A 144,179-nucleotide genomic window follows, 5' to 3' on the forward strand; every position below is an offset into this window, starting at 1 on the left:
ATCCATTAATAGGATTTTTAAGAGTTCTGCTATGGTTACTCTTCAGGAGATGAGTGAACAGATGGATAGGATGGTCACCCCCTTGCTGTAACCTTTGCCTAACAAAGCTGATTAATTCAGTCTTTCTAGTTGATAAGGCATCAAGTGTGGCTTTGTCTACCGATAATTAACTAAGATACAAGGCAGAGGGAGTCAAAGGAGGTGAACAGCAAAGTGAATGCTCTAGCTCAGTCCTACAGACTGGGAAGTAGAAGCGAAGGTGAGGTAACTGATGCTGTACACTATATGCCATTATATCACCACGCATTAGCAGAAGCAGTCGTGAGCAGAGGCAAGATGTTAGAACTAGAAAATAAGCAGATAGCTACCGATGCCTGAGACTATGAGTGCTACCTGGAGCTCTCACACAGTGCCACCCCTGCAGCTCACTGCCATTCATTACACTCCCAGTATCTGGAAGACATGTGAAATAGTCCTCCCGCATTAGGGTCCCCCAAATGTGAGGCATACAGATGTATCCCTGCCCAGAGGAGCAAAGGGGTAGGCTGAGAACAAGCAGAGAAGCCAAGCAAACAGCGCAGTAGCTGCAGATGCCCTGTAAAGTCCTGCAGACACGCTGCACTTCCTTCCCTTTTTTTTGGTTGTTTGGAGCACTTCCACAGGCCCACGCCGGACCAAGGGCTAGCAGCTGTCTGCCTGGCTTCATTAGATGTGAGCAGTAGGAGTTGCAGCAATCTACTACATTTTAAACATTCAGAAGCTCCCCAGCACATAATTGACTCTTAGCTCCTTTCAACCCCAAAGCAAGCTAACTATGGACAACAATGATGAAGCAAATGAAAGAATTCAGGCCTGATAAATAACCTGAAGTAGAACAGCTGCAAGGGGAAAGCAAGCCAAGTGAATTAAGCCTCCCATGTTCTTTACTTAGCCTGCCTCTTTTTCTCTCCCTGACCTCCAGCTCAATGTAGTCCTTTCCCACTTCTCCTCATGGCTTGCAGCTGCACAGCTCCAAGCTGCCAGGAGGCTCTCAGCTCCCTCCTGGTCAGCAGTGGGGGGGCTGCACCACTGGGCAAGCACACCAGGGGCACACCCTTCCCCTGCAGCTCCTCTGCCCTTCCAAAAAAAACATCTGCCTTCCTCCACATCTTCCCAGCTTCCTCCAAGGTCTTGCCAGCATGATATCCTTATATGCCTTATACATCCTTATATATGCTTGTATACCACTTATCCTACACAAGCTGCCTTAGGAGGCAGCCTCAGCCCCCACTTTTTGACATGAGGTTAGCTGGTTCACTGCCTTACCTTGAAGAAACAAGCAGGGGGAACATCTAATTCCTGCCTTGTCAGAAAGCTGGACGACAAACTGCTTTTTCACATTCTCATTTTCAGACTAACACTTTCAAGTGTTGCACCTTATAAGTAGCTGCACACAGATTTTCATTCTGTTTCAGAAAGAAAGAAAAATTTTCTCTGCCAGAGCCTCAGCCTTTTGTGAAGTATATAGACTGAAATTTTATCAGTTGAAAGAGGAGGTTTTGCACAAAGCTTCAGGGGTTTCTGTGCATAAATTCTCATATAGTTATAACTATTGACCCAGCTGTGAAATAGCACAACCGCACAAAACTCTGCCTGCAGAACTTTGCCTGAGGAAACTGCCTGAAATGTTTCTGTATTGATAAGGCCACTGAACTCCAACCCCATCCCATGCCAACACCTCATCAGAGGGCACAGAGGCACAATACACAGTCCTCTTCTCACAACTTGGTTGTCAAAGTGAAGATTCCTCTAGGGTGGCTCCATGCTGAAGCCACTTACTGAAAACAGCAAATTAAGGTTCAATGTCTGTCCCCAAATCTAGCAAATATATATTATTCTCTTTCTGTTTAACCTAAACTACATAAGCAGGCCCATAGCAGATCAGAAAACAAACAGAGCCATTGAACAAAAGGACATTTCTTCCTAGGGCCATTCCTCTGAAGAAACTTGCACCTTTTTAGAAAGTTTTCATAAAAGATCATAGAATCATAGCATGGAAGATATAAGCTTCAGTGCCATGCAGCTGTCCTCTATCCTCTGTGAGCAGTTTGAACACTGAAATAATATATAAAAAGACGATACCAGCATCACTACAAGCATGACATCTTACAGTTACAGGTAGCTTATATTAGGACAGCATATATAATGAGCTGCAGGATAGAGCATATTTGCACCTTGAAGATAAGCAATTTTGAGCAGCCAGTTATGAAAGTTTATTACATTGCTATCTAGTAAGAGTGTGCTTGCACACTTTACTCAAATGAGCTGTGCCACCAAAGATGCTATTCATGTGAACACAACAGCATAATTTAGCCCCCTCTGATTCCTAAAACTCCTAATAATCATGGTATGAGCTTGAAAACCAGGGCTGACTTGGATATTTATTAGCACAATTATGCTGGCAACCCATCATAGACTGAACACAATTTTTATAGCAATTTTCAAATCATTAGCACACTGTTTTAGTAACATCTTATCTCAGCTATTAGACAGGCTATTCTTAAATTGAAGTCATTAGCAAACACTTCATTACTATATTGTTTTGCAGTATGCATTCAGTATATTGGATTATTTTGTAAATAGCCTCTGCATATGAAACAAATCCACATATATCTAGGAAATGTAATTATAAAGCTTAACTAATCTACTTCATTTTGCATTATATAAAAAATATTTCCAACTTTTATATGAAGTATCTTTTAAATAATAGAATTTATTGTACATGATTAATTATAGGAATGATGGCCATCTATCTGGGCTAAAATATGACAGTTTAATCTTCTAAATCACATCAGGAATGAAACAGTTCTGAAACCAAGATATCTCTTTATGGGTTCTAAGTACAGCTCATAAATTACTGCAGCTTTTAAATCTCATCTACATTCCTTCAGCAGAGGCAAACCAATACAATATTCAAGTCTGTAGTCTTCTTCGTGTAAAATTCCTGTTCATTAATATCTTTTTAAGTTGTTTTCACAAGAATAATAGCATGTGGATAACTTCCTCTAAAGGAAGAACTTCAATTTGCCATATATTTCCAAGGGCAAGTAATTTTTATCCTTTGGAAATTTTTACAGAAATTCAACACAATGCTTTCATTGCACTCAATTTTCATCTCTCTCAGAAGGATTAGTCCAGGCTCTCCCTTACCGCTCCAGTTCAAATTATTTTATCTGAATCTTTTAAATTTACAGAAAATATCTCTCTCTTTCCTAACCTAACTGTCTCAGAAGAAGTGATTCTTTTTGGAGGAGGCAAGGAAATCTGGTTGTTTGGAAGCACAGCTGACAGCTGGGGCTTTGTTGTTCATGAGTTAGAATCATAGAATCATTAAGGTTTCAAAAGAACTCTAAGATCATCTAGTCCATTCATCAGCCCACTGCCACCACGCTCACTAACCTATACGCTCATGTCCTACAGATATGGGGTTATTTCATAGAGGAAGGTCCCAACACGAATGAACATTGTCATGAGTGATCTGGGGAGGATGACGATGCACATATATGTGGGAAGAGCTTTAGTTTTTCCTCCCCAGGCTCTGCCACACAATGTGTAGACCAGTCCTGCATCATAGCATAATCTAAGAGAAGGAGTGAGAGCAAAAGGCCGCTTTAGTCTGGTTCCTGCTTGGCACCATGTTCAAAAACACATTAGCCTTTTTTCTCTGTGATCAGCATGTTGGTACTAGGCAGGCTTATAATGCTTCTCCAGGTAATGACCACAGATCTCAAGGCAAGTCACCATGCCATGCTGTGTAGGTTTGCCAGCCCTGAGGTGTTGGTAAAGACTAAATCATTTAATATCTTAAGCCAAGTCTGGTTTTGGAGCCTAAAGTACTCTAAAGAGCCAGAAAGGCCTTGGGTATGGTGGTGACTCTATTCCTCAGCTTGCTCCTCTGTCCAGCACATTTCCTCCTCTAGTCCTGATCCTGACATGGATCTTGAGGAGGATCCCTCAGCTAGTAGCTTTGCAGCACTACACAGAACATATCTGTTATGGTCATAAAGACCTGGGATTTCTCACAGCATGTAAGTGAAAGAGGAGCAAAGGCATGATAACAGGCCTCCCTGTGTGTACACTTCTTGTGCCTTTCATAGAATCACCAAGGTTGGAAAAGATATCCAAAATCATCTAGTCCAACTGCCCACCTACTACCAATATTTCCCCACTAAACCATGTCCCTTAGTACAACACGTAAACATTTCTGGAACATCTCCAGGGATGGTGACTCAACCTTCTCCCTAGGCAAGCCGTTCCAGCACCTTTTCCATTCCATAAGCTCCCCTGCCACCAACCTTGCAGTGCACAGTTGTCATCGTAAGGTAGGACAGAATTCAACACAAGTGGTATCCATGCTGCTGTCTTTGTTTGCAAATCTTTGATCATACACTGTTACACACTGTTTTTGTGAGAAAGACTAGTTTAAAAGATGAAGCTGGACAAGGTTCTTTAGCTGTGTTAAACCCATTTTGCTTTCATCAATCTTTTCATAGGACTTGGCAGCAATCTTTACTAAATCAACCACACTATGGAAAGTGTGGTTGATTTAGCAATAAAATGAGAAAAGGAAACTGTCTGAAGTTCCAACATTGACAGCAGAAGAGTAAAAATTATGGACAGTTACAGTGACAATGATTTGGTTACCAAATGATCTTCCAGTTTTTTTATTTACTCCAATGACAAAAATGTAAGATCAGTTGGAGAAACAAGATTCACCACACAAATATTTGTCTGCAAAAACGATCAGGAAAAATAGGTTGTCACATCAGAAATTCTTATCTGAATATTGTGAAGCAACTGCTCTGTAAGAGCTTGTTTTATAGCTCTTGGAGTCCTATGAGAATTACTGTGCCTCATGCAGTACCAAGAATGATTCTGCAACTGCGTATCATAGAATCATAGACTGGCTTGGGTTGAAAGGGACCTGAAAGATCACCTAATACCACCACTGGCAGAGCTGCCACCTGTCATATCACACAGCCCAGGAGCATGTCCAACCTGGCCTTGAACACTTCCAGGGATGGGGCATCCACAGCTTCTCTGGGCATCTTATTCCAGTGCCTCACCACCTTCTCAGTGAAGGTTCCCTCTTAACACCTAACTTAAACCTCTTTTCTTTTAGTGTAAGATAATTTCCCCTTGTCCTATTACTATTTACCATGTAAAAAGTTGATCTCTCTCCTGATTATAAGCTTCCATTAAGTACTAGAAAGCCACAATGAGGTTTCCCTGGAGCTTTCTGAACTTCAAAATAATTAAGCTCAGCAACCTCAGTTATTCTTCACAGAGCCCTCTGATCATCTGGACCCAACTCCAACACCTCCACATGTTTCCTGTACTGGAGGTTCAGACTTGCACACAATACTACAGATGTGGCCTCATATGGGCAGAGTAGAGGGGGACAATCACCTCTCACACCCTGTTGGCCACACCTCTTTTGATGCAGCCCAGGATACTGTTGGTCTCCTGGGCTGCAAAGTCTCATTGCTGGCTGACATCCAGTTTTTCATCCACCAGAACCTCCACATATTTCTCTGCATGGTTGCTCTCATTGAGCTTTTCTCTTAGTTTGCATACATAGAATCACAGAATAGAATCATGGAACCTTTAAGGTTGGAAAAGAACTCTAAGATCATCTAGTCCAACCATCCACCTACCTCTAAAGTTGCCCACTAAACCATGTTCCTCAGTAACGTATCTGGTGTTGCCCCAACCCAACAGCAACATCTCACGCTTGGCATGGTGAATTTCATTCAGTTCACATGGGCCCACTTCTCATGCTTGTGCATGTCCCTTTGTATGTCAAAGGGATTTGGCTATCACGAGAACAAATTCTTATGAATTTCATCACTTCTCAAAATATTTTAATGCACATGGCATGCTAAGAAATACTCCTGGCTGAAAGATATAAATTATATATAAATTTTCACAACATGAATCAATTGAAGTTTCTGTGTACTAAATGCCGAAATAGTTCTCAGATGTTATATTTCTATTTCCAGTTTTCTTCTCCAGGGTCAGAAGGACTAATAGTTTTATGGGTAAGTTGGTCAAGAAGCAACTCCTCTCCTGAATTTTCAGGGAAAAAATACTGCTGAACAGAATGCCTAAAGGTAATTTGCCAAACACTAGAGAAAAAATAATTTCATTTTGTTCAAAAATGTTGTTTAAAGAAATCCAATTTTGCTTCCTGAGAGGTTTTCAAAGAAAATAACATTTTTGAAAACAAGACTCTCTTTAGTGTTTTTATTTGCTGTGTACTTTTATTGCTTTCAGCAGTCTCCTGCAAGTTGTCCCTGATTTAAAGCAACTGCAAAGCAAGAGGAGACCATAAAAAATGGGAGACAAAATGAGGCCTTGAGATGAAAAATGGCTGAAAGGGAAAAAAGAAGTTTCTTTTTTCCCTAATCCAACCTACATTGCTATAGCTGAAGAGATTCATGAGAAAATAGCATAGTTCAGTAACACATTATTATATGTTAGACACTCAGATGAACAATCCTACATTGCTGTAAACATGGATATCCTTAGAATAAATCCGTTATTTGCATCCCAGGTTACTTCTAGGCTTTTTTTTTTTTTCCCTCCATAATTCCATGCACCAGCTCTTCAATTACTTCCTACTTTCATGTTTTAATCTGTTGTGATATAAGTTCATGGTGATCTTTTTTCCTCATTTCAGTATCATTGAGTTCTCCCCACTAAGCATTCTCATAAACTCTCAACAGCAGCAGAGGAAAATCAGCAGATGAGTCACAATCAATCAGTTAGGAAACAGCCTAGGAGCAGATTGTCTTCTGGACAACTACTTCTGCACACTCCCATGTTAGCACACTCCCACAGGTATATTCCCACAAGCAAGTTGATGCACTGAAAGAAACATATCATAAATGGTATTTTAATTCTTTCTTCATTCAGTTTTGGGCAGAATCTTTCCCAAATTACCTGAAAGTAGATGGAAGTCAATTCAGGAATTCACAATCTGACAATTAATACATGATCTGTTTCTATCTTCTTTTATCTGCTGTTGTCAGTGGATCTGGGAAATCTTTTTAAGCAAGAGTTTGGAAAATTGACACAGCTCCCATCTCTTTGGGGATTTTCTGTCTTTCCCTAACTGGTCTCTCCTAGCATTTTTTTGAGAGATCAATATTGTTACTGCTCAAGCTACAACTGTCTGATGTCTTATGCTTGGCTAGAGAGGTTCTCTTGATTTATTGCCTTAAACACAATGTATCAGCTATTAAAATTTGTCCTAGCTTAATCAGAGGCACATCTCTTTACTGTATTAGACACAGATGCAAGAATACCATGATAAATATCCACATGCCTGGGATAATCCCGAATGAACCATTACACACAAACTTACTAAGCTTTTCTAATGATGTAAGTACAGTATTCATTCTCAGCTTAGCACATGCCACTGGTGATCTATATATTTACTGAATGAATTACATATAATGTTCCTCATGCTGCTGCTTCCTAGTGTCATTTTTCTTGCTGAATCTTTTGAAACTTTTCCTAATGTCACTATCAGCTCTGTATTAGCTGGAATCTCCTAATCTTTGCTACAGTATTCTAAACACTGTGTATGATTCTGTGAGAGAAAAATACATCTCAGACATTTTAGAAGTTATAAAATATACTCACTGCTTCTCAGAACTACATATTTTTATCCAGAGAAGATGGGATTTTCACCAAGGTAAAACCTAAGACCAGAGGAGTCCATGCTATGGTAATATGACAAAGGAGAAATCATATTTTCTCAAATGGGATGAACATATCTGCACATCTGTCTAGCTACATGGCAGGTCAAAATATAGAGAATGTAAAGAATTTGTAGGTAGGGCAGCACAAACTGTTGAAACACATAAGCATTATCCATAACTTGGTCCAGAGAGACATCAGAAAAATGTGCAGATATGGCAGGACTGCAATGGAAATGTTATCACCTGGACCCCTTTCAGAGTGCATGACTGCAGTTCCAATGTCTGCTACAAGTCATTGCACGTTTCTCTCCCTCTGATTCTATTCAGAATTATTTACACTCATCCTCTGGGTGGAATATGATGTGGCAAGCCTCAGCACTGCTGACAGATCATAGAATCATAGAATAGCTTGGGTTGGAAGGGACCTCGAAGATCATATAATTCCACCTGCCCTGCTGCAGTCAGAGTTGCCAACGGCTAGACAGTTCCTCATGGGAATTATCTGAATCACAGGTTAGCCAGATGAGGAAAAGAAGCCATAATTGTTTTAGCATTTGCTTTCAGACTTATGCAGGATAGAACCACAATAGAGAGTATTGGTACTTCAAGAATCATCGCCACCTGTCCAGAACCAACTCACCAGTGAGTCCCAAACAGGATTTTCAGGAAATTCTGCCTTTCATAAATCACAGATTTGTCAAACCAACCAGCCAGTCAACCAACCAAAAAACCTCTTCAGTCCAGCATTTCCATGTTTTTGCCTAAAAAAAATCAGGTACCAATAATCCCAACATCACAGGAGCTTTTGACCTTTGGTGTGAAATAGTGAAGAGATGGCAATGTTCTCACACCTAACCCTAGATCAGATGCACATAACTCAAGTGAACAATTGCTTGCAAGACTTTTGTATTATGCATTTGCAAAAGACATCACTGAGGCATCAACAGAAAAGATGTTATCAGGGTAAAGTAGTGGTACATATTAACGGCGCTGACAGAATTGCAGCTTGTTGGAACTGTCACGGGGGAAGATAGGATCAAATGACATGGTGTACTTTCATACCAGGATTACTAGGAAGACACATCTATCTTGATTCCAGGTAGAGACTCATTATCAAGGGAGTCGAAGTGGCCTCAAATCTACAGGGGAAAAAAAAAAATGCAAAAAAGAAAACAAAACAAAAAAAAAACAACAAAAAGAACAAAAGCAGTGTAAAAAAAAATCCTATAGTGATTTTTTTTTTTTTTTTTTAAATAAAAAACTTTAAATGACAATATTGTACATTGTCTTGACATTTGAGTCTCTCTGTAGGTACTATTCCAAAACAGTCCCTGGAGAATTAATAATGTAATCACTAAAATAACTTTTCACAAGTCCCTTGAGAGTCTGCAATTAATATGTTAAGTGCAGCTTGAACAGAATAAGAGCGTCATTAAAAACATAATAAATCGTTTCATGTTACTGAATTATTTGTCTGCAAAATTACTCAGGTAATTATCTAAATTTTATTAATAAAAGGTTTCATTAACTACCACTTATACAGGATGGAACCAACCTATAGAGCTTTCAAACTCAAATACTGCAGAAGACAATGAAAACCCTATTTTCAACTTTAAATAAAACTTGTGGAATGTATGTTGAGCTTGGTTAACTCTAAGGCTGTATAGTAGTGACAGAGGATGCATTTCTATATTGAGCTAATTAGTGGTAGGCACTGTAAAATGCAAAGGAACTGGAACTTTTACGGCAGTGTAACTAGCTAACGTGAATGTCAGGCCTCAGTACAGTTTTAGAATTGTAGAAAATTTAAATGTGGCACATTCAATATTGATGTGGCTATCCTGGTTTAAAATCATGTACCTTTCTTCAACAACTTTACCACCCACAATAAGCTATATAGGGTAGTAGAAAACTTTATTATAATATAAAAATGACAGAATAAAGCCAGAAATAAACCAACAACAAGATGGCATTGGGGCTCAGACCAGTGCTCAAGCAAGGACTTTCTAAATAGGATAGAAGGCTGATCATATAAATGCCACTGCTCTGAGCATAATGAAAGTGGAGGGTCTCACTCTTTCTAGAGCTGAGGCAGATACGTGGCCCAAAGGGCATGACTTTAGCTCCAGAGCCATGGCTTGAGTAGTCCTGTATTAAATAAAACTGCTGTATGGTATCATTAGAGGTAAGATGTAAAACCTTTGGGGGTTTTGGTTTCTTTCCTTATAAATCAACCGGTAATGACTGTCACAGCTAGATCCTGCTTCATACGCAGGAATCACATCTGCACTCAGTGCTCTGTGTGGCCCCAGGTTCAGCCCCACAGTCAGGATGAGCCTCAGAAACTACTGCCTGCTCACAGCAAATGTAAACTGAAGCGATCTAGGTGGCATGATGTGTTTCACTGAATGTGCTAAGTCACATTTCCTCCCATTTGCAGTGGACTAAAAGAATGCACAGGGATAGCCTGGAAAGCTGCAATCATTACATCTACAGCTACCTCAGCCATAATTCAAGCACATATCTAAAACTTTGATAGTTAAGAGTGCACTGAAAGATAGGCTATATTTAATCAATAGGATTCCATGTTATTTACAAGTTGCACAAACACACTGTTTTCCACAAATCTCTGTTCCTTTGTGCTCACTAGGAATTAGGCACTTTACCTTTTGGGTCCTGAGAGCCTACTTATTCCTAAACTTCATGAACAAGCTGTTGCCTTCTGCACATCCCAAAGACAGTACTGGTGGTCGCATTTTCATATCTAGCTGATGAGTTACTAGGATGCTCAAGACTTTGCGTAAAGATCTTGAACTTATTTCTCTCACACCAGATAATTGAGGTGGGATGTCCAAACTGGGAATTTCTAAATCTTGCTGTCTGATGGTGTTCCTCTATAGGTGGAGGAGTGAAGAAAGCTATGATCTGAGTGCAGTTGCCAGTGGGTTTATTACGTAGAGTGGGACATAAAATTAATGTGTTACTGAAAAATCAGACTACATATTTAAAAGAATGCATCTCCTTTTGACATCTTTTGGGTTTTACATTGTGTAAAGGCAGAATTGGGCACCTTTCTTTTCTTCTATTTAGCATATGCTGTTCCCTAAGTTTTCTAAACAGCAGGTTACATCATTAAAACCATATGGATGCTTACGCCAAACTACCAGCATGATACTGAAATTTTTTTTCACTAAAAGGATTGTGGTTCTGGGGTTTTGATTTGAGTTTTTCTGTTTGTTTTAAAATCAGCATGGAGAACATTCCAGGTGTATAAAATTTTAGCCTGAACAAGGCACCAACAATTGCAAGCAATATATTGTTATATGATGACTAGATGATCTTAGAGGTATTTTCAAAAATTAATGATTCTGTGATTCTCTGAAAGCATTGCACAATCTTGACTTCAAGAAAGAAAACTTCAGATGAGTAAAGTTATGACTACATATAGACTTAGATTTCTGTCATCTTAGAGCTCTAACCACTTCATAACAGAGAACTATCAGAACCATTGGCTTTACCTCAGCTAGAAAAATTGCCAAACTTGGGAAATATTTTATTACCATATAACTTCCAGTCAAACTATAGCGTCAGAAAAAGTTTGCTATTAACTGTGATCTTGCTCCTCTCTCAGGAAAGGAAGATGAGAGCATCACTCTTGAACCAGTTCTTATATGTGGAAATAAACTGGGATTTTTAGATGTGAGTAGAATTTTATTCCTTAGAAATACATCCCTAAGTGCTTAAAAGCTGAATAGGACCCCCCTAGCCTTCTCTCTTCCTTTCGAATGGAAAAATGGAAGGAATCACAGCTTCACCTTTGCAAGGTTTGGACATCCAATTTTCCCCACTCAAAAGTATGTATCTGTTTTGAAAAGCACAAGAGATTAAGCGGAACATAGTAAGTGGTGGTTTGCACAGAAACTTGTATTTTAAGAATAGCAAATAGTTTGAATAGCCCCAGCTTTTTGTGAACCCACCATGTCTCAGGGACCCCATCCAGAGCTCAAAGAAGCCTGAGCAAATATTTTACTTTCTCCTGGAGAGCTGTGCTCCATCAGTTATGCAGAAGCATTGAAGGGATTTTTTTTCAGAATAGAAATCTTGCCATGGTTTCAGAATAGAAATCTAGACAGGATTATTGGAGCCATGTTCTCATGCTTTTGCAGCCCAAACTGCTGTTCACAGCTGTGAGAGAGGACACACTGTCCCCTCCAGGGGCAAATGCCACGGCAATTCATCTCAATTGCATTTGCACTATTAGAAAAAACACAGAACTCTCCTATTCAGCACTGCCAATAATTTCTGTCATTAAAAAGGGTGAATACAATACAATGGTCTCACTTCATCTATGCTTCTCCAGAAGTAATGCTTCCTATTTATTTCCTTGGAAAATACAAGAGATACAAAGAGCGCAGTAACGTCACTTGATACAGAAAATTCTCAGCTACAAAACACTGTTTTCCAACAGAGTCACAACAATTAGCTCTGCCTTTTCACCACTGATGAGCAAGAGCTTTTGTGCTTTGCTTGTAAAAATCTGCACCTGTGGAAGTGACCCACTCTTACTGTGACCACTGGTGAAATGCAGCACCCATTGCCTCACTGTCCTCACACCCACTGTCTGGTATCCATTAATGTTCAGCAAGTGTTGATGAATCCCAATAGGTGCAATTCCTCATGGATGAATTCAGTTACATTCTTTTGTTTCATATACACTTCCGTGTCAGATGCCATTCTATCAGACTGCTCCTCTGCTGCCATCTGCCACACGACAACACAGTGTAATGGAACGTTGGCAGGAATGTTCAACCTCTACTGCTGTAGCACCAACATCCACCTCTAAAACTGTGGTTCGGAAGTTCTTCCACGTAAAATAGGAAGCATTACTTTTGTAGCAGCCCTTGTATGTACTTGCTACCTAGCTTCACCAAATTTGTGTTTCAGAAGCAGTATGGAGCAGAACAGTAACCACCAGTCCACGTAACCTCATGGGCTGTTTTTGTCAAGAGGACTATGCCATTTCCTCCAAAGTAGGAGTATTTCATCCAGCTTTTGCTCAGTGATGACACACAGTTGGGCAATGTATTTATTCACTGATATCGAGCTGATAAACACCTCTCAACTAACTGGCTGTCTCTAAGCCGTGCCCCAAAATGGGTGCATTATGTTGTCTACTTCCCCCTGGGACAGCAGAAAAGCAAATACTGTCACACACTGAACAAAGACACTCACCATTTAGAGCAGTGCCCCACACTCTATGGCCTAGAAAATACCAGGGCTGTGTGGGTTAAAAGCCTGTGATAGCAAACTGGCCGTACTGATTGCATCAGTTGCACTGTGAGCTATATAAAAGTGTTTTCCAGATTACATATCTCCATAGGTTACGCTGTCATTATAAGGAACTGCATTTACTCAGTAGGGGAATTTGAGTTGGAAATGTGACACTGCTAGTAAAAATGTGAACTGGAACAAAAATTACCCTGGAAAGAAGCACCTTAAACCTTTCATTTCAGAGAATCTGTACTAAGCCTGAAGAGAGCAAATAATGAGCAATGAAAGGAGTCTTTGTTATGCTGTGATTTCAAAGCTCTGCCAAAATGTCAAATAATCCATTTAATCAATCAGAAAATTAAAGAATGTGGTAAATTCCCAAGGTAGTTTGAGGTTTTAACTGTGCCAAGTAATTCAGCTACTGCATAAAGCTTATGTCACAATAGCAATTACTTAATAAGTAATTTTTGTCTAACCACGTTGATGTAAAAATACAATTTAGTTTTCAAATTATTTGCAGCTGTGATCTTATACGAATACAGCTTGCAGTACCTCAGGAGATGTTTACATTTGTCACTTCAAGCAGTGCTTTAATCTAATTTTTATCACACTATATCCTTCAAAAAGTTCCTATTATCTCAACACACTAAGAAATAGATTTCTTAAAATGGGTCTTCATGAGATAACCTTCGTGAGTAAGAAAAGGAAGGCACTATCTGTTGATTTACATAGAAGTTTCGTTATATGCTTCTGATACCAAATTTTCAAATTTCAGATTTCAAATAGCAATTCTTTATAATGTTTGCTTTTCAAACTTGATTATTTGTTTCAGGACTGAGTTTAATGCTCTTAAGAATTCTAGATTATCACCAGTTAAGATCTGAAAATGTGAAACAGGCTACGTTGAACATTTTTTTATGTTGTAGACTGTGTTTTTCTATCCCTCTCAAAGGACAAATTTGACAGAGCTGTTCAAAAGTGCAGAATTTTGCTTTTAGCAGTCCTAATGAAGCCACAGATCCAATTTGTCAACGTGAGGTTAAACATCAATATGTTATTTAAAAAAAAAAAAAGTTTTGATGAGCATTTAGATGCATTGTATTGCTTTGGAAAACTTGAGAATACTTCTATTGTCAGCCAAAATAATTCACTACTATTACATAAAAACGGCAGAAGTTGAATAAGCCTTAATTTTAAATTAGGCTATTTTAGGTTTGATTCTGTGTACAGATTTCCAGGATTTTTTTTTTTTTTTTTTTTTCTGAGTGTTATCTTGTTTTATTTTAAAGAGATGCACTTCTATTTACCAGTAACAGTATGGACAATATCTGTTTTTCCTCCATATTTTTTAAAAATTGAAATGCTTAGAGGAAAGAATCACAAACTCCATTAAATATATATCTGCACTACAGATTTTGTGTTTTTTTTAAAATTATTTTTTATTTATTTTTATTTTTTAAATAAGCATTCAGTGTAACAAACAAAGCCTGACTTGCATTCATGACAGCAGGGGGTGAGTGTCTTTGTGATCCTGCAGCTTATTAGCATGATCTCCTTCAGTGGCCGGATGAATAGCGACCTTCCTTTCAGAAGCCACAGTGAGTTTTACAAAAGCATCTGTGCAGAGGAGGGCTGGAAAGAATCCAGAGTCATGCAGCTTTCACTAACTCACTGATCCTTTCTTCGGTTCTCTATCTCCGCTGCTTATCAACCTCTATCTGTCCCCCTGCCTCGCATTTCCCAGGACAAAGGCTGGACAAAGACTAGCATGAAGATAGAAGAAGCATCCTGCAGAAATGAATTGAAATAAGTTGAGAACTCCTCAGAGTGCATTCAGCTTCTTCAAAAATTCAAGAACTTTGGCCCAAGAGTAAGCACCAAGTTGGTAACGATTGACTAAGCTGGTCTTCAGATTTTATCGGAGGGAGGCATCTCCTTCATTCCCTTTCCAGTGTCTTTCTGGAGCGTAAGTGCTTCCAGGGTTGAAAAAACAATGAAATGTCCTCCTCATTGCATTTCCTTGTGGGGACAGGAAAAATCAGCATAAAGACTAGGAATCATACATGAAATAAGAAAAATAAAAATGCTTTTTGTCCAAAATATTTTTAAGAGAGAACTACTGCTTTCTGTAATGATTCTTCTAGTTTTCCTACTTGGTAGAGTTCTAAAAGTAACCTAGCTAACTCCTTCAAAATGCTACTTCAGGTTGATCAAATCAACTAAAAATTTAGGTCCAACCAAAGCATTTTTATTTCAAACCTGAAAAAAAATCCTCTTGAAAAGTTCAATTATTCAAGCAAGTAAGTAGTAATATGGAGCCTGAACTCTACTCAGAACTATTCATAATGGGTAACAACACAATAAGAGGCAAGTTTATGTGGATAAAAAAAATGGGCTTGATTTCTGGACATAGGTGTATTTTTCATGGGGGGAAAAAAAAGCTATTTTTTATTTTAGAAATGTCTGCTAAGGAGTAGCAAACCAGAAACAACTGCCACCCATGTTATAAAGGGAAAGAGAAATATCAAAACTCATATAACGTTTGCCAGATGATCAAGTTATGGGTGATAGTTTGTAATTAAAAACAGTATAAGGGAGAAGGATTGAAAGTAATACACTGTGTAAGATATTTCTTGAGAAATCAAGAAATCAACCACGTTGACAACTTTCAAGCTTACCCTAGGAAATAAAATGATGCTGAATTATTTGGTCAGAAAAACTTACTTATCTCTATGTACATAGATCCTTCTATCCCTGATTAGTCAACTGAAATAGCACCTTGACTTCTTGTCCTATAATGCTAAGCTTCTTTTTTCACAGTCCAGCATAGTGTTGTGGATGAAGTCAATTGATGCTTCCATCAGCAAGCAATGATAATGCTAGGAGAACAGGTAAGCACCAGTGTCCAGAAATAACATCTCTCATTCTATTTTTAGACAGCTATTGCCAACCTCTCTTCTTTCCCCAGTGGCACAGCCTTCCCAACAGTTAACAAAGCATTTCATACATCAGGATTTAATTGCTGTTATTCATTCTCCACGATGCTACCTTTGAAGGCTGATTTAAAACATTCTGGCTCTGACAGAATAAAACTACCCTTCATCTTATTTTCTTGCTTTGGAAAACACATTATACTTGTTTTCAGAGGTTTACACACTTTCACAGGTGACATTCAAGCTGTTTGCATTGTCCTGGAAAGACTTAAAAAATCCATCTTGCCACAACTGCCAAGAGGTTGCCTCTCCTGAAAGCTGGTACGCTACTTAAGATTATTTAGAATAGTGCCAGGCATAAGAAGCACGTTGCCTTGCTCTTGACTCAAGCTGTTAATAAATAAAGGTACAAAATACAGGCATTTGCAAAACATAAAACCAAGTAGTAACTTTAACATTTCATCTTTGTGACAAGATCTTGCTTTTTTCTGACAAGTGACTGCATTTTAAACATACACACACACACACTCTCTTCTTACACAAATTGACACTGACAAGAAAAACACTCAGTCATCAAGGCAAGATGTCACGTAAGGTTTGATTGCCAAGCTCTTATAACAATAGTGCACAATTCAAAGAGGGATTTCTGATATCATGTCACACAATCTGTAAGAAAGCATATCCCTTGCTCAGGAAAGAAAACACAAAAACAACAGAAACAGATCAGCTCCACCTTGCAGGCAGATGAAAGAACAATTAGGGTAGCAATAATAAAATCCTATGGAAAGAAGACATTAAAGAAGGATCAACGCTATCTTGGTGAACTGCTACAAAAGAAAGCCCAAACCTACTCTCTCATCCTCATGAACGCAAGAAAAACACATTAGAAACACAAAAACATATTTAAGATGTTACTACAGTAGTATATATTATGGCTTAATAATTTATGGCTAAAAATCCTTTGGCATTCAGTTATAAACTGAAGTCAGTGGAGCTGCTTCTGTAGACAGACCAAAACAAGTTACCAAAGTGAAATAGTGCATGTAGGTGCCTAGTTTACAGGGATATCTTAACCTTAATGATTAATTCAGAGGACATTTCTATCCAACTTTCCTGGCATTTCTTTCTACACATTTTACTCCACCACTTTGTGATTAATTTGGAAAACCAGAGCAGTTTCAAAAAAAAGCATGCTTAAAATTTCAGCCTAGTTTCATTAAGCAAACGGGATAAAAACTACAGGTATGCTGACTGCCCTTGCTATGGCAGACATAAACAGGTCTTGTTCATGCTCCAAGGAAGGCTTGCTCCCAACACACAGGAAGTAGTTACTTTAGCACAACACAGAATCAAGTCTTATATTACCTCAGCATAGACAGAGTAAGTCCTTTTCAGTGACCAAAAGGTCAGGTAAACACTGTATAATTAACAGAGGTGAGGGGAAATAAATCACTTTTTCTTTACTGTGCAAACCTCTTTTGGATCTTTGAACCCACGTATGTTTTTTTCCAAACAGTTCATAGTAGTGAACTATTACATGTTTCCTACAAAAAGTTCAGGTATGACAGTAGCCCCAGTCATAAAATCTGTCTTTTGAAGCAAAGCTCTGTGTTGCCCTTTTAAATCCTTATTCTTATCGAAAGTCAAGTCAGTCATTTGAGGTGAGGTTTATGCTATGCTAAGAAAGCAAGATGTTCAACCTATTTACACAAAATTATCTGAGGGTTTATAAACAGCATCAATATATTCAAGAATACGTACATTACATTTTCTGTGTAGTTTCTGATAGAATACGTAATACTTATTACCTTCCTCCTGCTGCTGCAGAACTAAATCTACTATGGGAAAATGAGCTGGATTCTCATCAGCAGTTAACAATTAATACATTATTTACCACATTCCCATGGAACTTGTGTAATTTCACAGAAACAACAGCACTGCAAAGGAAACAACCAAAAAGAATTACTGGCACTGATGAAACTGAGGACTTAATTTTTAGTCAGTTCAGTCCTTCCGAATGGGTGCTGACATGTAGAAAAAGAGCTCAGCTTTCCTTTATAATCTCACCTTCAACCATTTATTTGGTTTTGCATTTTAAAGTATTTCAACTTGGAAGACAGAAACCTGGAAGTACGATACAGTACTGAAAAAGTATGAAAATATACTTTGCAAGTGGGACTGCATTTTTCATTGTATTATCTGCAGTAACAAGGAATTGTATGCTGTTCAGAGTGACAAAAAGAGAGTTTAACTGCAATCTACATTAAACTGGGTGAAATTGAGAAAAAGAATACAGAAGCACATCTGAAACTGTCTAAAGAGCTTTGTCCCAGGTTTCTGGTGAGTAATCACCCCCATAGTAAACATTGAAAACATCTGGGGGCAAATGATGAAGACAGTTTTTATCTTAACCAAATACAAAGTTGAAACACAAGACTGGTTTATTCTCTTGGCAGTACATCGTGGATACTCCTGGAAGCAATTCTGTTAAAGCATAAAAGACAAACACTTTGCTTGCTAAGAGAAGTCTGCAAGTAACCTGTTTTACAAATTTTTACACATTTTACTTCACATGACATAATGTGTGTAAGCCAAAGACTGAAATAATTACCATACTGTGACTGAATTTGTCAAGCACGAACTTTTCTGAGTGCTATTTGATTTAATCTAGATATCTAAATTTGGGGGTGGGGGGGGAGGGGAATATACTTCCTTCCCAATTATTTTTTGAACTTTTCACCAAATGAGGCCCTGAGTAACTACAATGAGAAATTACTTACTAGCATAGCAGACAAAAAAGAAAAAAGAAAAAAAAAAAACCCACACAGGAGAGAAATAATGAAAGAGTCAAAGTACAAAAAATCAATAGTTTTATTAGTATATTTTTCAGAGAAAAAATACAGAATAAAAATTGTAAATAATTGTAGCAGAACAAACAGCCTACTCAAAAATATTCCCAAAGGAAACTGGTACCCAAGAGCCAAGCAGGGTGGTAAGGCACTATGTGGAATGGCAGCAATACAAAGAAATTGTCAGGGATTGTTTTCTGTTCTCAGCGCTATCAGCCTTTATCTCAGTTACAGAATGAGAAAAGATCATGCATTTTCACAAAGACAAGTGGGAAAAGAGAATTCTTTGTCAATCCCCAGAACATCTCTCAAATTTGCTCTTGAACACGGAAATAAAGCACCTGTATCACTAGCTAATAAGGTAGATCTTGCTTTGCTCTGTCTTCAATTTTCAAGCATTTACGAATTCGTTGGATTTTCTTGATATTCATTTTGGCATTTGTTAATTATATACATGAAATTCTTAGCTTAGCGTTTCATATACAGTGTTATCTTTAGCAGAAAATGAAAGATGTATGAACAGTATAAACACCAAACACTGATGTGAAGATGGATCAGCTCATTAGAAACTGATTTCCTCTCATCAAACTACATGAGTAAGGGATGAAGAAACAAAATGAATAACATGGTAGTCAACATGGTAGCATACTAAATCATCTTCCAATCATTCTCAATAACTCTACAACTACAGCATGCTATCCTGATGGCCCCATCTGAGTTGATGATTTTTCACAATGTATTTCATGGCTTCCATCCCTACATGAGACTTTATTACTATCACATAGGAATAAAAAGCCATAAAACACTAGAGTGAATTTATCTTGATCAGATGCAATACTTATTTTCTTCACATGATTTCACCACCACTCCAAAACTAACCAATAATTTCATGCTATATTACTGAACATTTGAAACTTCATTTCAATGACAAGAAACACACTGAAATGGTTACATCACAAATTAACAGAGCTTTAGCCTTTAAACACATTCCTACCTATGAGAATCAAGAAACAATCACAACACACAACCATTTAATCCACTGATAAAAGACAAGACACCACAGAAGAATGTCACTTCCACATACATCTTTCAACACATAAGGAAAGACGAGACAAAATAGAATCTGGTATAGGCTAAGGCTTTGAAAGCACTACTACCAGCATCTTATTAAAATTATTTGCCATGGTGGCTTCCTGGCATGCATTATAAAAGATGCAGAGACAATCACTAAGAAATCTTTAAGACATCTGAGCTAAAGTAGAGAAACAAAGCAGAATTCCCTACTTATGGCACTGAAACAGCTACTACCACAGAGCTGCTAGCTGATATGGCTCACTAGTCCCTAGGACTGCTACCTTCTGGGCTATGAGCGATTTACTATAGTTCCAAAGTCCCTATTTCTCCCGATCAAAGACAAAATGAGACAAATTATAATATGCCCTTATTTTCTTAGCCAGACTATGATACTGAGATCATGGTCTGAAAACAGTTATTTATTAATGTAATTACTGTTCATCTTCTTATTACTACTAATTGGCCAAGTTGAAACACAAGTCTCCAGGGTCATTGAAAAGTCAATACAATAATTTAACTGCCATTTCAAAATAATTTTGCTTGCACACTTGCAAGCAAACTAAGCTGCATCAGAAATGTCCTGTTAAGCTAAAAGCCTTCACCAAAAATATTTTATATTTTTCCAGCCATGCACCCCCTTGCATGATACCAAAATGAATAGTGATGTACTGTTGACACTAGAACTAAAAATTAACTCAGGTTTGATTTATATACTGCTACTCTTTCTTGCCTACCAAATCCTATTTCTTGCATAATATGATGTTGATAGCACAGAAAAGAGCAAGAAATCATTAAATGAAAGGAAGTGCATAAATAAATTCAATTATCATGCATAAAACATGCAAATGATTTAAAGACTGCATATGAAACTCTAGTTTATATTCATTAATTTCAGGTTGCACTTTTGAGAGAGAAAGAGACACTAATTGGGTCCAGATTAATGCACTCCCAAACCTTCCAATTTGTTTTTAGGTGAAGGTTAAATGAGATGTGTTAAAATAAACACAGCTGCTCACTTCCCCAAATCTCTACCATTTGTGGGAAAAATCAAAACCTGAAAAGTATATTTCAGGCTTAGTGTAACTGAGAATTAGGCTTTTCCTGGGGACCTCAGAATTGCCATTTGCCCACTGCAGCTTTTTATAAAAACTTTTCCACAGGAAGATAACTTTGTGCTGAAAATTTGTCCAAACATCAAGCTAGACACATGACAGAGAACAGGGTGGAAGGGTTTTTATTCGTCTAAATCCTGTCATGTTTTCCTCCCTTACTCCACAGGCTGCTGCTGATGGAACATCTCAAATGCCATGAAGTCATTGTAAGAAGTGGCTCAGCCACAATCTGGCACATTGCTGCCACACATCTCAGTGTAGTGGGAAACAAGGCCTCACAAGACGGCTCAAGGGGCTCAAATTTGTTCAACCAGACAGCAGAAAAGCAACATATAATGAAAAAAAACTCCTCCAATCCACTACCTGCACCAGGCTTCACTGTTCCTTGGCACCCAGGGAGTCCAGCAAATCAGCTGGGGATGGAACAGTGCTCCTCCAACTGCCCTATCTCACTACCTGTTAACTCCTGCCTACCTAGGGCTAGTCCTGTCCCAGAAAAAAGGGAGGTGTAGGGGAAAGGCTTTTCACCCAGAAACAAAGAACAACAAAAGGGCACATTTGATCTTTGACGAAGGAAGTTTAAATGAAATAAACAACAGTAACAACAACAAAATGTCACCAAACTAATTTCATGTTTTCAGCATGAATTTGGATGAGAGGTTCCAAGAGGAAAGGTTAGAATGTTATCAGTGACGTAATTTCTCTTCCCTTTTGCTTAAAGACACTGGAAATAGAATCCCTCCAATATAACAGAACATATCTGAACCGGATGGGATGTATTTGAAATCTTATATTTCTCTGATTGATTTTAAAATGTTTTCCTCCTCTACTATAGACATTACACAATGAAAGCACAAAAAACACATACATGTAGACTCAGACATATATTCACAAACACAGTTTCAGACACAGATCCTGCTGACAGCCTGACTTGGAGAGCTTTTTATTAAAATTAATTTTTGCACACTTGCATTTGCTATATTAGCTGCAATAAATAACAACAATAAGGCTGAAATCTGTCAACATCTTGACAAATATTCAAAGAGCTGTTTAGGTAGGAAATATGCTTATGATATTCATTGCTCCTAAAAGAGAAAATGATTATACAGTAAGTAAACCCTAAGTAAGAGCTAAAGATATTCACCTCATGAAGCCATTGCTCAACTAGCCCCTTGGCACTTGCTGGAATTATTCACAGCACGAGCTCTACTTTTTCATTTTCTGCTGACTCCATGTGGGTAATTTCTTTCTCATGATTAAAAGTGAGCTTGGCAATTCCTTCAAAGCATTTCTTTAGGTGTGGCTGGATGTGAAGTGGATTCTTTGTCTCAGGAAGGGTTCTTGAAAGATCATTGCTGCACTGAGAAAAAAAAAAAAAAACAACCTGAAAAAAACAACAGAAACATTTTCAAAAAAGAATTTTATAGGTACTTATACAAACATTTTTTACACCACCAGCACCAACAGACAGACGCAATGGACTGTTTACCTTGGAAAGAATAGTCTTTTCTTCCCCAAATAATCATTCAAGGCCTTCCTGAATGTCATCCAAAAGCGATTCTGCCTCTTCCAACTTATCCAGCATCTGGGGCTGCGAGATAACCCTCGTGGCATTGGTCTCCTTCACTGACTCCTTCGTTATTAGCCTCCTGGTGGGTGAGATAGAATACAGCGAATGTAATAACCATACTTCACACAACAGGCTTGCTCTCTCTTTTAAATTGAAAATCCCCTTATTACAAAACAAGGGGTGTTCTTTTTCTTCTACCTTTAAGTAGGACTGCCACATTCATTGCTTTTTACAAAAACGCAGCTGCTTTTTAAGCTACAGATAAATAGAATCTGCTAGGCGGTAATTCTACTCAGTCTGAATGCATTATTTTCTAAGTCACTTTGGCAAGGGACTTTTTATTATAAACTGGAATGAACAAATCCTTTTCTCAACTGATTATGAGTATGTTTTGTTCTATACTATTAACCTACAATGCCAGATCAGCTACTTTTTGCTTCAGCTAGTCCAATAAATTAATACATTCTTTCCAGGAAATTAGAGAGCTAATTATTAAGACTTTCTAGACTAATGATGAAAACATAAATAGTATAGAGCAATGCGGAATGGTGTATCAATAACATTCACACAGTCCCTTTGATGTGCACAATGCAACCTCGCATTTCAACACCACTGATGTGTGGATAGGAGTTACTTTGACTGGACCTACAGAATTTTCATAAAGCTTTGTTATAGTGATATATAGCTGTATTTGATATTTTGTGAGAATTGAGGAAAAAAGGCAAATCTGAAACACAGTTTTTCATATACCTGTCCCTGATGCCCGTTTTGTTTTCCTATTGTTGGACTTTCAACTTATAAAAAAATCAGAAAGAATAGAATAGAAGCCAAAGCTACAAAGACATTAAAACAGATAAAAATTCAGACTTCTATTATTATTCTTTTCACCATAAAACATAATCTACTGTGTTTGATTTGAAAAAATAGTTTATAGAGAAGAGTTTGATATTCCCTAGTAATACCACAAAGTAGAATACAGCTTTGAGGTTTTTAGGACTGTCAGTGATTCAGAACACTTAGATTTGACAAAGAAAAGGCTTTAACAACATTCTAAGAGCACAACACATTTTGCTCAACTGTTGTCAATAGTTTATAATTACTGGTACAAAAACACTCCAACAAATGAGATGCAAACATTTAGGTATTTCCACATAATTGCCTTTATGCAAAATACACTGTGATTAACTGCATTTGAAAAAAAAAAAGAGGGAGAAGACAAAGAAGAAAGAAAAATCTTTTCTGCTTATTAGTTCAAATTCATTTCAGTACTGATGATCTGAAATCCATTAGAATGGTAGAAATATCTGAAGAATGGATTGAACAACTTTGGTCCAGCATTCAGAATTACAAGTACGTTACAATCCTAAAAACAAGAACATATTTGGTTCACACAGCCACCATCTTAATATCATACTTTCATTGAGAATAATCCCATCCTTATTTACATATTCTTGCTTGAAAGACTAGAAGAAGTGGCATTTATTAGACTTTCTTCAAAGCAGCTACTGCAGGAAGATATATGAATAAAATCAACAACACTGACATGACTTTGCAATGCTAAAACTTGCTACATGAGACATTTCTCAGTCCTCTGGCAGTTCTGACAAACTGTGAATGCTTTTGAGTTGCTGGTCTCCATTATCTGAAGGCCAAATGCTGGAAATCCAGGAGAAACCTAATTGGTGTATAACGAAGAGCAAATCTATTCTACTGCGTAGTGACTATACGTATCAGTAGAATTTTGAAGATGTGAAAGTAAGTTAACATCTAGACAAAGATTAACTCAATTGTTTACACTCTATATAAACCATTTTAAAGGAGAGAGATCTCACCAGTTAATTTACTGTTTAAAATAAGGCTATATTTTGTGCAAAGTTGTACATTTTTGTACATTCAAAATACATCCTTCCATATTACCTCCAAAACAAAGGCATTACCTAGGACAGTGTGCTATATCAAAGAACAGTGGACATGAGGTTAGCAATGTGGAAGACTGTTTCCCTGTTTCCCTTAAATTAATTTCTGAATGAAAGCTATTCTCAACCATTTAGTGGTTGTTTTCTAGGCAAGTTACTGGCCTATTCGCCATTAGATTAGTGAATATCCTATCTTTAACGCTCAGTAGTGAACAATTTATTTTTATTAAAAATGAACCTATTTTATTTCAGTGGAACAGTCAAGGTCAATGAAATTGGTAGCATCTTCTTCTCATCTGATGCTGAGTACTGACAGACAGTTTTCCTTAGAAGTGATAGTTATGGTGAAAAATGATTAAGAGTCAACAAACATTATAGCACTATTAAGGGCCTGTTTACATACAGGGACAGTATCTATAAACTTTCAGTTCTGCACTTTGCCCAGCTTTACGCAGGAAAGCAGAATCAAAGTACCATGAAGATGGTTTCAGGAAAAAGAAAAAATCTAACGCATATCTTTAGCAAAACTCCTTATAGGTACTGTTTTGCCTTGAGTCTATATATAAAGTGAGTTGTGTATCTCTTCCAAAATATTTCTCACATGATTTAAAGAAAGTGTTTACAGGTGCTTTTTGATATGCATACACTCTCAATAATCTATAGGTGGTTTGATAGCACATCAAATATAACTAAATACAGACAATACTCCGAGGAAGTTACAGCAGTAAAGGCAAATTTTAATGATTTTACTTTGCTTGAAATGAAAGGAGACTCTAGGTCGAAACTATATGTGGAGTAAGGTTTTGCACATTTAACAACCAAGATCTTACCATTTCTCATTCACACCTCTCCTCGTAGTGTCATGGAGTTACTTCTAAAGAAGAACTTGAAGTCGTTACTCCACAACACCCTGCATAAATCATAAACATAAAACTTCAGACATCCAAAGCTGTAAGTTACTGTATATGCCCCCTGTTATAACATTTTAATTCTGAGTTTTAAAGAAAGTGTTGCTTTTTTTCCTTCCCACAGGCAGGGCCACCAACTTCCAGATCTGGTACTATGTCAGGTTGCCCAGGGCCCCATCCAATATGGTGTTGAACACCTCCAGGGATGAAGGCCTTTCTGGGCAGCCTGTTCCAGCATCTCACCACTCTCTCTGCAGAGAACTTCTCCCTGACATCCAATCAAAACCTTCCTTCCTTGAGCTTAAAACTGTTCTCCCTTGTTCTATCACTGCCTGTCCTTGTAAAAAGTTGTTTCCCATCCTTTTCATAATACCCGTTTAAATACTGCAATGAGGTTACCCTGCAGCCTTCTCCAGGCTGAACAAGTTCAGCTCTCTCAGCCTGTCTTTGCAGGGGAGGTGCTCTAACCCTCTTTATGGCTCTTCTCTGGACCCCCTCCAACAGCTCTACATCTTTCCTGTACTGGGGAAACCAGACCTGGACACAGTACTCCAGAAGTGGCCTCAGGAGGCAAGAGCAGAGAGTGACAGTCACCTCCCTGTACCTGCTGGCCACCCCTCTGCTGACGGAGCCCAGGATACCAGTGGTCTTTCAAGCTGCAAGAGCACACTGCTGGCTCATGTTCAGTTTTTTTATCCACGAGGACACCCAGGTCCTTCTGCATACGGCTACATCAAAATACTCTAATAAATATTTTGCAAAATATATTCTTTACCTCTTTCCAGTTCTGCTTCATGGAGCACAATGAGGAATAAGACATGCACGAACGCCTGTTTTACTTTCTCACTTGGCTGACTTGCTAACTTATTGGGAGGCTATGTCTCTGTTGTTTCTGAGCTCATGTCATAAAAACTAAACAGAAATCAATTTAAGACAATGAACTTTAAACTTTTCTCTCTCAATACTCTACAGAGCAAAAGTGGCACAGCTAAGTTGGAAAAGTTTTAAATAATGAAAATCACTGAAGCCTAAACCGCACACAATATAGTGAAAGCTGAGATGTGAGATGGAGATGAAATCTAAAAGCTAATTAAATTCAACAAGAGCCTCTCAAAGGCAACATACCAGCTTAGCCTCCCATGCTAATATTTCGTTTTGAAGGGTGCAATAAATGGAGGGCTTTTCATGGCTGCAGATTTCAAAATGTGATCCACCAGCTAAACCTGAGAGGGGAGAAAAAAAATAGATTAGATGCATGGATTACTGTACTGAATAGATGCCAAGGCCAAGATAAAAAGAACAGATAAGTTAGTGCTTCTGAGGAGCTAAATTTGAAGCCAACCAGCAAAACGGATTGAACCTTATTACCTCTAGTCACTGAGAAACTCCCTAGACAGTTGGATGTAATTTGAAAAGGTCAGAAAAAAAATTTCCTTCACAGTATTATTTCTTCATGGTTTAAGGGTGTACATTTGTGAGATGCCAGCTCTAATCATTTTTATTGACTTGCTGTGGAGAGACAGACAGATGCACAAGGAAGCAAGACAGATGTGTAAGACATGTCCTACCTTTGTTTCCAGTTCTAAACCATATCACAATATTAGGTACATTTTAATAATTTCAGTTTGTCGCCAAGAGAAGTGCCTTGTTTGTCTAAGTCAGGCACAAAAGGGGGAAAAAAATTGTGCATATCATTGAAAACTTGCTACAATTTTTCATACTTGATATGAGAGTTCATTGAATTTTGTGTGAATCTGAAATATATAACTGCAATTCAGTAAGTGTAATAGGATTTTCTAAACAATTTTAGGTGTTCTCAGTTGATTTTTCTTTTCACTTAAAGGGAAGCAGCTCTCTCTGAACAGATTATAGAATGACCTCCAACATACTGACAATACAAGTTTTATTATCAGTGTGGCTGTCCTGTGGAGAAAAAAAAAAAAAAAAAAAAAAAAAAAAAAAAGCCCACAAAAGAAAAAAAGAAAAAAACAAAAAAGGAAAAATCAACAAAACAAACCACCTCAATTAAAAGCATTTAATTATTTTACTTAGCATACACAGAGGCTTGCAATCAATCTGAACATTTGCTAACATTACATTAACAGTCAATTTTTTTGTCATGCAATTAAAATCAAAGGAGATTTAACAACACAAAAGCAGAATTATCCATCCAAGCCCATAGAAAAGTTTAATTAACATTAGATTTCCTTTCACTCAGAAGACATTTGTCTTCCATTCATAACACAAACATCGGTATTCATTGTATTTTGGCACTGCATGCAATGCAGAGACAATTTTAATGGCCATTAAAGTATAGCTCTATGATTTCCTCCACTGCATTATGTTTATGGAGCCTGTCTGAAAGATGACTAAAACTGTTTCCACTTGGATAAGAAAGCCATTTCCATATGGTCGTATTCCCTCCCTTTAAGCACCATACATTTAGAGTAAGAAGAAATTTCAGCAGAATTGTTGCATATATATATTCACTCCTCCAGAACATTATAGCTGTAAAAAGATCAGGAAGTGTTAGCCATAGGGAGGAACAAAAAGCATGGGGAAATGTTCCACTCACAGAAGCTGATATTTTCAACTGAAGTGGGACTGTTCCCTACTGGAAAAGATACAGTTCATAGTAGATAAGTATAGTTCATTTAAACATTGAACTATCTTCAACAATTCTGGATGCTTTCAAAAAAGAAGACAAGCAAATTTGCCTCTGTGGAAAGGATGGTAGGGAAAAGGAATAAAACACTAAATTTACACTCTAGAACTCTTTTTAAATTTATTTATTTATTAATCAGGCTCTCACTGTCTCATCTTCAGGAAGATACTGAAGCAGAATGATAATTTATTTTAAGATAAGAAATGTGTAAATACAAATAAACCATCCAGTTTCTGGGCTATCAAGACAGCATCTTTGCTTCTCTATTTATTTTTTTTTCCAGCAGAAAGACTGATAGAGAAATTAAGTTTTGTTATCCTAATCTTAAAAATTAACTTATGAACCCTATGAGTCTTTTAGCCCCCAAATATCAGAAATAAAGTAACACACACCTTACTGATCATGAAAACAGGAGATGTTTGAGACAAAAATATTTTATTTTAGAGACTCAGTTTTCCAATTAATATTCCTTCAACATATTTTGGTGCCACTTACAACACAGTAATAAGACACCTCATTTAATTGTTGCAAAACCCTTACTGCTTTTGATTCTTTATTGGTCCCATCTCCTGAATAACAGCAGGTAATGTTGTATGATCTTACATATTGTTCCTTCTCTCAAATCAGCCAGTATTCAAAGACCATTTAAAAAACTGGGAGAGTGCCTTTAAGATTTTCATTGCACACATGATGTCTTTTTTGCCCTATCTGAGCGAGATTAACATGTGGGATAAACTGGGACTTTGATAAGACAGCCAGCTCCTGAACCTGTATCCAGAGTAAACCAAACTGATTCTATCTAACCCTCATATGTTGGTGGCGATATCCTCTTCCTTTATGTAAGACTACTTTCCTCCTATACATAACTTTTATTTGTCATGCTGGTGGTAGAATTATGAAAAATTCCAACTAATGCTAACTCCCACTATTTAACAATAAGGTTACTCTACTAACATAGATCTGTCAGAAAATTGAGGGACTTTGAGTTATATCTAATCAGAATTTATTTTTAAACCATATTTCTGCTGTTCAACCATAAGTAGTTTTGTTGTAGAAATTACACTTCTTTCCATCTTTTCAATCTACACGATTAGGGTCCAACTGGAATTCCAGTTGGTGTAACAAAAGTACATCACAGCTATGATCTAGTTCCTTTCTGTTTTCTCTCTGTATGTGAGCAGAAGATTGCGATATTTTTAAAAATAAATTTAAAAATAAATTTAAAAATAAATGTGTTCCAGTCCTGTAACTTAACAATGATGTTAGAGAAAATTTATTTTCAGAAAAAGAAAGTGGTGATGAACTGGCACAGGCTGCCCCTGGCGGTGGTGGAGTCACCGTCCCTGGAAGTTTTCAAGAAATAAGTATATGTTGCACTGAGTGATTTCACCTAGAATGGTCACAGGCATGGGTGGATGGTCAAATTAGATGTTCTTAGTGGTCTTTCCAACCTTAATGATTCTATGATTCTATAAATTGTAGCTACTTTTGTCTTGTGAATACTGGATTACTGGAACCCATTCAACATGTGATTTTAACTGTAGCCAACCAAAAAATGGGATTCCAAAGAATAAATTTTATTTGATTTTGGAACCCCTACCAGGCTACAAGACAAGTATGTCCTGTTCATCTTCCATAAACTAATTTGAATGCTTCAGCATTCTTCACTTCTGGTACAAAGTTTCTTCTCCTCATACATCTAATAGAAAAGTGAAATGCCATTCTTCAGCTCTGACCCACAGCCAGAACCTTCACCCACAGCCAGAACCTTCACAGAACCTGAGGGAGGGCTGGATTCTCCTTTCTATTGTACACAGTCTTAAAATTGCCCAGGCACTCTTGAATTTTATTTTTATCAGCAAAAATGCTCAAGCTGTGGCCCATTAAAAGAATAAGAAAGAAAAAAAAAGATTGTGTAGGAGCACATTCTAGACACAGTTCCAGTTTTAAACGAGCTCTATTGTCACTTCAACCTGCAGCAGGCCACATTGCTCACCTATTTAGGGCACACAAAAGAACTGGGTAGCTATTTTACCGAGAGAAGGAAAGGCTTGAGAGATTGATATGAGAATAGAATCATTACTAAGATTAACTCCAACAAGCAGAGGTAGCTGATAGCTACTGGCTCTATTACTTACTGGTATTTCAACAGGTACTCTCCTTTTTGAATGGATTAGCTAACTTTATTTATTTACTTATTTATTTAACTCAACATACAAAGGTTTTCAAAAACAACACAGAAAATTTTCTAACGTCTTACATCATAGTGGGAAGCTAAGCTCATTTTTTGCACCCTTCATAGCGTATCAGTTAAACATTTACTAATAATGCTCTCCATCTTAGAAGCTACTTTGTGATGTACAGAATTTGAACCCATCTCTTTTTTCCATTTGGAACAATTAAAACACTCTTACAGAAAGACTTCAGTTTATTTAGATGTAACGCTTATGTCTTAAATATCATCTCATTCTTAAAAGGAGTTATTCCCCCTTAAAGACATAATATATATATAAAAAAAAAAGTGGATTTATAATGCACATAAGTCCATCTTATCAAATTCTGTATTGTGAACATTGATTCTGCTCCCAGCTCTAGTATCATTAAAGTTAACTTCCAGCAAATTAGGCTTGAGAACAATGAAATGCAAATAAAATACGTACCACAATAGAAACATAACTTTTTATGCATGTTTAATGAAAAGAAACAAAAAAAAATTATTTTACTTAAAGAACTAATGAAAGGATTGTAGTAGGCAAAGGATCTCTAAAATAAATATATGTACAAGAATTTATAACAGATTTTTTCACATAGTACTTCAGCAAGTATACGTTAGTTGATCATGTGCAGAGCAATCATGTCATCAACAGCTGTTAATATATGAACTCCTCTGTCTTTATGAGATGAAAAGTGAATATAACTTTCCAGCCAGTAATCATTTTAAAACCATTCCCTGAGATACAGTCCTTAATGATTTGAGAATTACACTTTAATCATTAAGCCTTCCAACTATTTAAGCAATGTTTAAATCAATGGCCAGAAAGAATCTTTCTTCAGTATGTGGTTGAATATCATCCAAGTTATACAACTAATAATTTAAATTTATATATATATATATATAATATGTTGTTATTAGAATTTGTTTTGGAACCAAAAACATATAGGTGAGTAAACTGCTTGGCTACTCTACAGAAGTATGAAGGAGATATAGCCAAATTCCTCACACTGTATGATATCTAATCAAGCCATGTAAAGTTTACATACCAAAACACAGAAGAAAAAAAATAGACAAAACCAACATGCACTTTTTTCTTTTTTTCCTGGATTCCTTTTTTCATCAAGGGAAACCAAAATTCCATTTTTTTCCATGTGGATATAAAGACATGTATGTCTGTAAATATATAGAATTTATATTACAAGTAAGGTCTAGAACCAATGATTATTACCAAAGAGTTACTGTACTTGGTTTTATGCAATGAGGAGTGGATATGCCTATTGCCCTGACATGCCTTTCACTAAGCCTCTGGCGATTTGATTGTTTTTCAGCTATCCATGACAGTCTTATGACATTATTGTTTGTTTGCCTACACTTGTTAAAGAAAGCAACAGCAATGCTTAAAATGGTACTTCAGCTATTTAAATAGCTTCACATCACTCTTTCATAACACCCTATTTAGATGAATGGATTATTATTTCTAAGAATTTTCATTGCAGTAGTGCCTGGAGCCCCCCAGATGGGAGTATCACATGGCAGCGCTAACTAGAAGCTACCAAGTTCTTCAGCTTGTTATCTCAGGTGTCTTGCAGACAATTCAGATGAAGCAAAAGTTGGAAATGGAAATGATTTGCCCCGAGAATTCTTATTATCCCTCATCCACACACTTTTTTTTTTAAGAGGTGGAAGTGAGCTTACAAAAAAATATTTTGTACAAATAAGCAATTGAAGTTTGTACTATAATGAAATAGGAAAATAATTGAAATTGTGCCTAAAATTTTGGAACACACTTGTGTTATGTAGGTCTAAAGCATGAAGTATAACCACCGCAAAAACATTTTATGATAATTATAAAATATGACTGAAAGACAGGTAACTAAAATATTAACATTTTATTTTCCACATCTTAGATCTCAAGCACCTGAAAATAAATAGTTTGTTCCGTTAGGAATCTGGATAAGCCTTCCTTCCAAAAGTACCATTTCATTATCATACCCAGAGAGAAAATTAATATTAAAATAGTAATTGATTTAAAGATGACCTGATACTACTCTTGATACTAATAAGCATAGTTTAAAAATACATCTAACAGAGAAAGAGAATTTTTACAAGGACGTGCAAAATCGCACACATTAGGTCCTTTTTCTGTTGGGTGATGCTTCCAAATTTTGGTCTTCCGTGGTGGAATTGGCAAAAAAAAGAATTAAAATGATGAGAGTTTTTATGAAATTTCCTATGTACAGACATTTTGATGGGCAACGCCTTTGTGCATGCATATGAATATACAAAATACAGATGGAACTACACTTTTACTATGGAAAACACAACTTTTCTGACATCTCTTTACTATATTAAATGTACTTTAGCACATTTTTATCTAGTCATGTAGTTTTCAATTTGAGTTTGAAGGCTTGGAAAAGACACTATCCAAAAATTATGCATTTTTAGTAGACAATCATACAAATTGGATGTCCTAGTTGATCACTACATATAAGTGTCACACACAGATTGATTCATATCCAGCATGCAGATGTCAGTGAGCACAGGTATACTCAGTTTGGAAAGAATCCCAATGAAATGCAAACATGCACATTGCCTATTTTACTTCTTATTTGACACCTCAAATAGTTCATCAATAGGTACTTTAACAGTCTTTAACGTGTTATCTGAGGCTTTATTCATTTCAGCACAGTTTTGTCTGAAACAGTCACAAATACACGTATTTCCTATGTTCATATGCATATTAACACACATGCACGCTCAAACAAACATATATACAAGATCTTTGCTAAAAGATGGTTGCAGTTGCACTGATTCAACGATCAATGCCCTAAGTGGATGAAGGAAACACCATAACAAAAACTTGGGATGGTGTAAAAATAGTAGAGAACATGCACGAACAAAAGAAGACAGAAGGACAAAAAGACAAAAACTTTCAACTTAATCAGATTGACAGAGGGATTAATAAAATTCAATAAGAAACACCTTTATTTATATAGTTTTTCTTCTGTTCTGAGTGTTCCTCATACAGACACAGGCAACCCCATGAAAGGTGGAATATCTGTAATCTGTTGAAGAGCATAGTACTACTTCCTACAGTTTTATGTAGTTGAAAACCATTTCAGACTAGACGTGCATTGTATTGTACTCTACAAGCAGAAGTGCAACAGTAATGATGCAGTCTGGATTAAAGAACTGAGAAAATTTATAAGTAGATGTGGCCAAGATTAGTGACAACAGAAATAATACATTTTTGATAATCAGTCTTTATTTAATGGAAGTCCGCAGATAACACATGGTTATTGTGCTTTCCTTTTTTTTTTTCATACACACAACTGTGATGATTCATAGTTCAGATATGAACTTAATTAATAGATGAAAAGCAGTATGTTGAAGTTGAATCCAGGAGGAAAAGAAACGGCTGTGTAGCAGAGAAAAGCTTTTGGAAAAGTTTACAGGACTCGTTCATTAAGAAGTAGATCGCAAGTCTTTTTGAAATCCATGCTGACATAAGACTTTTAAGAAACATTATTCATCACTGAGCATAGTATTTCTAGATGTCTACAGTGGCCTACTAGATTAACACTTTGTATTACTCTATCGAAGAAAAAAAAATAAGGAGAAAGGCACAAAGAGAGGTATGAAGTTCAGGATAAGGTAAGATACAATCATTGTACGAAAACAGAAATCAGAGTGAAAGTGAAAATAGCAACTAGACTATAAGAGAAAAGAAACCTGGAGGAGGGGAAATGAAAGCATCTGGAAGAGACTAATGGACTTCAACTCCGACAGATTCCTGAAGGAAGAATTTTCTAAAACATTGACCCTAGAGAGTAATGGATACTTGGAGACAGAACACGAATATAAAGAAAATAAAAAGATTTATAAATTCTTCTCCTATTTTTTTTTTTTTAGTTTTAATTGCATAATATTGTGCAATTAACTTCTACAATAGAAAGCATTAATGTGATTTCAGTTGTATAGATTTACTGGTGAATAAATATATTCACTTTGTTTAGCAACAAGAAATTGTTGACCTAGATTAAGACTGATTTTATTAAAAGATTCATGCAAGAAACTGAACTTTGCTGTCCTGTGAGTGAATGGCAAGCTGTTTCTCTAAATGTATATTTTCAGAACCAAAGAAAATCAGATCTGGAAAATACAACATTAGCTAATCTATGAATATGCCAAATATTACTTATTAAGGCAAAAATAAGATGCTTTTGACTTGCAGCCTCAAAAGAGATTTTCCGATACAGAGATACCATCCTACTTGTTTTGAGAATCACCCCAACAAATCAGAGGTAGCTAACAGTCCCAGTATTGACATGTGAAGATGAAAAACATGGCACTGAGCTGTCAACAGCAGAAAGCTTAAATCCTACAGAAATATCAAAACAGATCAGTTGAATATGTGTGGCCACCCAATGTGTTCACAGAGAAGTATCCAACAAAATACAGCATTTCAGCCTTCTTTCCAGGTCAACCCTGTATTACAAGAATTACAATAACATAGACTGCATTTGGGGAAAGAAAAGACCATAAGAATTTAAGAAAAAGATGAAGAGAGATTTTCTGCTTTAGCCACTGATTGATCTTTCTACTGTAGAAGAGTAAAATGGAATTTGATATAAACTGTTGCAGAGGGAGCAAGGCAATTAGTAAAAATTGGTACATTTAAGAAGCGGAGCTGGAAGCCATTTCTATTCTTCAATGGGTTTCCCCCTAATCACACACAGCTTTAATGTCACTTCACAATGTGGGGATGTAAACTCTGTGAAGGTAGTACTGAGCAAGGAGGAGTTAGAATCTCCTTCTCTTCTCCCCTTGATTCAAGTCTGCAATTTGCATCAGGTATGTTTCACAGGTATATTTCATCAGAATTTGAGGATAGTTTTATTACGGTTTTGACTGGGATAGAGTTCACTTGTTTCATGGTAGCTAATACCACGCTGTGCTTCAGTTTTGTCATGAAAACCATGTTGAGACACACAGCTGTATTACTGTCACTCAGTAGCACTTCCAGAGCTTCCTAAAACTAACATGAACTTCTGTCTCTGCCTCTTCTATGCTCTAGAATATGATTCTTCTCTTTCTCGTTTATTGTTTCAGCTACACCTTGCACAAGAAAGTCAAGCCTTACTGAAGGCTGAGGACTACACATCATGAAATGGTCTAGTATAACATTTTCTGACTCAAGAATTCTGTTAAATATGATTTATTTGGGACAAAAGCTCTTTACTGGGGCAGATGTCTGGACTGAAGAGACAGACACAATTATACTGAATCATTTTCATTTTGCAACAGTAATGGGAATGAAAAAATTCTTTTACCAAAGTGGTCCAAAACTGATGTGTAGTACTGCTGTTCTCTCTAGCCAGAGTTAATTGCCAGCTGAACAACGCAGATATCTGTGGCTGGTTTATTTAGAAGTACGTTCCACCAGAAAAGCCTACACAAGTGAAGTTCAAGCAGATATGACTAAAAGACTCGGTTTTAAGTTTAGGAGCTTAGAAAAGTGTTGAAAATACAATCTGTTCTACATGCCAGCCAACTAAAAACAGAAATGTTGAATCTTTTTAAAAAGGAAGTACCATATTCTTGAAATTAAGCAACCAGGCTGAATTCTATTCATTAAGTTATCTATAATTCTGGAATAGTAGATCCAAAAGAGTTCTCCCATTGCAAAATACACACAACACAAGAATAGATTATGACCAGTTCAGGTCAAAAGATCAAACATTTTTTATAGCATTTAAATGTTATCTAATATTTATGCAAGGACCAAACAAATATGAAAATTAGAACATTACAACTGTAACCATTATTTTGGTACAAATAGTTAGGCACAGTATTTCTAATCCTTGCTTTGCATTTTGACAAGACATGTGGGAAAAGCTTTTGATGGAATTACTGAGTTTCACACAGGAGTTGACCTCTGAATATTTAAGCTCTAGAAGAAAAGTAAGAGTAGACAGACCAAAGAATAGGAATATGCAGTACAGTTGCTGATCTTTATTAAGACCATCTAAGCCAATCTATATGCTTTAAATATTCTTTTCTACTACTCTCAAATATATTTACAGTTTTTCATCCAACAGAACTATTAAGAGTGATTAAGTACTCTATCTGAATACCTGATCTCAATAAAATTGAGAAAACCATTCTGTCATTGTATTTTGCAGCACAGTTCAATGTAATTAAAAGCTGTCTGCAACATTTAGAAATACAAATCCAATCCTCCTATTTTATAAAAAGCAGAAGCATTTTTGTTACAGTTGCAGAAAGAAAAATATCTATTGCTGTAAAAGATCTCTGTTACTGTGATATGTTTAACCTTTCTGTTGTTTTATTGCACCTACTATCTAGCTTTATTAAATTTGCAAAATAGTTTGTTTATCTTCATACTTGGAAAGTAGGTGGCTATAATTTATAAATATGTCAGTGAAAAATAGACCAGTGAGCTGTTCTTGGCTGGCGTGTTGTCAGCGCACACAATGTGCTCCTCCCTCCTTTTTTACACTTCTTTCTCTCTCTCTGTCTCTCTCACACACACAAAAATATCTCCAGTAGAGTAAAATATTCACATTAATACTGGAAGTGATGGAGAAGAATCCCGGCCGACATCCCATCTGTTCCCATGAATTAAAGTTAGAACTCATATGTAATATAGACATTTCTGTCTGAACATCAGAAAGCCCTGACACATTCAGGTTTTCATTAAAAAGCTCTGCGATGTGACTTGAATAACAATCTGTCTTAGCTAATTAGTATTTTCAGTTTAGCATATTCACTTTCAGACGTATTGCTGTTTGCACATGGTAATTTAGGTAAACAGAGCCCATCCACAGCTGCATCAATTAACACTGCTAATCAAAACTGAATTCAGGTAATTAGGCGTATTTATGCAAAAAGTATGTAATTTGTGGGGAAAGCTAGATTCTTCAGTAATATTTCAATAAGTAGGAGTCTCTTTTTGCAAATAAGACAAGGAAATAATGGTAAATCATCTCTAACACATACATGATGCATACTCAGTGACAAATATCTAAATTAAATCTCACTAATTGGTCTGTATTTGCAGAAATTGGACTATATCTTTTCATATAAATGTTTGCCTCAACATTTCTACATGGAAAAGTGGATTCAATTCTGACTAAAAGTTTAGTGATTATTCAGACAGGACTTTAAAAGTTAGTGTCTTCTTAAGCAATTTTTGAACTGTTGAACATGATGGTCCAAGTTGTTCTCATTTTCACTCAGGCAATTTTTAATGGAAACTCCCTCATTTCATTTTCAATTTCATTTCTTCAAAGAAGATATCTTTTAGTCCACTTTAAAGTAAGGCTTCTAGAAATTTATCTTGCTACTCATTATAAGAATGTAGAGTAGTAAATACTTCTAAAACATTGCACTTTGACCTAGCAAGTTTTATGGCAACTTGCAAACAAGCAAAAATACTAAAGCCATATAAGCATCTTATAATTTTCATCAGTACATAAATTGAATGAAGGATCAGTCACTGTTCTCCAAAAGTTTTCATATGGAGGTATTCGTGTTTTTCAGATTCAGTTCCCTTTATGCACACTTCCATAAAGCTAACAAGTCTGATGAGCAAAAATTCCATCATCAACCTGTAGCTAATTTTCGATAAATTGCAAGACTGACTAAAAGATCACCTAGGTAATTACTGATTTTTCAAAAGAAGCTTAAAAGGAACTTATCATTTTTGTTACTTATAGCCAACTCTTATTTCCATAACAAACAAATAAGACAAAATAATTTTACTTCCAAACTCATATTATACATTTATTCAGACTAGTCAGCTTGCATCTTCTGTCCTGGTTCTAGGGTCACTTTTGGTGTGTATTTTATGGTCACATTACAGTGCATGTATCACTATTTAGAAAGCTTCTTCTAAGTAGAAAAGCAGAACACTGAGAGGATATTGACGGAGTTCAGAAGAAAAATAAAGCTTACAGAAAAAATATTGAAAATTTTTGAAGTGTTTTCCGTTCAAATAATCATAATGACTATTGCAAATGTAGTTAAATGTTAGAATGTTGAAAAAGATGATTTCTAAAAGAAAGCACTAGGTCAACCTAGAAGTATGTGTAATTCTGTATGCAGTTGTGGCTGGGGAAATGGGACATGATGTAATAATTTCTGACGTAATAATTCTCTGTCACAAGAGAAAATCAGCTGTGTGTCATACTACAGGCTAAGCAGCTGCTTGGTCTCTCATATGCCGTATTTAAATTGACAGATAGTGAATATTACTTAATCTTATGTGAATTGTTTCTAGAAGAACTTCCTATACTTGATAAATGTTTTTGCAAAAAAACAAAACAGAAGGTGTGTTGACTAACTATATATTCTACATGTTATACTCTGTAGGAAGTGAGTACAGCAACAATATCCTAGCCTCCCTCCATCACCCTGTTCACTATTTTTGCCTAAAGTAGTCAGATTTAGTAAATATTCCAACTAAATTTCCAGAAATATTTTACTACATTCTCCTGTCTATTCTACCTATATCTGTCAGTTAATACAAAAACACATTTAGGAGCCTCTTTTCACTGAAGACATGTATTGCTTACATTATCACTTCATGAATTGTCCTGATGCACCACCATTTGCACATATTCTGGAGTCCTAGAGTATCATACTTTCTTGCATTTTTTTTATTTCATGTGGAGTCATAATAAATGTGTGGCAAGATTAAATGACAATAAAATACGGCAGAGTGCATAAGGAGCATGAATGTCATACAAAAGTTGGCTAGTAAAATAGGAATTTCTCACACAAGCAGCCCCACTCTTTTTCCTCTCCTGAACTGCTCTACTCTAAAATACACAGAGATGGAGAGATGCAACTACTAAAATTTGAAAAAACACTGGGTGATGTATATACACTTACAGTTAACCAAAATAGGATGGGCAATTATGAATAAAAAGATCCTATGAAATACTGGTTTTCTAAATTTTCATTAAAAAGTATGTTCCAAGCACTCTTAGCACTATAACAAACATATACATATTTAAAGTTCATATTTATTTTTTATATAGAGAATGCATCTTGTTCTTCATAACAAAAGCTGTGGTAATACTTCATTTCTCCAGTATTTATAGAGTTAATTTAGACAATGCAAACACTGTAGTTTGAAGAAAGCAGAAGCAAGAGCCCAAAGCCAACAATTAGTACTCTACACCTTACTACAGGAAAAAAGCTCAGTAATTTACAAATGTTGAAGGGAGTGCTATCTCCATAATTAAAAATCAGGCAGAGATCCTTTTGGCAAATGGATCTCTTTGTTAAACATCCCACTAATCCAAGCCTGGAGGTATAATTCAGTACCCTGGAGAACCCCCTCTATGCTTTTGCCAGCTGTTCCATTTAGGTCACTCCACCACAAGTTTAGCTTTTATCTACTCCTCACTTTCCTCACTGGGTCCCAGAAGCAGCAGCTCATGTCTCTGAAGGCTGTTTAAAGTGTAAATGAAAAGCCTAGACAGAAGTGAGCCACAACTGCAGGATCCTTAATTACTTAACTACAATTCCTTGGACTTCCCTACCTTGGCAGATGCAATATGAAGTCTTTCTTGATGAAAAATGAGAATATAGAATCCAAATGGCATATTCATTGTCTTTTTAATGTTTTGTGGCTATATAAAGTAGGGAATATTACTAGGCAGAAAGTCCACTCAAAGCCAAACAGAGAAAGCAGCCCTTCTGCAACTCCCAAGTTAATGCTATTGGTATACAAGAAGAAAATTTAAAGAGCCATTTTATCACTACTCAGACAGAGAGAAGCAAACTTGGAATGGAGTGCCATATAGTTTGATGCAGAACACTTTGTGCCAAGGACCATGAGCACTCTTGAGTTGAGATCTGTCCCACTTGCCCCCTTGCTTGGGCTAGTGGACAAAAGAAGGAGGCAGTGATGCAGCAAGTACTTCTATGCAAGTTCAGCCTCAAGTAACTAAATCGCTTTGAATTTTCTGCTATTTTGACATGAATCTTCAACCATCATTGCTCACCAAAAGCCACAGAAACATACAAATTTAAAGTGAATCCAACTATAGTATTTCTAGGTAGTGTAAATTTAAGCTCTCCAAGTCATTGCAATCCTCAAGAACTGCTTTTAAGTATGCCATTTTATAGTAACACACTGACTTCTTATTCTGGGAAATGCAAAACTGTTTCACTACAAAAGAATCCAATCATAGCATTCTTTTCTTTTTTTTTTATTAAATAGGATATGAGCAAGACAGGTCATCTGTGAGAAATTTGAAGAAATTCAACTTTTTATGAAAGATCCATTAAAAAAATTAGAGTGAACACATCACTCAGGTCTATAAAATTTATTATTAGTGTGCACGCAGTTGCCAGCTGCACTGTGAAGTCACACAGTCTATTACAAATTAATTCAAAGATTGCTAGGTTCTCCAAGTCTGCTCAAAAACAGAGGCACAGTGACTCTAAAGACCATTTGGATGAGTTGATACCAGCAAGTAATCTCCCACAGGCTTCAGGCAATTTCTAAACCCATGGTCTGATCCTACTCATGCTGGCTCAGTCCTAAGAACATGTGCGCACGTGGTCTGAAGGACTGGGATCAGTATGTTTAAGTGGTACAACCATTCCCACACCTGCACTTGAGCTGCTCTCAAGGAAGTGCTGTCAGTCAAAATATACATTTCTGCATGCTTATAGAGCCAACAATTACAGGCCAGGGAGAAGAAAAAAAAAAAGTAACACATGCCTCTTTACATCTAATTCCACAATGTCTCACAGGTAAGCAGTCCAGCTCCCTCAAGCTGCCTTGCAGGCTCAGCAGAACCCCTCACCTGTATTAGGCTCCTGCTCACGCACATTCCAGCCAGCTTGAGGTCACAACCAGGAGATAAAGCATCTCAATTGTTCTTTCTACCGCTTACCTTACTAAACGTGCCTCCATGTGCTTCTGCTGACATCCCTGCACGAGGGTTTGTCTCAGGCAGCTGCTCCCAAGTTCGGCATCCCTGTGTCGCACTGCTGCTCCAGCGGCGACGAGCAGAGCAGAGCAGAGGCAAGATGCCACTGGGCAACTCCAGCAGAGCACAGTCACGCACCTTCTGCAAGCACAGCTCACTGAGTGCAAAAGGAAAATTAAAACATTTTTTTCCCTTACACTTGAATGACACGGCGCAGTGTTCTGTGTTTGCATTTAAATTGGACAGAATAATTTAGCACCGGCTTTTAATTTCAGGAGGGTTAATCACCTCAGCAAAGGTCAATCAAACTTTAATCTCCAATAAAATTGCAGCAGCTTCAGTCACCTGCAGGACATTTATTATATTCTTATTTCCATGCAAAAGAATGCATCGCTAATCTTCTAACTCTTTATATTAGCACATCTGCCATTAACATTTTACTAAAATTATTAATTCCTCTGGAACTATTACAAGAGCTCATTTCTACACATCTCAGAAGATAATCCTGTTAAAATCCAGCCACATCTATCTGACATTGCTTTAGTTGTCTGCTCTAATCCTCACAACCGTTTGATACTCCAACTGAGTTCCAACAATGCACAGTCTCAATTACATCAAATATTACAGGCTTTAGTTTAGAATAACAATATACTGTTTTAGTAACTTAATCTTTCCTACTGTCTGCAATTACAATACTAATCTATTTTGCCACTGTTCTCAGCATTTTTCATTCAAAACAAAATATTGATTTTTAATTTTGCTTAGCACCTCTTGAAAAGCAGCAGATTCAGTATGCTAAGTTAAACCAGGAATATATTACTGATTGAAGAAATAATCACGATTATTGAAATATTTTTATGGCCTGGAAAAAAAGTATTTCTTCCTCAAAACAGAACTGTCTTCTAAGGCATAGACTATTGACAAATAGAGAAATGATAATAATTTTTAAAAAGGCTTCAGTTGGCACTTCCAATTTGGTCTACTACTTGAAAATAATTTATCTGAAATTAAAGTGACTGAGAATTGCAAATTCTTTTTCAAAAACACAAGCCAGGATTAGTTTGAAATTGCTATGATATTTGCATCAGTTCAAAGCTGTATAGTTATTTAACTCAAAACAGTGAATCGTATAATAGAAAAGAGTACATCTCCCAAATACGCTGTTTTTAAATAAACATCAACTATGTTAGCTATACAGCAAAGCATTTCTTTGAACATCTACTGTAAAAATTTCATCTGAATGCTCAAAACTATTTTACCTGTAAAGACACAAAGAAGAGCAACAGAAAACTCAGGCAGAGCTCATTACAGAACTGAAACACAATGCAAAGAATTCATTTCCCAAATTTTAGAATCTAGCACCAAATAGACATCATTATTAGAGCAAAATAATAACCAGTAATACTAAAACAAATGGTCCTTGCTTACTCTCTCACCATGGTCATATTAACTCCTGTGAGAGAGAGAAGGAATTGTCAAATGCTATCTCATTTCTATTTAAAATGGATTTTTAGCCACAGTAACATTTTGACATACCGTAATGTAAATAAACTGTTCTTTCCCATCCCAATATTTCCTTCTGTGTCTCTCTGTCTTTCTCTGTCTCCGTCTCTCTCCTCTTTTTGTTTTAATATATGGCACACAGACAGACACACGCCCCCGTCACTGTCAATATGCACACTCATTAGCAATATGTCAGGCTGGCATTTTCAACACATACTCCAGAGCAAAACTGAACTACCACGCAGAGCGCGTACACACACACACACACACACTCACACACACACACGTAAAATACAATCGCAGAGAAGATGAGCTCGCTGGAGTCATTTTTAACTTGGAAAACTACAGAAACATGCAAAAGGAATAAGTAACGTCCTCAAGCAATGTTTTATAAAAGTGCTGTGAAGAGGCTTTCCAGCCGATGGAACTGATGCTGCTCACATTTCAAATGCACACACAATTATGTATATATAAAGGCAAATATTTTAACAGGATATCCTGAGACTGAATTAAAAACGCAAGCAGACAGGGTTTTCCTTCTTTTCTTCTGCCTTTCAAATTGCATTCTAACTTGAAGAATTGAGTGAAAAGAAGCATAATGAAACAAAACTGAATTAAACTACAAGTTCCTGCAATATAAGCTTTCAACAGTATTTATAATTCCTACGACTGAGAAAATTAACTATGAAAAATAACACATCTGTATTTTTTTTGAAAACCATCTGACAAGACAGCAAAGAACACCTAGAAAAGGTGAGTAGTATTGAACTACAGTTTTGGCTATCTACCTTTTGATGCACTGATAAAACACTTGAAATTGCCATTGCCACTGCTTTAAAATACAACAGAATAGCTTCATATGTCACCCTGAAATGAAAGATATCATCAAAGACCCATTCACTACATTTTTCAAGTGCACAGACGCAGGAGAAAGGTATGGGGAAAGGAACATACCTTTAGTTATCCTAGCGAACGACTTCTCTGCACATCTACATAGTCCTGCGGTTCCAACAGTGCAAAAGTCGACACTGCAGTGCTTGTGATCTCTGTGACAATGGTATCATACTGCCAGCAATTTTTTCGATTAAACTTCTCAGACATGGTAGCAACTTTGTTAATTATGATATTAGCCAGCTGGCGGGTACAATCAATCATCCACTGTAAGAAAGCCAGACAAAGAGACATCTAATCATTGCAACCAGAGCAGATAAATTTTGTTCCTTTCTTATACGTGTCAGAGATTCTATCCCTCCTGACCCTCTACACAGCCATCGACTGTCAAATTTAGATTCAGCAAGCTCCCAGCATTTCTTTATCCCTGCCTTAGATCTGAAACTCCTGGTTATCAGGAAGACAAGCGTCACCAGCTGTCTCAGAGCAGGAAGGCAATCAGGTGAATAGTACTTATTATCTCTCATTGCCTTCTGAGGAATGACAAGATTGATTTTGGACCAGCAACACATCCAGATCCCAGGCACAGCTACTACGGATTCCAGTCTAAAATATGGCACATGCATAAAGCTGACCCCAGCCTTTATTTAATACCACATACTAAAAGCTTGAGGGTTGGTCATTGTTCTGTTTTTACGAGGTTTGGGGTTTTTTTTATCCCAGTTCTTATAGTACTTTTTTTCTGCACTGCTTCTGTGGATATTCCCTTATTCCAGTCCTCCTTCCCCTCCACCTCAAAAAATTCAGGCGAGCCTACTGCACCGATACTCCAGAGACTGAGTTTCACAGTTGGGTAGTCTTAATTGGGCCCACAGAAGCAGTTAGCTACCATTAAAGGCGTCTCTGTATACATCTTCCTCTCAACAAGTCTGATAGTCTATAAATCCCAACAAGCAAAGCCTACACTTTCAGAAGGTTAAAAACGCAAATATATTATAGACTCAAAATATAAAAGCATGCTAACAAAATAGAAGCCGATAGACAATTTCAACACTGCTCTAGAAAACAACGCTTCATCTTTTCGTTTACTGCAACTTCTGACAATCTTGTGTTGGTGGTGTAAGACTTTTTTATATATAAACCAAATACGCATCAAAGTAAGGTAAAAGTAGAAAAAAACACTGCAATAGCAGAAATGCCATCACAGTAAAGCATTCCAGCACAAAACTTGGTAATTTTGAAATGCCTTCTGACAGTTCATTTAACTAGTTAAAGCTAAGTGTGATAGTCAACTAATTCTAATTTATAAGAACTTGCAAAAATTTTTATGCCCACTTTTGAATTTGTGTTACTCTATTTAATGTAGCATTTGGACTAACAGTTGCTTTCCTAAAGCCGTATATTCTCAGGTAATGTGATCCTACACTTCACTTTAAGGCTAGCTTCATATTAAAACTTCTACCCATCAATGCTGCGCTTACTCATTTGTGCCATTTTATCTTAAACAAGATGATACTCTCAACTTTACAGTGTTTAAAAAAAAAAAAAAAAAAAAAAAAAAAACCCAAAAACCTATGTTTCTAGCAAATCAATTGAAAACAATACATTTTTTCTTGAGGTTATCACATACAATTCTGATAAAATTTTCACACTTTCTTGCGAACCAAACAAAATAGCAACAGTCAGAAAACAGCAGCTTGTAGGAATATCGATTATACTTGACTGCACTTCTTGAAATTACAGTGTTGCCAGAATTTGCTTTGTCCTTCAGAAGTCAAATTTTTCTCTTATGGAACTGTCTCATTTAGAAAGCTTACAAAGCCATACAGAAGAAGGTTACAATATTTATTATTGGTCAAAACACAACTAATTGCTTTCTGATATACGTTGAAAAGGATGAGGGCAGGAAAATTTCACCCTCAAATGTAATGCCATCCATCCACTCATCTTGAGAGACTGATCAAGTATTCTCTCGGCTTCTCAGTCAGATATTGAAGACTGCACCAGTTCTGCACTGCTACCTAAACTCGAGTTGTTAACAAGTTGAGATCTAGCTCAAGTGTCTTCATACCCTACTATCATCAATGCAATGACAGACACACTGTTAGAAAGATCAGTCCCAGCCCAGCTAGAATGACTAACTAATTCATTTTGTAAAAATATTTACAACAAAGAGAGTTCTACTCAGAAGTTAAGGAAGACCATTGTACATTATTCTTTCTCATTTCTATTGCTCTACTCAAATCAGATCTTGCTCTTATAGATAGCATGTAAAAATGAAGAAGTAGTCTTGATCTTAATATCCTGACAGAGTGTAAGGCAAGAAGAAATCACTGTGTATAGCAAATGAGGGAGTATCTTGGAAAGTACATAGGAATAGGAGGCTGAGTAAAAACTGATTCCAGAAGGTGAATCAAACTAGCCATATAAGCCTGCCTACGGCAGTATCTCCAGCCAGCGACCAGTGTGGACCTGACAATGTTTCTAAGCTGACAGAGCAGATCTGAGCTGGAGCAGCTGGGAAACAAACAGGATGGTCTCTAACATCCAAATTGAAAATCTGAATTGCAGCATGAAAGAATAATAAAGTCTAGTGCCTGAGCAGCACTTACATTTGTACATTTTCAAATTTTCAATAAATACATCAGGCTTTTCTCCCACACTTCTTTTTACTTCAGAGATTGCTGTGGTAAGACATAGAATGAGTCTCACATACTCTACTCTCAGCTTTTAGGCTGGTCATCTGTGCTCTCCTCTGTCACCACTGGGATGAGGGATATAGGCATGACAGAGATCTACTGGGCAAGAATACATTTCCATACCTAGATGCCAGTGGAATGACTGGTCCACTGATGTACTGCTCTCTCTGTTTGTTATAATGAAGGATACTGAATTGATCTGAATTTAATATTAACCCTGCTTTGAGCTGGACCCTGGACTAGTTGACCTCCAGACATCTCTTCCAAACTGAATTATTCTATTAATCTACGAACTGGCTATGATTATTAAAAAAAAAAAAAAAAAAAGGACCAGAGTTGGCAAAAGCTATGGGAGATGTACCCAATAACATGAACTACACCTGTAAGAATATTCTGAAATGTTTTGATAAATCATCACAATCACAATGTCACAAATGACATTACACAGTGTCAGATTGACATTAGCCAACTTACTTTTTAAGTTACATATACCTTAAAAATGTCAGCCTGGTAAACCTTCCTGATAAATTTGTACTCTAAACCTTGCACATCTTCTACTCAGTACTTCTTTAAAAAAAATAATTGAAAATATACAATATTATATGTAAATTCTACATTTAAAATAATGGGACAGCTTAATGAAAGGAATATTCTTCACCTTATGAGGAAGTGGGCTTTTAAATTAGTTTTTAATGTTCAGTGGCTCCCAACAAACAGAGAGTCTGTACATTTGGTGACAAGAACACAGAAACTAAGGCCAAATACAACTACACAAAGTCAATGCAGGACAATGCACAGATGCCGGCTGGCAAGTTTAAGGAATCACACATGGCAGAGCAAGCGTATGAGAGACAGTATCCTCCTGCAGTAAACGTCTTCATGAAATCGAGAGCTTCAGATGCTCAGTTATGCAACAACCCACAAATCCCCTCACCCACTGATTGATTCCCTCTTAATTCCAAGAAAGAACATATGTAGCTACAGACAGAGAGCTTCTGGTATAATTTCTCATTTTGGCATGTCATACTCATCAAAAATAGCAACGGATTTATTTTACCGTATTTTTAGCAGTGCAAATCAAGAGTCAGACTTCGTCATAAATTGCACATGTATTTCACTGAATAGAATAAAAACGTAAAGTTTCACAGCACCAAACAATGTCTGCAAAGGTCATGTGTAGCTTCTCCAGGGGGAAGCTCCTCAAGGCAGACATGAAGAGGCCACATATTATTTCAGTTCTTAGAACAGAATGAAAAGAAGTGAAATATTAACGCTTTGTAAGAAAAATGACCTTTCGTATATTCTAAAAATTGATCAAGGAAGAAAAGGGGTAACAGCCTATTTTTTTTCAATCATTATGATCAACAGGTTCGGTTTTCTCCCCATGTAACATCATCAGTACACATGAGTCAAGGACTTCTGCTCTAATCAGCTCTTAGGTAAGCCCCAAAACTGATTTTTCTTTCACCAATATTGTCACCCACACTCGTAGCTAAACATCTGATCTTTGACAAAGTTCAGTAGCAGGTATCCTAAAAAAAGCACAAGGGCATAGACAGAGCAATTTTTTCCCCATATTATTTCCCAACTACTGCCTATCCATGATGAGGAGGCTTACTTAGTACAACAAATGTCAGGATGTCTTAATGCAATATATTCGGCTATATTCGGCAACTTCTGTGACAAAGAATGACAAAAAAAAAAAAAAAAAAAAAAAATCAACCCAAAAATGCAGTGAAATAAATGACAACATACCTGGCAATTAGCAAATCTCATGTGAATAGGAAGCCAAGAGTAAAATGAAACCTACTAAAATAATTCTATCTTTCTGAACAATAACAATTAAAAATTAAAAAGAAAGCAAGTCATTCATTCACATTCAGAATGCCAACACTGCACAACTCCGGATTAAATAATTTTATTAGTACCATTTCATCACTCTGTAAGATAAGGCAAGAAAATCTTGCATTGTCTTAACAGAAAGATTTTTTTTTCATACACAAAGCAACTTCTCAAAGAGGGCCTCATTAGGTCAAGTGAGATATCGGAGCCCCAGGGCTCCAGAAGCTGGCAGTAGCTCTTCCCTGAAGGCACCATTTTGCAAGAAACTAGTGTGCAGAAATTCCTTCCCTATTTTGCTCTTAAAAAGTCTTTTCTAAAGCAAAAAGCTCCTACCTGCGCTAAACTGGAACGAATTTCATTATGCTTATGGGATGACAGACAGACACATGGAAGCGCAGAGAGAAATGACATCTGAATTCAACAAATGCTTGCTCTGGAGACAAAAATGAGTACAAAACATATTGGTGAAAACATATTGCCATGTTACAGTAATGCAATCTCTTTAGGTCATATAGGATTTTTTTTTTTTTTTTTTCAAAAGTAAAAAACTGCACTTACAATTGAATTATTCAATCAAAGTATTCTAAAAGTATGGGGTTTTTTTCTGAACAAAAATGAAGCACGTAAAATACTAATGATGTAGCTGAATCAAACTCTATTACCTTATAGCCTTTCTAATGTGCAGTGTTCCAAACAAAGCAAAATAACCTAAAATATATGACAGGTAGGATTTTGATTTATTGCCTATCTATTCATTATTTAAATAAAAGTGGTCGCTATAGTTAATGCTTTGGGTCTGGATTTTCCAAAGGCAGGTCCCAAATCATGAAACTGCGCAGTATGGGCATTCAGGATTTCATTAATTTTCCAGATTGCATTGAGATGCTTTCAATACAATTAGTTTATTTCCTGACAGATAATGTTTTACATCTGATTAGTTTAGGAACAGTTAAAAAGCTGTAACTCCAGAGACAAATAAAGTAAAACAGTAATTCTAAATGAAAGAGAAGATGGCCAACTGTGCAACCATTTTCATCAGAATCTCAGTTTCTTTCATATATGTCCTAAAACTGGACTCAATCTCTGTTATTATTTCCAGTGTCAGAGGACAGCAAGCTCCTATAGAGTCTTACATCAAGCACTAGCTAAAAGAAAATACAACAGTAAGAGAAATATAGTTGGGAGGAAGATAGATATTTATTATAACAGGAAACAAGTACGATTTGTAGCAGATGTAATTGCATTGTACAACATCAAGGTCTTTTAATGTTTCATTATGGAAATTATTGTGATGAACATTCCTATCTACCTTTGTCACCATGAAACGAATCAAAATGTTACTCATTTCTTGAGACTAATTCCAAAACAAACATTGCAAATTCATGTGATAAGGAATACATGGCTGTGTTATACATTGCTAAAGTTTTCCAAGCTGCCAGAACATCATGAATACTCTAATCTTCCACATGTTCAAGTGCGTTCTGCATGGTTGTGTGTTCTTTTTAAATAAATCCTAGCAAGCTCAAAAGGAAAAATATTTCAATTTCTCTGAAGTTACTGTCTTCTTTTTTTTTTTCCCTCTCCATTTTAAAAGATCGTGTTTGCAGGAAAATATCAAAGGATTCCTGTGCAACATGACCAAAATGATCATACTTAGTTGGCCAAAGAAGCATTACTCAAGGATCCCTCTCCCGTTCCACATGAAAGTTCCTCCAGTTTCTCCAACACACAACAATCAACCGCCCCTTCCCCAGGCTTCACCACAGAAGTTCCACATGATGAGCCTTCTCCTGTGGAAGAACAAACAAAACAAACAAACCAAAAAAGCACCCAAATGATGCCTATTCCCTAAACGTTTTTAAGTCAAAAATATGACCAGTTTATGGATGAAAACAAGAAATAGCCTTGTGCAATGCCATATATTAAAGATGCTGCATTGCAGTAAAATATATCAAACCTCTTATGAGCAAGGACTCCTTGAGATTTTAGCTGTTGCAGACCAAAAGCGCTTCGCTCACTTGAAAATGCTTTTGCCACTTTAGCATTAATGATCACTAGAGGAATTAAATTGGTACTGTCACTCAGAAATGGAACACTGATTTAAATCTTTTTGAGAAGGGAATTTAAGCTCTCTTGCGTAAATGCTGGAATCAAATATACCATTGCAAAATGCTTTGTTGATACTGTTACTTTAAGCTAAAAAAATATCATCTAAATTGTTCCATTCCAGTTTTCATTTGGAAAAGAATTCATCACTAGTTATCTTAGTTAAACTGGAGGTAAGTTAACAGTAACTTTCCACTTAAAAAAACTAGAACATTCAATAGGTTTAATCAAAACAGCCTGAAGCAGAATAAGCCCACAGATTATCCCTGCTTCACGGTACCTAAGGAGCTGCTAATTTTGAACAGAAATTTAGACAGTGCCCCTAGCAGGCATGAACTTCAACATATGCTTATGTGTTACATTTCAAGAAAGCACTGCTTTATATTGGCACTGCCCACCAGTGCTGTAGTTCAGATTTCAATACCCAGTTGCAGCCTACACCAAATGTATATACTGTGAAACATCCTCTCATTCTTTGATATTTCCCCCATTTATCACACTCACCAGGAACAAAAATCTTCAAGTTTGTAAAGAAATGAAAAAATCTCATGTAACAACTCTGATCAAGTCTCTAAGATGCTAGGTGCCAGCCATAAAGCCATAAATAAAACCTGTTGGCTAGATATTTGCCTGTGCTTTTAAATACCCATACCAACTTAACTATGACTAAGTTAAAGTTCTACAAACAAGTTCATAGCATGTGAAAAGGCATGTCTAAAGGAATAAAGTAAAATTGATGGACTCAAGTGGCAAATAAATAAAAAATAAATAAATAAATCACTAGCGAGGAGTTAGGAAGATCATGCATTAAGATGAAAGATGAAACAGATGCAACACACAGCAAAGATCAAAGAGCTCCATCAATTCATTCTGAGAGTCAAAATCCAGCTGAGCATGGGAGCTCTGTCCGCATAATAAGAAAGGTTGACTAAAACATAAGGATTAAACAGATGAGCTGTCTCCAGTGAATGTATGGCATAGGAAGCCCTGCTGAGCCACTTGTAAAGACACTTTGGAATTGTACACCTGCTACTTCACAGTAAAACCTACAGGAAGCCAGTCTGGAAGGGCAAAGAAATCCACTAATGCACTAAATAGCTATCTTTAGGAGAGGAAAAAAAGAATAGAGTCAATACAAGAAAATGACATTTAACAGATTTGCTCTTCTCTCTCCAGCTAGTTTGTTTACCAAATATTTCTGTCAAAAATGAATATAAAGAAATTGCTACAACCACCCTCTAATTCCCTTGAAATAAAAGAAAAAGGCTCAGTGCATACCTAACCTATGAACACAATCATGAATATACAACAGGGTCAGCCTAGGATTCTCAATGATATATATACAATAATGACAGAAAATATCTGTCACTATAGGACAATTTTGGGACCTCTTCTTGTATTCCATCACTCATATTAAACGGTCAAAGCTCTAATAACTACAGTACAGCAGTATTAAATAAGTCTGAAGGTCACTAGAATTGATATTATTTGTATTACTTGATGCCGTGTTAAATAGCCTTACATTTAGATCTTCAGTTTTCTTGTTCTGTTCATTAAATAGATTGCAGTGGAAACGCTTCAGCAATCAAAAAGATACGTAATGACTTGTTTCTTTCCTCTCATTATCTTTAGTAACAAGAAATAAAACTAAAAAAAAAGTCATTCACAATAGACAAGAAACACAATTTAACCAAACTTACTAATCTGAATGATTCTAGTATTAATGTAAAATCTCTGTGGATCCATAAGCACAACCTTCATGTAAGTAAAAAGCTGTAGCACTACCTCTCAATTCAGTCGCTTCATTACTCAAAGAAAGCCTCTGAAAGGATCAGAGCTGTATGCTACACCTCACTGCAAGGGACAGACAAAAGAAACCCTTGCATCAGAAGGCAGCAAACCATAACTTAAAATAATCAGAAAAAAAAAGCTAATTGAACATACACATGCTTGGAATTTTCTTAAGGCTCGGCTTTCTGCTGGATGTTCAATTAATGTCAGCTGCTTGCTACAGGTGGCTCTTTATTTATTTTTTAAATGAATGTTACCAACCCGCTTGTCCCATGAATGTTATTTACAATCACATCTTTTATTCTTGTTTTAGTTGACAGGACAATCTTTTCAAGGATCTGGGCAGAGCTGATCTATTTGATTTGCAGGTTATCTACTGCCTGCAGATACAAGCACTTTGATTGTTTACAATGCAGGAGTAATTGGTAACAGTTAAATAACTCCAGAGACTGATTTAAAAGTCCTTCGCCTACTGCATGAAAGTAGGGCTTCATCCCACAGCTCTTCAACTGGCTAAACTCTCAAAGATTTCAATACAAAAATAACATATTTTAAAAATATCAAATGCTGTGATAATTAAAATCATCAATCACTTGCCAGCATTATATATAATTTTAATGGTTTTAAATGAATTTGTATTTAAAAATGAAAATTATCGTAAGAAGCAAGTATTTTCAAATTTCTCATTACATTTCCAAAATCGGTTGCAAAAGTGATTTTGTATTACACAACATTAAGTCAGATTTCTACAGTGCTTCTTTCAGCAAACCAAAATCCAAAACACTAAAAGCAAATTCAGCAAGTATTCCTATGAGGAATTTTATGTGTTGTTTCATTGGTAATACATTGCTTCCTGATTGCATACGTTCAAGATGTGGATAATATTTAAAACAACTTTTCTACGAATTTGTCTAGCCTTGAGCAGTCAAAGAGAATGGCTTTGCTATAAGTAAATCAGGGTAATACTTTGTTTAGGAAAAAAGTCACAGACCACATTTTATTTGCTGACGCCATTTTATGGCCACTGAACGATACTGTTTCACAAAATGGTGTGGAAGCACAATACCGGTAAGATTACACTGATTACTAACAGAACAACTCTTAAGTTATATTCCAGCTCAGGAACCAGAAAACAGTAATGAAATATGTCACTGAAGTTTTTATACACTGCTGGACAACACTGTTGTGGACATAGACTGACTCAGGTGCTTAGGCTTTCCACTCCGTGGAAAGACACTCCATTAATACTGCATGAAATTCACCATGGCTCAGGAGCAAGGCTGAAGTATGCAGGAGGACACGGGGTATCCCTGGCCCTTCTTCATCACTGCACCTCCTTCAGGGAGTATTGCAGCAAGAATTCTCAGTAACTTCTGTATAAAATTCAAATGGGTTTGAACAGGGTGCAAGTTTGATGCACCTGTTGGAGGACCAAACATGATGCCAATGGAAGAGCTGATGTGCTCATGCAGCACTGTGGCTGCTCTTAGTCCTTGCTGGATCCCCTTCGGCTCCATGGAAGGTTATTTGCAGCATTTCTCAATCCAGTTTGGGCAGAACTCTTTTTTCAAGAGAAGGAAAACAGAGAGGAAACTAAGACAGTACCTAAATCCTTAACAATAGAACTCCTTGATTTCTTGGAGCACAGATATTGTTAGCGAGCTGTCAATCATTTTACAAATTACAACCAGCAGTGAACGACACCAGGACTCTTTCAGATCCCAGGTGCACATCCTGCAGAAACCACTTAAGATATGTAAGGAGATACTTAGCCAACTTTTCTTCCAAAGAACTTGGTGAAGACACCATTAATAAAATATTACTGCACATGTGAAAATCACACCACTTTAAGACTAAATTGCAACCATTTCTATAGAGACATTCCAAAGACATTTCTCCTGAGATAGAGCTGCCACCTTGAAAAATTTCACCCTGATTCCCCAGCTGCTTCGGTACTACAGCTGTCATTAAAAAGGTCAGAGCCATCCCTTTTCATAATGAAGGCGCTGTTTTTCTTCCTCTGTCTTTAAATACTCCTGAACAGTTTTAGATACTCTTGAAGTAATTTTTGCAATGAAAATATTTAGTACGTAAATGAAAAGGCAGTATGAGAAAAGTTCAAAACTGATGTTAAGTGAGGAAATAGGCTCTATTGCTATCTTAATCATTAACCACTATTCAAGATCCGCAGTAGGGTGTGCTTATTTACATGTTTGGTTTGCTTTTAATCTGAATAAGAAACCATCAGCTCTTGCAATCTCCTGTTCGAAAATAAAGAAATTTCCCTCCGTAAACATCTAGAGATTCAGCAGAAGGAAAACAATACCTTATCTGATTCTTTCAAGTTAAAAAGAAAGAAAAATTTCTTTTAAGCTTCATGATTCAACATAGAACTTTAAGAAAAAAAACCATCTGAAAATACTTTGAAGTATGCCAAACAGAAATAAATAAATAAATAAATAAATAAATTGCACACAACTCTGAAACTCTTCTTCTTTGCAATTGCCTTCAAACCAGACTTTGTTCTGCCTTTACAGAAAATAAGAGCTGTGATTAATTTTTATTTATTTATTTATTTATGGTGAGGCAAGACAATTATTCTCCAGGTCGTTCTGATGATGATTTATGTGTATAACAGATACAACTGATCAGTTCTGCACATAATTCTGGCTTCTCTTTGTAAACTTAGCTCACTGGATTAAATTTCCTACTCTTAAACTATTCTTCTTCATATTTCCTGAAGGAGAAGATCAGACAATAAAGTATATGCAAACTATAGTACCATTTCAGAGAGACTATAGTTATCAGTGCAATTTTTTTCATCCACCTCACCATTCAGCCTCACCATTTGTCTGAAAGGTTCACATCCATTGTACTCTTATCGTAGTATTTCAATTGTACTTCAATCAGGCAAATATATTTCCTGATGTTAAAAGTGTATTAAAATTGATACAGGGCAATCACATTGAGTAAAACAGGTGAGTTTTACAGTCACATCACACAAACGAAACCCTGTTTACAGGAAATTTTCCATACACAGGTTTTGTTTTAAGACAATATACAAAAACACATACATATTGTAAATGCTACTATACCCAAAGTGAGTTCTGCTTTTACAATTTCCTTGATACAGTGTCATGAATAATCTAACTTCATGTCAAATTCAGATATTCAGTCTCATATTGAAACCTCACTTTGTCTATCTGTTCAGCTTCATTTAAATAGTGGATAAGGTGCTACACAAAGAGAACAAGGGTAAAAGAGTTTTGACCTACAGTTTGTACTTCAAGCAAAGGAGATAACATAAGATGAAAATGAAAATGAAAGAAAAAAGCCCTAAAAAAAATGTATTTTCTTTCAGGTTTAAAATACTCATAAGCAAAATCTGGTAATATTTCCTCAGCTTTTCAGATTCAGCTTCCACTGATGAAGACAGCACTACAGCATTCACCTGCACATGATCACACGTACCTGAATCTGTAGAAAAATGGATCTCTGAGTCCTTTCCAGACTGAACTATTCAAAATGGATTATAAGCATTTCTCTGAATGATTTCAGGCACTAGATGGTATAACTACATTCAAGCTTGCCACACTTCAGCAATGATCATGCATTTACCATAGCTTTCATTATATCAAAAATGCTTCGGCTTCATCAGCAACAGATGAATTCATTAATTTCTTTATTAATTCAAACGATTTTTTTTCTAATTTTTTAGAAGCCCCAAGGTTCTCTCAGCAATATTGGCTCCTTCTCTGTTCCATAAAATTGTAATCAATCTCTATTATTGTCATGAAAATGGTATTTGTCACTTTGCTGAGAAAAAAATAATCAATACATCTTGCAGGGCAGAACAGGCATTTAATGCAGTGAATTGATGCCTGTTAGAGAAATTTAGCTTGCCAGTAGTTTGGGACAAGCTAATAGAAAACCAGAAAATTCACTGAAGGTTGACAGATGAATATACAGACATGCCACAGAAATTAATATTTGGGCATTTTGTATAGCCTGTCATTTCACATGATAGAGAGAAAATAGATTTAGACAAGCAAATCCCCAAGGAAATCCTTTTTTTTTTTTTTTCCTTCTTTTTTTTCTGTAAGACAAAAGCCAAGAAGTATGTACAAAAAGAAATTCTTCACTGTGTTATTTCTGTAATTATATATGTTTCTGGAAAAAAAAAAATCTGATATAATCTTCTATTTAAATGTTCTGCTCCAGAGATGATACTGAATATGAAAACACTGTTGACTGCTAAGTGACAAATAGAGCAAAGGCTCTGAGGTAATACTGAACTCCTGATCCTTCCGGAGAACACAGCATTATAAATAAAAATCAGAGCACTGCTTCAAAAATAAGTACCTAAATTTCACAATGGTATTGTTCAGAACTTTTTTTTTTTTTTTTTTTTTTTTTAACCATTAAAAAATAGTGAAAGTGTCATAGCTGGTATCTACCAAAAAAAAAAAAAATAATAAAAATCAATCATACTTCTCGTGACAAATACAATATCCTCAAAAGAACTGCTAGAATTATTTGAACCTTGTTAGTAAAAAGTTACATGTTAGGAATGCAATCTTCTCTCCTGTCTGCTGCCATCTGCAGAAGCTGTCAAAACACTCCTCCTTCCAATTATGCACGTTCTGTCTTTCACTTGCTCTACGATAAGCCTATAATCTGTTTAATTCCCTTGTTTGGTTGGTTTAATAAACAACTCTTTAAAGTTGCAGGGCTCAACAAACACAGCACCCAACATACAAGCTGCAATTATCCATCCTTCTAGGAGCGCATAAGCAACACTGACAACAGACACATCCCACTGCCAACAGCAGGAAGAAGTGGGGGGGCAATAGTCGTGGACTTTTGTTGCAAGGCTACAGTTTTGCCAAGTGCACCTGAAGAAGTTTTTGCAGTAAATCACGAATCTGCTAATCTGCTCATTTTTAACTTGCTGCATTTTGGGATGGACCACTTCTGACTCTCTTCACTGTGAAGAAAGTTTCAGTTCTACTTCACGGAAGTCTTTCAGAGACCTAAAGAAAACAACAGCTAATCCTAGCATGAAAACTATCACCACATTGCTCCTCCAGCATGCAAGGGTTAACAAAGCTTCAAGAGAAGACTGTCTCCTTTCTTAACTCCATTATTCCTAAGAAGGTGCCCTGATTCTGGGTTGGATCTAAATGGGGCACTCTTCAGTGACCTGCCTGAAGCTTCTAGCAAGCTGCAACAGCATGAATTTTAAAACCTGAGGTACCTATTAGATCAGGGAGCAGCAAAGAGAACGCTCCTCTAAATGCCTGAAAAGGCAGCCAGACAATTGCTCATGGTGAAATGCAATCATGCTCTAATTCCACAGACAGAGCAAATGAGCCCATCACACAGGTGCTGTTTATAAAAGAGGAGCAACACTTTTTTCATCATGTGCAAAATAGCATTGTTGAGAAAAAGGAAGGGCTGCTGAGGGCATCAATAATTTTACATATCTTCTGAACAAATACTCATGTTCAAACACTGGAGAATAGAAGGGAGGCAATTTAACATCTTCCTGTGTCTACTCACAGAACTGAAATAAAATCAGGCAACAGAAGTCTCTAACAAGGTGGACACTGAAGAAATTCTGTATCTCCTACTGCCTTCTCCGTTCTGTCATGGATATTTAAAAATATCCTTGTAAATTAGAACTTATATTGCCACTACTGTTCTCATTCCCAGCAGCAATGGTGCTAACACTGAACCAATTCTTGGCCATCAGAAATTCGCTGTAGAAAGTGGAGGATTGCTGACATCACTGAGATTCTCCCAAAATAGGCAATTTAATCCAAATTTGTACTCATTTGTAAAAGAATTCAACCTCCTGACCAACAAAATTCAGGCTGAGTTTCCTAAACTAAGTAAAAGGAAAATAAACTTGTAACAAAACAAAATTTTGCAAGCCTAGTAGAAAAGAAAAAGTAATACAATTTGCAGAAGTTTTGCATTCCTTAAATAACCAAGTCATTAAAATGAAATAAAATAAAGAATGTTAAACTCCATAGAAATTTGGCAACACAAACATACGGGGTCCCAAAAGCCCCTGTACTATAATTATTATTTTTCTACCACCAGGTTCCAACTGCTATTGTACAATATAGATCCACACAGCTGGCAGGAATGACAGAAGTCACTGTTGCATGACACTGTCAACATTTCTATTTATGCCTTGTGTGAATGCAAACATTTGTAATTCACCCTAGAAAAGTTAAAGGGTTACTAGAAAAGCTGACAGAATGTTACAGAATGCATGTACTACATCTTGGAAATTGCTTGTATATTTAAGTCAGAAGAGCAAAGCACAGATCAGAGGAAATGTGACTGCAAATTTACCAGCTCTGGAAGTACTAGCAAATGTCGTTGGCTCCATGTGAATGTATACACCATATCTGCTTCATGCCCAGCTGGGGAAAGACAAGAATAAACTCAGTGTTAAGTATGAATATTTTTGTAATCATTATGATGGACCCTGAGGGAAATACTCCATTGACTTTTTCTTGGGCTTTCAGAGCCGATTTGTAGGAGACTGATGGGGAATTCAAACAGTTTTGAAAGCACCATCTCACTTAGGAGTGAAAGGTATTTCCCAATTCAACTCCTATATTAGCTTACTGACAAAGGGGTATATATTTTAACCTACAGCATGTATTAAAAGGAGATTAGATTTTACTGAATACAGTAATTTTTCAGGTGGTTATTCTCAATTTCACAGACATTCTTCACTCATTTCCATACAAACAGTAAGAACTTCTGCTGAACTCGTAGAACGGACCAATGAATTAGCAGCAATAGCGAAGGAGGGCTTTCCTTCTTTACTCTTCTCCTCAGTCATTGACAATAACTGAACCGCAAAAATGTTCTTAGCAAATTAAAAAACCCCAACATTTATATACAAATACCATCTGTAAGAGTTATGATAAACTTTTAAGTTTTCTTCGTAATTCTCTAAGCACAATCTTGTCAGTCTGCTTTCTCAGAAATATTAAACACTTTTAGGGTCTATGTGAACATTTTTGCTAGTAAGACTCCCCGAAATTATGATGCAAGGGCATGATTTTACATCTATATAAGTTAATAAATAATCTGCACTAGTATAAACAGTACAGGAAGAAAAGTCAAAGAACTAAAGTGCAGCCAAAATAGAGGATAATCCACTTAGCATCTGGTCTCATTTACCATAAGCACCTGTCATGGCCATTAAATAAAGGATGCCTTCAGTTTAATTTCCTTTGCACCTACAATGTCCTTTAGCATAATAAATGCATTTTTCTTGACTTCAAATAAAAAATTCAAAATACCAAGAAGCAGATATTGTGTTGCTTTTCCTGCCCAAATAAAAGTTGTTGGGATTTTTATTTCAGTAATTTAATGAAGGGCTTTATACGATATAGATTTTCTCCTGCATCCCCTTATTCCTCTCCCTTTACGTTTGCAAATAAACCCAACTGATCAACAGACAAGACTTCATACAATATTAAATAAAAAAAAACCAACATAACCAATCTAAACAATCTTCTAATTCCTTCTCAAAATCTCAGCTTCTTTTCTAAGAACAATTATGACAGATACTTTACATAGCATGCCCTTTAAAGACTGAGATACTGAAGTTTTAGGAAAAGTCTTTGGCTTCCACAGCATCCATTTCTACTCCCTTCTTCTGCAGGGGGTACTAAGTTGAAGCTTAGAATAACAGCAAAGGTCGTCACACATACCCACAGCAGTGACAAAATCCACTGAAGAACAGACTGTCCTAAGTCTGCTTTATTTACCCTTACAAAGAGTGTTAACTCTTTTCACTTTAAGTTAAGCCTACTCAGTTGTGGGTTTTGAAGTCAAGGGGTCTTGAGAGTTATATTTGATGCATAGCAGGTTCTTGTACACCAGGATTTTACCCATTAGATTCTTAAGGAAAACATCGGCTCTGAAAATGCAGGAAGTGAAAATGGGTGAGCCAGCATCCTTTCATCTCCTCCCTAAACTTCTCTTCTCGTCTTCAGTTGTAGATGTAAAAACATGTTTTCTTTGAAGTCCAAGCCTTTTATTTCCTCCTGATCTTTACTTCTGGTCAAAGGTATTTCAAGGAAATGGACAACTTTCATAGAGACCAACTGAAACATACCACCACCACTAAGTAGAAGGGACAAACTTCAGCGAGGCCATCTGCTGCCTCTTTTGTATCTACACAGAAGGATTCATCATGACCTCAACTCCTCCCATATCACAGATGGGTGAAGGAGGTGGTCACTGGTCCTCTTGGAGCTCCCTGCTTTCTATCTCGTTCCCACAGGTCCCTATCACAACTTCCAGTGCAATAGGGAGCACATAAACTGTTTTCATTCTTACTGGAGAAAGAGGAAATGCAGCATTCTTTTTATATCAGATATTATAACTTGGTTTCTGCAACAACAAGATAAAGGCTTGATCCACCAGCTTCAATAGTCACAGCAGAGGTATCAAGATGGGAAATAAGAACCAAAGAAAGAATCATGAAATCTACGAAAATAAATTGTTTCATGTCTTTGTAGAGAATGTGACAAAATGAACACTGACTTGACATATGGTGCAGCAGAAAAACACAATGTTGAATGCATTGGAAGTAGCAAAGCAGCAGGCAGAAAAAGTATGAAGTGAACAGTTTACTCACTTCCAGCTGAGACAACAACAAGGTTATCAGTTTCTTGCTGCCTGACCTGGAAACACCAAATGGTGAAGTTTCCTCCTTACCATAGCAATGACAGAATGAACAGACAGATATTTTTGTTGTTTCTTTCACCTTCAAAGGATGTTTTCCCCCTGCCTGATCTTCTCTAAGCCTCTAGCATTCCTTACTAATAGCATTTCTGCTGCAGAAGCTATCTTTAGTTTAAGACTAAACAAAGCATTGCAAGGAGAAGCATCACATTATTATTTGCCCAGTTACAGGTGCTGAGCAAGAACAAGTGCTACATATGCCATAAAAAATAGTACCTTGCACTTTGTAATCTCTTTCCTTGGGAAATTGGGAAGCCACATAAAGCCATAATTTAGTAAACTCCTTTGACAAAACTTTTGCTTTGCTTATTACTGACAAAATGTTCAAGGTGGCTTTAGTGCAGTACCCGAATACAAGCTACTATAAGCTATTAAGTTTATTAAGATGTATGAAAAACAGACTGTATCCTTGAAGTCCAGATTTTTTTTCTTTACCCAAATAGTTTTCTACAGGGCTAGATTATCAATTAATTTGTTTTAAGTGGTTAAGAAATTTAGAATTTACATTTTTAATCCTGACAGATTGTAAGCAAAGCTTAATTGTTTATTTTATTCTTGATGTTTAACCTAAATTTAAACTGCATATTTACAATTGAAAAAGTGAAGTTGCAATACATGGTTATGTTATCACAGAACTTGAATATATATACCTCAATACTCGAAGTTGCATATATATGTGTGCACACACACACATCCCTAAAGTCAAATAAAATAAGAAAATGAAACAATCAGTACTTTTCTACACTGACGCAACTATGTTCACTTTCATCCTTACATAAAATAAGAGAGAGAGTAAACTCGAGTCAAAAATTACAGCTACATTTGTACTTAGCCTGATGGTCAACAACTTTGATAGCGGTCTGCTATAATAGTTGGTCTTGTTTGACATTGTGCAGTCACATTGACTCAGCTGTGTAATATAGACACTAAAAAAGCTGCCCTACAGAGGAAATCCGTAACATGGAGACATCAATACAACTTTACAAAGAAAATCCTCCAAGAAATCAACTGCAGAATGTCTTGTAGCAGCTCAAGAATAGTCTGAACTGCACTTGTGCATTGTGTTGCTCTGACAGCACAAAGCAACAGCAAATTGTGCTTAACTCAAAGCTGGCCTTGATATTGTGGATGATTAAACTTTGATTTAACATAGAATTGAAAGTTATAGTTCAGTAACATTTAATGATGATACGTGATCATCAGGATCATCCTCAATATGGAGCAGATCATCAGCAGTACAGCAGAACAACCTAATTTTATGCTGACTCACTGTCAGAATACCTTGAAGTAGAATTAAGGCAAAACATTAATATCAGAAATACAAATATATACATTTTAAATAGACCAGCAGTTTGACAAGGCCCACTGACTTAACAAAGTTCAGAATTAAAGTAAGGCAAATAAAAAGTCTCAATTAGGTTAAACAGAGGCATACGTAATATCACAGAATCACAGAACTGCAGGGGTTGTAGGAGACCTCAAGATTTCAATAAGTCCAACCCCCTGCTAAAGCAGGTTCCCTACAACAGGCTGCACAGGTAGGGGTCCAGATGGGTGTTGAATATCTCTGTAAAAGAGACTCCACAACCTCTCTGGGCAGCCTGTTCTGGAGGTCCACCATCCTTATCATAAAGGAGTTCTTCTGCATGTTAGTATGGAACTTCCTATGTTCAAGTTTTAGGTCATTACTCCTTGTCCTACCACTACACTCCACTGAGAAGAGCCTGACTTCATCCATTTGCCTCCCACCTCTCCTTAAATATTTATAAACTTTTATCAGGTCCCCACCCAATCTTCTTTTCCCCAGGCTGAACAGACCCAGGTTACTCAGCCTGTCCTCATACAGGAGATACTCCAGGCCCTTAATCACTTAAGATGCCTCAAGAGCTTTAATTTTGGATCATGTCTATCTGAAGAAAAAAGAAAATGGGGGAAAAAAGTCAACTTGCTATTCATTCCTTCATGAATGCTGTAGTTATTAAAACACAAACATACCATTCTTTCAGGACATTTATATGGGGCAGCATCAAGACAGTTTAGCTGCTCCTCTCCTGTATTGAGCTCAGTACCCTTTTAGGGAGCATAAATTTAAATATGAATGCATCATATCTTCTGTGCTTCTGTACCTGTTGAGAATTCTCAACATGAATTACACATTATAAAGTTTATTCTTCTGCTCTACAGTGGCATTTAATTCACCAGAAAATATTTATTTTTTAAATATGAAACACATGAATCGAAAGCTTCCCTATAAATTTCAAACTGAATTAAAATTTTAGCGAAGCAAGCAAATACAAGATGAACTTGTGGCACTTACTTCCTTCTTCTGAACATTGGTAATACCATCTATTACTGTGTGCACTTATTCAATCTGAAGAGTGGAAGGACACTAAAAGTGATGTATAACATGTGGGAACAGAGTACTATAATTATATTATACCTAACTTATAAATCAGTTCTTAATATTACTACCCTACTAAAAGTGAAATCATACTATTTCACTATAGTTTTTTTTTCTTTTTAAAGAAAACATAGCATCCAAATGTTAAGTGTCCTCAATTTTTTTTAAAGGCTGCCTCAAAAACATCATTCTTCTGTTTCTTTCTTAGATTAAATGTAGGCAGGAGATGTTTAATTCACAGTTTGGTTCCTCAGTACTTCCATGAATCCCACATAGGGACTTTCACTTTTGTTTTGTTAATAATAGCACCATGCATGAGGTGGTCATCAGAAGCTCAAGGAGAACACTTTCCTGCGGGCTGTTCTCAGTGAGGGTCTGCTCAGAATGGAAAAGCAAGAGGAAAGAGATAAAGATCAAGAAAATGGCAGAGACCAATTAGTCAAGGCAGCCTGTCAGAGAGACCCAGCATCAAGAATGAAGAAGCTGTCTCGCTGCACACCAAGCCCCAGAAACAGCAGGAGCAAAAATATATACTTGGGTAAAGTAAATCCTAAATGGCATTTCTCACGTTAAAAAAAAAAAAAAAATCAGGGGAAAGAACCTATCTTATGTCTAAAACTGTTGAAAAATTTGTATCAAAGAGAAATGCTAACTGCTAATTTGGGATCTGATTAAGACTCTCAAACTGTGATACTGGGATTACACAGAAAATGAAAAAGATAACCAAGAAAATAGGGTATTTGGAGAAGGACAAATATTGATGCCAAGTAGAGTGTTCATGTACTTGTTCAACTTTCTTATATAATGATTTTATTACTTCTCACTATCAGCAAAAATAGGCTGGAAGAACAGTACTCAGTAAACCTGAAAAGCGGCTGTAGCACAAAACATCTCAGAGAAAATTTTCTCTAAGTAGGGAAGAAAGTCAGAAGAGAAAAAATAAGACTAGGGAAACTAAGGCAGCCCATGGTGGTTTGGAAACAAAACAAGTTTTAAAAAAATCACATAACTACATCTGCGAAAGCAGGAGTTTGGAAAAGGAAAAAGAAAAATTAAAAGTCTGAAGGAATGTTCCACTGGGAGCATCCCAGAAAAGGCAGGCTAGTGAAATGCTCCGCTTCATAAGAAGTCTGACAGAGGAGGCTTTACACAGTGTGTAGCATTCACTGGGTAGATAATAAGATTAGACCAATGCAGCTAATTTTATTTAGCTACAGAAGGCAGAAAAGACAACATTAGGTTGCTGAAAAATGAATTAATAGTTTGAAAGAAAAAAATACATATACTTTAAAAAAAAAAACAAACCCAAACGCTGTGTTGAGTGACTTCAATAACAATTGATGAATTTCCCTCTGTGATGATATCTCAAAGAAACCCCCCCTTTTCTATGCCCAATTAGATCAAAATTTGCCTTCTCAGAATTTACTAAAACTTACTGGGCTTTGACCAGCCTTCCTTCATCTTTTTAAAAATTTTAGTCTTTCTTTAACTGTGTGCAATAACAGTTTGCTGCTTTTACAGGGTATGCAGCTATGGCACATGAGTGAGAACACACAATTCTGTTCCACCCCTATTTGTCTGCTGCTGTTCTGCAAAGTAAGAAACAAAGTGACACTGAAGCTGGAGGCCAAACACCAAAACCAAGCTGACTTCATAAGAAGTTACTAAAATAGATTTTAAATGTAGAACACACAATCATCTATTATAAATAAAATATTACTTAAAATGTTCCTCTCTATATTCCCATGCCCATAAATTCCCTATTCCCTCTGTTTATATTCCCCACAGGGACATTCTCAATTTCTAATCCCACTCAAGAGAAATCATTCAAACAGAGACTTACTTTGAGGTCTTTCAGATTTAACATTAGATAGGAAAACATATTCTGAGAGTTCTGACTCATTCAAGTACCAGGAACAGTTGCAGGTGATGAGGTAGGGGAAATTATGTCAAAACTGGAAGAAAATTAGTTTCAAAAGCTGTTGTTCAATTCACGGATGCTAAATACATCACATGACAGTAACCAGTTTCATACTGTTTCAAAGGCTTTGCTTTATTTGGCACTTTAGTGATTTAAAAAGTTGTCCTGTTAGGGCCATAGCTGACTTGAAAAACATGCTAGACTACTTCACAGGAGTATGGACTGAGGCAGTTAAAAGAGAAAGAGCATCTTACATCCCTTACATCCCTATCTGTGTCTAAAATTAATTTAAACATCAAATAGATGCAAAAACCGTACATATACATATTTAAAACACTCAAAAATATCAGGACATTTGTCTTGTAGGAGTTATTGCTCTCGGTGAAAATACTTACAGAAGAACAGAGACTTCTGATGATTAATTGAGCCAAAATAGGCCTACACATTACAGACAGAACAAAAAATAAAATCCTTTCGTACTTCTGCCTTCTACATTCTGGGTTGTTTTTGTTCTCAAACAACAAGGCATTCCCATGGTGCTGCACTGTAAAGCTGAAATCTGTCCTGTGACTTTCAATCATAACATCACAAATACAGTTAAAAAGTCATTTCTGACTCAAAAATCTGTGTTAACTACAAAAATGTAAGTGTGGCATCTTTTGTGATTGATGTAAAACTGAAGTACACTAGCAGGTTACAAGCATGCAACAGAGGTGCTACCATCCATGATTAATGGAGTAGAAATTAGTATTCTCAAATGGTGCTTCATTGCACGTTTGCAAGAAATAATACCAAATAATTCAATAAAACAGTAATTAAAAACCTGCCTCCATTCTCCAGGTAGCGTTGCAATTGTGCTCCCACAACCTCACAGCTGAGCACAGAGAACTCAGCTGCCTCCATTGAACTGCGCATACACAATCCACCCACCACTGACTGCTGCTGCTTCATAGGGGATCCAATTACTGATATCATTCTGACACTGGAGATTAGCTGATTGCCAGTTCAGTGTGCTTACAAAATCTTATGTGTCACAGGAGGCCCTTTACTTGTTTCTGTAAGACAAACAGTATTTTTTCTCAATCTATTAAAAACCCACTAGAACGTATTCTCTCTCATGTGCAGCGCTTCAGCCCCATCCTGTTGGCCTCAAAGCAAATTTCCCTTCTTAAATTGCCACAGAACTAATGCATGGTGACAGCAGCAGGAAAAATACACTTTTAATTGTACTTTTTAAAGAATAGACTTAAGAGAAGCAGGAGCCATGTAAGCCACTGTTTTAATACTCAGAAAGACCACCGCTCTATTTTAAGCCTGAGAATGCAATCAAAAATTTTCTTTTTAAAAAGCATTGATTGACTTTCCATTGATCTTTTCTTTTCTTTCCAAATTTAAGAGCAGGCAGGAATAAACATTTGTGAAAGACAATGATTTTACTTCTGCTAAAAGAGTGTTTTTCTATTCTTCAGTGATGTAAATAGAATTAATTAAGACAGTGGAGTATTAGTTTAAATCTTTTATCATTCAGTGGAAATACATCAATGCAGTTCCAGAACTATTTTCCCGTTCCAGCTGTTGAATCAAACTGAAAAGAAGGCATGGAAAACTAAACCACAAGTAGGGCAAATTAATACCTAAGCAAGAAAAGTCAGTTGCAAGACAAATGTGAAAGACAGAATGATGAGCAAGAAGTATTCCTGTTTTCTCACCATCAACACTGGTATTGTTACAGGCAGACATTCTAATGACTCTGCTGATTATTCAAGTGTCTAGACTGTATCTACATATGAGATAACAAGAATACCATCCTTAATGCTCTGATGAACTTTGCTATCTATTCTAGAAAACAATGTCTTCATCAGCTGTGACCAGACAATTTATATTACTTTGAATACTGTAGGATTGTGTTGTAAATAACACCTTCTCTAGAGAACAGAATTTTTAATTGACGTGGGACATGATGTGATGGCACAAAAACTCAGAATAAAAGAGACTTTATTTATGTTCCTATATTCAAGAAAAAAAAAAAAACACAGAACAAATAAAACAAAACCAGAAAGGTATTCCACAACACCCATTTTAATTAATCTTATCAAATCCTCTTTAAATAAAGCTGGAACTGAACCCATGAATTTCTGAGGTTGAATTTACCTATCAACAATATGCAAATTTTGTTTCAAATGATAAAAAAGACTTCATTCACAACAGAAGCACCGAGAATACTGTGAAAGAACACGACAATCAGGTTTCAAATAGTATTAAAGAGACAAGCTGCATTTTCGCAAGTCAAATGCAAATCTCGTTGGGATTTGACTATCCTCTTAACACCCTTCTTGGAAAAAGTAATCTATGGAAACTTACCGGTGAGAAGTATCTTAGAGCTTTATCTTATGCCCTAACAAGCAGTAAAATAAGGTGTTCAATCATAAAACAGCTTAGGGTGGAATAGCTGTTTCTGACTTTCGGACCTCACTGAATCCCCAGAAGAGCATAATATCAGACCTGGGTACAGGAGGATGAGAAGTAATGTCAGAATGTCATCTCATCTATCCTTCTTCTTCCATCAAGGAGCTCCAACCTGCCTTTGATGGACGCTGCCTCATTCCGAAAGTCTCTGGTAGAAAATCCACTGTATCTCCAAATTATCAGCTGCCATCCTTTACAAATGTTACTTTTAAATACCTTGGGAGCTATTGAGAATAGGTGAACGGTTGGACTGGATGATCTTTTAGGTCTTTTCCAACCTTGGTGATTCTATGATTCTAAAAGATTTCCCTAATGCCTAACTTAAATATCCCTCACTACAATCTAAGCCCATTATAATTCTTGCCTGATGCCCCACAAATAAGAAAGTTTACCCCTTTCCTCTTTGCAGCAACCTTTCATGTATTTGAATTTAAGTACTCAGTCTTTTATTCGGCACACAAATAACCCTAATTCTTTAAAACTGTGGGTTTTGTGCAGGTTTTCTGGCTTGCTGGTCCTTACGGCTCTCTTCTTTTGGACTTGCATGAAAGTCAGACTAGCTAAAGGAATGTGACATACAACTGTACACACGGTGTTAACTTCCACCACACGAACTTCTTTACTGCCCATATACCAAATCTGTGCTTGCCTATTGCACTTAGCACTTAAGGAGTGCTGCTGGTTTCAAAATAAGCAGTTCTTACTAATAAAATCACTGAAAAAGCTATAAGTACATTTATCTTCCTAAATGAACATTACTTGAAGAAAAAACCCTTCACTGATTTATAATTTTAACTCTGCTTTTGGTGTGAATACTGCATCATTACATCATCTATTGAATGCATACTGTTTCTGAAGTAGCAAAGAACTTAATGGGTTGAAAGACATTTCTTGTATAGTCATCGTGAGTTGATATTCAAAAACAGGGCACAGAAATAAACCTGATGTGTTCATATACCTGAATAAAGTTACTTCCATTAAAGAAGAAATATAAGTGCAATACACTGCGAAGAGAAGCTCTCCGTTTTGAAAGAGATACCAGTGAGAGGCAGCTGTAAGCCCCTTGTAACTCACACAGGTTAGGTGTCATCAATCCCCTGGCTCTTGTTAAACATTACCAGATGAACCCACTAGTCATTGTTCCTACGGCAGAGCTGCTACAGCACCGAATCCAAATGTTCAAAACGCAAGTGCTGGTATTACACGTTAAGCATTCCTAATTGTTAATTCTACATTACATAATTGAAGTATTATCACTCTTTTGGTGCTTGCCCTAATACCGTGCTAACCACACCTCATTGCCAGCACTGACATCAGCAGAGCGTGAGCATCACTGCACATCATTCCTTACATGCCAAAGCTACCCAGGAAGTCTAAACTGGTGCATTACAAAGTAGAAATGTGTGTATGAGCTAACACATTCCAAGCAGGTTTGCTGCTCTGTGGCACCAAACATTTCTAACCACTTATCAGCTGTGAAGCTGCTATTTGCATTTTATACTCCACACTTGAAAGCATCACAGCTGCCTCTGGCAACAAAGAAAATGCAAAACCTGTTGGAAGAAAATAAATAAAATAAAGCTGTTTCCTATGGGACAATTCAAAGTCTCACCTCATCATCCTGAGACATCAGGGATTCTGTGTTGCCTCTATTTTTATTAATAATGCAGCAACAGTCTTTCAACCACTCTTTCTGAAGAGGTGCTTTTTCTTTGGAAGAGATATGAGTCATGTGATTATCTCACTCATCTGGAGTCAAAGGCTAAAAACTGATAGAGGTTCTCACTATCAACTAGTCTATAATTTGGCACCTAGAAAAGCAGTAATAAATGGATGTTTATCTACTCAACAGGGAATTTCATTTTACTCTCCGCCTCCAAAGTCATTACCTGCACAATAGGAACAAGCAACAGGAATACACAACATAATAAACTACTGTGGGCTTACTGCCTAAACTGCACCTTAAAATAATTTTCTGTATCAGAAACGCAAGCAAACTATAATCCGCAATATGACTTTGCTGACACTGAAACAAATGGCATTTGCATATCCTATGAACAGAAAAGAAATTTATGATTTAGATAAAGTTACTACTGTTCTCACTATTGTTTTCCTTAATGAGGAAAAGAAAACAAAAAACTTAAAGATTTCGTTTTTTCTTTGAAAAATGCTGAACCAGAGAATTCTATTAAATAGAAGTTGGGTAAGAGACTTTCTGTGTAACCAAAACTTGACATAAATTTTAGAGTTTGTTGAAAAATATCATATGTTCTCAACAGCAATATAAAAATATTGTTCAATTAGATTGCTTTAACATTTAAACTTATGCCTGGAATATATCTCACCAGTAAGAAAATAAATAGTACTTTTAGAATAAAACCCTGTTAAAACCATATGCAGTAACTTATTCTGAATTATGATCTCTACTTTTTCTAGGCTTGGCAAATTAATAGAAAAGACATGAAAATATTTGTAAATCAAATAACATTGAAAGTACATAGCCATATTATAATTCTTATTTTTTTTCTTTCTTCTTTTTTTTGGGGGGGTCAAGGAGGAGGGTTTTGTAGAGTGGTATTTTACAGTATGGTACAATATGAAAAGCTAACATAGTTTCAAGTAATATTTGTCCATTGTCTTACTCTTAATAACCTTGATTCTTGATTCTTGTCAGTATTGTATCTCTTCAAGCATGAAACGAGTAATTCTTTTTCTTTTTTTTTTTTTTTTTTTTTTTTTTTTTTTTTTTTTTTTTTTTAACATACTTTGGAGATATTTCAGTGTGGAAAGAGATACTTCTAGCCCATTACTAATGTCACTTAAGTGGCTGGATAGTCAACCTGTGATCCTATGCAACACAACACAGCAAGAAAAGGAAGTAGTCATTAAAGGAGCCAGAACAGTCACTTATATAAATCAGTAGGGAGTAATTGAAAAGAATGTAATGAGAAGAGATGTTTGACAAACAGTTGTGTTGTTTAAGGCAGGACTATATCACCTACTCAAAACTTGAGAAAAACACCAGGAAGTAACTCCACTTGAGTTTAAGCAAATAAGTCACTGTTTCTGTATTATCTAAAAAGAATCAGTCTATATTATTCTGCAAATTTGGTATCTCTAAAGTTTCTTGGTTACTCTAGAGTGACTGGACTAAGTAATTCCTTTAAGGTTAAAACACACGATACGGCCATCATACCACAACATACATGTTTATGTTTCCATAGCTCACAAAGAAAACTGAAAGTGAGAAGTACATCATCTTTTTTCCAGCCAAAGGAAAGGATTTGCTTCTAAAAACATATTTGTTTTTATGAAAATAGCACACTTCCTGTCATAAAACCCGGAACATCAGTTGAGGTTTATGTTCTTTGGTTGATTTGTTGGCTTTGATTTTTTTGTTTGTTTGTTCTTATTTATTTGTTTGTTTGTTTATAATCTGTAAGAAGGAAAAGACTACTGGCAGGAAGAACATCTCCAGAGAAGTTTTAGTGAGTTAGTCTCATCCCAGACAGGTTCAGCTACAGGCATGGGGTTGTGCTCAACTCCTATAACTCTGGGTTATCTCAGTCACCATGAAAATCTTATGCCCTAGACTCTTCCAGTCCTGCCTTCAAGCTCAGAACAACAACAATCAAAGTATTTCATGTAACATGAATTATTTGTTAGGCAATAAAATATGATAATGAGATGTTTCTCTCCACGGACAGCATTCTGCACAGTGAAGCTTACAGTTGTCACTTTCAGTAGCAGACCAAAACAAAGCAAATTCTCTGCAAATCTCAATTTTCCCACAGCATCAAACTTTATACACTGACAGAGTAGAATGGGGAAGTCTTTTTCCTTTTATGCACCATTATTTGGCTAAAATAATAGAGGATTTCAGTCTAGCTACGAGGCATGCAGTTTTGCCTGACAATAAAATTACAAATAAAAGCTTCAGCTTGTAACAGAATGAAAACTAGGAGCTTAGAAATTGAAATTCAACATACATACTAGAATTTGTAAATAAATGTACATGTATATCTATCATCAAGCAGGAGTCCTGACTTGCATTTTATCAGAACTTGACTGATTGCGGACAATTACTAATTGTTTATCAGAACTGGTGACCTTATTCATTAGTGTTTTCTTTTATATACATACTGTCTGAAACTAGGCCTTCACTGAGAAGTCATCAGAGAGACTGAGGCAGATATGGCAAGGTGCCACAGAATGGATAGAGTGGACTTAAACATTCAGCCTTGCTAGTCAGCCTGGACATTTATTCTTATCCTGGGACTCCCACAAAAAGCAACAGAAAGCAGAAAAATTACCTTTATATTATAACTTCAATAATTATTTGGGGCCATGCTGAAAGGAAAGAGGAGGAGACAGTCTAAAACTTCAAAATCTTCAAATTAAAACTATGCGTACTAGCAGACTGCGTGTTCCACAGAAGGTAAGCATTTTGTACCATGGTGCACGTCTTAAGGGTAATTGACACCAGAATGTGACCCCCACTCTATGTGTCAAACATTACCATAAAATCAATAGCACGTCACATTCCCTGCGCTATCACACACCTGTGTCTCAGCCCGGAGGCCTGCAGCACTTGGTGTGGAGTCCCTCGAGGTGCAGGCCACGTTGGATGGGCAGCCATTGCCCCACCAGCCCCAACCATCTGCAGCAAGAGCGCATGGCTAGACGAGAATGGCCTCTGGCAACTCTGGGGCTCTGTCAGCAAATCCTGTGGAACAGAAAGCATACAGTTTGTTTTCTACACCACGGGTGACATCCTCATTTGAAGTTGTGCTGGAGCTGCTTTGTGACAAGCACAATGTTAAGACATGACAGAAATATACTCACAAGAACAGCCATCCTGCCAAATACACTTAGACTCAACTTAAAGCTTTCACTTGATAGTCCTCTGATTAATTCTTTTTTTTCCAGGGAAAATGCACTTTCCTTTCAAGCTTGTTATGAATCAAGCTTTTCTTCACTTTATAGACAAATTAGTTTTTTAATGGCCTCTACCCTTAAGAAGGCAAACAGTTTACCTTATCATAAGACCAACAAAAACTTCTGGGTTAATCAAATGTCACAATTATGAGGAGAAATAAAATTTAAAAAAACAAACAAACATAACCAAACATGATATGAACAGCTACAGTTCTCTGAAAAACTGCAACAGATCTCTTTGTCCTGAGCCCCTTCTCCTAAAAGATTGCGAAGGCAGTAGCTTCTCAGTTCAACATTGCAGAACTGTCAGTCTATGAGAAGCTCCATTTTCCCAGATGATGTACAGCCTCGTTGGTCACTAGCACTTTCCAAAATGTGACACAACTTTCATAAATGGTTGTTGTTGTTTTTCTTTTTCTTTTTTTTTCTCTTTCTCTTTCTTTTTCTCTTTCTTTTTCTTTTTGACCATATAAGGGTGCCATTCTAATAGACTTCTTCTTGATCAGATGGTTGTGTATGGACCTACCATAACATATGTAATCAGAAAATTAATACAGCATACCACCCTCAATTGAAATTTCAGCACCTAAGGTCACCTCCTACTATGGGTTTCTGATGTGCCAAATCACTATTCCTAAGTATGGTGATTGCAGTATTCGTACTGCAGCACGCACTTGAATTTCTGTTTGAATCTTGTTCCTGGATATTTTGATTTATGCAGTGGTGCTCAATTATTTCTCTCCTTTTACTCCACCTGAGGCTTCCAAACCCAAGGCTAGCATTTTACTCATGAGGAAAAAGACAGATAATTCCCATGGCATAGATGAGAAAAAGATCAAAACCACAAATCCTCATGTTCACTGACTGCAAAAATACCATGCTCAGTTATCACTGCCAGGCTATCAAGCATAGCTCAATCAAATAATATCAGTGAGGTCACTATTCAGAGAAGCAGGTGCTATGTGCCTCATAACTGAAGATGTTGAGGCACACTTGACCCCAGTGCTATATGAAACCATATACATGGCAACTTTGCCTCCTGAAGCTATCTACTATGTTCCTCTGCTAAGAATCAAAACTGAGAAAATCCATTTTCCCAGGTTAACACATTTTTCTATTTCAAATACTCTAAGAAAACATAATAATAGCACTAGGTTTTTCTGAAGAAGAGGATTTGCAATGAAGAGATGACAGTGCATCTCCGTCTTTGAACACGCAGTAGTAGCAAATCCTGAATGGGGATGCTAAGTGAATTCACAAACCTGTAGGATTTGATGTAGTTTCATACCTCCACCTCTGTAAAACAACAGCTTTTGTCACAAAGGACCTTATAGACTGGGACTAAGAAAACCTAAGGGAAGTTTGGAACTTACTGAATATGTGGTGCTGTTTTAGCATGTGATGAGAAGTCAACTGAATTATGATGGCACACATCTATTTCCTTACCTTGAGAGACATTTTTTTGAGTTAATCACTGTCTGCAATGTTTCTGAAAGCAGTTTACAACTTTTCAAAGCTTTGAGAGTAGCTTAAGCATCACTTCAGAGATAAGCCATCTCATTAGCCACTGAAATGCAACTTTGTTGCAAAGCTAACAGAAGAGGGTGGATATTAATTTTGGGCAGAAAAAGGAAAAAAAAAAAAAAAGCAGCAACATGTTTTTCTAACAGAGAGAATCCTGAATTAGCAAGTGTTTATGAGAATGACCTCCACAGGAAAATATCAACAGATTTCTCACTGAGTGCTTTAGGATGGGGGCTTTATAAAGGACTTCTTGGAAGCAATCAATTTAAGTATTTAAAAAATCAATGTCTAGAGAATTCAGTTCTGCCTCAAAAGGCTAACTGGTGAATGTAGGACACCCTGTTGAAAAGCAAGCATCCTCACAGTGTGCTTAAAAATCATGGTCAGAGAATGGAATATCTCAGGCAAAAAAATACTGTGCTATGAAAATAGAACATATATGCAATATTCAACCAAGCTAAAACAATAAGGACATCTTTTCATTTACCTATGGTTTCAAAATGCTAACCTCAGACTCCCCACCTAAATCCCAAGTGACCATGAGTGGAGGAGTTTGACCCTACCTACCTATAACTGAGGCATGGGAATTCCTCTGCACTGTACTGCAAATGTCATTTGTCCATGTAATATACTTCAGTGAGTAAAAGAGAGCTACTAAAGAGAAAAAACTGGCTACCAAATTAAACCTTTTTTGCGTACATGAACAGTAAATTATTTATATTGCAGAATATAAGAGAAATATAAACTGCAGGAGATAATTTCTCTACTCCTCATGAGATATGCATTAAAAGATTCAACAAAAGATATTATGTCAGATTGTGCATTTACTTCTAAATTATTGATGAGCTGCGTCTGTTGTTATTTGTGCTTGCATTAATAGAAACAAAAGCAAATACTAAACTTCTAAATAGAGTGTGTCTGAAAAAGCATGTGTTCATAGGCTCCAGGATTCCCCACAGACCTGAAGGGATTCTCATAACCTCACAGGTATCTTCAAGTCCTAGAATTTGCATTCTGCTTTCCAGCTCAGCTTGCAGATGTTTAAAAATACATGCAACAAGACAGCTCGCTTTTGGCTACACATCTAAGAGGTTCAAACATCTGAATTATTCTGTCTGAGGTCAACTATGATATGTGTGCCAAATTAGGTTGAAATCCAGCTGGGAAGAGCTGTGAAAATGCTAAGATCTTTGGTGCTAGGGAACTTCTGCTTTTTTTGACTGATGCACACTCTTTCAGCTCTTCTTCCAGAGAGAGGACAAATCTTCAGGAACCAAATATGTAACTCGACCAAGCATATAAACTTTCACCTTATAAATCTATAGATTTCACTCACTTGATTTTTGCCTTACAGATATAAAATGCTGATTGTGAAATTTCTTAACAGTTTTCATTAGCTACTGGAATGCTAGAAGACAAGGAATACACATCACATGCATTTGTGTACCAAGAAGATTCACAAAAAAGATAAAACACGCATTTCCTGGGATTTGGAATTCTAATATCTCTACATTTTTAAATATAAGCAGAAAATATTTTCCAGTAGTTTGGGATCAAGGCATGTAACCTGAGAAAGCAGTATACACCCAGGATAACTCCATCAAAATTGTACTATTCTGAACAGATATAATTCCAATGATACATGTATTTCAGTATGATTCAGCTACTTCACCAAAGAACTAATGCTCATCCAACAACTTATGAAAATTTTTGGCACAAGTCAAATTGTGAACTAGTAATTTAAGGAACTCTTTTGACTGATACTCTAAAAATAATTTCACATGCATTTTTATGTGATGACTGATATTTCATAAAATAACATCTCTTGAAACATTTCAAAACAATTAAGGTAGAGCTAAACAGAACAAGTGGTTCTGCTCTTCAGGGATTTGTCTTTACTTAAAGTCCCAACCCCAATCTGAAAGCAATCTTTGCTTTCTCTTCTCCTGGAATAGATAGCACCAATTTTAAAGCTACTCTTGGGAAAAGAGAACTTAAAACAGAATTATCCATAAATGAAAATCATTAGCATTTTTTCTCTTTACTAAATACATCAGATTTCTAAACCCAAATATTTTAGGAATTTTAAGCCTCTAAAGAAAAGTCAAATAGCTACTTCACTTCAGCACTGCTAATCTCTCTCCCCACTCCCCCCCTGCCTCCACCAGCATCTCCCAGGTTTATCTTACTTCTTCCACTAAAGGAGACTAGAAGAGTCTGAAAGCAGTGGAGAATGGACTAAGGTACACTTGTAAATATTCATTTCATCCTGGAGACCTACATAGTAACATTAACTAGGTGTAGGACACATTTTTTCATGAACAATCAACATACTACCATAAGCCTGAAATGTAAGCCTCAAATATGCTATAATGGACTAATTCCAAAAGTGTCTGAGATTGCCACCTATTAAGAAACCTCAGAAAAATGATCAGTGTAAGAGGTAATTTCTGGTATTTGTTTCTTCAAATCAAAATCAAAATCTACACAGAGTCTATTCAATCAAAGTACTCTATTCAATCAAAGTACTCTATTTTTACCAGTATGGAAAGAAGCTGTTTATGATATAATTTTAAGATACACAAACCATCACAGAAGCAGTACAGAACATTGCAGCATACTGTGTCTAGATAAACGAAGTGAAAACACCAGTTGCATCTGTTCTGGAAGCTGAGTTTGCAATGGCAAATTCATAATTCAATTTCTACCAGAAACCTGCAGAGCTGGTCAAAGAGTGGAAGACTCTACTAAAAGACCTGACCTCCCTGTTCATTACAGATTCCTACTGAACAGCTGTGCATTATTACCTCCTTAACCAAGACAGAGCAGAGCCTCAATAATATCGTGTGAAAATCTATTTAAGGATAGCCTGAAACAAGTACCTCACTTATCCAAAGGAAAAATCTAAGGCCTCCAATGTGCAAAAACTAGTCAAGGATGCTGTCCTTGACCATGACACGGAGCAGGCTTCTTAGGAAGAATATAAGGACAGGGCCTATTCCTCCTACTTTCAATTAAATCAGTGATTTATAGAGAACTGATAGGAGCAGGTCACATCTGAACAGTTGAATTTTACAGCCACCGTGGACGTTACTGTCCATGAAGCTTGCTAATCTCATTTTTAATTGATTTAAAACTTAGTCCCCCTTAATGTCCTCTGGCTCTGAGTTCCACAACCCAGGTTCAAGCTGCCAGGAAGGGTTTCAGAACTTGCCTTTACTGGGCAGCCAAAAGAAACAGTAAATAGCTGTTCTTTGGACGCCTTCTCCGCAAGTGTCCTGGTGGAAAGAGAACCAGCTCCGAACATATTTGCCATAGGAGACACACCTCTCACTCTCCGTCACACTCTCTCCTTTGTTTCAATTTTTTTCCCACTTGCTCATTTGCTGTGAGCAAAATGGTAATTTCTTCTTCAGGGAAACCTCTTTTCTCCCAATGCCCTCCTTACGGAAGATCTGTGACTGCTCCAGACTTACAGATCACTTTGGTCCATAAGGCTTTCAGTTTCTCTTTTCTTGTAGTAACAGCTCTATCTAGTTATGGCTGGTTTCTAAATTAGGCGTAGTATTTGTGAGCATTAAAACAAATACTCAGAAGACCTTTCACATGCTAATCAATTCCTTTATTTTAATGTAACTGTAACCTGCCCAAACCACCCATATATAGTCCCAAGGAAGCTGGAGGCTCAAGATCTTGTTCAAAAGTGGTAAAAAAAAGTAAAATCTCTGCAGAAATGAACTGCATTTTCCCTGAGCCCTATCAAAAAGAACAAAATCAAGGGAATGGAAATTGATAGAGAAAGGCAAAGTTTCAAAACAAGACAACTTTTTTTAAATTAGAGACAGTCGATATTAACAGAGCATTCGTTGTTTGAACCAATGGCCATTGGAACACAGTTGTCTGTGTTTTTCAGCAGATTCATTAAATGTTTAGTGTGATGCAGAGAGGTATGTTAGTTTTAATGAAATAACACTAAGAATAGAATAATTAAGATTGAACAATAGAAAACACCATCAGTTAGTGAGATATCTTAAGCCAAGAAACAGTCCTGTCCCTTGTGGCAAAAGTAAAATTTCTAAGAACATCTAGAGCTGAACAGTGGAAAAAGCACTTAAAGATATAATTACACTTAAAGCACTTAAAGATATAATTACACATAGGGAAGAGAAAGAAAAACAAACAAAAAATCACACAGGAGTATCCATCTGTCAGGTTGCTTTTCATCTCTATCATCAGTGATTCTTTTATAAAAACAGCGCAAATCTGACTTCAGCCTGAAACAACCTAGTTGCAAATGCTCATGGACGGCTATCATGTACTCATGGATAGATGTCCCTGCAGAAGAGGAATAATATGAAGGATAAGTGGGATTAGCTCAAGGTACTTTTCTCTTGCTCTGTAGGCACTATCTCACATGACAGCAACATTCCAGAAGATCAATGAAATTGGTGAAGCAACAGAGGGAGTCTCATGAGCATGGATTAACAAACAAACAAACAAAAATAGTGAACGAGCAGAAGCAAGGCTGTAAAATTGCTTTCTAATTCTTCATTTCCAAAGAAACACTCACAGAAAATGCTAATATTTGCTTCCACCCCCGAAGTGTCCTGCGACAGCACTGTCATTAGTTAGCACTTCCATTTCTACAGACATGTGTTAGGACCCATTACACTACTATCTAAGCAAATTATACCAAAACTGCTATATTTTCTTCCTTAGTGTGACTCATGCCAGCTGGACTAGTCTAAATATTAATAAACATCATTAAATATATTATATTCAACGTTAATTCATGCCAGCAAGGATAGCTAACAAGAAGAAAAGGAAAAAAAAAAAAAAAAAAGACTATTTCAATAAATCATGCTCAGATGCTGTGGTGACTCGTGTTACTAAGCAAATAAACAAATAAATAAATAAAAACAAGACTTCCAGAAAGTCTCAGGTATTTTCAATAAATGGATAGGTATGTCTACCAATCCTTCCGTCAATATTTTCACTGCTGTCACTTGGTAGAAGATTTAAAAGGCAATACAGGAAAGTCTATTATTTGCTAAAAAATTAAAAAGAGCTAAAGTACCTTGATCAAATTCCATGGTGATCTTTCACGCTTGCAAGACTAAACGTCATTGAGTGTCCCTGGAAAGGATCTACTCTCTGAACTTCCAGTAGGATAACCCTATTTTTGTCCTGGCATCTCCAAGCAGCACCCCAAACAAGTCTTTCTGAGCACAGTGCTGAGAAAGACAGTTACTATGAACATAGTGATAACTGCAAAAATCTACTGTAAAGTGCTTTCTAATGTTATGGTGTCTAAATAATTCCAGCACTCAACATTTTTCATGAATATTCTACATTCATACCTCTGTCTGCGTGCAAGAACAGCTAACTGTAGGAACTGATGTGTGTGGTCTTTTTTATGAATTAACGTTTTCAATTTTTTCCATAGTGACAAACACAGTATTTCAGAAATTGCACAGTGAGTCTGCCATGCCTCTGGGAGGACGAATCAGCATGTGTTACATCTCTAAGTCTGCAAACACTACTCTTAAGTACATTATAGTCAACCAGAGGAATGCGGAGTACCACAAAGGGAAAAATAAAACTTACAGTAGATAATAACTACTTTCTTCTTGTCTAGAAAAATACTAAGATGCTGAAAATTGCTCATACTTAAATTACTATTAATTAAAATAACCCACAGCCACTCCTTTCTCTCCTCCCTATTCCTTTTTCTCCTCCTGCCCCACAAAAAAAAAAAAAAAAAAAAATCAACCTCAGAAAATTAGAAATGATTGTAAAATGGAAACTTAAAATCCATTAAGTTTTGCTCTTGGAGGTGAATTAAAATTCCTTCTGTTAACATCATAGACAATAACTGGGAGCTTCAGTTTTGCTAACATTTGCCTAAAGTAACTGAATTTTCCCTATGTAAAAAAATGTTTATTAAATGGGCACAGAAAACACAGCCTTTCCCAGCAAACTAACTTTCTCCTATATTTAAGCATCCACTTTATCCCCTGCCCTCACTTACAGACATAAAGAGATTTTCAAATTATTTTTGGAGGTGCAGGAATTTTTTTCCTTTCCACAGAACTGAATTACTTTCACCAGTGACATTTTTACCTCTGACAGATCACCCAGTTACCCCCAGATTGTCAAGCTATTTCTCAGCATCAGTAACCACATCATACAGTGGGGTCACAGTTATGCCTGTTGGAGGGAGTACTGGCTGCGGAAAGCTAATAACACTCCAGGCTACACCAGGGAGAGAGGAAACAATTCTGTGCAAGTTCAGCAGGACAGAGAAGGAGGTATCTCAATACTTCTACCCAAGACTTCCCAGGATTCCCAAAGCATTAGCCACAGAAATGGGATGGGACGGGATGAAATGGGGTGGGATGACTGAGCCTGAAGAGAGTTGCACAGATGTGCAAGCACATAATCTATCCAGATTCCTCCTTCTGGTTCAGCATCTGCATGTATGGAACCTGCCATTAAACACTGAGCTTTGGAGCTCCCATGTCTCATGGGCATCTCTATGTCTTTTGTTTAAAATTCTCAGGATTTTTAAAATTGATTAAGCTACCACCTGATCTAGTTCCTGTTTTATAAAGGTTAACACAAAAAGCCAAGAGCCAGATTAATAGAATAACAGCAAAATCAATCCAGCGTGAGATTGGATGCACTAAATTCAGCCTTAACACCATCTATGACCTGTTGTATCTGCTTTCAATTTTATATGAGAAATTTCCATCTCCTAAATCCTTTGGGTATACGAATAATCTAAGCTATTTAAATAAACATTTCCCCTTTTCACTGATACATAATAACCTGCTTTCAAGATCTTTCTTGAAAAAAACCTTCGCATAATTTTTCTTGAATCATTATGTGTGTACAAGTCAGAACTTGTCCATGAAAGGTCAGTGGAGGGAAGGATAAAAAGGAACTAAACAGATTAAAAGGAATAACAGACCTAGATTCTGTTTGCAATACAGGTACAACATACAAAACAGTATTTTGCATGCAGCAAGATACACACACATTCTGACAGAGTTAGCATCCAGTGTAACTTCACGCTTTAGAAAGTGCCTTTGTGCCACCCTTGAAGTCATTCAATTCAAAGGGATGAAAACAGGAATGGAAGAACACCTTTAAAATGCCTTTCACGTTTTCTTCCAGTCCAAAATTACAATTACTACACGCTTTCTAAGCCCGCAGCCAGTTTTAGTAAACTGCTACTTACAGCTCTTGCATGACAGCCAACAGATGAAAGAGATGAGTGAGAGCTCTCATTCATTGCTGCTAGCAACCCACTGCCTTTCTGATCCCTTTCTTCAGAAACAAAGATTAGATGGGGGGGGAATAAGGTAAAGGGTTATTTTTAAAAGTCCGTATTTTTAAATCACCATCCAGGAGCTGGCTGAGTTGAGCTCTTATTAGTTGCTTCTCATCTCACACTTGTTTCCATAGAAACCATCACCGCAGCATTGCTTGCCTCTATCAGAAAGTCTTCAAATTCAGTCGATACCAAACCCCGTCGGACACACAGGTAGATGATAACAGCAGCAATGTTTAAGTGTTAAGGCTTGTGATGCTGGTCTCACCATACGGAAAGCAGATATATAAAACAGAGAAGTCACCTCTATCATATTGAACAGATTGGAGCAGTAGCCGGTCCAAACCACAGCTGCTTCCACAGAAGCTCTTCCCTTTCCTCCATCACACCTGATGTGATGAATTCATAGGCAGGTTGGGATGAAGACCTCAAACTAAAACCCGCAAAAGTTGGAAAATCATTTAAATAGAGGAAGGTGTTTATCTACATTATCAGAGCAGCAAAAGGCAGCTGGTTACTAAACAGAAGACTTCTCCACTCATTGGACCATGTTTTCTGTTTCTGGAAATTATAGTGGGGGTTCCCACTCATATTCCTCAGGAAAGGACTATAGGGGAAAAAAAACATACGATAGTAAATATTCAGTAGTGTTATTTAGCTTTATGTGTACCAAGGAAAGATACACTTTGGAGGCCTTTCACCCTTATTTTTCTGTTTAATAAGTTCATCTGGAAAGAAAGCTCCTTCCAATGTCAATCACTCATTTTATAGAGGGAAAGTATTTGCTATTCATTATCTTTATTTAAATGTTATGCAAATTAATGACCAGCTGTCTTTTTAAAAATAAAAACCTGCTGCCACTTTTGCACCACCTTTATCCCTGTCGGAACATACAAAAAAAGTGACATTGAGATGAGTGTCATGAGTCATCTGGTGACCCTAACTGACTAGTCAAAAGCAAGAGAAAGTATTATTCCCCACAGACTGCCCAAGGGGACTGCTAAAAACTGCAGGATGGTGAATTCCTCTGATCTAAAGGAGCAGGCATGTTCAGTGAGACAGTCACTCAGTATGGTTTCTCTGTCAACCACACCTAATTTCATTTCAGTTGGAGCAAATTGTTCTTAAAATAAATCTCATCTTCTCTCAGGCATACCTTGATAGGGAGAAGTTGGTTATGGATACAAAAACACAATAAAGGCAGCTACCAACTTGCTAACAACAAGGGAGCCTATGGAAACACTCTCTCACTGTGGAATAAGAAGTGGTAAAATCTAATCTGTGGAAATCCAAAGAAAGGAGGGACTATCCTTACATGTCTGAGAAGGGCTGCAATAATACCTGAACATTATTCCTCCTCTTTGTACGTACTAGTCCCTCCAGACCGTTTCTGTTCAGGAGATAGAATCATAGAATCATAGAATGTTCCCAAAGCATCCCAGTTCTCCTGACAATCTAGAAGAAATACAATTGATTTTTTTTTTATTTTTATTTTTTGTTTTTCCACTGTATGAAAGCCTCAACAATGTACATGAAACATGTACATATTAAAAATCAAACTATATATTACAGAACAGTTTGTGAGGTTGGGTAAGTGTGAGTAGGCCAAGGTATTGCATAACAAACATGATTAACATGTGAGTGGATTGGAACCTACACCCACAATGCATGTTACAGATGTTTCATATCTAGAGTTTTTAATGAAATGCTAAAGCAAACCAAAAATCAAAATGTGTACCATACTGCAAGAATGCATTATGCATTATGCATTACAGGCTTTCGTAATATCTAGAGTTGTGAAGGATTCCTGGATATGAAGAATGTGTGAGTACAAATATTAGATTTTAAGTGAATTTCATGGATATGGAAGGTGATGAACTGAAAGGAAGAATGTCAGTTTTGTTCAGTAACAATTTTCAATCAATACACTCAATACAGATAGCAGTGATCTCAAGTTCCTTCTCAGTAAGACTGCTATTTTTGACAATATCAGTATACATATATTTACACTGGCAAAATTTTGTGTCCAAAGCACTTCATAGTTCCTTCTTCCAGAATGCAATTATCTAAAATTGTGTTCTTTGGCCTAGCAGTAAATAATTTATTTTCCAATAAAACATTTCAAAGATATAACCTGTGGTGTAACAATGCCCAGTAATATGGATTTTTATATTTTAATGCCTATCACATTTCACTGAATGATAAGTGTGAATTTGCATTTTCATCATAGATGGAAAAACAAATTCTTCTCGTATCAGTTTTCCTGGTACAGGACAGTGCAGTTCCTGTCTAGGACAATGCAACAATCCTACTGAGATATGCTCAGATAAGAATGTGTTTGTTTGACGAAGAAACTTAGTGCCTTCACCACATTCCCTGTTTTAATTTGCTGTATTTCCTCAGTTATGGTAACTTAGGTAAGTGCACTAGATAAATGTCAAACTGAAGACTGGTGTAGTTTCCATCAAGAAGCTCAGTTTCCAAAACAACACTTTTCAGTTGATGGCCAAGTCAAGGCCTTGGGGCCTCAGCTCTGCATTCAGATGCAAGAGTCCTGGCAGAGTAACAGGAATTTAGATTTTGAAATGATGAAATTAAGAAGTAATGAAAATAAGATTGCTATACAATGTATTGGTTCAGATGACACTGCTGCCTAAATAGTATAGTTTATGCAGCAATATTTAAAAATGTAATGCCAGAAGCTGAGAATAACATTGCAAAAATGAATTTCTTCAGCTTCAAGTCCGTGCCATCAGCAATGAATATGCTGCTACCATTTTCTGATGCCACAGGCCTAGAGGAAGGATGACAGCTGTTACTGAAGATAAAGATGATTTTGAGGAAGTGCTTGCGGAATTACCAACAAGAAATGAAAGTGCAAACTTACTTGATTCTCTAAAGGAGAGGGATGGAATCCATGTAATCAATAACTGTAGACTGAATAAAAGCAAACGAAGCTGAAGGAAATACCTTGATGAGCTACAGAAAAGCCCACAGAGGTCAGAGATACCTCTGGAAGACGCAGCCTACTCATTTCAGCAGCTTGCTTGCAGTTTACTCAGAAAATAGCACTGACAGCGTTAAAAACTGAATCTGGAATCAAGGGGGTCTTAGTGCTCATTCAGATTCAATGGGAATAGTATTTTTGTCTCTGAGACAGATCTATGGAGTAATCTATGAGGTTTTGCAAGAAATTACATTTCCAGACTCGGGCAAGAAAATCCGTATCAGAACCCTATCAAGACACAAGGGTAGAGGGGGAAAAACTAATAATAAAAGAAAAAATCACCCCAGTACTCATTAGCATTTGATGCAGGAAACCACTGAGGTGAGTGGCTCTTTTCCCAGGTAGCCCAGAGGCAAGGCGGGCAGTGCAATGCACCAGGTCTGCATTTCCACAAGCAGTGGCCCAGCTCCCAGATGTCCTGTACCTGCACATGCCAAGGGGCCAAGCAGCCCTCCCCAAAACCCTGGTGTGACACAGCTGCCTCTTGCACTGGGGCTTGAGCAGCCATGCAGTCAGCTGGATCAGGTGATTGATCTGCCTGAAAGCTAACCCTACCAGGGAAAGAAAAGACAGATTAGCTTTCAGCTGGTCTGCGAGCTTCAGAAGTCACTTCTGCAACAAAGAGGAGGGAGGACCAGTGCTTCTGGCGGGCACTGCAGGGCCAGGTCAGCTGAGCTACTTCAAAAGCTCTGGCTGCTCCAGGCACGCAGCCACCCGGCAGCCGAGTGAGGACTCGCCCAGGTGATCCCAGCAGCCATCTGCGTGCAGTTTAGTGTGGGGCAGCTCGGGCCTCAGTTCAAGTAGAGTCATGTTACTCAGCAGCTGTCCCCGAAGGTCTCCAGCCAAAGAGATCGCAATGGCTTCATTCTCGCATTTGGCACGGAGACCTACACATCACTCAGTGTTCGGGGCCTGAAAACATTTGACATCATTGGTCAATAGTATCATCAGGATGATTGAAGATGATGAAATTGGTGCACAGAGACAAAGAACGCTGCTCTCACTCAGCCAGGCTCTGGCAGAACCTATTGATTTAAAGCAAACAAACAATACGGGTAGCAATATTCAAGACAACCTTAAGAGTTTATTCTGTTTGTCCTATTATTTCAACAAAATGGATGTTATTTAAAGCTGTAATTCTCACAAAATGTATACTGACCACACACACTACATTTATATATAAAAGCACAGATATTAATCTTAAAAGTTATGGAAGCACAAAATTAAATAAGAAACACGAGAGGTGCCAAAAATTAAGGCTGATCATGAGCTCAGAATTGGACTTAGTTACAAAACTACCTTTTTATTTATAATATCTTTAATATTTTTAATACTTATTTTTAATAGGACCCCTCTCTCAATTAGTCTGCAAGATTTATACTGAGTAACGGATTATTTCACTCCAGTGACTGTTCTCAGGCATCTTCTGCCTGTAAAGTGATATACAGACAATATCAAAGACAGGAAAGATGTCCAGTGGAGAAGATGGATAACATGCTGGTGATACCGTCGGATGTTAAAAAGATTTTAGCTACTGCCATTTGGCATCAAACTTTAACGCCTTTTTGTGCAGGTAAAATAATAACCAGCCAAGTCACTCAGATTCTACTTCCAACTCTCATGATATTTAAGTCAATGAGAAATCTCAAGAGACAGACAAGTACTTGAAGTCTAGTGGACAGACACAGGAATAAATTAATAGCCCTATACCAAGTAGGTAGAATCAAATTAATTCATACACATTTTGGCTTCATCCAAAATGCAAAGAAATGTGGACCAGCTTTACACGTCACAGCTAGCTTACACTGGGTACATGCAAAAGAACATGCGTATATCTCATGAAGAACATGAGGGAAATAAAAAATATATATATTTATGAGTACGCATCAATTTATGTGTTATAATTTCTTCTCCTACTTCTCTTCCAAGATATAAGACTAGTTAATACTGCAAAGGAAGAGGTTACACTGTATATATCCAAACATTTTACAAGTTATCTGCAAGATTACATGCAAAATCATGCATGTTAAGGAGAAGAAATAAAGATTTCTCCAGTGTTACACCTTCACTTCAAAACTTGTAGTATATGATAGTCGATAAGGTAGCTGTTGATCAGAAAGAATGATGATTAACTTTATTCACAGGAAACAGAGTAAAAGAAGCTTAAAAAGATTTCCTCTTTTCCTGCAACAATTCGCAATTTCATGCATCTTTCTTACATAATGTTTAATACATGGAAAATCTGCTACAAAAATTGAACTGTAAAACCAGTAATGGAAACTTATTTCATAAGCTGAAGAGAGTCCCAGAAAATGCACTGATATATTTCTCTCACATTTTTGTTCTCCAGTGAGATGGCGGTGATATTTTTGCAGACTAATAAATGCTGTTGTATTATGTGTGACTGAAATAAGAAGACATAATTTCTGTACTCGCTTTTTGTAAGTTGAATTCTAGAGCTCCAAAGAAACTGTTTCAGATATCATGTTTGTATATAGAAAATCGAAGGTTGAAAAGAACAAGGACAAGGAATGTCTCTTGATTCTACACTTACTCCAAAAGAAGTATCTGCCTGTGTGTGCTGAAACTAGCTAACTTAAATATTGGTGTAAATAAGACAACATATATGTACTATTCAACGCAACTTCTTTGACTATTATGCTATCAAATTATTTTTGTTCATAAAATTAAAGAAATAGCTATTTTTCCTTACTCGGTTAAAACAAACACCAAGCATTGAAATAATGTCAAAGATGAAACAAATATAATCTTCTTTGTATTTTTACGTGTTTTTCTAGGATTTCTCTTTCAAAATCATTTTCTAAACATCCAGTGGTCTAGAGGTCTTTTCTTTCGGTTACTCTCAAATAAAAAAATTTAAAAGTGTACTGCAAAGTGAGCAGTACTTGCTTACCAGTTTCTGATTGTAAATAAACAGCCAGTGTATGAACATCTGAGTATTCTAAAGAACCTTTTCAAGAGAAACATCCAGGTTAGTTTTGTCACTTGTCACTTAACAAGTAGGAATAGCTAGTAATAACTGCTGCTCTTCGAAGAGCTGAAGCAATAGCACTACTGTGAAAAAACCCCAAGGAACTGCCTCTGCAAACTCAGCTATCAATCTAACACTGAAAGGCAGCTCAGTAGTTCCAAAAAGCTTTGCAAATTCCATTTCTTCGAGAATTTAATCTGATAATTATTATCTACAGAGTGCACTGAAAAAATCTGTCACCACTGTAGATTCAAATTTTTAAAAATCACCTGGGGAAGACAAAAAAAATTGGCACAGTGGGCTCAATAAAAATCCTAAGGCTCATTCTTATCCTATTCTTGAAAGTAAGCTATGAAAAAATTAGGTTTGGGGAAATACCACTTTTACTTCAAGTGTAATAGTTTAAACATGAGCACAATTGAATTATTTTTGCTCCACAGCTGCTTAGCTACATTGAACTCTATTGCAGAAATACATTCATTACATTATTAAGGAGCAAATGGCTTTGTGTTTGTTTGTTTGTTTAAGCAGTAAAGTGTCAAGTACTAAGACAAACAATTGATCAGACTTTCCTCTCCATGGAGGCCAGTTTAGTAGAAAGCATATTAACAAACTTTTCATTTTTTTTTTCATTTTATCTGTTAATACTTCATTAAAAAATAGCTTCTGCTATTTCCTATTTATTTTTACAACCCGCTTGTGGTACGTACATTGTGAATGACTACCAGAAATTTTGGTACAACAAAATTATTACTGCTCAGATTATTAAAAACTCCTCTACAAATTACCTGTTAGAACAGTTTTCATAGTGAAAGAAATTCTAATGTACGTGAAAGAACCACACAAGCAGGACATGTCTGATAGTAGCAAATATCTGACATTACTTGAGTACAAGGAACTTGTCTAGGAAAATGGGAATATCCTAGAGCCAAGCTACAGTTTATTTGACTGCAAATGTTTGTACAGTTAGTAATAATGAAGCAGCAGACAAACAGCATGAGAAATTGCGTTCCTGACTTTTTAATATCTGTACAGAATAAATAAATTCATAATTGAACGATTATATATTCAAGCAGGGAAACAGAATGCTAGTCTTTCATTCAGCTGACATCCAGTCTCATCACCAGAGAGCACAAATGAAATGCTAATGGAAGAGAAGATGAATGCCAATTTCCTTCACTTTGCTCCAAGTTTCAGAGGCTCTCTACAATAAAAGATAGCTGTTCGTGGAGACTGGCTTGTTCCATACCATTAACTCAGAACAAAACATATTTTTAGTGGGACAGCAGTGTTTACTTGTAAGAGCTGATGAATTGTACACCGCCATTTATCACTTGTAGACAAAGACATTCAGGCACAATTTTGGACATAAATCAAGGTACATGCTCCTAAATAAAAAAGGGATTGCTAAGTCCCTAAAACTGCATAGATTGAGGTCAGATTGGCCATAGCAACCAAGAATGGTACTTAGGCCTCTAGTAAGACTTAGCAACCAATAAATGAGCTCAGATCTCTTTTCATCTCCACTGGTGTGAAAGCCAAAATTAAAAAGATTAGATCACGCTGCACCCATCACAATAGACTTCACAGTGAAAAAGTCATTTCTAGCCTTTGATTCACATCAAATAAATAACATTCATCCCTTCCATAATGAACAACTTTCAAAGTAAATTGAATCTCCATAGTGCCGCTTTCCCTTGCTGCACCGTATTTACATGATAATGTATCACAGGAAGCTCAGAGTGGGTCTTACAAATGGAATACCGAGTGCAAGGCACCTTTAATGCTGATTGCAGTAGATTCAGCTTCAAAATGATTCCCATTTAAACATAATGCCCTGTCGATTATAATAAATATAAACAATGCTTTAAATCTTGTGGGATGAAACTTTGTCATTATTTCAATATGGAAATCACATAGTAAACAGCTCCCCCCCCTTTCCTTTCCAGTCCATCCATTTGAGGATATTCAGCAAATTCTACTTTCCAGGAGTGCCGATGATACTATCTGTCTGGCATTTCCAGGAAAAGGCATGGTACATCATTTTGTTTTGATTGCCTCTTTTCGCACTACTGCTATTCTGTCTCGTATATATTTTGAAGTACTCCAACAATACTTTTGAACATTGCAAACACACAGGCAGCCTACTAACTACATCCTTTGTACACAAAGCAGCAGGTATTGTTGTTCTTCCTCTCCTTAGAGCATCAGTTATTTGTAAATAGGTAACGCTGCACACAGCTGCAGGAATCTAACACAGATTTGATGTAGGAGATCAGAACACGTACCTCACAAATGTTTGAATTTCATTGTCCTTCTATGCCCTGTATTTCCCGCACGCAATTTGTCATTACTAAAAATGGATAATCATTCCCCTCTTACTGCAGCTTGCCTAAACTGACATTTAAAGAAAATGTTCACAAGCGGAAGATTAAAATAAGAGTTCTACACCTACAATAACAATATGAAGAAATAATTTCAGTCCTCTGCAGCAACAACTCATGTAGATTATACTATTTGAACTCAGCAGGGAACCTCATTAATTTTTAAAACTCTCTGACCCCAGTGCAGTTAAGAGTGTAAAAATAATTACAAATTAGGGTTGAGGGAGCACTGTTTTAATATTGCATGTGTACTATCAGCTACACAGCATTTTAATGCATATGGACATCTATTACAGCTAAGCATAATTTTAACTCAGTCAAAACACATCTTCACGGATACTTTTAAAAACACAAATGTTAGAAATGCTTTATTTTTAACAACGTAACTATAGTAGCCAGAGCTTCTATGCAAAACCCCTGCCTGCTTCCTGCAAACAGTCTCGTAACACAAAGCATGCAAGCCCAGTTTTACAAGCTAGTAACAGCCTGGATACCACAGTAAACTGAAACACTTCTATAACCCGGCACATCTGAAAGCTAATAATTTCTAACTTATTTAGAAGGCTATAAAATACGCGTCTGAGGGAATAAATAGTCTCTCTTACCTAAAACTTGTCAGCAGAAAGATCCTTCTCCATTGTTGTCACCTCCAGTGCCCCCTCTTGCCACCATGGAGATTGGTTCTGCTATGTTTATTGCTGCGTGCCTCAGTTACTGCCGTGACACGGCTCTGCCGGCAAAGGGGTGTGTGCGAGTGGGTGCGTGCGGGAGCGAGGAGAGCCCGCTGACTTTGGGACTGGGGATCTAAACCTCGGGCCAAGCCAGGGCTCGAGAAGAGCAATCAAAGCTCTGTCCCCTGTCAACGAGCAGACAAGGGTTCTGCTTCCCCCCCTCCGCAGCACGAAGCAGGGCTGTCAGTAGGGATTCCCACTAGCGAGGCTCTAGCAGAGGCAGACCTTCTCCCGTATGCTAGTGCCTGCCCAGCAGCCCGTGCAGAATACAGGTAGCTATTGTTCCTCAGACAGATATGTAGCCAGCCACTCAGACTCTGACAGATCTCAACAAACCAGTGAGCCTGCCTTCATTTTAACTCTTTATTTACTAGTGCTTTACTTTTTTACAAAGGTCTCCTTCTGCTTTAGAGAAGGAGGGGCAGGGAAGGCAAAAAAAAAAAAACAAAAAAAAAACAACCATGAGACCATTGGTACATCATTCCGGTTCTGTTAAGGAAAGTGTTTCATGTTTCACATACATGGGAAGAAATCCTATACACATTTAGAGGCATTGATTTTTATTTTGGAATCTGAACTAGCCTTGTGTTGGACAACACAGAAGCAGTACATCAGCTACAAAACAGGATTCCAGCTCTATAGGGTAAATGACTCCTACTCTGACACATTCTGAATTCTCATAATTCACAAGGAAATGAAAGAATTTGAAGAGACACCATTCATTTTTGCACAAATACTTCAGTTATTTAAAAAAAAAAAAAAAAAAAAAAAAAGCATTTTAGTTCAAGTGCTTCATCACAGGCAGGGTGATTTTCTACCAGCAATTGGTTTTCAGCACTGTCTGGAAGAGAAGATAGGGTCTCTGACAGAAGTGTGTTAGGGCACAGGCATATCCAGCCAATTAGTTGGCACCAGAAGAAGCATGCCCATCTTGCAGTGATCTTATTTTTTGGTAAGCTAATCTTACTTACACAGAAAAGATTTTTCTTTAGTAAGACATGGAGCTTAAGAACGTATTCACAAAAACATAATCAAGGAAGCTGTTAAAATATCCTGACATTTATGCTCGGTGCTTGACTTTTAGCAAGTAATGTGTTATTATTTGAAGGACTAAAGATTCCGTGTCCTGGTTAAATACTGGATAAGCTCAGCCTAGATTTATACCTCAGTTTTAAACACACTTTTCTCCCTTCTTCACTCTAAGCCAGTCTTTACTTCATTTCAAGCAGGTTGCAGTAGAATGTGCATTCTTTTTTTGGGGTGGGTTGGCTGGACTGCTGTAAAGCAATTTTTGAAGTGTGACGGTAGAAGATTACAACATTATTTTTTCCCACAGCAATAAAATGTGATTTGTGAAATACAGATTTGTGGGTTTGTTTTGAACAACCAGACTGCTAACAGAATTGCAAATTAGAGACATGATGTCAAAAACCGTATTTTAACTTGGCAGGTGCTATCAATTCAGACAAGCCTCACCAACAATTACATAAATAATCATTTTATCAGTAACATCGTAAAAATCTGGATGTGCCTTGTTTGAAAATTTGCCAATGGTCATTTTACAGTGTTTCAGAGTAAGTTTTTCTTCATTCTTTGAGAATTTGGTTAGACTTCTACAAAACTGCCAGGTATTCAGTGCTTTTCCAGGCTCTTACAGTACAGCAAGGAAATGAGCAGACCAGCAAGAAAGCAATGTTATTCAGGGCAATGCACTCTGTGCAGCAGAGTACCCCTGGACCAGCAGGTGCGTTTTAAAGGAGGACTCAGCATTCACAAACCCTGCTGCTGTTTTGTCACACAGTATCTGATCTATGCCAATGGTAATATCAGTCATTAGGGGCTGAGACATCCACTGGACTGTACTTTTTCCTCATCACCTTACAGAAGTGCCCAGCATTGTGCAGAAACCAAGCTCTAAATTAAAAATATATTTACAAATCAATGGTGTTCTTCAATAAAATATGATTTCATTACAAATTCTGAAGCATTCTGCATCTCTGTCCTTTCTCTTTCAGGCAAACCAGTAAAAGTGACCACTAAAACCTAACACATAACTAAAAATTATGTACCAAGCTGGCTGCAAGGCCACAACTACAACAGACACAGAAAACAGCCTGGTCCCTTGTACTCTGAGAGCACTGCAAAATGAGGACCATCAGCACCGCCCTTAAAAAGGTCTCAAGCACAACTGCAGATCACGTGAGGCTTCTGAGCATGGCCATATCTGGTGTCAGCCTCTAGCAAGGCCTTGCTCAGTGCAATACCCTGGGATATTCTGCCATGAGTGGAGGCTCCCACAGATCTTCCAATGCTGTTTTGATTGCCTCTTAGCTGGGAGGCTACATAAATGCACGCCCCATCTAAAAACAACACAGTATTAAAAAACAAGAGGTTGTGAGAGAATGAGGAGGAAAACTTTCCACAGTGAGATAATGTGAGCTGGACACCATGTGGGAGGATGGAGAAATCTGTGCTTTCTATGAGAGTCTGACTTCCTCACCAGAAACCCTTGCTGTTTTTGCTGGAATCATCCCCATGCTGCATCCGTGAGAGAAACAGCTTTCTTCAGGTTTTGAGACAATACTGGAGGAAAAATACTTCCCAAAGACCTTCTGCGCTTTCTGATGGTTGCCTCTTGGCAGCAAGATGATCCTTCCTTCCAGTCAAGTCTACCACAAATAGCTGATAGGAGCCATCTTGCTATGAGGCGTGCACTATGTGATTTCTCTAGAGGGCAAAGTTTCTTGATACTGAGTAGCACTAAGGTTTTGTTTGTTTGTTTGTTTCTCTTTTAACAGCTAACGCACACAAGCACAGACCTTTTTTTTGCTGAAGTGGGAGGAAAAGCAAGGTGCGTGTAATGAGCACAGCATTGAATATCTCATCTCACGTAAAATAGGATATTTGAACAGTTTGAACAGATTTCTCAGAAGGAGAAAGAAAGGCATGCCTGCCCTGCATAGCAACTTGTGCCTGAGGACGTTGCTTGTGACCACACAACTGTAGTGATTCCTTTCAGCCAATCCACAGAGTCACACTTGTGTGAACACAGCCACGTGCCAGCACTGTGTACCCATTTTCCTTCAGAAATACCAACTTAATCATTCTTTAGTAATTAGCTTTGTATTAAGAGATTATTCATACCAGATATATAAAAAAGCACAAGTTTCAGTAACTAACTGCTACACAGGCAAAATACACATCAAATACCCCAGCACATAACCTCAATTAACCTTTTGCCTTAGTTTGCAGACAAACTATAAAAAGTGATGTCTCACTGTGATCAAAAATCAGGTTTACAGCTTCACATTGTTTGTGGCTTGTTCTCCGTACAAATGAATATGGCACAAGGCAATCTTTATGAGCTGCAATTCAAATTTTACTGACTTTGTTTTGATTTTCTTTTCTTTCATATTAAAAGTCATTGTAAAACACGATATGTGAAAGCACTGATATATATATATATTAATAAATTTATTTTAAATGTGGTAACTAGGCATTATTTATCATAGAAAATACTTAAAAACATAAGATATGAAATACCAAGCTTTAGAAATATTTAAACTGGAACAAGTGCCTATTTTGTTTCTGCTGTAGGAAAGTACAGTACATAGTTTAGAAAATAACTTACAATTAACATGTAACTGTAGTTATATACTTGTGATAGAAAACAACAAGGTATTACAGTTGATAAAGTGTCCTTAGGCTTCCCAACATTTTACATCTGTATCATTAATGAAATAGCTTTTCTTGAAAATGCTCTGCTAAAACAGCACAACCTTTCTTCCCCCCGACTCTTTTCATAGAAACATTAATTAGAGTATTGCATTCTCCACTAGATGCTTTGTGATAGCAAATGTCAGGGATTAGGACTCAGCAAGATCATTATAAACATTCTACATAACAACATAGGAAACTAGCCTCAGAGATGCATTTCACCCCTTCATGTTCCTCATACAGATTACACTTTTGATACATGATCTGTTGGGAAAAATAGGTAGAAGTTGACAGAGTACTCCCCCCACCTCTCCAAACCCACTCTCCCCTCAGCACTCAATTACTTTAGAGCTAACATCAGCAGAATGAATCAAGGTTCAAAATAAGGCTTTTCATTTGTAACTCTTCAGATTCTGAATCCCAAATACACACTTCACAAAACCTCCCTCCATTCAACAGAGCCCCAGCACTTACCTAGCTGTTGGTATGTGAATTACAACCACAGGCTATATTTGTGTGATGAAAGGTAAATTAAACAATTTTAGAGGCTTATTATTAGAATCAATTTTGTACCCAGTTCCATATCAAGACAAGAAATAAACAGAATCAGACTCTTCCTAAAAATGAAACACAATACAAATGGGATGAAAATGAACAGAGTTCCTCTGGTTTAAGTAGGCAGACTACATTACAGATATTCCAGTCTGACAATTCACCTGTTATCATGAATTTGCATTTAGCAGTAGTTCTCATCAGCTCAAAGCCCATGTGGACCTACCGTTTCAACTGCTGATTCACAGGAATCACTGCTTTCAAAGGGCCATGAGTAAAGTAGCTGGTTGGAGAAAAAACAGTCGGGACTGCCCTTGCAGCTTCAAGCCTCCATGTGTAGTTTTCTTCCTCAGAATCTTTGATAAAAGTCAGAATACAATATGATTTATTGATGCAGCAAAGTCATTACGATTCAGAGCAAAAAACGTTATTGGACTTCCCTCCAGCTAGTGCTGTTTAAGGAAGCCTTTAAAAAGCAATTTAATTCCATTCCACAAAGTGAAATTTTCTCCACAGATAATTGGTTTCCATTATATGTATAAAAAGCTACAATGAAGCCAATAAGTCAAACTATATCTTTCTTAGGATTTATATTTATTACAGAAAGATTGACCTGCTTTTACAAGAATTATATTCTCTTTTTCTACTGTTCACCTGAAAAACCTTACTGTTAGTAACATAAGTACATATTATAGCAACATTCACCAATGTACCATGAAATTTGAATATAACCAGGAATTCTTCTGATCTCTCTCATTTATTGCCAAAAATTTCATGCTGTCATCTGTCACAGATTAAATCTTCATGTGTTAACTTTCTCAATATGAGTTAAAAGATTCACACTACTTTCAGAGTTTGAGCCATGCAGTTGGAAAGTACGTACCTGGCTTTGGTCAGTATTTTAAAACTAATACACTAAGACAAATATTAAAGCCTTTTAATGTCTGTATATGAGTAATATCCAGTAATGTGTATTACCACTGGGTATGTTTATATTCAAACAGCCTAGGAATACTAGTGCTTTTTTCAGCATCTTAAAACATCATACTTGCAAAGCTAATAGACTAATTACAGCAAAGCAACAAGACAAAGCAATTCAAAAGCTAACAAAGTTGGGAAAGCATCAAGAGACATTAATTTTTTTCCATAATCAAAAAACTTAGCCAAAACCACAAACTCATTCAAAGCCCTAATCCTACTTGCAAGTTACACATGACTAAAAATAACCTCCAGGCTAAAGCAACAAATGAAAAAGAAATACTTACCAAATCCCTCATCTTGCTTAGAATTCTTGTCTTTTTCTTTTCTTTTTTTTTCTTTCTATCATTTCTTATTTCTTTAATAAGACCAGGAGATTCAAATTTGAAAGCTGTATTAGTTACTGTCTTGTTCCCGCAGCTCTTCAGTTGTAGGTACGGAGGAAGCTTGGCTGGTATTGTTTGGAGAGAAAGCCAGTGGCCTGTGTAAGCCAAGAGGCTCTGCACTGTCTGAGGATCTCTGCAGTGCTCTTAAACTCCTCCACAGAGACAGGTATTTGTTGCTGTCTGTTGTCCAAACAGGTTCATCAGAGCTATTACTGTCACCTTCATTTTTCAGTCGTGGAGGCCCTACGTGCTGAGAGGAGAGAGGTTTCTTTCTTTCGCTATTTATTTGCTTTTGGATTGGAGGAAGAGGCTCCGAGATTTTCAATTTGAGATCAAAGACAGGCACGTAATGGGACGCAACAGAGTTTTCTGAAATGTGCTCAGAATAACAGTCCAAGTTCCCACGTTCAGTGCTCGCAGCTCCGTAAGCTTCATAGGGAAAGAAAGAGAGATCGATAGATAGATAGATACATGCACGCAGACACACACACATTTTAAATATATTAGTTTTCCCCCTTGCAGCACTGCAGTCTCTCTATTGTCAAATAATAACTGTATCTGAAAAGAAAGCACTTAATAAGGCTAAGGTCAGACTGCTTAGACTTGGCATTTGCTGCGATAACAAATCAGAAATGATAGCATCATACAGATTTATGAATTTTTTGCCCCCGCAGTCACAAACATCAGACGTTTACTTTATAAAGAAAGCTTTTAGATTCTTCCTGCAGTTTCCATAGTGATTTCATTTTTTCCCTTTTATCACAGATTGGCTGAAGTACTGCTACCCTTTGTGCTTTAAAAGGCTTGTGCTACCAACTCTCGATACAAAAGCACTGATGCTAAAGCACACATCAACACACACTGTCAAAAATAATTGAAATAGATAAATGCTGCCTAAAAAAGGTTTCAGTGTTTTCTCCGCTTGTCCCAAACACTACTGCAGAGTAATGTTTCAAATGAATAAATGTAATTAACTTGAGCAGAGCACACTACTGTTCTGTTTCCCACAACCTATGAAACTTCTATTAGGGAACTAGTCACACACAAAATAATCTATTCATAAAAACCTTTAACAGAGCTTACTTCTCGTAAAATGCCTGTTTGTTAGATAAATTAAAGCAATTTCACTTATTTTTTGAATCTTTTAAAAAAACACACACATGCAAAGGATATTTTTCCTCTTTCGAATAAGTTTGTTCTGTCAGAGAACATACTGGCTTAAGGAACAATTACACTGTTTCTGGCAAAGCAAACAATGCTCTCTATTGCTGGAAAGATAACCACCTTTCAAAGTAAGCCTGAAGGATTAGTTTCTGTTTAACCCCTTGCTAAACAAATGCGACAGTCTTCTCTCAACAAAACAGAACTCGGCTAAGCAAACATTTCTTATTCAGTTATCATGCCTTTAAAAATGGAGTCTTTAGATTACAGAATGCAAGCATGGTATTTTCCTACTTCTCTTTCAATCAGCTTAATAGAAAGTTGGTGCACAGCTAATCCTAGCCAGTTGCTTCACTCTCATGGGAGTTCCTATTCTTGTAAGTCATAGTCTAACTTATTAAAAGTACCAAATTCATACACTGTACTGATATATTACAAAAACTCTTCAAGCTGAAAATTTTCAAGGTGACTATGAAAATCATGAGATTGATAGACTTTATATGTGAATTTTAAATTAACTTCTTTTTTTATATACAAAATTGCAGTATATTATTTATATTATATATTATATTGCACTAAAAAATGCAGTACAGTTAAACACATATTCTAATTTAGGAAAAAGATAAAAATCATGCAACTTTATTTTGAACATGAGAGGGAATTATTTATTTCCGAACAAATTACCACAGCGAACTATCATAATCCTTATTTTCATGTCACCTGTTTACGAGAGGAGTTACGGAACTGAATTTTGTTGTTGGAATGTTAAAATCTGCTCTTAGGCACTACCAATCCATTAAACAGGCAATAACTGCGAGCATAAAGTATGTTAATACTTGCTGTCAATAAAGTTTATTGGAAGAAAGAGATTGCAGCACGGTGAAAGTGAAGAACTAAATGTAAATCGATTACCAATAGAGATTTAAAATAAAAAGCAGACAGTTATTAAGATTGTGTTGATTACTGACATGCTCCACAAGTGGTCCTTGTAAAAATCAATACAGACAGATGCAGCTCTGTTGGGATCTGATCTGCTCTGGGACATGACGATGGGCTGGCTAGCTGAGCTCCTGAAGTGCTGTTGCTGTTGCTCTCTGTAAGCAACCAATGAACAATCACTTTTAGCAACCCCGTTGGAACCTGGACCTGCTCTTCGTACCTATTTTCCACCACAGACATCTCAAGAATCATTTAATGAACCAGTTAAACACTGTATTGAAGTAATCAACATCATCCGGCTTCCAGTGATAAATATCATTGTGAAGATTTTTCCTGTACTGGTAAAATCACCAACAAAAAATGCTGAACAGTGATTCAAGCACAAACTTTCTGATAGGATTGCAATTCTTCACAGTCACTTCTCTTTTTTTCTTTTAAAGAAGAAAATATGGTTAGCACAAAGTTGAATCATTCTAGGAGACAGGGAGAAATATCATTTTTAATTAAAAATAAGTCACCAATAAATATACATAGGTCTTTTCAAAAATAATGCCTCCTCTTTATTTCCATGAAAACTACAACAAACTCCACTATAACAGTATTTGATAGAGCAAATTCTCATCTACAAAGCACTGTTTTTCAACACAGTCACCACCATTAGCTGTGCATTTTCAGCAGTGATGAACAAGAGCTTGCATGCCGTGGTTGTAACAATCTCCACCAGTGATCCACAGTCATGGCCGCCTGATGAAATGCACCACCCACCACCTCACTGTGCTCATCCACATCAAACATCCACTGTTTGATCTCCATAAAAGTTCAGAGAACATTGCTGAATGCCAGTGAGTGCCATTTATTCTGCACTGAGGAATTCAGCGACACAACCTTGGATCTTACACACTTCCATGTCAAATGCCATTCTGTCAGACTGCCCCTCTGCTGCTGTCTATCACACGGCAACAAAGTGTAACGGAATATTAGTGGGAAGGTTCAGCCTCTATTACCACCAACATCCAATTCTGATGTTGTGGGCTGACATCATAAGATAGGAGGCATTACTTTCAGAGCAGACCTTGTGTATACATATATGTATATACACACACTCACACATAAAAATGTTTTGTCCCAGAAAAGCAAGTATGAAAAATCTGGCTTTCATGATACGAATATCCTTGAAACCAGTTTCATCTTGCCTTCAAACATTAAATCATGTTCTAATAGAGACTTCTTTCCAAACCATACATACATAAGATATTCAAAGCGTTCCTGTTACTTTTGCAATACTGTTGATTTTCTGGGACTTGTATAACATTTCTGATTTTATCCGCTGTTTTTCCCTAACCAGGGAATCCCCAGGAAATTATTTTTTGGAGAAAGAAAACACAAACTAAACATTTCTTAAGCATTAGGGACTAAATAGGGCATTTGAAATGAAGAGTCAACTGACAGTTTAAGTTAAAAATGATTTCATGCTCCTTTACACATAGTTCTGCATATTTTCCTTGGAGAAAACTCAGCATACAGCTGAGCTAACTAAAGGAAGCAAATATTTGTTGCTATATTCTTCTAGTTAAATCACTTTTAGTATAAACTGTTCTTTAATCACCCAGCTGATGGACGTCCAGTACATTCATTTATTACAACAAGAAAAACAGGCCAAGTTCAGACTGTGACATCCTTCTCTTCTTCCATGCGCAGACTTCATGAATATACTTTTTATCTTGTAGATTAGGCAGAAGAAGGAAATAGTTTTAGACTTTAATAATTCATTAAAATATTCAGGAAAAAATCTAAAGAGAATTCTCCTTCTTCAACAGTTCTCTAGCAATGTGAATATTCTCCCCATTCTCCAGAATGGGTGGGGGAACCAATAGACTAGAGAGCCAAAGAAATAGACTACAGTGGTTGGTTTCCCCACATCAACCTGCAAACCACCCCACGACACACATGAAAAACACCCTTCCAGTGCCATTCCTAGACACATAGATCACAACAAACATCTCCTTAAAAAGAGAAAGAAACTTCTTATCTAATGTCTTTCTAATTTTTCTTTTGGGGAAAGAATACGCTACTCTCTCTAAAGAAGCAAGTCTCCGAAGATCCTCCTGCATATCTCTGCGCAGCTTCCCAAGATCCTCCTTCTCCCACGAAAGAATGGCATGAAGAATTCTCAATATTAAACACTGACTGCATTTATTCAAAGACAAAAAACTCTGCACTCCACCATGAGATGTGAACTACACGAGAAAATATTTTAAAATGTACATCCCCAGTACAATCAATTAAGAACTGCATTATAAAATGGAAACCTGACTTATTTACCCACTAGTGCTATAACTCAGTAGCATCTTTTTTACCAGCTAGCATCAAAGCTTACACAGCACAGACTTACATAGCACCAAGTTTTCCCTACCTAGTGTTGTTTGTCATTTCCTGAGATAGAACAATCAAAGCTCTCCACCAAGACCTTGAAAAATATATCTGAAAAATAATACAAATTAAACAAAAAAAGATTTTTGCAGTGATGTTTCTCTTGTGCAGTAAATGGAATCTAAGAAGTCATTCCTTTCCTAACAAGAAAAGAAATTACCGAGGTACAGAAAATGCAGCCTGAAATGTCAAACTAGCCTTTCTGAGCTAAACTAAGCTCTTAGAGGATAGTTAAGCATGCACTTTATCTGGGCCAGTATACAAAAGTTTTTTGCTGCTTTGTTTTCAGTGACTTCTCAGCTTGCTAAAATATGTGGCTATAAAACTGTTGATGTTTGCTGGAAATCTTCCTTAATGAGTGAAAGCATCAGATGCATCTAAAGAGCACCAGCTCTGAATCAAAGTCATAACTTACTGTGTATGCCAGTTCGGTAGAGAATTTGCACAATTTCTTTTCTCTTCAAATAGATGGAGACACAAAACTGCTGCACAGAAAATCATCCTGTATTTGTTATCCATACATTTTTAAACAATCATTTTCAGATATTGCAAATTTTTGCTAGAAGACAACCGACCCGAATTCCACTATTGGAGACCTAACAACTGCATTGGGGCAGAAAGGCATCCCTTCCTCTTTGGAAATCAGCAGCTAATCACCAAGAGAGGAGCTCTTTTTAAGCTATGTTTCAATGTGCATTACATAGGGATGCAAGACTACTTTTTTACAAGCATTTAGGACGGCTGTGAATGAAACTATCTTAGTTACCACAATGCATGTATTAAAGCAAGAACTACTGATTCTGGTACAAACCCTTCACAGGGTTCAAACCCTTAACTTAATAACATCTGAACATTTTCTAAAAGGGCATCCAGCAGTATGATTCAAAGGTATCATATTATTTGTTCCTCTGTCCTTTTTCACGGGTGAGGATAATGTTTGAGAGATTAAGAGTTTAGTTTATTTATTGTTTCCTACACATTGCTGTGCATTTGCACAAGGTCGAGAAGTGTTCTTACCAATGAGAGCATGGATTAAAATGAGATTTATGATAATTCTTATCTCCTAGGGGAATCCCAAAGTCCTGAGGTCATTCCCAATAGTATTCTTTGTCATATAGAGACAATTTTTGAACTCTACAAAAGACACATTACAGCAGAATAATGACACTTTCAGCCAAATTCTCATTCTGGAGCTTTAAGCAACTTTTAGATTGGAAGAATCCATGGAAGAAGTTAACTGGGAATCTCTGATCAATGTAAGGTTAATTTTAATTTTACAGCATAATAGCACAAAGTATATAATAGTCTGGAGAAGAAAACAGAGAAAAAAGAAAATCACATTCAACACACACAAGGAGACATAGGTAACTTCAGAAGAGAAATGTGCGAGGGCTGCTCCAAAAGTAATACCTCCTATTTTATTCTGTTGGCTTATGACTTCAAATGCAGATGTTTGTGGTATGGCAGCAAAAGCTGAGCCTTCCCACCAACATCGCATTACATTTTGTTGCCATGCGACAGATGGCAGCAGAAGGACAGTGTGACAGAATGGTATCTGACAACACTGGTCTTCCAAACAATGAAGAGAGAGGGATCTCGGACAGACAGACTTTCATAGCTGATGCCAATCTGATTAAACATGATGAGGTACAAAGCCAAAATCAAACCCCCAAAACCTCAACATTTTTTGTTTTGTCTTCACAGTCTCGTAAAATGGAATCCAGTCTTGTAACTTGTTTTTACATAAGAAACACTGAAAAAATGCCAAATCTGTATGATTTTAAATATGTTGTTCCTTTGTACTGGAACTTAAAGAAAACCAGTTATGAGAATATCATAAGAAAAACAAATGTTACTAAAATAATAAGCATATATACTTCAAAAGGGAAATATCTATACAACATTTACATTTCAAAGTCCATGCCATTCAAGAAAACTCTGAATAAGGGTACAGCTCAACTAGTGTAGTGCAAGTACAGGTTAGCTTTTATTAACAAGAATCTCTATCATTTTCAAGAGTTATTTTTGTTAAATCCCTTATTAAATTCAGAACAGACTTTGAGAAAATCTAAGGTAATCAATACAGAACCCTATCCCATAAAAGCTATGAATTAAGATCCAAGCTTCATCATTTTAGATTCTTTTAAAAAATACTTAGCATTTATTACCTACACTAATTAAGCTTCAACATGCCTGTAAGGCAGGCAAGCAAAACCTCACTTTACAGACAGGAACATTTACAGTAGACAGAGAGGTTATGTACATTGTCACTGATTAGGAAGAAAAATCTCTGACCCATGGTTGGAATTCATAGAGCAAATTGTCAGCGCACATCCACACTGTTAAATTTCTCCTGCAGCAGTTTACACATGGAACAAAGAAAAGTTAGCCAAACATATAAATGTGAACATATTCTCAAGCCAAAAAAGTATTCCAAATAAATAATAATAGGACAAGCACTCGACAGCATGCCCTGGCTCACTTCCACTTCCTCAGAATTCAAGGAAATACAAAGGTGGCAGGGAAACGCTGGGAAGGAGACATAGATGAGCACTGATCATTATGAAAGCACTGAGTCCTGTCTAGATCACAGGTCTTAAGACAACTTTCTTAAGAAAGTTCTGTTATTACCTGCAGGTCAGACACTGAAGAGAAGTGCCTATAGAGGCAATGCTGAATTCTGAGTAGAAAAATATCCCTCAGGGAACTAGCTTGTTCTTTTCTGAAGCAAAGCTGAAAGCACTTGGTGTTCTCTTGGATAAAAAGAGAGATCTATTTGTGATGCTTGCTCTCATCTGAAAGAGTGACTTGATTACTAAGTCTTTTCAAACTCAGCTGTATGCAGTACTGCCCTGTTTGTTAACTTCACCTGGGTGTGCTCTGTCCTGAGCACACACTACTACAGAAGTGATGAGCAGGTAAAAGTGCCACTTCCAGTGACAGATGGCCTCTGAACTAAAGAGTCTGAAATACACTCCGTTGTGGAAATTTATGTAACACACCCACAGTGGCACTGTGCTGGAAAGAAAATATATAAATGTTAGTATGACAACTCTAAGTTCTTTATACATAACCTTATCTCTGCTTGAAAGCAAAGCTGAAGATGAGACGATACGTTCTCCAGCTTGTTTAAGAGGCGTCGGTATGTAAAAGAATGGCAAGAACTAATATGTAAGGAAACATGATCTATCATCTCTCACTTCAGCCACTCTCATCTCCTCACAGGATACTTTTGTCAGAACTCTGTTAAGTGCAATGGCTATGATAACAACTAAGCCCATACTCTTTTGTAACAGACACAACTTTATTTCCCTGGGACCCAGTGTAGTCTTATGCTGACCTGGGAAAAACAGGACTGTAAGAACTGAAAATACAAACCAATCAACTAATCAACTAATCAAAAAATTCCAGTGTAACTCAGATTTTACATATCTGTTACATAAGCTGTATTTCCAAGTATCTCAAGATAATGCTTGGCCAGTATAGATTGCGTTATGTTAGAAATGCAAAGACCAATAATGTTGTTGGGGTTTTCTTGAAAGGAAAGAGTTAACCTTAAAAAGGAATCTACACACAGATTCTTTTCTAAGATTCATTTTCTGAACTAATGTAATGTGGTATTTATTTTAACTTACTCAGAAATATTTAGGAATTAGAATAAAGTAGTAGTTATTTGTTATTTTCCTTGAAAAAACTGAAGGTATTGCTAGTGTACACTTTTTAGCTTCTAGAGATATGCAAATACTCATTAATTATGCTTTCTTCATTGAACTGCTGGCATATTTATTAAATCACAAAATGGCTTTGGTTGGAATGGATGTTAGAGCTCATCGTGTTCCTACCTTCTGCCATGAGCAGGGCCCCATCCAACCTGGCCTTGAATGCCTCCAGGGATGAGGCACACACAGCTTCTCTGGGCAGCCTGTGGAAGTGGAGTCACTATCAAAGCACGTAAAAAGTCACTCTCCATCTTTTTGTAAGTTTCCTTTAAGTACTGGAAGGTCACAATGAGCTCTTTCTGGAGCCTTGACTTCTCTAGGTTGAACAAGACCAGCTCCCTCAGTATTTCATCATAGGAGAGGTGCTCCAGCTCTTTGCTTATCTTCATGGCCCTCCTCTGGACCCTCTCCAACAGCGCCATGCCTTTCTTGCCCTGGAAGCTCTGGACACGGTACTCCAGATGAGGCCTCACAATGGCAGAGTAAAGAGGAACAATCACTTCCTCTCCCTGATGACCATCCCTCTTTTGATTGGTCTTTTGGGCTGCAAGAGCACACTGCTGGCTCATGTCTAGTTTTTTTGTCCTCCAGAACCCCCAGGTCCTTCTCCTCAGGGCTGTTCTCAAGGAGATCTTCTCCCAGTCTATACTCATGTCTGGGATTGCTCCAACCCAAGTACAACCCTTTGCACTTGGCTTTGTTGAACTTCACTTGATTTACATGGGCCCACTTCTCAAGCTTGTCCATATCCCTTCCTTCTGTTGTATCAACTGCGCCATTCAGCTTGGAGTTGTCTTCAAACTTGCTGAAGGTACAACTCAATCCCACTGTTCCACTGACAGTGGGACAGGTACTATAGGGAACCACTAATCATTGGCTTTCACCTGTACATAGAGTCTCTGGCTACAACTACCCAGCCCATTCCTTATCCACTGAATAGTCCACACTTGAAATCCATCTCTCTCCAATTTGGAGATGAGGATTTTGTGTGGGACTGCGTCAAAGGAAATATGTCAGAGGAAGTAAAAAGATGAAATAGTAAAATTTTGCATATCCTGATAAAGCTCTAATCGGGAACATAGGCCTTTCCATACTGATTTTCCGTGGCACACTGTATCACAGAAAGAGGGCATCATTCTAAAACTTGCTTTGCCATCTTCATAGGACTGCTGAAGCTGTCTCTTTTCCCTCCCTCTTGCAGTTGACAAGAGAGCAAAATAATCACAGATGATCTTCTTTAAAGGCCATACTGAACCAAGAGAACTTGAAAGTTTACAACTCTTCTATGCTAAGAAGCAAATTAACATATACTGTTTTTATTATTTTTTTCTTTTTTTTAATAATAATTACACCTTTTCTGTTTCCTCATTTGGTAGAAGGCCTATCAAAGGAGGCAGCGGGGAACTGAGAAAGTAATCAAAGCCTGGAGAGAATCTGAAGTAACTGCTCTGCTCAGGCAAAGTTTATTGGTAAAATAAACACTGAATTAATACAGAATAGGAAAGCAAAACTGATGCTCTGTAAGGAGTGAGGGAACAGTGTGATGCATAGTACAGTGCCTGTTTGTATCACACTAAAACAGTTCTCACTTGATACAAGGAAGATATCATTCTGAAACAATAGTCACTTGATACAAGGAAGATTCCCTTTCATCCAGACTTTATTACATTTCAAGTTTGGGAGTTGAAATGCAGTTCAAGAACAGTTCAGATCTGATAGAACCTGACTATTCAAACTGTTGCACATGCCTCTAAACTGGTAATAATTCAAAATCTTCTCTCACCATTATCCATAGAAAGGCTAAATGAGATTACTGCACTCCTATGATGATACTTGTGTGTTCTGAAGATTAATGTCTTGGCTTTGTATTGCATTTGCATTCTATGTATTCATTCCATGGAAATAACACGTTAAATAGCTAGCATATAATTTGGGTGTATATCAGCAAAGCATGTATTCTACTCTCAACATGAGCTTCCCACATTAACATTGTTGCTAGACACTGAGAAGATTAACTACGTAAGTGAAATATACTCATTAGCCTTAAAATGATCATAACAGACCTATACCATATCTTCAAATTGCTTTTCAGAGCCTGGTTTCTATTTTTGTAATCAATTTCCTAACTAAACTACATTCATCATTATGAAAACAAATCATGTAAGTCATATGCACATTTTTGTCTCCTCGTGACAGACATTGATTGAGAAAGGAACAACTAGTTTCAACCTCCAGTAAACAGCTGGTATCCTTAGATAAGAAAATCTCTGCACATAGCTAAGCTTCCAATATTGTGAAAGAAAAAAATGATGCAGGAGGAAGAAAAAGAAAACAGAAGCCCCAAGTGCTTACATGAGACAACATAATTTATAACCAATATTCAGAACGTAACTTAATTATCACATTCCTTTTTGTATTTTGTCATTAAAATGCAACCACAGCTTCCTTTGGCAACATTTGATTTGTTCTTGGCAGAATAAAACATATTACAACAGGAAATGTTTGAGTTTTGGTATGAGAAGATCAGAGGAGAATGGCTGAAAGATAAGTCTATGCAATAATTAAGCTTTGATATATGACAATTTGCCTTCATGACTCATTCATAAGATATGCATGATCTGATAAGTCAGAGCCAAGCCCAATCCCACTACCACGTTAGCAAGTATCTTGGGGTAGGACTGGAGTGTCTGAGTGTCATTTTAGCATAAATATTATAAAAGCAGTTCAAATACATTTTGCTGCTTAGAAGTCTTATCACTATATTTAATAATTTCAAAGACATTCCTTTTATAAAACAATGACTCATTCGGATATCAAATTAGGCAAATACATAGACAAGGGCAAACATAGACTAGAATGTGAATAGAGATATTTACTGTCTAAAGTCATTCCGACTGATTCATAGAGATGGCATAGAAGAAGCCAAGCAACTAGTTTTCAGTGACCATGCAAGCAATTCTACTAAAATAAATTTATAAGAAAAACATTAATTAGTGATAAAAGAGTAAGCATGGAGGTGGACTAGGGGACTGTGAAAAAAAAACACATTTGGTAAGGAAAAGAAAAAGATGAGGGAGATTTACAGTTCTCTCCTTAAAACAAAACAAAACAAAACAACAGTTTCCATATATTTTGCCAGTGTAAAAGCAAAACTGTTAGTAATGCTCCGTATAAACTAAATTAGTCTATGCCATCACAATCTTTCCTAAACCAAGGACTGAGTATTACAATCTCCTTATTGGTTCCCCCTTTGCTCCAGAATGCCAATTAAAAAGAAACAACTGAAGAAGCAGTGGTCCCATCTATGCAGTACACCACACACTTGGCAGGTTGGACAGCAACAAAAGAGCATGCATGGTCCTCCTTCAATTAAGCACTCAGAGCAAACAAAGTGGCCTTCAGCTTCCATAATTAAAGAAGAAAGAGACAATTGGTCTTCAGGCCATAAACTTTTGCTGAAAGAGCAGCTAAGATATAAAAGAAACAGGAAGAACTAAAGATCCAGATAACAAAGCTTATAAGAAGAAAGGAAAAAAAGAAAAAAAAAAGAGGAACAAAGGAAAATAATGCATATGGAAAACTATTAGGAAGGGCATTTTAAAACTCTTCTTTTGTTTTTCATTAACTCCTTGCTCCTTTCTATGAAATGCAATTTATTTTAATTTCTAAGTAGTCATATTCACTTTTTGGGGACTGTGGATTATTTACTGCAAAAGTTTAAGCAATTGTGCTATACACACCAAGAATAATAAATCACACATCCAATATTTTTAGTCAATAATAATCCTCATTCCAAACATGTTTTTGGTTATTCTGTGTCTCATGGAAGTGTTAGTTCACTGGTATGTATTGAAGCAAGTTACATATTAGGTTCACAAGAACCGGTTGCGGAGTACATTTTCCATAGTCTTGAGGAAAAGATCATTAGCTTTAGAGTCTGCTTCTAGGATCTGGGCCTTTAACGATTTTGGCTACTGATGAACATCCAGTTTCTAGAACTGGCCAAGAACACCCACACGTATAAGGCAGCAGGTGGCAAAAGTAAGTTACTACTTCTGTTACTGAAAAAAAAAAATAGGAATGCAATCTCCTTTTGGTTACTTATTAAATAAGGTGTTGGTTCCACACACTGTAAATCCAAAAAGGAACAGGTGGTGTACTGTCTGGGTGATAAAAACAGCAAGAATTTTCTAAACATCTTTAAGGGGCACGCAAAGATGGAAAGAAGGAAAAAGATTAAATTCCTATGGAGTCATAATTGTTCTTCATCAATGCAGTGAGCAGAGATCTTTAAATAGAAGCTGCTTTTACAGACTCTCTGTGGTGATACACCAGTAGAATCATGTGGTCCAATATCTCATCTGGAAAACACCTAAAACTTGCTGCTTTTTTTCTACACAAGGATTCAAAGGATGATTTCAAACTGAAAAGCCAGCACAAAGAACTTCACCCTTCATCTCCCATCCCTGATCCCACTAAAAGCAACTGCTCAGGCTGTCTGACCTGTTCTGCAGACCTAATAAAAATGTACAGCTGACAAGACAGACTTAATTTCAAATGCCTTAAATCATAGCCAGGCTGCTATCTGGCATAATAAGAGCTTGCCCACTCCCTTTCTGTTTAGATATAAAAAAAATCAATTGTATTGCCTGTCATTATTTGGACTGACTGACCTTGAGGGATTTGTGGTTTGGTTTTGCTTCTCTTCCTTTTTAATGTGTGTGCTGGATGATAGTGTACATTATGATGCATGGGAAGACAAGGCCAAGATGAGTTCTCTGGTATGCTAAAACAGTACATCACAGCTGTACATGCATGATAGGCTGAATTGCTCTTGTACCCTGCTCTTCTCCAGCACGTGTAAAAAGAACTGTTCGATTGCTTTCAGCAAGTGACATTTATATGTCATTCCTATAGGCACTTTAACACATTCCTTATGGTCTTCTAGACCTTGGAAGTATTGCATGAGTACTGTAGCACTGCAGCTGGACGGCTGAGCAAGTCTCCTTCCAGAACATAAGATTTCCAAGGATTAATAGCATCACATCACCTGTGAAGGCCACCTTCTGTCTGATATTCAACACCAGCCAATGCAACAGAGTCCTTTTCCGGAGGTGAACGCAAAGTATGATGCAGGTTGTTGAAACCGAAACATTCTTAAATGCCTTTTTACCGAACAGTATGAATAACCATGGTTTCAGAATCCTTTTGTATTAGAGAATACATCTCATGTATTGAAAAATATTCATAGCGATCATGTTTTTGTGTGTATGTGTAAGTCATAAACAGGAATATACACATTTATCTACAGTAGACAGATAAAAAATAGATACACACATATAATTCTAATGTTATAGCTATTCTGAGAGTGTTCACAACAAAACAGTCATGCAACTGGGGTGTCTTCTCTATATTTTCACTGAGATCTCTTCTTCTCAAATGAAAACACACTTCAAGAATTCTAAAATGTGCCCAGATGAAAGAAGGTAGGTTGTGGCCAAAGTGTTTATCACAGAACCACTTATTAGAAACTTGTTGTTAGAGAAGGATGGAAATGAGCAGCAGTGCCAACTGACATAAGGTGAAAAAAGAATGATTAATGCTAGTTGGTGTCAACACAAAAACTATCTTTCTGTCTGGAGTACTGAGGTTTCTTCTTCCACTCCCTCTATAGCTCTCTGTGTGTGAGAGAAAAAGATTGGGGAAGGTTGACTGTGAAAAGAATTTCTAAATTATATTGTATTACCTGCAGAATCTGTTGTATAGAAAGAAGACTGATTTGAGTTTATAATCCCTGAAAATGTGCATTTAAATTCAAGTCAAAGGTTATTCTCTCAGCTTTAAGTTTTCCATTTCTATACTTGAAAGGAAAAAGTTTTGACAACTGAAATTTAGATCTTTGAGCAAAGAATAAAAAGATAGTGAATAAATGTCTCTGAATATAACACTGCAGGTGTCCTCTTCACAGGCTGAAAGAGACCAAATAACACGGCTAGGATACCAATCCTTTTCTAATATATTGTCTGTTTCCTTCCTGGAATATGTATTCTGCTTAAAAAGGAAAATCATCAACTTAGTTTTAGGAAATAAAATGGATCACCCTAATAATATTAAAAAATTCCAACAGCAGCTCTACTGGATGATCAATCTGAAAGGCTAAAAGAAGTTCTAAGGGCACCTTTTGGTTTCATTTCACTTTCAATTAGACAATCTTCGAACTTCTGGAATTATTTTGCTGAAATATATCTTCTTCTGTGAAAAATATTAATAAGGTCACATCAAAATCTATTTTCCAAAGGGGAAAAAAAAAAAAAAAGGAAAAAATAAATAAAAAAAACCAACACACTTCTCCTCATTTCTTTCTGTTATTCCTTAAAAACCAACAAATGTAGCTGTCTTTATTGATCAGATACTGTTGGCATGCACACTAATGAGGGAAGGAAGCAAGGTCTCTCAATTATTCACTCATCACATTAAAGAACGCTGTTTCCCAACTCTTATAGAAAACAGATGACAAATGAAAAGTGAACTAGTTAGGTTTTTTATTACAGTTTGTGAAACTTACGTCGAGAAGAGCCAAATACTAATGGGGAGAATTTCCCACTTGTTCCAATTCCACATGTGCTGGCCAAACTCTTGCATTTCATAGCAAGGAAGGCAGAGGGAGTTATTAACTCTATATACATAACCTAAGTATTTCAACAGAGGCTATGTCAGAACACTAAGTGAGGTACAGTGACAGCCCACAGCTTTTTTCCCTCATTCCTCATAGGATTTGGCTGCCTGTGCTCAAAGTTAGCCTTAGTCATGGTGCCAATGGGCACCTGTGAATCTGAGGTTGGGAAAAGAGCTATGAGAAACCTGCATCTGCCCATCAGCCTGGGAGAGATATTTAAGCTCCAGCTGTTAGTTCCTGCCTGAACTATGTTGTGTGCATGCCTTCACCTTGCTGATATTCACCCATTGGCCTTGACTTGACCTCGCTGCCACCAGCTCTGCTCTTGCAAAGAGGTTCCTGACCTGAGTGAGCGATGTTCACAGTGAGCAGTGGCTCTCAGAAAGAGTCGCAGCAGCAGAGGGCAGCACACTCAATGCTGAGGATACCTCTTTAGACCTCAAAAGTGCAGGAAAATCCAGACAAGCATTTAAAAAAAACCCTGCTATAAGATTTTGCTGTCTAGCTTGCACTAGCCAGCACAACTCACAAGCAGAAATATACAGAGTATACAGAGTATACTTGAAACATGTGACAGATTTAGTTTAGACATGCCAGCTCTATAATTCCCATCAAGTACACTGGTGAATGGTAATTGCAGGTGATAAAAAGGACAAGTGCATAGTAAACTTAGACAAGCTGATGGTTAAGAGAAGCACTAGATACCAAATGCCTTAACTGCTGATTTCCTTGTCTTCTGTGTTCTGTGTTGGTGGGTACACAGTCTAGCACATTTCAATCACAGTTGATGACATTTTCAGATGTGCTGTTCTATATTTACATTGCAAAGCTTGTACACAGTTAAAATTAAGGTTACATCAATATTATCAACAATCAAGACTCAGGAAATGAAAATGTGCTTCTTCTAATTAAGATTAGCTAAGCTATACATTCCAACATTTAACCATCACTGTTAAGTGTTTAACTATAGACAGTGTGTTGAAGTCAATGTATGTCTTGCAAGAAAGGTAATTGTTTCCAGGCGGAGCAAAGTACAATGTGCATTAGCATCATACAAGAAACAGGAAAAAAGTCGCTTGTGTGAAGCAGCTAACCAAGTGTTACCATGAGAATCTGCACTTTTTCATTTCTTGACTTCAGCATCAAAAATGTATGTCCTTTTATTAGAAAAAACTAATCCAAAAGTTATGAGCTCTCCGAATTGCATTTGTTACCTTTCTCTGATGCAAACAAACTTCACCACAGACAAGATTGCCAATCCGCAACTCTGGGCTTAAAGACTGCATAATATTTTCCTCCAATTTAATTAAGGAAGATGGGGGTTACAACCAGAAAGAAGGCACCTACCTCATGATACCTCCATAAAAGGAGAGAGTCAAATGTTGGGTTCTTTCCAAAATAATTTGAAGGAGTCTTCCACACTTGCTTCAGTTCCAGCTTTTAGTACGTCACTAAAATAAATTGAAGAGTGTTTTAAGAACAAGTTATGTCACCAGTTTCTGAGTTCCACCAGAATTTTGTTGATTCATTACAAACTAACATTAAGCTACAGTTAGGGGGTTATTTATTTATGTATTTATTTATTTTGGGAAAGATATTTTAACCCAGTTTTCCTAGCTGAGCATGTTTATGCAGTCAATACTGTATGCTGTGTCAGCTTGCTTGCCACTCTCATTAGTCACTTCCTGAATTGTTAGTTTTGGTGAAAATTAACTTTGGGGTAGATGGGTTAAACACGCTGTTCCCACAGGTACTGTTAAAAGAGACTTTTGCTGAAGGGGAGAACACTCCAATAAACAAACCTAAAAAGAGACAGGCTATGGCATGAACATAACAACTAGAGCAGCCTCCATGAGAGAGTTCAGGCACAAAACCTATTAAATGTTTCAATTAGTGTTTCCATTTTTCCAATGCTCCAAAGTAAAATTAAGCACAAGATAAATCAGCAGAAAAGATTTCATTACTGCAAGTGCTCGAGGAACTGTTTGTTTTTATTATTTCTGCAGGATATACAAAGAGAAAAATGGTTTTCCTACATACAAAATATTGTGTATATCACATAGTGTAAAAAGAAGGCAAATGGTAAAATGTTATTGTAAACAACTTTTCTTTTTTTTTTTTTTTTTTTTTTGGATATGCTGAAAGGAAATAAATTCTGTTATATCATTGACTTTATAATGTTTTTAGATTAAACAGCAAGAAAGGATATTGCCAGTCTACTTTCACTCCAATTCCAGCATGCCAAAAAAGCAGAATGGAAAAAGCAAAGGCATTGTTCATATGCATACAACTTAATAATAGATTTCTATGCATTGAATGAGGACTGCTGTTTGCATTAGTAAAGACAATTAAGGATAATACAGAGCTAAACTAAAAGAAAAAAAGAAAGAAATAAAGAGAAGAAAAAGAGCTGCCAAATATAGAGCTGAAACTACTTTAAAAGCATTGAAATCCCATGCTGCACGAAAGAAGACAATTTTTTGGGCTGTTATTTTTGTCCCTTATCTTTCTTAACAATTCTGTTAATTGTTAAAGGAATGATGTTTCTCTGACATCCATGAGGTACTACGTGCATCACACAACTTTTTAAGGTTGTCACAAAAGACATTAAACTTTCAGGGACATTAAAATCCTTATACCTAAATTCTGTGGGTACTGAAAACAGCATATTGCAAAGAAGACTTTGGGGAATCAATCTAATCTGAAGCTTCTCACATTTTTTTTCACCAACAAGGGCTATTGAAAAGCCAGAAAATACAGTATGCGGAGGAATATTCCCATGATTTAGAGTATCTTCACTTCTATCCACTTGGAGGGCGGGATTTTTCAAGCTTAAGTTATAACTGCACTTGCACTATATATCACAAAATCTCACAGGAAGCAAATCAAAATTCCAAATGAGGAACAATATTGCCTGTCAACAAAACTAGACTTGACTGATTTTAGAGATGCACAGAACATTGCAGATAACAAAGGACAGATCTAGATGAGAAAACTTTCAGAAAGAAAAATTGTTAATCCCATTTTGTTAACCAGTTTTCAATGGTTCTTTGAAAAACTACTCTATTCTCTTTAATGAACAGAATTATTTCCATTTTAAGTGATCAAAACAAATTTTCTTCCTGTATGATCATAACAGAATATACATACAGCATTGTTTTATCTTCAGAATAAGGAAATAAATGGAATAGACAGGTTGCAAGGCAGACATGCTTCTTCCGAGCTTATTAACCTTCTGTAGCGAAGAACAGCCCTAAAGCACACAGCATACTATTTGTACCACACAAAATTTCTGAGGTGTTCTGTTTCTTTACAAGGCTGTGGCCATGGCCATGGGAAGTTCCACACCAGGTTGCTGCTATTCATGTCCAGCTCTTGTGCATGCTGCACATCAGCAGTTCCTCAATCAGTGTCTGTATGCTGTAAGAACGGATGCATTCAGAAGTGGGGTCACCAGCCCTTGGGATATTCTACTGCCACAGGTACATCACAGCCCAGATGTGCATTATGAGCCCCTGAGAGGGAAACTTTGAGAATGGCTGTTCTGATCGTAGTAGTAGTCAGGAGGGACATGGACCTAATGGGACAGAAGCAGGTGGCACAGCTCCTTTGCTATAAAAGGCAAAAAGATGTAGGCAAAAATCCAACTCTAGAACATGGCTCATTTTCTGAGAAACACTAGTTTGTTTTTTCATTTACCTGCAAGCCACAAAAGCACAATGCTTATTTTTGTAGCATTCCTGCCATAACACACCATAAGAAATGAAAATCAGTTTCTTCTGTCTGCTTTTCCATTTCATTGGCTTGATGTAGATAGATTGACCTGTTGTACTCCAATGGCACTACCATGCTGCAAACCCAGTGAAGGGAAAACCAACAGTGATAGTTCAAAGGGTGATACAAGTTACTAAGCAAAACCATCTCCAACCCATAGCCCTCCAAAACTCCAACATCATTTAGACATGACAACATTTCAATTTTTAATTACAAAAGGAACCAACAGGGCAGGCAGTGCAGTGGTTTCTAACTGCCTGCCCATTGCCAGCAAGGAAGCTGAAGGATCCATCCCTCCCAGTGCCAGGCACAAACCACATTATAAATAATGCAGCTGTCACTTGGGAAAAGCCATAACTTTCTCACAAAGGCTGCTGTCATCTGACGGAGAGCAGCCGAGATGACACTGGCAGGGAGAGGAGATTTACCTATCTGACTTTGGAAACAAAATTGAAACAGTCTCCAGAATGTTTTGAGACTGACTCACCGAAAACAGAAGGATGTGGTAGGAGTAAAATATGCTAATGAAACATCCATTTTATTTGTATGCAGATGCACAAAATTACAGACATAAAGGCATCAGAAAGCACCTGAAAGAATATATTTCTCCCTATAAAATATTTATGACTGATCTAATCTTACTTTAAATGTTTCTTAATAATGGCAAACATTTGAGGCATTATAGTCAGTGAATTGCTAGGGAATGCGATGAAACTAAATGTTTAAAATGTAAAAATTGCCTTTAAGTCATCTCGTTTGAAGAAATAATGAAATAGAAGATGTTGTATTCATTATTTTATGTAGGTTTTATTAGAATAAACAACGTGGTATGCTTTATGTAACAAAAGTATCCTAATTAGACTCTTTCTTAAATAGATACAAGTTTATTAGTTAATGTATCCTGGGAAAACCATTCCAGCTAATGCAGCTATCACAGATAATGCCATGTTTTAATTCTTGTGAGATGCTACAGGAGTTATTTATACGCACAGCATGGAAGCTTATACTCATGCTTCTTTGACTGCACATGATAATAAGGGACTTTCAAGTAAAGAGAGAAGAGAAAATTAACAATTCTAAATCTAAAACCAGCCTACGTTTTCAATGAGAGAAAAGACAAATAGATGGACATAGTATGATAAATAAAAGATGTACTTTTGCATTTTCCAGTTTTAGTTGACAATTTTATTTATCCTCTCAGGGAGGAGATAACAAGGAATACTTTTCAAAGACAGACACAATCATTAAATTCCAGAATTTAATATTTAATTGTGATAATTGGCTATTAATAGTGTAATTCTGAAACATTAGAAGCTCTGCCTTGCCTTTCTTCACTCCCAAGTGTGACTTTTCATATGACAGAGATAAATTTGTCCAAACTCCCTTACTTTCAGCTCATTCCTGTCAACACCGTTTAAGTTAAATGAAATCAGTGAGAAAAAGAAGAGGAGGAAGAGCATTTTGTTTTCAACTGTCATTGCCTGTGCTGCAAATACGCAGGTATCAAAATAAAAGATGAAGTCTGAAGAAGTATGTATGAGATCAGTCAGCAGTCTCCACTCCTACCCTGGGAAAAAGACTCATCTTTGAAAACTTTGATCCAAATACTGTACATATTTCTACATATTTCCTTATACGAGCATTTTGATAACAGAAGTTCAGCCTGATTGCTGAAGAATTTATGCTTAATGAGATCGTGTTTTTTTCTATATACAGCAATTTTTTAACTTGTTGGCCATGTTCTACCAAATCTGAGAGTGAGAGTGATTTGATCTCATAACCAAAGAGAATCATAGAATCACTAAGTTTAGACAAGACCTCCAAGACCATCTAGTCCAACCATCCATCAATATTTCTCCATTAAACCTTGTACATCCCTTAATACATCATTTAAACTTTTCTTGAACACTTCCAGGGACAGTCAATCTCCCTGGGCAGCTGATTCCAGCACCTGACCACTCTCTCAGGGAATACATTTTTCCTAATATCCAATCTGAACCTATCCTGATGCTATTTGAGGCTGTTACCTCTCATCCTATCACTATTTACATAGGAGAAGAGGCCTTCAAGATAGTTGTAGAGAGCAAGAAGTTCCCCCCCAGGCTTTCTCTTCTCCAGACTAAACAATCCCAGTCCTCTTAACTGCTCCTTACAAGACTTGTGCTCCAGACACTTCACAGCTTCACTGCCCTTCTCTGGACATGCTCCAGTACCTCAGTGTCTTTCTTGTAGTGAGGGGTCCAAAACTGAACTCAATATGCTAGGTGTGATCTCATCAGGGCTGACTACAGGGGATGATCACCTCCCTGCTCCTGCTGGCAGCACTATTTCTTATACAAGGCAGGATGCCATTGGTGTTCTTGGCCACCTGGGCACACTGCTGGCTCACGATTAGCCAAGCATCTACCAACACCTACAGATCCATTTCTTCCACAGAAATATTCCAGCCACTCTGCCCCAAACCTAAAGGGTAGCCTAGGGTTGTTTTGGCCAAGGTGCAGGACTTGGCACTTGGCTTTCTTGAGCTCAGCCCAGTAATGAGCGTATAGTTCAAGTTTTATGCTTGCTCTGAAAGTATTGTCTCCTATTTTATTATGTTGGCCCACAACATCAGAGGTGGATGTTGATAGAATTGCAGTAGAGGCTGAACTTTCCCACCAACAGGACTTTTTGTTTGTAGCATTATGTAGCAGTTTAATATATCTAAAAACAATCAAATTTTTAAAACCACTGCAAAAGGAAACTTAAATGAAACAACAGTCATCAATCCTGTAAAAATTAAATACACAAATTCAGCAATAAATTTTTTCTCATGAAAATTAGCATACATATTTTTGATACATAGAAAAATCCAGGAACTTGAATAGATCAGATTTTCAACAGAAAAAATGTACACAGGGAAATGGAATGTACAAGTTCACATAAGCCACAGACCCAAATAAACAAAGGAAAGCAAAATCAATTCTATTCCACACCACAGTATGCCTTTAGATTATCACTCTCCAGTTTCAGAAGCAAGCATTTTATTGCCAGTTCAATGATCGGATACTTTTCTGCACTGCCTTTAGAAATACCATAATACTATTCAGCAATCTGAAGCTATTCACTGGGCTCAGGTAGGCAGCTCCCTTCTGTGCCCTCTTAATATCCTGTAATCACACTCACTGTCCTCTCTGTTTAATTGTAGCCTATATAAATAAAACAAACTCTCTCCTCTGCTATGACACAGGAAAATATAAAAATATTTTCCATCAATTTGAAGAAAAAACTTAATAACATGCACCATATTTTATTTAGATATAAAATATAACTTGAGACAATGATTTCAAAAATCCTGGCTACAATAGCTGGAGCAGCTATACGACAAGATAGTTATCTAATAAAGTTTCTCATCCATTTTATTTTCAAACTTACTGCCCCTTAAAGACTTATAATCCTGTTCAAGGAATTGACCATTTCATATGTGTAGACTAAGACTTAGTATACAACTTAAGCATATATAGGTCAGCCAAAGTACACATTTTACACAATTTATGGAGAGTATTCAAAGGCTGCCTGAAAGACTTCACATAAAAAGATTATTTTTTTAATGTTTTTGTCAAAATATATTCAGATATTTCAGTTCTGAATTTTTCTGAGGGTTTAAGGCAAGGAAAGGATGCTTAAGGTGACTAAAATGAATGAAAACATCTGCCTTGTTTGAGTATGATGTGTAGAGTATTGATGAGAAAACAACACAGAATAAAATACATTTTAACATGGTGGAACATCTCTGTGCATAAGTTGTTTTAAAAGCAAAGTAGAAAAGACATGTAACAGCAGCCAACCAGAAAAGCCGAGAACGTATCTCCCAATCTATCCTTCCTGAGCATTGCAACACTTTTTTAGGAATTTTATCTAGAAAGATTTTTAAAGTCTTTTTATAAAGTGAGTTTTGAAGCAAGATTCCTCGACAGCATGATGTACAAAAGCTTCAGAAGTTAAACTGAGTCTGCATATGGTAATGGCTAAAGGGGAGCCAAATGTTTTGTAACAAATAGACAAACTTTTGTCAGTTCCTGACATACACTTCATTATTCAAAACTCCTTTCCATCTCTTTACACTCTCATTCCTTTATAATAAGTAATGTCTTTTCACACTTTCATGCTTGGTAGCTTTAGACCAGAATCAAATGAAAGCTCCTGCAGAAACTATATTTTTTGCATACATGAAACCCTAAAACACTCATGTCCTCGCAGTCAGGACCGAATGTAGTTATTCTGGCCTAATTTCTAGACAAGGGGCATTCATATGAATATGCTAGAAAGATTCACTGAAGGTAACACTACAGAGGAGAATCCTCCCTATTTTTCTGACAGATCGCTGCAAGCTAAGTCAAGCGATAGTGTTTGTACACATCATCACATGCTTTTTGGAAAATATCTTGACTGTTTCAATAGCAAATTGTAACTCAAATATATGGAGAAATATATCCTATGAAGATCACATTATCTATTTGCAACTTAATTTGTATGAGCTGCTAACCACCAAGATCTTATAATTCCAGTGTTGCATGTTAAAGACTGAGACCATGAAAAATTTATGTAAGTAATATAAAATGTCAATTTCTTTAGAAATTGACAAGAAAAAGTGGCTAACTCTTTGAACAAAAAAGCTCACTTATAAGGGAACATGGTTTGCTGTAAAAAGTCTAAGGGATATTAAGGAACATGCTAAAACAGAAGCATTTGCTCAGTACCTCATCTTCTTATCTCATGTCCTCTTCAGTTTCCTCCCCCTTATAACTGCATGGTACAACACAAAAAATGATAGTAGGTATTACTGTCCTTTAGTTTTTGGTTTTGTGAGGTTATAATTTAGCAGCGCTACCACTCTATTTAAATTCAAAATATTTAATCCATAGTGCACCTAAATATAACATCTTTGCTTATGAAAATAGGGTTAGCAAGGATACTACTCAATTATGAATCACAAGTTAAACGTTTTAAAAAGATTTCCAAGAGTAGTAATGTTGCTATAGAAAAAGTATCACCATGAAGAGCATGAGCTTTAATTTGTCACTTAAAAATTAAACCAAGGAAATTATATATATATAAAAACTCTCTTAAAGCAAAATGAACATAAAAATACAATATAATGTCAATAATATACAATATAATCTGGGGGTATTGATTGATGCTCAGCTGAACGTGAGCCTGCACTGTGTCCAGGTGGCCAAGAAGGCCAATGGCATCCTGGCTTGCATCAGAAATGGTGTTGCCAGCAGGAGCAGGGCAGTGATTGTCCCCCTGTACTCAGCTCTGGCGAGGCTGCTCCTCGAGTACTGTGTCCAGGTTTGGGCCCCTCACTGCAAGAAAAACATTGAGGCCCTGGAGCAAGTTCAGAGAAGGGCCACAAAGCTGGTGAGGGGTTTGGAGCACAGGGCTTGTGAGGAGCAGCTGAAGGAGCTGGGATTGTTCAGTGTGGAGAAGAGGAGGCTCAGGGCAGACCTTGTTGCTCTCTATAACTGCCTGAAGGGAGGTTGTAGTGAGATGGGGGTTGGCCTCTTCTCTCGTGTAACTGGTGATAGGACCAGAGGGAATGGCTTCAAGCTGCACTAGGGGAGATTTAGGCTGGACGTTAGGAAATACTACTTATCTGAAAGAGTGGTCAGGCAGTGGAATGGGCTGCCCAGGGAGGTGGTGGAGTCACCAACCCTGGAGGTGTTCAAGGAACTTTTGGACCTTGTGATGAGGGACATGGTTTAGTGAGAACTATTGGTGATGGGTGGATGGTTGGACTGGGTGATTCTGTGGGTCTTTTCCAACCCTGGTGATTCTGTGGTTTCTGTGATTCTGTGAACATACATTATGAGTACCTTTATCCTTCCTTGGCGAGTCCATTTCATCTTACAAGGATGCAATGTTCCACCTTGATCCATCAGTCTCTTTTTACTAGACAGAAAAATAGCAAAAGTGATAAATTTAAAAAAAAAAAAAAGACACTAGACACTACTGTTTCAATACAGACTAAATTTCAAACATTGTGGTCAATGAAACATAAAATACATAGTCAGAAATACCATCTGAAAAAAAATTCAATGGAAAAATATGCTTGAAAATACCTGGAATAATTTTAAAGAGTCAAAACTGGCTGAGCATACCTCTGAAAAGTCTGTCTTCCTTTCTCCATTCATAATTGGCTTCACCCTACGGGATCATTTCAAAGAAATAGCTTCAGATTTCTATATGTGGAAACACTGTACATTTTTGTGGTAAGCCAAATCACTTACCTGAAAGTGGTTTACTTTATAACAAATGAATAACAAAATAGTAAGCTTTCCCACACACCAAAGCCATCTCTTCAGAAAATTCAGAAGGCCCATTGGCACAAAATTAAAGATGTGCTAACCACGATGTTGCATGAATTAAAACATTACTGTAGAAGGCAAAATTTCTTATCACAAAGACCCACAGAGAAATTAAATGTTTTATGGTACCCCAGTTGAAAATAATCATCCCTAGACTCACACTTGAATGTCTACATGAATTCTATTGTTCCACATTAAAAGTGGTTACACTGAGTTGCAGTAATTCTCTTACCAGCTTAGCTGGCTTGGTTAGATAATCTCTTTAGGCCTACTTTAAGGACAGCTGAACAAAAACAGTTTGATAAAGTGCTGTGAATCCCTCTTCACTGTCACTTTTGGCCAAAATGGTTTTGGCTCTGCTGATATTGCTCCATGGTTAGACTGTTACTTAGTTTGTAATCTTCCATTTGTTATTAAATGAGGACGTTACAGAACCAAAAATAACACAGTCCCAAAATAAGAGCAGTTATGTCAAGACTGAAAAAGATTCACAAATATACATGAAGCATACATATATCCTATTCCCAACAAAGATTAAAAACAAAGAGTATTGAGACCTTTGAGATCCTTTTTATCCCACTAGTTTATTAAAAGCTTTCACAGGCAGATATACTAAATGAGAAGAACAATCTATGTATTCTGACTCCTCTAAGAATAACAAAAATAAATCAAGACATGCTTGGAATTATTCTTTAACAAGAAAAGATTCGGAAGGAATGAAACAGCAACTACATTTATATTGAAAAATAACAAAGTCCAGACTCAAAGCACCCAACTGTGGCTTCTTTAAAAACAGTCACAGTCTCCAACACAGAATGCCTGATTTTTGTAAACAATCTCTCACCTTTATTTCAGACACTGGATGACAGAAGCTGGTGAGAGTATGAACAGACTACAATTTTTTGCAGTCACTGTCACATAAAGATGGCAGTACTCCAGGATTAAACCAACTCTGTCTCAAGATGCCCACACATGGAAGGACATGTTATTTGTAACTTGAAATGGGTGACATGTGACTGCTGAGACAAACAGAGGTGATGCCCAGATAGAAGAAAGGGGAATTAAATTATTGCATGGCTATTACAAGAGACTAACTGCAATGCTTCAAGCTTACTTTACTGCTTTTTTTCCTTTCTCTTCCACTGCAATTGGTCCCTGTGATCTTACAGGAAACACTGTGGTCATTTGCCAGATACAGAGTAAAGAAAGGTTGGGATGTGGTTTTGTTTTCGCACTGAATCTAGCTGGTAGAGATCTGGCAGTTTTTTGCTTTACCGACAGCAAATCAGAGATAGGGTTGAAGGAAATAAGATAAATGTTGATTTGAAAGTGTAAGATGCAAGCTAGGAATGAGCATCCCACTGCAGCTTTCAGCCCATGTTCAGAGGCAAAGACATCCAATAATTCTCAGCAGTGAGCCCTGGGACCATAAATACAGCAGCAATCTGAAATCTTCATGGATTTCCATTTAGTATTCTTACATCGTGAGTAGAACATGATATTTACCAGTGATTGATATCTGAGGAATGTAATCTATCTTACACCAGATTATTTATTTATAGATGAAGAGTCCTGCAGCTCTGCCTGGAGACTGTGGGTAAGCTCTGTGAAATGGAACAGATACATATGCCCCACACTTGGCATCAGATTGTGACCTCCTATCTAAAATTCCTTAGGTAGTTATCTTCATTCAAACTTATGGCCCTAACAATGGCTTACTGATGTTAGGAGCAGAGTGCAATCAAGAACTCCCATCTCTTTGTCCTAGCACAGGTTCTTTCATTTCAGATTCTTCCTTCTTCAATTGTCTTGCACATAAAGAGAACTGTCAGTAATTTTAACACAGCTTCTCAGTTCCCATGACCATATCTGTAAACATATCAGACAGTGAACCCAGAAAAACCACACACATATGAGCATGCTTCAAGTCAACCCTTATACTTTTGCTTGAACAAAAGACTAAAGCATATTTGCAGCTTAGTGTGACAATCATTATTTGGAAAAAAAGAAAGAACGTAATTTACTGGTATCTGTGTCCACCAGTATTTCAAAATTATTAGAGGGCAATTGGTATCATACTGAATATTAAAAGTTTGTTCTTCAAAATGTTACGACTTTCTGATTAAGAGATGATTCCTCAGAAACAAGGAAGAAGTAAACTGCACTCACGGCATGGACCCACCTTCAATTTTCCGTACATACTCCCATACATCTCAGCATATAGAAGGGCAATATCCACAGAGATACTACTATAGGTTATGCTCTTAATATTTATAAAAATCCTTCAACAGTGAAAATTATATAAAGTTGTATTCATATATGACACATTAATCTTCCATCCAGAGTTCAAAACTTGCAGATCTAAAAGACAAGCAGGTATTTAGTTTCTGCATCAGTTATGTCTGGGAAAATTTCACTGGAATAATTAAAATAAATAAATAAACATTTTAATCTTTAAATACATCAGACTTTAGAAGCATACTAGTGTACTTGAACTCACTTTTAAATATTTGGCACTTAGAAAACACCAGGACGCTCCTTCAGAACATGCTGCTGTACCAAGATGCTGTATATGTGCATCTTCAGGCAAGAACATGATTGATAAGGGCAGTTACCCCAGCAGAATCGTAATCAAGACCATAGTCCTCTGGAGAAATAACAAAAATTGACTACAGTAATGCTTTCCTATCCTGCTAATCAAGAATCATCTCTGCTTTGTTCTTACTTAACATGTTTTCCCTGTTATTCACATCCAAGATGTTGAGGCTAACTGGTATCATTGCGACCACACTTTGATCTGCTGCAGGAAGCCGACCATAATTAAACAGCAGCATGATGGGACAGCTGGACAGCATGAACATTCAACAAGTCTGTGCTTTGTGCTCTTTGTTGATTTTGGTTTTTGTGTTGGGTTGTTGGGTTTTTTTAGCATATAAAGCTATCTGACATTGTAGAACTTATAAATGAAGCAGAAAGCAGAAGCTTGAAAGAGCAAAGGAGGATTTTACCATTCCAACAGAGGAAGAATCACAGCATTTCAGACCACTGCTTCCTGAAAATGGATGCATTTGTGAATTTTGGTGGGAAAGAAAGACTATAAAACCTGCAGGTTTGGAGGCATGTGAAATGTGTTGCTGTGGGCAGCTGGGGAATATAAGATGAAAGGCCAGTGGAGAAGGGCTGGGCAAAAGGCTGAATTCAGAACAATAGGAGGTGAATCACTGTGGGAGGGGGCAAAGCAGTTTATACTGATGCAAAGGGATTTACACTTCTTTCGGACCTGTGTTCATGCTGCAGTTTACAGACAAATACTGGAAAAAAATGAAACTTATTACACCTTCTGGTGCTAGGTGCTTGGAACAGAAGGAAAAAGGAGAGAAAAGGGTGCATTACAAATGGACAAGGTAGATTCTTACATATAAGTAGAGAATGTGAGAACAATGCATCCTTCCAAACACAGTAAGACAGTTGCTGCCCCACTCCTACATTCCTATGTGGTTCACAAGACACCACCTTCCTTGTTAATCCCTTCAAAATGCAGGTAAGAAAATGGTTCGTGAAGATGAGCTCTCCACATCTCCCAAAATAAAAACACACAAACTAAACTGATAAATATTACATGGCAAGGAATATACCTATGGTAAACAATTCTGCTGATGCGATGCAATTTGCAATCTTATTTCTTGCTTTCCAAACATGTTTATTCAGAGCCTGAAATAAACAATTAAATATTCTTCCATCAGAAAGTGCAAATCAACCAAGTTAGTTAAGAACTATTCTAAGAACACTTAATAGCATCCAGGTTCAGTGACTGATTTTTTGTTTCAAACAGGAAGGGAGGTACAGCACAAACAGTCAACGTGATAAAAGCTTGACAGCAAAACCTCCACACATACCAAAGAAAATAATGTGTCTGTTCAGCTACAACAGGAGCAATTTTCAGCTCCTTACACTGCTCATGCAGTGCACTTTGCCGTCATCCCTCTTGCATAAATCTGTACATTGTAATTTTGTGTTTCAGTGGATCAGTTTGTATGCTCTGTATCTGCAAATGAGCCAGATAATACAGAATGTGAAAAGTGATTTGTGCTATCAGTGACATCAGGAGTTTTGCAGCTGTAGTTATTAACAGATATTTTCTCATCCAGCAGCACTGACTAAAATCAATCATTCTGATAACTAGGCATGGCATGAGCTGTCCACCCTGTCATTTCAATCTGATTAATCACACATACACAGACCTTTACCTTAAAGGAGCAATTGTTCACATTTAATCACAAAGATACATTCAAGCACAGCATCGCAGATTACTAAATTTAAGTGCAATTTATGTCTTATATTTTGGCAAATACAGTTATGATAATATGGCTTTGGCATACAGATATATTGTTTCGTTCATTTTAGAAACATTAAAATCCAAGCTAATCTATTGCACTTTGAATCATTTATCACATCAGATTTGAAGCTCGTGAAGCTTCCATTTACACATATCTTTATCTGCAGATTTATCCTAATAATCCAGGTATAGATAAGTTATTAGTTATTATGTCTTCTTCAGATACTGCTTGCCAGACAGTATCATCTTGAAACTCAACATCATTTTACCTGAACATCCTACATTTATTCTATCGTGCCATTAACTGGTTTTTCTTTTGTTTCAATTTTCCTTTTTAACCTTGGAACTAAGCACAGCTCTTGCCTTATGAGTTATGCCAGAGTTCCTCTCTCTCTCCTTTTTTCCCCTCCTCTTTTTTTACAAGTCACACAACAGAGTGCTTGCCTAGAATAAAGCTCCACAAGTCTAAGCAGATCTCCCTAGTGACAACAAACTGCTGTGTGAAAAATAAGTTGAATTTGAGATCTACTGAATTGGTAACAATTTGAATCCACCATATTCTACATTCCAGAAATATTTCTTGATTAGGCCTGAGTGCACAAATGCATTCAAGTGTCCTGAAGTCCATTACTATTCAGCAAGCCACACACACATATGCTTCATCTTCAGTTCAGAAGCAAATGATATATAAAACTGCACTGAAAATTGCATATAAGCCAAAGTGTTCTGCAGATATGAGTGGACATACCATAATCTTTGGCTCTGCTGCTCAACTGTAGTCACAAATAGCAGACAACTGTATTTGTGATTTGTTTTACGTACCCAGCAGGTAATTCCTTATGCTTTCATATTCTTCAAAGGTATAAATTCACCAACATTTTCCAAGTGAATCTGTTTTTCTGAAGATACAAACCCATATGCTGGGAGCTCTTTATTATCTGTATGTATGCGATATAACACACCTTATAATGTGCAGTTTTTCAAATGCTGTTTTACTTGAATCTACATATGAATTGCTTAATTAATAGGCTTTTAGATTTAAATTTATAAAATTAATTTAAATATTTTATTCAAATAAGGAAAAAGATTATCAGTTAAAAATATAACATAATAGATATAAAGAGGATTTTCTTTCATTTGTAAACCAATGTGTAGGAAGCCCACGTAGCATGGGCTTCAGATTTGACTGCTGCCTGACTGGGCTGTTGGTAAATGACATGTTGGGTAGGCTGAAGAGCAATTAAACTCTTGCAGGAGAGGAGAAAACACTCTTCTGACAGAGAATTTAGAAGAGAAAAGTCAAAGTGTGGAAGGCAACTAGAAAGTCGTTTATGTATAAATAAATTGCTGATACAGATTCACAAATAGAGTGCAAGTAATTACTCAGATGTATAGCACATTTCTTTCCTCAGTCCTGAAGTGGGACACAGGAGGGTATGGCTTTCTGCCACATGTCATGCACCAACATTATAATACTTCCAGAGGCTAAATCATCACTTAGTAATACAGCAGTCACTAGGCAGAATGTAATGAGAGTGCAATTGCCATTAGAAACATTAATGTAAGTGTTCCTTAAGATTCAAAAAGCTGACTTTCCAAAACATGCCTCATCATTACTCCCTAAAGAATCTTCTAGAACAAGAAGAATTGTTAATATTATTCTACCCACCCAGTTTAGCAGCAGAACACCAATACCTTAAGTCGTGATGCTATAGTGCACCATTATAAGGGAGAAAATGGGTATCGATGAACAGCACAGCAACCTATGTTTTATAAAGAGTGTTTATGGTGATGCACTATAGTAAGCGCTCTCAGATCTTTGCCTGCTAGGCTCTGAAAAAAATAAAAAAAGACTAACGTGGATTTTTGTACATATAATCATATACAAATCAGGAATCTAGAAAAGGCATCCACAGATCAGAATGTTAATCTGCCTAGTATGTTGTGCATCTGCATAGCTGCAGACACCAAAGGAAAGCATACAATGCCTGCCACAAAGTGAATGTGGATTACATCTTCCAAATCACAGGTTGCAAATACACCATTGTCCTTAAAAGTTACTCATTAGCAGTTGATTTTCAAGTTTTTCAAAGTCATTTTGTGTTTTTGAAAATTGGTAGCTTGCTAACTGTCTTGATTCCTTTTTTTACTCCCATCCAAATCCTTTATGTCTGATACTATATCTGTCACTTTTCACTCTGTGTCTAGAAAATGGACCTGCCCTGAGTGATAGCAAAAAACAAACAGTACAGGATACAGTCCATGACAACTGTCTTTCCCTGCTTGAGACCACACTCTTGGACAGAAGCCGCATGGGTTTGGGTTTCCTAATGCAAAGACACACAAACTGTGACAAATAAACATGAATGGTTAATTCTGAGCACACATACAAAGAAAAAAAAAAAAAGTGTTTAATAAATGTTATGCATTTTTAGCCTCTCGAAATGAAACACTTGCTTTTATTGTACAAATTCAGTTTAAAAAATTGAATAACACAAGGCAGCGGAGAAGCCAGGAACTTCAGTGAAGTTTATAATTTTTTCCCCCAGATCAAGAGTATACTTCAAGAGATGTGCAAAAGGGGATGCTCTATTAATGAACAGGAAGACTTCCTTTCTAAACAAACATTATTGTCAACTGATAATTTTTTCCTGTATTTTACTATGAATAACAGAACAATCCAAAGAGGACACCACAGGCAGAGCAGTGGCTTGATGGATTATGAAATATGTTACTTAAGCTGCAGAGGCCCAAGAGAGATTGAGACAATTTAGACGTCAGTGATCATTTTGCTGATTAATTGGATTGTACTATGATGAGATTTTGTGGTTTTGTTCAGTTGGCTGCTTTGCAGGGCTTTTTTTATGTTTTAATCAGCCACTGTTTCATTTGGTTTTGTTTGTTCATTTATTCAAATATATAAGAAAAACAATTATTACATCTTCTCAGCTTTGCTAATCCTTTTTGTAACATCTAACATCTGTGTGGACTTCCTGCAGAAATGCATATATTTTTCCCTCAGAGAATTACCAATGATGTAACAGTATGTTGATCAACTACAAATTTGATATGACTCATTTTCTAGCACTGAGATTTAAATTTTGAATGGATTTCTGTGAAGGGGAAATGTAATGAATCAATTTCCTAATAATCAATCTCCTAATTTTCTAAATTAAACTTCTCTCTGAGAAACTGTAAATGTAATCAACATTGTGTTTAAGTAACTCATGTTAGCTAGGCCTTTGCAAGATTGTGCTTTTTTTTTTTTTCTTCAAGAATACACTTTTCTCAATGTGCTCAATGTCAGGTTTTACCATACCATTTAAAAATAATATTCATTTTCAACTTATTTCCGAAATGGTAGCACATTTAGGAAACCAGCGAAGATGAATGTATTGGAACTGAACCTGAAACCCTAACATGATGTAAGCTATTAACTACAGGAAAATAACCATAACCTACTGCTACCGTCTTACTTCAATTTAATGCATATCACATAGGTGCACTGCAATTCTTAGCACTTAACCATCTTTTCTTCCTATTCAATGTATTTCTGGAAGTCAACAAAGTAACCATATTCTGAAAAAAAAAAATTCTACAGGAGAAAAAATAATAGGCTATTTACCAACTCTGTTTTTTTGTTGTTTTTTTTTTTTTTCCCAACACACTGATTCTCTAAATTCTGTTGAAGACTTGTCACAAGAAAAGCAACAAAAACAATTTTAATGTCCTGAACTCTGTCATCATGCTCTCCTATGCCATCTTCCAGGACACAAATACTTAAAGGAAGGCCCTCTTAGTGATTAAATATGATTTAATGTAACTACTAGGTAAAGAGGAGATTAAAACAGAATAAATGCAAAGAATCTGTAATTAAGATCAATATTGTCAAAAAGAGGATCAAGTCCAAACCAACATTTTAAAATAAGGTAATTTGTGCTTATTGTATCATCATCAGATGTGATGTACACCGAGAAACTCTACCAAGAATGGAGTACTAAAAATACTCTGAAAAGTTTTTGGCATATTCTAACTGCATTCCATTGTCAACTGAGATGTGGGTAGCCAGAGAGATCTGAAAGTAGATAGAAATATTTTTCTTTCTTTCCTTGTAATATATTTGCCATTATGACATTCTCTAAATTCTACTCAGAAGACAATTGAAATCAAAACACTATACATGCAATATATTGTAATATATGAAAAAACAGCAGAGATGAGCAGGTACCTTTTAGGTACTTAGCAGTGATATGGACATAATTGACATTTTTGTCACGTTACTGCATAAGTCCCAGTTTGTGCTGCTTAAATGCACAGAAATTCAGCTGTATTTCACTGCTGTCTTCTTCCACCTGACATTTTACTTTCTTCTTTTCTATCTGTTTCTTCCTTCTAGTGTTTCATCACATGTGAGAATTCAATGTTTTTATTGTTTGTTGACAGGAAAGAGATGTTATAGTGTATATGGACTATATAGTCCCAAACAACAGCATCAACACCAGCAACAAAGAAAACACAAAACAACCAACCAAGCAAAAAATCTGGAAAACTGCAAGGAACATCCAGATAAGGTTGTCTAATTTCATTCTGAACATGAGGTATAATTTAAATCACAGCATTAATAATGTTGAAATTTTTTTTAAAAGTCAGAATGTGTTATGAATTGACAGAATCAGATGTGATTTGTGCTGTACCTCTCATTTAGATAAGGTGTAACACAGGCCACATCATCCATATTAAAATTCAAGTCTATCCCTTTAAGCGTCACGCAGTCACTAATCAGAGCTGAAGGAGACTGAGCTTTTCTCACAGTATTCATTCTCATTTTAAAATGACTTATAATTGAACTATTTTATATTCAAAACACTTTTCTTTATCTGTCATGTAACCCTTACAGTTCAAGTAGTTAAACAAACAACACCTAATCTAATATTCTCCAAAATTAATTTCAATAGAGGAGGTGATGAAAGATGGAAAAGTTTCACTATTTTATTGGTATTTTTAAATCTTTTCCTCCAGAATTAAATGTGTATAGCAGCCACTTCATAAACAAGAATATATACATTTTTTCACTGTGGTGCTTATGTATGCAGTAGAACACATTTCACAATACACCTGGTTGTGCTGTTAGCATATAAGTATATCTTAATAAAAAAAAAATAACACAACAAAAAGCAATATTTCTTCAGAGAATTACAGAGAAATCTTTGTTCACTGAAGCAAATGCTGCTCCTCGCCCCACAACAGTCGTATACAGTCATAAGTTTTGTTTACCAGCAATATTTTCTTCACAGAATGCTCACTTCTCACTCATCTGAAACTCTCAACTAAGCTTTTAATTTTATAACAGACCCACAGAAACTGCATCAACCGAATTTTCACCTTCTGCTGAATCCCTTGTATTTTAGCATTTTTTTTTTCCTAGTAATAAGATTCAACTCATCATGTCACACTTGAATTGCTCAAGATAATCCTTGCCTTCCCAGGCCTACTGAGGTTACAAAATGGAATTATCAGAACATCGAGGGAGACCTTTTCCAACATCTGGACTAACAGGATTTTTCAGTTTGAACATCATGCAGAAATTTGCATCCAAGAGGAAAGGCAAAATTTACTAGGGCAACTTGGAAAGAGATGATACAGATATCTATTTTTAGCATCCCAAAAGCCATCATTTTGTCTTTCATGTGTACCAGGCCAAGCCTGAAGAGACATCTTCCCCTCAAGAGGCTTCAGAAGGCACTACATAGAGCCCATAGAAGGGGCAAGGCCCTCCCTCTGCTCGAACCACAGCAGCTCTCAGGAAACATGGCTGCATGCACAAGAACTCATTCATCAGCGTTTGTTCTGTTTAATTCAAAAAACCAATTTATTCAGCAATGTCATGCTGTATTTAAAATGGCATGAGGGCACAGAACAAAAGACTCAGCTGATATGTGAGGAGAAGATGAAGGTAGCTGTAAGAGCAGCTTGGCACAAACCACTCCCTGTTCCAATGGCATCTAAACAGAATCCATGTTTAGAAAAATGAGAAGAAATTCACAGTTCTAGACAAGAGAAAACTAAAGGGAGGCATGTTTACAGGCAATGCATGCTTACACCAGTGACACTAAGAGCCCTAATGCAGATTCAGATCAGGTACCGATGCACACAGAAATAGAAGTGCCAGCTTGTCTCAGAGTATCCTTTCAGATGCATTCACATCTAATTGAATACATGACTCTCTGGCTTTTTCCCATATTTATTTCTGATTCCGCTTATACAAAAAGCCAAGGTCTTGTGACAGAAGTATCTCCCTCTTTACTTTTCAACAATATTATCAAATCATGCACTGTGATAGAAAGGAAATGGACAGTAAGATCCTTCTAATTCTGAATAAGAGAAAACTGGGCATTTCTACAACTGTCTAATTTCTCAGTGTGGCTTACAGAATTACCATTTTTGACAGGATTCTCATAAGACTTCTCTCTTGAAACCCACATATTTTACCCGCCTTCCCACCTGTATTTTAAGTCTGCTTGGCCACGAAACACAGCACTTCCTGAAGCTTGCTACACTGGAGGAGGACAGCAGCAACCACAGAACATATTGCATAAGATAAGTGAAACTTAAGGAAAATATTTTTTTTTCTCTTTTAGAGAAAAATAAAACAAAATAAAACACCAAAACAAAAAAAAGAATTGAGAAAGGAGCAAAACAATGATGTGAATAACATCACTTGCTGTTTGTTGAATATGTTGTTCATCACATTTCTACCTCACTGCAATCCAGTCACTATGATTCTACTGTTCACTGATGCTACCAAAGCCTGACATTCCTACCTGCTGCCAATGCCACAGGTCTGCACATATGAACCTGCACACTGTTAATTCTCCCTTCAAAAGCTTACAGTCAGTGCTATGTCAGTGCTAGCCTTTCTCGTGTCAATGGCAATAAATTATTTTAGGCAGTTACAAATCACTTGTAGGAAAAACAGACTTTCTTAACAGCCCATTCTGCTGCCATCTTATGAATGTTCCCGTAATTCCACTGACAAAAAGAGTACGGAGATGCCAAATTTTCCAGCAAAATCACATTTCTTCCATACTGACGGCACTTCTGCTGTTGAGGAAACATTTGAGGTTCCTTTGTTGAACAACAGCATCTTTAACCTTCAGTTTCTCACCTTGTTTCTTAACAAGTGAGAAGTATCTCATCTTGAGGCCCTCCTCCCTTGTTATTTTTTCTTACAGGATGTCAATTAAATTGTCAGCTCAGCTATAGAGAAGAAACTTTGTGAACAGTTGTAACTGCAAACTTGTTTGCATTCCTCCACGTGCATACCAGTGGAGTTTAATGTTAGGCTCATAAAAATTGTTGGACCTTTCCTCTGTATTTTCCACAGAAACTGGGAAAAGATGCACATCACCTAATCCAACAAGAGAAAAAAATAATCCTCCACAAGTGTCTGTTAACCCATCACACTATTTAATGGCTCTGTTATTTATGCTGCTTTATGCTTGTTGTCACAATGGTTTCACTCTGCCCATGACCTTGGTAAGCTGCCAGGAACCCTACAAGGCACACAAGGAGGCACACCCCAGCACCTCCCCTAAACAGCACGCTGCACTGATTGACAGGCACCAGTGCCCAAACATGCATAAGAGAATCGAGAAGTAACTGAGAGCTGTCAGATTTCACCAGTGTTAGGTAACAATGCTTTTCACTCCCTGTCCTTACCTGTGCAAAACCACAGCAGAGAAGTGAGCCAGGCTGGAAAAAGTACAGACAAGATACATGCATGCCCTTGAAAGAGCCACAATGCCATTGACGTCAAAAAGCAATAGATTGGGTCCCCTGTCAGAGACAGAAAGCAGACATCTGCTTCACTGCAAATGCAAAGAGGAAATCATTATGTCAAGCATAGTCTTATTTCAAACCAAAAATTGTTAACATTTGAAGTGCTGAAAAATTTTAACTAATGTAAATTTTCTTCAAGGTCTCTTGATTTCCTGTGTTAAATAACAGTAAGTGTTCAAATAAAGATTTTCATGATTTCTTATTATTTTATTGTTTAATTTTATCAAGGCTTCTTGATATTTCCCTTGTGCTTCTCCCCTGTTCTATGCATTTCTCCCCCCTGCTGTGTGCATCTGCTGTGTGTCTCTCTCTCACTTGCTCTCTCCCTGCTGTGTACATCCACTATTTCTCCTCACCACTTCTACATACATTTGCCATCTATCTCTCTACCCTCCTGCTGTGTGTATTCACTGTGGCTCCCCTCCCCCAGTACGTGCATCCCTCATGCATCTTTCTCTGCTTCTGCTATGCATGAGCCTTTTCTCAGCCACTCCTACAGGCATTTATGGACACCTTCCTCTATCTTCATTCATACCCTCTCCTCCTCTTCCAGTCCCCCTTCATGCATCCCTTAGCCTTGCTTATCTTTATCCTTTTTCTCCTTCCACCTTTTGATACCCTAATTTCATCTCTCATCTTATCTGCACCATCCTTCTCTCAGCTTCCTTTGTACCATTTCTCCTCCAGTTCTCTTTGATCTGTTCTCACAAATTGATTGTATAGGAAAAACATTCTTTCATTTGCAGGGGTCTGCAAGCCCACACTGTGAACCACTCAGCACTGTGTGAAATATAATGGTAGCCCACTTAATTTGCAGAAGAGTCCTTGCTTGCTACAACATAGAAATTCTCCCAAAACACTTTACTTGTCCTTTTTTGTCATATTAATACATTACTAGGCTTATTTCCATGTTTGGCACAGTAGTTAAGGTGCCCTGTATATATCTGTCAGGTTCTCATCTGCAAAAGAGCTGTCACAGTTCTGATCCAGATTAACTGTTGTGCTTTGGGTCAGGACAAACTTAACATATGTACTAATCACTACAGAATAACTGGAAATAGATGAAAGATTTTGGTTGCCTATTCCATCTGTGAAACTGTACTCACTAATGCATAGGGCAAGTGTAGAAAGATGGTTAACTCACTTCCCCTCCCCTTTCTGAGAGGACTGAATGCTGTCACAAGTCAGGAGGAGGGGAGTATTGTAGGCCTTGTTTCTGGCAAAGTAAACTTCGTCCCAGGTATTCCAGGAGACCATGCATGGTACCCCATGATAGAGGCTGAGTTTTATGGGGCAGGGAGAATCTCTCAAGATGGTTGGTGATTATACCACACTGCTGATCATGACTGATGTAGTGAGTCACCCGAGAAATATTCTGTATATATTCTGTATATATTCTGTATATACATAATTTCTGCTCTTTCCGTAAGCGACATGAGACGTTTTGCTTTGTTTTTCATTACAACTAATTGTGCTGTGTCTAACAAAACAACCGCAACAAAATGTCAAATAGAGAGCCTTCAACATCAGTCCCACTGCTCCACTTTCATCAGCTCAGGAGGACAATGCTGCAGCTGCAGAGGTTTCCACTTTCAGCTCATTATAACCAAGGTCTATGTGAGTGGCAGTTGTTGTATATACATGACTTACTGGTCATTTAACAAACCTCCTCTTCCAAATAATGCCCAAATCAGTTACCGCAACAGCTCTGACCAAATAAAAAGGACAAAAGTAGCCTTCTGTTCATTTTCTTCCTCCCTTCCAAATAACCATAGTAGAAAAGGGAAGCAGAAACTACCAGTTTTCCTGGAAGGCAAGAGTTCAACTGATGCAACCCTATCCAAGTTTTCATCATTACCAAACAGAATGATGAACTCTGGTGGTCCAGCAGATCTCAGACTTTTATCTTGTCCAGTTCTTTGCTTCTGCTGCAAACGATTTGCACATTTTTTGCCATGTAGCTTTCTTGCAACACAAGTTTATTTTACTCTCTTACTCACTAGCCTGATCAAAAGGTAAAACATCTTTACTCTGGTTTTAGAAAGCTTCTAATTTGTGGATTTATTAGAAATATATTGTGCCCAGTTCATATGCTAGTCTTGTCTTTTAAAATAAATGAACCATTCTTTTCCCTTGAATAAAATGAATATTCCATCACAGAGTTTGCTAAACAAACATATATTTTCTCATAAGTAAAGAAAATTGTAAATTAGCACTTTCAAACCATCTCTCCACAGTGTTGAACAATTACAAATAATTCCCTTTTTCTGTACAGAATCAAGTTCAAATTCACTCTACAATTTCATTTCCCTTTCCAAATGATATGCAATAAAAATGCCTTTCTCATTTAGTGACCAACTAATTGACCTAATTCCTTCTTTCCCCGAAGTCATACAGCAGAAATTACTGTTACTGGTCCACAAACACGAAGCTTTTTATTTTACACTACTGAATTTCCTCTCATTACATTACCCTCATCTTCAGATCTATCCAGACTTTTCTGTATATAACTGTAATCATTCTTATATTTATGTTCCCAATTAACTTTTGTCACTATTAAATTTCTTACCTTTGGTAGTCGAGTCTCTTGTGAAAAACAAAAATTAAGACTAATCACAAGACTCATCCTTCAGCAACTCTACTAGTGACACATATACAATCCAATACTTTCTCATTCACCACTAACCACTTCTGCCACCCCTTAGCTAATTTCATATTTTACTTATATTAATTAATTAATTTTAGCTAGACCGATATCAACTCTGTCTGACGTAATCCACCATTAGTAAAGCCTTGAAGTGCTTATCCCACTTCCCATTATCTTCATCCCTTAAACAAGTACTTAATGTAAAATTAGTTGTATTGGCTTGCTGAGGCTCTGTTGAGAACATACATGATAGATACGGTAGATGCCAACATCTACCTTTTAATTTCTCTTAATAGTACATAATAATTCTTTTCCAAAGACTTAGATGGAAATTATCCAATTTTTGGAAGAAAAGGAGTTAAGAGTTTCACTGTGACTTTGCTGATTTCCACATACATGCCGTATCAAGCTCCATCTACTTTGTGATTTTTATTCACTACCATCACTTCCACAGTTACCCATCTTGCATGGGATTAAAGTCTCAAGTGCCTTCCTAACTCTCCTGAAAGTCTCTAGCCAATGTTTCTCTTCAGTCCCTGCAGATGATTATACCTGGGAATCAAAGTGGTACCGAGGCATAAGCAAGGCTGGTGGATCTTCACTGGAACAGGCTGCCCAGGGAGGTGGTGGAGTCTCCTTCTCTGGAGATGTTCAAGTCTCTCCTGGATGCCTACCTGTGCGACCTGCTTTGGCAGGGGGGTTGGACTCGATGATCTCTAGAGGTCCCTTCCAACCCCTACAATTCTGTGATTCTGTGATATCCTGCAAGCCCTGCTCTTCCAAACCCCTGGAACACAAAAGGGTAATTTCACGGGCAAGTCAGGTGTTTCTGGCTGTTTCTCCCACATGTGCAAGATGTCAAATCTAGAAGCACTAAGAAAACACTACCAGAGATTGGAATTTGAGAAGGCTTATATTCATGTTACAGACATGCAAATATATGCCCACAATCAGAGTCTTGCTCAGATTTTCTAGATCATCATCTACTTAAAAACAGATCAGAACTATAATGTTCCCATCTGTTGGTTCTGACTTTAAATTTGCTAAATAGTTCTTGCTCTGAAGCCTGTAGAAAAATCTGTACTTTTCTGTCCAAGTGTCCTATTATTGTTGTTCTTTACCAGACAAATTGAAAATACTTCTGCAACTCAGAAATTTTATTGAACCATATGTGAGTTGGTAATATAGTCATTAAAATATTCAGTGACATTAAATTCAATTTACTTTTCCTCCATCACAGAGAGTGCTATTTTTTTTTTTTAATGAAGCAGAAACTTATATTAAAATGCATAATCACACCTGCTTTACATTTTGTATTAAATAAGTAAATTTTGTTTTAAAAGTGCATGATCAATGTCATTGTAGCAGGAGAAAAAATTTGGCAGCTGCACAGGAGAGAGGGATGATTTAGTGATTCAAAAAAATGACCAGGATCTAAGAAACAGGCTCAGTTACTGAATACCTCTGTGAAAGTGATGAACACAACAATGGATAACATTGCCACTGACATTTTCATTATGAAGTTTGAGAGCTGACACTCCAAAGAGATAATAATGGTCCAAAAGATCAAAATTCCTGTCTCAGGCTTTCTGCATTCTCAAGGAGGTGTTGGTACATCCATTTATTCTTGAGTAATTTCTTTTCTTTCTTTATGCAAAGAACCTCAAAACTCATCTACGTGACATTGTGCTAATGGATAGATTGCACAACAAATCACAAAACAGGTAGGTTCATATCTATACGTGTATTCTTAAAAAGAGAATGGGGTATTTCTAATGAAAAGCACTTTATAAACATAAGAGGACACTGGGAAACTATGAGAGTTGTTCTTTTGGACATTAAAAAAAAGAAGAAACATTTTTGTTATCTAGTTAAAGTTAAAAACTCCACTTGTATTTTAAAGAATAAGTCACTGCGATATCTCAACTAGACTAAAAGTAATTTTACCTTGGCCATCTAGAAACAGGTCAAAATAGTTTTGAAATTCCTGCCTCCTTTGCCAAACAAATGCTCTTCATCTGAAAATAAATTTCCATGCCCTGACGGAATAAGTTGCTCACAGGAGAGTGATCTAACAAAAATGACGGAGGCTCAGGATATGAATGTAAAACTGATTGCTTGACCTCCTCTGTAACACAGCTCATATCATGCATATGCACCTGAGAAGCTATTACGATTTGCACATCTTCTGTCTGAATGACTGCCATCCTATCTATAATAACTTTACCAGTTAAATCACCATCTGTTTCACAGGCTTTCTAATGTTTATATCTCCCTTTTCTGTCCTAGAAAAAGAATAAAATTGTTTTCCTGTATTGTCTGAGAAGCAGTATCCCTGCACTCAGCTGGAGAGCTTAACTGTCTCTATCAAACCAAGCTTTACAGGCACAGATTTTAGCATTTGGATGGTAAAGTGAAATCCATGGTACTGCTTCCCACTTACAAAGCAAGTTAGACAAAGAAACACATTACACATTTTCCTTCTTCCTTCCACTCTATCTGGAAAAATTCTTAAACACTGATGTAACAAATGATAACAAATGTACAAGAAACAGATTCTTGGGAAGTACAAATGGAAATGACAGGGCATTGACAAGGATCCCATGTAGGTCTTAGTTCAGTGTCACCAAAGGAAATTGGGGTGTTCCTGACTAAGCTATAAACCTCAGGAACTATAGGTTTTGTTCTCCATGAAGTCATCCAGCAGAGATAATGTAGCTTCCATACTGCCATCTGTCATTAAATAATGATAAATAAACAAAACAATAAATAATAATACAAAGCCAAGGATACAGGACACATGTCCTACACCATAAGGGGAGTCCATAATCTTATTTCTTACTTTTTTAGTTTACAATTACAAAGACAGACAATGCTGATAATGTGAGGGTCAGAGATTTAGAGAGGTCTAGCAGGAGGGGGTTCGGAGAGGGAACCTTTTCAAAAGATATCTCAATCTGGATTTGCAGAAGCATTCTGGCACATTCAGAATTGCTATTCAGCTCCTAGGACTCTGGATTAAAAAGTCAGAGCAGAGATCATAGGGGCTATATATAAAATCTTTCACACTGCACAGGATTAAGATTAATCAGTTTGTCTCTCTGTGTCTCTCCTAGACTTAATAAGAATCCTCTGTTTTTGGTTAATGCTGAAAAATGCGTTACTCAATTAAAATGACAAATACGCATTAGAAACTGACCGCTTACAAAAGAAGCTTCTGCTATGCTTCTGTATGCTGCTCTATTATTCAATTTTACTGACATGAAGAAAAATTACATTCCAGGAGTTGTTTGTCATAGCCTGTTCTCCTCCCTCTCCATGACAAGCAGTTCACAGAGCTGGCAATATGGTGCCATCTATCAGAAAGCACAGAGGCAAAACAGTTGTGAAATCATTTTCCTAATGTGCAAACACCCACAATGTGCACGTCTCTCACACGCACACAGCTCTTTTGTCAGAGAGATTCAACATCTGCTGGGAGCTGGACCCACATCTGAGGTGGATACATTTGTTGAATAAAACATTAGCACTGAGCAGCAAGCCCTTCCCATTCCACACAATGGTTCCACTCTCTCCAAACTTATCAAAAATCTTCAAAGTGTGCAATTGTGGCAATTCCAAGAAAGGATTCACAGAGCACAGCCAGTTCTTCCTTTGCCTCAAAGTAGGGTTATCTGTACTGATCCCATTCTCACCCACCTTTTACTAATTGCTAGCAGCAACATCTCCACAACTTCTTTTGGCACATACAGTCAATACAAACAACAGTAACTTCTAATCTGAGTCAACTTTACTGTAGCCATTAATCAAAAAGGTTTTTCTGAGCAGCCAAGCAGGAGTTAAAGCTTTCAAAAGAAATCTTACTGCCAACAGCTACAAAAGTTACTGCTACAAAAGGGAGTCAAAAAAATGAGTAGCAGTTTTGAGAAAACTTGGGGTAAAATTATTGAGAAAAGACAATCTAAGAAAAAAAATCAGAATAAATTATCTAATATGGAGAAGGAAAGGGGAAATTCCTATAGCACCAAGGTTTCTCAATCCATTGCTGGACAACAAATGAAAGCTCTTCTGCACTTAAAGACATTGCCAAGCATTCTCAGTGGAGAGTTCCATGGGAAATTGAAATCAAAGCAAGGCTCCCATACTGGTATCCTAGGACTAAAAGCAGGGCATTGGAAGCATTGAGATGTTAACCTCTTTCTTTGTTTTCTAACTCTCTTTTAATTGCAAGATTACTAGCAGGGAGAATACCTCTAGCTCACCAACTTTTGTCAATTCCAAATAAAAGAAGTTCCAAATGTTCAGTGGGAAACCAGAAGCTGGCATTGCCACACTGTCTTCTCATCTGCAAGAGGAAAGAATTCATGTACAAAGTCAGTGTACTCTCGCTAATAAACCAAGCAACAGCTGAGCAACTCTGCTGCATGAAGCATCTCTACTCATCTTCCTTGTAGTCACCTTCAAAAGTCACATCAGATTTTGAAGTACAGGGCACTGAAACAAATGCTCAGTGTCTTTTAAAGTGTCCAGAAATGAATGTGCTGACAGGCCCATCAATTTCTAAAAACCAAGGTGACAGAACTATCAAAGACCCAGAGAAGTAACCACTGCGTTGTCTTGCCTGATCTTCTGCTGATGATGTGCAAAGGAATGCAGGAGCCACAGGCCTTATTACAGGGAAAGAGAGCTTTGTTCTGGTAGTTTTCAAAACAAAGGAGAATGAACTTTTTCAGTGCAGCTGAAACAGTACGATCACGGGTGTCATTTTTTGTGATGTTTGAGCTGCCTCCTATAGAACCAGTTCTCTCTTTAAACACAAAGAAATGGGAAAAAGAAAGAGCATGGGTAGCTGGGCTTTCATCCACACACCCAGAAGCACTCCTTGTTAAAGGAAAGATGTACACTAAAAATAATAGTGGTAGTCTACATATTGCCATTACTGTGTTATTTGCTGCTAGATGAACGTCTGGATAGTGAGACATACAGAACCCAGGTCTCTTGCAAGAATAAGAAGCCCACTGAGTGCAAGGAGACTGTTCACTGTGGTGAACAAACTCTAGGAAAATCAGAATCCCTGAGATCTGGATAACACTTTTTCAGGGGCACACAAATCCCCTGACTGACTTTTGTCCTTCATCTTCTCACTCATACAGCACAGACAACACAGAAAGCTGTTCTACGATTCCCGCTGCCCTTCCACGCTCTCCCTCACTTTTTATTTCTCTTTTGTTTGTCCCCCCCCCCCTCGTTCCCCCTTCTTTTGTTTCTCAGACAGAACAAGAGAGAAAGAAAGATGATGGGTGACCTGAGGACAGGATCAATCTAGATATTGAGAGAAAAGAGGTCTGACATGGCCGTCGGTACTTTACACAAGCAGGATGATCTATAGCATTAAGTGCCCTGGCTATCTGTTCTGCAACAAAAGAAGTAGTCAAAAAAGTGATTATTCTGAGAGAGAAATCCAAGTTGGACGCTGAGGAAAAATATATATGGAATAAAGCAAGTATTAATCATCTCATAGTACGTTCATTAGTTCTAATCAGACTGTCTAGTGGTGGACTTTTGCTTTAAGTATGCGATAGAAAGCCTAATTTAAGGTAGGTTAAATTTCAAAGAAGAAGCAGGTAGTAAGAAAATTAGTATTGCTTTATGTTTCTTCCTGAGATCAGCAAACTAAACAGTCTCCAGAAGAAAATAAGAAATAATAATATCTTATGGAACAATATTTTCCTGCAGCAAATAACCAATATAAAGATAAGAACAGTTAATGTTTAAGACTGCAACTTAAAAACAAAAACAAAACACATAATAAAAAATCTGATAAAACAAGGACAATTGGAGCTATGATTTCAGCTGTCTTTTTAATTAAAGTATTTTACTTCTTGATAGAAATTGCAGTAGTACAAAAGAAATTAAACTTCATTCTTTTCTCAACTGCCTGACATAACTTGTCAATTCACAGTCAGATAAAATGAAATGGAATCTGCAATGCTGAACCACTGGACCATTTAATCAGTCAGCTTTCTGAACGGAGTACCTTATTTATCTATTTATCTATTATGAAATCTAGATTTGTTTTATATAGAGAAGAATGTATAAAGTTAATAACAAATGAATTGTGATAGCAAAAACTCTGTTAGTTCCTTCATAAACAGTATAACTTATTGTAAAAATTAAAGTAGCAGACGCACAAAAGGGCTACAGTAAAAAAACTGAACATACTAAAAATCCTAAGGAAAAAGAAGAACATTATAGAGATACAAGATCCAAAATATTGAACTCACATCTAATATTTTATGCACCAATTATGTCCAACATTAACTTTGTGAAGAAAAATCACAGTTTTCTATACACTACACTTACACTGTGCCCATTTCTCTTTGCCTCCACATGGATTTGTGCCAACAAAATACTCTCACTATTGACAGTTATAGCGCATCTTTATTTTCTACTCTTTCGGCACACTTATATTAATTTGACGACGGTGGTTCATTTTACATTATTTAGAAAGGTTCAAAAGCTCTAAAGAAGCATTGGAAGAGCAATGGCTATGGCAGTGAATGCAATGGCACTTCATTGTGGACAACCCCCAGCACTGCTGTCCCCACTTCCTGCTACTGATCACTGCCTTCTCCCTGGGGTTCACTGGACTTACAGTTTTCTTCCAGCTACTTGAAGAGACATATTCTGATTCTGTGTGCATCACATGGCAAAATGAGAGACAACCATCTGTTTTACATGCTTACTTGTTCAGTTTCTTAAAGACCAGTAAGCTTTTAAGGTTGCTGGGCTATTTGTTGATTTCCAAATGAGAAGCTAAGCGTGACAGTGCTGAAGCCGAGGGTCTCACTGAATTTAGAGCTAGCCTGAAGCCTCTGCAGATTTCTTTCCCAAAATATCTTGACTCCCAGATCCTGGCTCTGAACTGACCCTACTGTCAAAATTTCACCATATGCCACCTTTAACAGGAGCACTGCAGGCTTTTCCTTCCAACCCGAAGCACAGTGCTTGTAAGGTATCCAGGCAGCCACTTCAGTTCATTTTAATTTCAACAGGAAAGACCTCTCAAGCGTAACAGAGGGGATATTACAATATCTACAGTTAGTCCTCTTTATCAGACTGCCCTACATCATTCTGTGCCTATGTCTTGGAGTAACAAGTGACTGCATGCAGTTTTAGGAGGATGTGAACTGACTAACAGCACACAATGCCCGAAAAAAAAAGCAATGGAGACCACTGTCATATCTCTGAGACAAACAGCATTATCGTTTCCTCAAAAGGAAAGAAACCCTTTCTCTGAACAGACTCTCTTCTGCCCCCACCCCAGCAAGGATCTTTATTCCCCCCACCTCCCCAGGTCTGCATTTTTCCTCCAGAGCAAACACCTCCCACTGCCTTCCTGTCAGACATGGGGAGAGAAGGGCTTTTTCGGCTGAGAGGTGGCAGATGGCACACTCAGAGCTGAGATGCCCCAGGATCCTCTCCCCTGGTTGCCATGGCTCGTTAAAGCAGGCAACAGCAATGCCAGTGCTCGAGGACTGCCTGCATCCCTGTCTTTCCTCCTGCAGTGGCAGCAAAGGCATTTCAAAGGAATGGCTATTAATCACAGATTTCTTGATTTACCCTGGCCATTAGGTGCCCTGAAGAATTGATACCACAGCCACAGAGACATTTCCACCGGGCACCACATGTCCCCAGTCACTGACAGCACAGAACTTCAGCAGAAATGTCAGTGTTCAGAGCACTAAGAAGCAGGAAAGAAAATGTAGAGGCTCCTAACATATAAATAACGAGAAGAATATTTTAATTTTTCCTTTACACTAGGTAAAAACATCTAAGCATATAATTCAGTGGTCACATAGAATAATACACTACTATGCCATACATTATACATATACTTGATGCTTTAAAACAACAACTAGAATAACAAAATCTGAAAAACGCACATATATACATTACATATTTTTATTTTTTTTAATACAGCATAAAATACTCACTTCAAGTGTATGTAAGTATGTATACATACCTCAGTGTACCAGAAGTAGCAGGACAAACCATAGAACTACGTTTAAACAGAACTATGATACACGTGATAACCCACGCTGATCAACAGTAGCTCTAA

The sequence above is a fragment of the Tetrao urogallus genome, assembly GCF_951394365.1.
Source record: "Tetrao urogallus genome assembly, chromosome: 1".
In the NCBI taxonomy this organism is placed as follows: Eukaryota; Metazoa; Chordata; class Aves; order Galliformes; family Phasianidae; genus Tetrao; species Tetrao urogallus.